The 144,179-nt window shown below is 40.1% G+C and overlaps 5 protein-coding genes and 3 pseudogenes across 5 annotated transcripts; 4 read left to right on the top strand and 4 right to left on the bottom strand.

Moving 5' to 3' along the window:
- Nucleotides 1–40,546: 40,546 nt before the first annotated feature.
- On the top strand, nt 40,547–58,415 carry LOC139458898 (folylpolyglutamate synthase, mitochondrial-like). Its single transcript, XM_071240334.1, has 13 exons — nt 40,547–40,642; nt 46,815–46,913; nt 48,631–48,749; nt 49,677–49,791; nt 50,868–51,107; nt 51,509–51,586; nt 52,201–52,345; nt 52,798–52,896; nt 53,158–53,255; nt 54,099–54,151; nt 54,648–54,723; nt 56,113–56,179; nt 57,988–58,415. Exons 1-13 carry the CDS (start codon nt 40,547–40,549, stop codon nt 58,413–58,415), a joined length of 1,713 nt encoding a protein of 570 aa, XP_071096435.1.
- A 2,200-nt stretch (nt 58,416–60,615) lies between these two features.
- Nucleotides 60,616–62,927, top strand: LOC139459468 (uncharacterized). The gene is made up of 2 exons (XM_071240910.1): nt 60,616–60,691; nt 62,500–62,927. Exons 1-2 carry the CDS (start codon nt 60,616–60,618, stop codon nt 62,925–62,927), a joined length of 504 nt encoding a protein of 167 aa, XP_071097011.1.
- A 9,817-nt stretch (nt 62,928–72,744) lies between these two features.
- Nucleotides 72,745–91,866, bottom strand: LOC139459466 (folylpolyglutamate synthase, mitochondrial-like). Its single transcript, XM_071240909.1, has 12 exons — nt 91,774–91,866; nt 86,030–86,148; nt 79,827–79,941; nt 79,087–79,326; nt 78,691–78,768; nt 77,918–78,062; nt 77,452–77,550; nt 76,987–77,084; nt 76,167–76,219; nt 75,331–75,406; nt 74,279–74,345; nt 72,745–73,292 (listed from the first exon to the last, which is right to left on the bottom strand). Exons 1-12 carry the CDS (start codon nt 91,864–91,866, stop codon nt 72,865–72,867), a joined length of 1,611 nt encoding a protein of 536 aa, XP_071097010.1. The 3' UTR covers nt 72,745–72,864.
- LOC139459375 (uncharacterized) lies at nt 80,473–80,964 on the top strand (annotated as a pseudogene).
- Nucleotides 91,867–92,451: 585 nt separating the features above from the next.
- LOC139459465 (uncharacterized) lies at nt 92,452–112,279 on the top strand (annotated as a pseudogene).
- Nucleotides 112,280–112,861: 582 nt separating this feature from the next.
- LOC139459464 (uncharacterized) lies at nt 112,862–115,155 on the bottom strand (annotated as a pseudogene).
- Nucleotides 115,156–115,705: 550 nt separating this feature from the next.
- LOC139459463 (carbohydrate sulfotransferase 11-like) lies at nt 115,706–119,165 on the bottom strand. The gene is made up of 2 exons (XM_071240908.1): nt 119,118–119,165; nt 115,706–116,929 (listed from the first exon to the last, which is right to left on the bottom strand). The coding sequence occupies exons 1-2, from the start codon at nt 119,163–119,165 to the stop codon at nt 115,838–115,840; spliced, it is 1,140 nt and encodes a 379-aa protein (XP_071097009.1). The 3' UTR covers nt 115,706–115,837.
- A 9,284-nt stretch (nt 119,166–128,449) lies between these two features.
- Nucleotides 128,450–134,970, bottom strand: LOC139458897 (phospholipase A and acyltransferase 3-like). Its single transcript, XM_071240332.1, has 5 exons — nt 134,919–134,970; nt 132,409–132,554; nt 129,695–129,845; nt 129,075–129,204; nt 128,450–128,601 (listed from the first exon to the last, which is right to left on the bottom strand). The coding sequence occupies exons 2-5, from the start codon at nt 132,518–132,520 to the stop codon at nt 128,527–128,529; spliced, it is 468 nt and encodes a 155-aa protein (XP_071096433.1). The 5' UTR covers nt 132,521–132,554; nt 134,919–134,970; the 3' UTR covers nt 128,450–128,526.
- Between the last annotated feature and the right edge of the window lie 9,209 nt (nt 134,971–144,179).

The following is a 144,179-nucleotide window of genomic DNA, read 5'->3' as shown; positions in this document are numbered from 1 at the left end:
AGGTCCTCCCATAACCATCCAGGTCTCAAGATGTAAACCCAATTGAACATGTACGTGACGCAACGACTGCGAGCACATTAAGCACAGAACAGTTGTCACAAGCACTGCAGGCAGAGTGGTGAACATTCCCCAGGCATCTGTTTGCTTCCATGTGACGATGATGCCAGTCAGTTTTGAATTCTGATGGTGGCCATACAAGTTATTGAGAACAGATGACCTTCACAATGACAATCTGCTGTTTCATGTGTGCTTGCCTGGGTTCATGACAATGAAGTTTGCCAATTTTGAACAATAGGTAACCATCTGTTGATTTTTGCGTAATACTATGTAAAATATAAAGCTAAACTCACTTTTACGTTTCATTTCTTGCCAGAGCATATTTGAGTTTCTGGAGGAACAGAAAAAATATGTCATCATCATGTTCTGTTTCTGATGTTTCATTGTTTTCTGGCAAGGGATCGACCATTTTCCAGTGGAAGGCATTAGAATTTGTATCGAGATTAGATATTTTTTAAATATAAAAAATTGGGTCTAAATTTTTTTTAAGAAAAGCACTGTGCAACAATCTCATTTTTTTGTGACAGGCAATTACTTTCTTCAACAGTCTGAACCATAATTAATCTTTTCAAGACATTTCCGTGACAATGTATTTTTTTGGATAAAATAGTTTGTATGTATTCGTCACGCCATGTAATCGAATGGGTCGTTGGTCTACATTTTACCGAAAAACAGAGTTACTTGATTTGATAAAGTTCTTCTACAACGTCATGAAAGACGTCCTTCGATGTAAGATAAAAAGTATACGAAACTTTCTTGAGCTATTTAAAGAAGAACGAAGCACTCAACTGACAGCACAATCCCATACGTTTCATGATCAAGATCAAGATTAAAAAAACATGTAATATCTAGAAAAAACGTCCGTGAATGTATTTTGTGCGACTGATATATAACTTGCATTCAAATGTTGAAGTTTTGAAAGATTGCTAATGATTGGAAAATCTTCCTCAGTAAGATCTGTGCATCTTTCAATACACAGATTTTCAAGATAGGATAAACGTATTCATGTAGGCAAGAGCTATTTTTAAGAGTCTAAATGTTAATGTGTAGTCAGTTAAGGAACACATGGAATGAAAAATAATTGAAACGATTTGATGCTCTTATGATCAGTAGGTGTAGATCAAGAGTTGCAGTGTAGTAAGAGTATTTCCTAGATACATAAACATTGTGCCAAAAAACCCTGTGTGCGCGATCAAGTAACCATAGGTTTTGCAGGTTCGTTTCACATGTCTGTGATAGGTCAAGCCTGACAGCATTGAATGTAACGAACGATGGTAGATGATGAGGGGGCACGGGTGGCCCAGTCGTCTAATGCGCCGCGATTCCCTGTGCAGAGTTGCGTCCCTTGGGCACGCCAGAAGCCTATGATCGTGGGTTCGAATCTCGGTTCGCCCTGATTATGTTTCTAGGTTTGTCAGCACCATACCCGTGCTCGTGGTTTTCACGTCTCAGACATGCATCACTTCGGGCTTTCCTCCCACATTAAGCTGACACGCAGTGATATAACTGGAGTACTGTTAAAAGCGGCGTTAAACCCAACTCACTCACTCACTGGTAGATGATGAATTCATGATGGCACTCCTGTAAACCAACGGATTTGTTTTAAAACGTACGTTCTATTTAAATCAACCATAGGTAAATATATCCCAAAATTATTTATTAGATTCTGAATTCTGGTTTCTGCTTATTTTAAAACACAAATCATATTTTCATTGTATGTTTTCACCAGAGCCTTACTGTTCTATCTCTAATGTCATAAGTTGAAGACCTTTTCATGGCCAAGTGAAACATTTAACATGCCATTATTGTTTATCATTTGGCAGTGTTACTTGGATTTCCTCCGGGGTAGGATAGGTCTTCAGCAACCCAAGCTTGCCGTGAAAGGCTACTGTGCTTGTCGTAAGAGGCGACTAATGGAATCGGGTGGTCAGGCTCGCTGACTTGGTTGATGCATGTTATTGATTCCAATTGCATGGATCGATGCTCATGATATCAATCACTGGATTGTCTGGTCCAGACTCGATTATTTACAGACCACAGTCACACAGCTGTAATATTGCTGAGTGCGGCATTAAACAACAAACCAACCAACCCACAACTTTGATTTCGACTTTCATTAAGAATCGCTAGGGCTTTAAAATATTTTAAAATATATTCAAAATGCAAAATCGTAACTTACCATGAACATACATGTCAGTTTAAATTCGATTCTACGTGTACCATTTTCTCATACACTGCTTTATCCTGTGACATGATGCATCCAAACATTTAATTTTAGAAGTGAATACAATGTTGATTTCGTACGTGTAGAATACGAAGTAGGTTCCAGCCGACATCAGACAAAATTTACTTGCATGTATTAATGTAGGAAACACAGCTTTTCTCATTAGTAACTCACTCCCTGATAAACAAAGTAAGGTTAACAACCTCAACTCCCAAACCGTTCGGGTTATGTGCAGACAGTATATGACATTAAACTTTCATGAATACATAAATATGACGCATGCGTATGCTATGTACTACTTCTAAATTTCATTTCAGTCAAAGCGTGGATAACAGTGGTAAACCGCAGTTACCGCCCCTGTCAAAACAAGATATTTGAACGTGTACTGCGAAATAAACAAAAGTGCCTTCCTCTCATCCACCATGTTTTCTTTGTTTAGAACAAATTCTGTGTTGACATTCTTTGTGTATTGGTGGTATATGGTAGAATAAACTGAAACTCTTTGAATAAATGTCTAACTCGAGTTTCACAAGAGTTGACTTCGAAGACTTTGTTTCTCAGGTCAACAACTGAGGCCCCTTGAGATTGCAATAACTAGTTACATCGGGAAATGACACTAGAAAAAACGAACACTTAAAATGTTGCTTGCTATATAAACACATCTGAAACCCTTGTGTGAGTTGTTTATCGACAATAGAACGTGAGGGACTTGCAGTATATTCATTTTTCGGTTGAGCAGCCTTTCCTGTTGACATGACAGACCTTAGTTCCAATGAAAGGTGCAAGTATCCAGGTCATGTTTATATAAGGGTAGATTAATTCTGAGCCTTCCCCAGAATACCAAAGCACTTTCTGTTATATGCAGTGTTATCGGTTCTCTTAATACTTTGTTGTTTAGATTGATGACATTGTATTTGGTTTGGTGTTTTAAAAGCCTGTTATTCTTCGCTTCGACTTGGTTTCCCAAAGAGCTATAATCCAAAACCTACATCCTTTCGGGAGTTCCACACACATAAAGCTTTCTCCCTGTGAAATAACTCTGATGTTGTCTAAAGTGGCGTTACACCAAACTCAAGCTCTCAAATTGATAATGTCCCTTTTTATTACGTCATGCTAAGAGTGCTTGGTAAATGAAGAACATATTTCACAATAAGGTTTTTGCGGTGTTTATACTTTTGCATCAACCTTCAGAGATAACGCACCGGCTCAGTATTTATTTCCAGTGTTGTGTATGCGTATTTGTAATTTTTGTGCAGACCCTGCCCAGGGAAACTTCATCTCTACTTATAGATGCTTTGTAAAATTTAAGCAAGAGCCAGTAATTTAGCGAGCCATTAGTTGTCTTTTACGACAATCATGGGTTGCTGAAGACCACTTCTAACCCTGATATATTCACAGATCGAAAATATATAGAAAGAAACATAAGATGTAGGCATCCCCTTTGGCACTAACTGTGCTCCCCTTCTTGCTGATCTTTTTCTGTATTCATGTAAATCGGAATTTCTGGATTTCATGATTAGCAAAGTCAAAACAAGATAATTAAAAGACGTTTAACATTAGCTTCAGGTGTATCGATGACTTGATATCGTTCAATAACCACCAATTAGCCAATTCCATTCCACTGGTATACCCACCTAAAAACTAAAACTAAATCAGACCAGTAAGGGCGCCTCGTCTGTTTCAATATAGTTCTCTGCATGAAGATTCAGAGTAATAAAACAAGTTCCACAAGACTGTATGGCAAGACGAGTGGTGTTAACTTTCCCAGTCAACATTCCCTTTATTGTCCTTTATTGTTGAACAATATTCCAGCAGCAGCATCTAATTGTTACATTTCACAACTTTTGAAAACATTGTACAATCGAGCATCCTCATTCTGCGAGGATTTCTAAGAGTGTTAAACAACTCATGTTCAAAAGTTATTTGATGAAGGTTACAACATTCAAAGCCTCAGTAAAGCTTTGAAGCGTTGGGTTTTTTAGACATGTGGATGACATTTCCAAATTTGACGAATCAGTGACAAAGATTATGTCCGTTGCAATTCCGTTTCTTGACCAGTACAATTTGATCCCGAGTTTGTTTTCAGATGAACAATTGATTTGCGTTCACAAGTGGGGCGCTCGCCTTTCGCGAAGACCTGGTATCATCACTATTTTGTAGTGATTCATCAACACCTGTTCACGATGTTGTCGATCGCGTCTGCATAATTTGGTGCACCACTGTTCATGTATAAGGTCTGAAGAAAATAATTATATAAGAACAATCCTACAAATAACTAAAACTTACGGAACCGTTTACACATTTTAATAACCCGAAAATCTCCCAAAGATCCACTCGAGACGCCGCTGATCACGGCCACTGCAACCGAAAAGAAAGTCGAGTTAAAAAAATGAATCCACGGCGGCTGAGGTCAATGTAAATAGGACGAATATCTCACTGTGTCTACTCAAGAAGTTCTTGTTGCACGTCCCTCAAACTATCACCGTCGGGGAAAATCAATCAGTCAATATTAGTCACGAAAGAAGGTGAACAGGGAGATTTGATCCTTGAGCAGTGTTCGATATCAACGCCTGTCCGTTGGCCCATGGCAGGTAGATCTCGTGTCAGGTCCATGGTTACAAGGTTTTATTGGTCCTGATGGCCTGCAGTTACTTAAGTCGTCGATGTATTTGTCACAAGAAACTGCAGTTTCTTAAATGAGGACCTGGAGAGTTTAGTCAGGGCCTGCAGCTTCTAAAGTATGTGGGTCCTGATGGCAGCCAGGCATTTATTTTTATCCCTGTTGATTAGTATTGCCTGGTTCAACACTGATTAATGACCGAATGAAGTCATGTTACCGCTAGTGCTTCATATCATCCTGTACCCCTCCTTTCCTTGAAGTATTCCCGTTCCCAAGATTCGAGTCCACGTACCGCATTATACTTAGTTGGTGATTCCAAACTCGATAAGAATTCGGCCACTCGTGAGACTAAACACACAGAAGGAAAGCCTCATCCTTTGGAAATATTCGAAACTATTCCTTGGAATATGATCGTAACAAAATATGTTGTTTTTTAGACGTGGTAAATCGACCATAAACTGAAATGGACAATCGCATCTGAATGGGGTCATAAAAATACTTTCAACTGATACAAAAAAAATACCTGGACGACCGTTGTTGTCACGAGACACATGCAAGCCACCACTTCTGTATGGAAGGAGCAACGCTGCCAATATTAATCTTTGTTAAATATTTGACATGTTTTGGTTTATTCTGACATTTGTGATCATTATTTGTCGGTGTGAAAGTTAGATACATCATTCCTCCTTTATGCTTTGGATTGTAAGATCCTCCTCGGACAGAAGACTTCGCCCTCAAAACTCCCCATAACCTGTTTTATCCTATACATATCAATGCAATATAGACAGTGTTGGTTGGTTTGTTGTTTAACGCCGCACTCAGCAATATTCCAGCTATATATAATGGCGATCTGTAAATAATCGAGTCGGGACCAAACAATCCAGTGATTAATATCATGAGCATCGATCCACGCAGTTAGGATTGATGACATGCATCAACCAAGTTAGCGAGCTTGACCACCCGATCCCTTTAGTCGTCTTTTACGGCAAGCATGGGTTGTTTAAGACCTATTCTATCCCAAGAATTTTCAAGGGTCCAATAAGGATAGGGACAGGGATATAACACTGATATACTGTTCAATGCAGCGTTTATCTCACTCAATGATACAGACGTGTTACATAATGGTGGAGGATAACATGTACACAGTTCTTTTTGTTACTTCAAAAGTGCATATATCGCACCGAAGACATTAATGCTGTATTTGAGTTCACACATCCTGGAATATTTACAAAAATACAGCGCTTCACTTCTCAAAAGTATTAAATTGGTCATCAGCAACCCATGTTTAAAGAGGCGACCAACGAGATCAGGTGGTCAGGCTCGCTGACTTTGGAAGCATGTCATTGTATCCCATTTCGTAGATCGATGTTCATGATGTCAATCACTGGATTGTCTTGTCAAGACTCGATTATTTACAGTACGCCGTCATATAGCTGCAATATTGCTGAGTAAAACTTTAAAGATCAAAACAGGATTTCCAGGAGTAAGGTTGGTCACATTCGCGCTTAGTAAGAAAATCATTTATGATGGAATAAGGATGCTTTGAAGGGCAGCAACACAAGGACGATGACATGGGTCAGCTCAAGAGCTATTTCTATGAGATCAGCCATATGGGGGACCTCCTTTCAGTAATAACATGTCATTAAACATCATTCGACGTTGGCCTCATGTCATGACTCATATAACAGAACGTCTTGTTCGTTCACTTAAACAAATGATATTTCTGAAAGAAGGATATTTGTGTTTACTAAAAAAATCTTTCAACAGCTGTAAAAAGTTTCACTGAAGAAGATAATGTTATCTCCTTAGTATAGCATGTATTAAGTGCATTCACGTTGAGAATCATAAAAGAGGAAGACGGGAAAATATAAACACGCAGTGTTTTTATTAGTTCGTCCTGTTGAGGCCTCGGATTTGGAGCACTTAAAGTATAACAACGCAATATCAACAGTGGTAGGATTCATCAACTGATTGGATATTACCGAAAGTAATCAATATACAATGCTCTTCCTTATTTAATGATTAAATGAATCGAGAAGAACATGTTTAATTTCTTTGAGAAACTTGGCCCTTCGGAATTGTATGGTTGTTTTACTTTTCACATTAACGAGCCATAAAGCTTTCGTAATTTTCTATTTTGTTTGAAGGTTTAAATCATGAATTTTATCTTTAATCCAAGCGTGCATCATTTATTTTACGACAGTGAGTCCGATCTAACACTGCTTTGAACAGTGTTTTTCAGTAACACCACGGTGTGTCAGTTTAATTTGAGAGAGACCCAAAGGAAATGTAGACATTTTAGGTGAAACCTTCGAGGTATTGTCGTCTGTGTAGGACACGGTAATTTGCTTGTTTTAGTGCTCCTTCGTTCAGAATTTGAGTGAGTGAGTGAGTGATTTAGGTTTAACGCCGCTTTTAACAGTATTCCAGTTATATCACGGCGTGTCAGCTTAATGTGGGGGGAAAGCCCGAAGTGATGCAGGTCTCAGCCGTTTACCACTTCGGTGAAACCTACAAGCACGGGTATGGTGCTGACAAACCCAGAAACATAATCGGGGCGAACCGGGATTCGAACCCACAATTATAGGTTTCTGGCGTGTCCAAGGGACGCAACTCTGCACAGCGAATCGCCTAAGACGACTGGGTCACCCGTGTCCCCTTCTTTTGTTACAAAGATCCGAGTATGAGTGAGGAAGTGAATATGGTTTCACTTCGCTTTTAGCAATATTCCAGCAGTATCAGGCAGGGGACACCAGAAATAGACTTCGCACATTGTACCAAAGTTGGTAATCGAACACGGGTCTTCAACGTGACGATTGAATACTTTAACCACCGGGCTACCCCACCAGCCCCGATCCGAGTATGCAGACCTTGGCGTTTTCATTATATAGTTAATATCATAGATAACTGGGATATCCTGGTGGTTGAAGTGTCCGCTCGTCATGACGACAGGCTTGGTTCGATTCCCCACATTTGTACAATGGCGAAGCCCCACTTCTGGTGTGCCTGCTTTTATATTGCTGGAATAATGCTAAGAGGCTGCTCAGTAACTCAGTGGACCAAATGCATTATTGAGCTGTGATAAAATAAATAACGAGGTAACACAAAGTGAACTTGCCTCTCTGCTTTCCCAGTGCGTTAACTACACATCGCCATATTCTAGCAGGTAGTATTTTGTCAAACCCATGAAAATGTCTCTTGTCCGAGAGACGATGAGTATTATTACTACGTCATTTGACACTGTACAGAATATATGAATTATTTCGGGGAAAGTGAATAAACGTTTTCCATTATGTAACATTTGTTTATACAAACAAGGAACATTAAACCATAACCGTTTCATCTGGAAAACAGAACAATAAAGATTGTCCTCAACGCGTGGACTGAATTGTAATCAAAGCTACACAATACCTTCATAGCTGAGTTTAATCCTTTTTTGTCAATACTCAATTCACATGGGATATTTCTGTCTTGACTGAATATGCGAAACGGTACTTGCTGAAGTTGACGTATGATTTAGCGACATGGAAGATAACGGTTGTTGAAACAGACGACTGTCATAGTCAATCACACAAAACCCACATGGATACCGGTCGAAGGCGTTCTGAGCAAAATGTGTGTATGATAGTTGGAATTCGTATAAATATGAGCCAACGTCTCATTTCACCATGGGGATCAGTTTTGAACGCTGCGTAGAATAGTATTTCAATTAAAGTAAGACCTGTAACATTAAAAGCAGCCTCCGCGGTGTTGTGGATAGATACAAATTGGAAAGACATTAGCAAAAACATAAAACGAAATTGTAAGACAGGCGTACGCGCTGTTATTATAAATCAATGGGTTGAGTGTACTAGGTTGTTTTTTTTATCTCAGAATAACTTCAAAGAATCTGCTATAACCATGTGTCACGAGATTTGTAGGGAAACAACATGAAGCCATGTGAATTCAACCGAAACAAAATAATTAGGAATAACTAACTTTTATCACTGAACGTTCGTGTGGAAGGACCGTGCTGTACGCTACGAAACTCGCGTAAAGATTAATCATTGATGCGTGACGTAAATATATGGACAGCAAATCCTCCCTCTGCTATGACTTGTTGTCATGGAGATATTACCAGTGTCTTGGCCATCCACATAAAAGGTTAGGTGTTCAGCAACCCATACTTGCCGTAAACGGCGACTATGCTTGTCGTAAAAGGCGACTAACGGAATCGGGTGGTCAGGCTCGCTGACTTGGTTAAAACATTTCATCGATCCCAATTGCGTGGATCGATGCTCATGATGTCAATCACTGGATTGTCTGGTCCAGACTCGTTTATTTTACAGACCGCCGCCATATAGCTGGAATATTGCTGAGTGCGGCGTTAAACAACAAACCAACAACATAAAAAGTTAAGAAATTGTAAAATGTCTTTCTCACTACATAATGCAAATATACATAGACATGGCTGGGTTTTTTTACAGCTTTTTATCGCCCGTTTGTAAAACGGAGGACATAGCGTTCAACATATCAGTCCTTAGTGCCTGAGCAACATTTTTCGTTGTCTTCCCTGAACTGAAAGTATTCAGTGGCAATGAACCAAGAGTGATGTACAAGTAGCCAAACTCCATTTCCGAATTGCACCAGATTGGGGGAATATGTCTTCTGCTGGTGACTCTTGCTTGTTCAATAGGCTCATGACAATATCTATATTTGAACCTCATCACAAAAAAAGCCTGGCAGTTCATTGATTGGATTACTAGTGTGTCTACAAATAGTATTGAACATTTCGTGAATGGATCACTGACAATAAGTATTAACACCAGGTGCCCTGGAAAAGGGTAAGCATGTTCTGCACTACCGTTCTATTACACTGGCTGATACAAAGCAGCTATATTTCTTCTACAATCACTGACGGTTGTGTAAATACTATTCTTTGTCATGTGACAGTTTACACATCATGCAGTTTTAAAAAAGGCCTGTTGGTTGACTGCATTCCTTTTTCTATCACAAGGGATAACTATTTCAAAGTTTCATCGCTCAAAGATCTTTTTAACAATATCAGTTCTCATTTGATTCTTGTTTTTAAGAGCATTGAATTGTTAAACAAATTTTGAAACATGTGCTTTTTAATTAATAAATAATCTTTTAATATTGGTAGAATAATTTGAATAACAAAGATTGGTAGTGGCTGTACCTCGAACGGGGTTGCAGTAGTGTAAAAGGATTGTCCCCCGTAGATGGTAGATAAGTTCACGTCATTCACAGTATGTATATATACAATACCGCCAAGGGTTTAATCACACAATATGTGTTCTTGTAATTCGGCTAAATTTGTCAATAATCGCCAGCACCTGAGGGGATGACGTAAATCCTGCTGGGGTTCATTCAGGAGGCTAAAGTACTGTAAGTCCCCATGGTCCCTAAGATGGTGATCTATCTACCTTCAGTTGCTGGCGATGTGTAGCTCGTGTTTGTATATATTGTTCTGTATACTGATGTATTTTTATGGTTCCGTGCACGTTTCAACTAACAATCTGTGATAAGTATAGTTATTTTACTGTTTGTTGTTAACAGGTTCTTATAGTTTACATGTATTTATCAGATATAACCTTTGAAAGTCACGATATGGCTGAAATATTGCCGATGTGACTTTTAATTTTAACTCACTTACTAACTCACTCGCCCGAGGCTTCTGTGTTTTAAAGATCTTACACATTTTCCGTTTCCTGGTGGTTTTGTGAGTAGGTGAGTAATGTAACAGAAATCCCAAATTGATGCAGGCCCGAGTTAGTGAGTGACTTATAACGAAGCTTTTAAAGTTGGTTGGTTGGTTGGTTTGTTGTTTAACGCCGCACTCAGCAATACTCCACCTATGTGACGGCGGTCTGTAAATAATCGAGTCTGGACCAGACAATCCAGTGATTGATATCATGAGTATCGATCCACGCAATTGGGATCGATGACATGCATCAACCAATTCAGCGAGTCTGACCACCCGATCCCGTTAGTCGCCTCTTACGACAAGCATAGTTGCCTTTTACGGCAAGCATGGGTTGCTGAAGACCTATTCTACCCCGGAATCTTCACGGGTCGAAGCTTTTAAAGATAACGCAGGGGTTACATACATGTAGTATAACACTGATTAATGTTAGTTATCAAATTCAACAAAAACTCCCGATTAGACCTGATTATGACTGTTTGCTTGACAGCACCACATCCATCCAAACATCTAAGCCCTGTGTCACTCTGGGCTCACTCACTCACTGTTAAAAAAAAATTCATGTGCTGAATGTTCCAAATAATGGAAAGTTTTAGCTGCGCTTGTCAAAGGTTGCGCTGTTTAACGTACTAATGGAAAAAGTAGCTGTGCTTCATATATGGTGATGAAAACGTGTTTAGTCATCCGTCTGATCAGTGTTTGATCATTACAAAAGCGTTGAGAAAAAAAACATACCTGGTAACAGGAAACATATACACGCCCGAAAATATGGCTGGTGCGACAACTCAATTGACAATATCGGCGATACAGGCGATCTTCTGAATGCATATGTTCATAACAGAATAATGATTCCAACTACGCAGTGTCTATTCGTCCTTAAAGGCAACCTTCATCTACTTTGGGGATCGACTATTTAAAATCATATAAACGTGACAAAACCCGTTCCATATTTATATGAAATCGCTGCCAAAATCAGAGTTGACTGTGTGATTCCGATTGTATCATGAGCATGCGTGAGCGTACCCTAACCAACCGGTGGCACCCGTCGCAAACACATGCAAATGCAGATCAAAAGTTCACTGGAAAAAAAACACGGGAGTCAAAATAAGGAATTGCATCGGACATCGTTTTTGTCACTGATGCGTCAAATTTGGAAATGTCTTCCAAATGTCTACCGTTACACATTTTGAAAGCTTTATGAGGGGCGGTAGGGTAGCCTAGTGGTTTAAGCGTCCGCTCGTCACGCCGAAGACCCGGGTTCGATTCCCGACATGCGTACAATCTGTGATGCCGTGATATTGCTGGAATATTGCTAAAACGGCGTAAAACCATACTCACTCACTCACTCAAAGCTTTATGGAGGCCTTTAATTGTGTATCAAAGGAATAATACGTTCCCATGATGCGTTAATATGGGAAGGCATCAACCAGATTAACGAAGTTTTGTAATATACTGTTATGACTATGTGGACAATCAATGCCACATGTACTTCTGGCTATGTTGATAAGTGAATGAAATGTATAACATATAAGTTATCGTCGCGTATGGGTATTCCGATAATATCATGCTGATACCAGGTGTTCGCGAAAAGGTGAGCGTATCCACATGCGACAATCGTCACAAACACATGCAAAGGCAAGTCAATTGTTCACCTGAAAAATACACGGGAACATATGGCACAAGTCAAAATAGAGATTTGCATCAGGACTGTCACACATGCGTCAAATTTCGAAATAGCCTATACATGTCTACTATTAATTGATTTGAAAGCCTATTTGAGTCCTATATTTTTTACTGAGGCCTTGACTGTTGTAACCTTGATAAAAAAACTTCTGAGAAAGAGTTGCATGACGCTCATTGGAACACTTGTTTAGGCTGAGTCACATATTAAGGATTTACTATAATGTTAATACTATGTGATTATCATTAACACATCATTTTAAGATCAGGTACAAACACAATATTGCACTGGTGGAAGCCATATGAGTCAATTTATTCCACCTGAAATTGTAACTCGCCATCAATCTGTACAATAGCTGGGAAACGTGAATATATCTCGAAATTGAATCTAAGTATTAGATTACTGACTGGGCGGAACTGTCAGAACACAGGAATTGGAGAATAATAAAAACTTTGCACGATCCAATAAAACTCATAACTTGAAATTTACATTACCCAAAGACCCCTTTCTTCTAAAGAATCCATCAGCTGTATTGAGGAATACAGTTAAGCGAATGTTTATTGTAATTCTCTGGCGTGACTAAATCTATTTAACCTAAGCTAGGCATAAAAACGACAGCCTTTGTGCCAAACCTCTTAACTCTTAAGCTAATTTCAATATTGACCGAAATGTTTTGTTCTGCTTGTGTGCACATATAAAGCCCAATGTACGCGGAGCCCATATCCTGGACCTTTCTGTACGGATTAAATGATCAGAATGGATGTTTCTGCATAATTTGTAGACGATCTGCGTGTACAATTTATTTCGTGGAGGGTCTGTAAAAAAACTACCAAATTTAATTAATACCAATGCACCCCATTTGGGTGCACTTTGTCAAATCCATCCAAACGATAATCAATGTGTCAGTCTGTTACTGTAAATAAGGCAACATCAGATAGTTTTGTTCTGTGGTGTTCCCCAAGGGTCAGTTCTGGGCCCCATTCTTTTCACACTGTACACTAAAAGTTTGGGTCATATCATCTCAAAGCGACTACTGAGCTATCATTGCTACGCCGATGATACGCAACTGATGAAGACTTTCATGCTATCTGAAACTTAAACAGAACTTCAAAAATTCGAAGATTGCACTATGGCCATCAAGTCGTGGAAGACTGAAAACAAACTACAATTAAACGACAAGACAAAGGCTTTATTGATTGGTACCAGAACAAAGCTTTAGAAAGTGGGAGTTAATAACATACTAGTTGGTGATTCAAACATCGCATTCTCAAAATCAGTGAAAAATCTTGGCGTTTATCTGGACAGCGGACTACCTATGAAACAACATGTACAGTTAGCCATATCTCAAAGTCCTGCTTCTTTCATCTCCGCAACATTGGAAGTGTTCGACATCTACTCACAAAAGAAGCTGCACACACTTTGGCTAGATCTTTAGTTAAATCACGGCTTGGCTGTTGCAATAGTCCCATGAGTAGCACCACACATGATCAACTCCACAGGCTCCAACGTGTATAAAATACACCAGCACGTATCGTCACGATGACATCAAAATGGACTCCAGGTACACCTGTTCTGATGTCGCTGCACTGGTTACCACTCAAAGCCAGAATTGAATTCAAAATTCTAACCCTGGCCTGACAAATGCTACATGGAAACAGCCCCATTATATCTCACCAAACTACTGCCAAAATACAAGCCTTCCATATCTCTTCGTTCTCAGAATTACTACCTGTTACAAGTCCCGGAAACCCGTCTCAAAACCTTTGGTCAGAAAGCTTTTCAGTTCTGCGTTTCCTTGCTATGGAACAAACTACCATCTGACCTTAAACTGTCGCCATCGCTTTCATCCTCTAAGGCTCATCTCAAAACCTACCTTTACAGACAACACTATTACCGCCATGAGCATGGAAATATACTCATAAAAAGTACCAGATCATGAAATAAATATATGTTACTTCAAAGTATTAGCACAAAGTAGGTGTTGACGACAAACATCCAATACAAGAACTTACATGTATGTGTCTGTAAAACTTAAAACCAAACCACATCCTTTAGCCTACACGTGTCTCACGCAGTAGCACCGGGGTGTCATTTGATGCTATAAGGGTAGGCCGATTAACCTCTGTGGACCATTATTTCTGTCTATCTTATTGATTCTGCTTATCTTACAGTTGTGATTTACTTGATTATATTCATTTTGTTTGTACGAACTAGCGATGCGGGGTCTGCAACGAGCGGAGAGTCTACGGGCTATTGGCATGCTGGAAACTGGCAGAAGTGCAGTAGCAAATACGTTCAATGTTTCACAGTCTGTGATTAGCAGTCCATGGAACAGATATCAAGAAACCCATCATGACGATCGACCTCGTTCAGGGCGTCCCAGGTCAAGGACAAGAGAATCGATTGATCCGACACCAGGCTCTACGAAATTGAGCTTAAACGGTGAATTAAATTGCTGAAAACTTTCATCAGGTTACTCGACTACGAGTAACGGGTCAGACGATTAGAAATCGTCAACATGCAGCTCATCTTCATGCTCGACGGCAACGTGTTGTGCCGCCCCTTAAAAACTGTCACATTGCCAACAGACGACAATGGTGAACACAACGTCGAAACTGGGGTAATGTCAACCTGAGACCTCATGACGGATTTGCCGGTGGATCGGTTATGATGTGGGGTGGCATCATTATGACTGCGCGAACCCCACTCCATATTGTGAAAGGAAGTGTCAACAGGACATTACTATCGGGACAACATACTGACACCCTTTGTTGTCTTGTTTGCAAGGCGTGTGGGTAGACGTTTTGACCTTCTGGAAGACAGGGCCCATGCTGACTGTGCACTAATTGTCAATGCTCACCTCCGTCAGCACAACATCCACAGACTTCCATGGTCAGCAATCACCCAGACCTTTCCGAGATTAAGCAACGCCTATGACATAATCGGGAGACGTGTGCGTCAACGCCATAGGTTACCGACCACGTTGGCTGAACTTGACCAGACTCCCGCAAATCGCCATTGTGAGACTCATACACAGTGTGCCTAATTGAGTTGATGGATGTTTGACAAATCATGGTGGTACTACACACTACCGATCCAAATTGGAAATATTTCCAATCTAACCCCTATCGTCCTTCAAGATCGTTGGCGGTCTTAACATGTTCACTCACAATGCCATACTGGTTGCAATGTGTTCGCAATTTGTTCATTGATATCATAATTATAAGGGCGGGGACTCTGGTGAAGACAATGAAGATGATGATGATGATGATGATGACGGTGGAACAGTTGACAAACTAACAGGGGCACTGCTCAGAAGCCATGGCAAATATTGTACAACATGGTGGTCAAATTGAACGTCCTGGGCAATGAATCCTCTGACTGGGATGCATTCTCTGTCAACAATTCACTATAACTTATCAGACGATTAGCAGATAGTCAACATCAACCTACAAATCGGTTCCAATGGCCATGTCCTTCATGAAGACATCACATCAATTGAACTGTTCAATATCATATTTGATGAGGATATAGCCCACATGCTGGATGAAGTTACCACCTTTTATGCATCCAAGGATAAGGGCAACCACTTCTTCGAGACATCACCATGAGACGATATGCTTATAGCATTTCTTTCGATATCTGTGTATGCTTGGAACAGAATGAAGATTGTCTCAATAAAAGGTGTTTCTTCTTCAGTGTCCTGAAACAGATTCGATGAGATCTTACGTTACCGTCACAATACAAACAAACAGAAATGTCCTGCTCATGACAAGTTTACAAAGGCGATGCCTTGGATGTCCATGATAAATGAATGTGCTCTACTCAAGGCTCCAGTTCTTCATCATCTGTCCATTGACGAAGTCATGGCACCTAACTTCGGAAACCACTCTCTTACACAGAGGAAAGCCCCACGCTTTGGGTTCACGTTTGAGATTCTCGCCACAACATCAGAATACGCATTGCATTTCAAAGCATATTAAGGTGCATGATTTACAATTAATTTGGACGATCTGTAGTCGTGGATTTAGCGTCCGTATTATGTCAAACCTGACAATTTCCTCATCTCATTCACTGGATGTTCTGACTAAAACGGTGTTGAGGGAAGTGTGAGCAAATATAGTTGGAAAATGTTCACTTATGTTAAATAGTTCGACTACACCCTGGTGGTAATTTGCAATGACAACGCAGCTGGAGTCAGTCCTGAAGGTCAAATTGACAGACTGTCTTGGGAGGAAAGATGAAATAGGCACGAACTGGCAGATACTGCAATCAGTACATGGGAAGGGTCGACAAAATTGATCCAAACGTACATGTAGCTGCACACAAAATAACAATTCTCTCAAAGACATGATTGGGGCATACTTTGCCTATGTGATGGACTATGCTATGCAAAACAGATGGCTTTTGTATCGGTAACTAGTAAAAGACTAAAAACACTGTCTCGTTCGAGTTCTGCTATCGTAATGACAACCGAGATCGATTGGACGGCCAGTTGCACGACCGTTTCCTACACCCAGACTTGATCCTATGCACATACGCGCCGACAGCACGGCACCCTATCGGTATCTCAGTTCCACACATCGAAAATAGAAACGGGGAAAACTCCAAGAAATGTGGCATTGGAAGGAATATGCTCTGTTTTGAACCATTCCATAACTTGGCTTGACCAATCAGTAATCATCAGGACTTCCATGGTACATTATTCAAGTCGTTATAAGCAGAGAGTATTTGCGTTTGTCTCATACATGTAACTGGCAAGCTACAATTTTGCTGTGAAGTAATAATTTGCTGTCTTTCTTGTTATCAAATACTTAACCATTTTCTCACAACGGAGTATTGAGAAGCAGGCAAATGAGATTTGTGCCACATTTCCACATTGATACCATTGTTACGATATTTATTTTTGTCAGCATTAATATATATATATATATATATATATGTAAAAAAACACGGGTCTTCACCGCTAAGCACCCTATTATGAATCGGTGACATAGTTAGCAAAATGTTATTTGTTTTAAGATGATTATTAACGTTTGTTTATATCTAATTGCAGGAACATATATCAATTTTAACAAATATTAAACAAGTATGTCATTAATGAATTACAGTGACGTGAAAGCAGGTATGTGCGGGTGTTTCTGCCGGTTTAATAATGCTAGCCGATTGCAAGACCATGACACAGTTTAACATGTATACTCCACTCAGATACAATAAACTGACTCCGGGTAGACCACTTATTGTTTTGGACCCGTGAAGATTCCGGGGTAGAATAGGTCTTCAGCAACCCATGCTTGCCGTAAAAGGCGACTATGCTTGTCGTAAAAGGCGACTAACGGGATCGGGTGGTCAGGCTCGCAGACTTGGTTTAAACATGTCATCGATCCCAATTTCGTGGATCGATGCTCATGATGTCGATCACTGGATTGTCTGGTCCGGATTCGATTATTTTACAGACCGCCGTCACATAGCTGGAATATTGCTGAGTGCGGCGTTAAACAACAAACAAACCAACAAACTTATTGTTTTACAAAACTAAAGCCGAGTGCCAGGCACAGTAACAAAAGGTACCATCTCTTATAGTTTTTTGGTATTAAGCTGCCAAGGTATGGAACCAGTTATATTCCGCTCTCCAGGCCGACGCTCTGTCCACTACACCAGGAGGCGGTCATGAATAATTTCCGTACGTGGGGTCAGAGATGACCCAGTTGTCTGAGGGCGCACATTGCAGCGTTCTGGGTCGAGGTTTCTGCTGGAATCCACTGGTAAAGGGTTGGAACTAAATACACCCTGATTATGATCGTTTATTTGTCAGCAACATATTCTTGAGTTCTTGGGTTCCCCATGCTGTAAACGATCACGGCTAGCGCAACGTCTGTCCTTTGTTGAATATATAGCGAACACTAACCCACGAGTTCTTGTAGGTACTATCTCCACCTTAATATTCAGCAAGTCACAAACGCGTTCATTCGCCATTCAATATTTCACAAGAACGCTTTAACCAGTCAGTTTAGAGTATTGCTAGCGCACGGTGGCGAATGATGCCTAATATCCTAGTATCAACTTTACACACACCATATTGTAAAAGTGAGTGAGGTCTGAACATTTGTGTGGAGATGGCATTGAGTAAGGCTGAACGCTCTGTATTTCAGTTATTTGGGGCGTGTCAGCTTGATGTTGGATGAAAATGAGACGTGGCGCAGATCGTTGACGTTTAGGTCTTCAATTGTATACCGAACCGCAAAAGAAACGTCACCACGGATAGATATATGAGAAACCTTATTTGTCCAAACGCTGTAAGCATACTCTGAGACATGTTAAAAAAGATGAAACTTGGCAAAAATGATCATCAAGGTTGAAATGAAAGTGCCAAATGTTTTTAAAGTGAAACACAACACAAGTCTGTGAGAAAATTGCATCACAAGTCAGTATCTCGTGTGTCCGCCATGTGCATTGATGACTGCCGTGCAACGTCGATGGATGGAATGGATGAAGCGGTTGAAGAAGGCAATAGGCACTTGAACCCACACTCAGAGGAACGCCTGACGCAGTTCAGTTGCAGTTGTCGGCCTTGGTCGGACGTCATTCAGCCGTCTTTGAACCTCGTCCCATAGATGTTCAATTGGATTTAAATCGGGACTGAGGGCAGGATACTGCATGGTTCTGATGCCATACTGCTGGAGGAAGTCTATTGTTGCTCTCATGGTGTGGGCAAGGGCGTTATCATTTTGAAACTTGTGGTTGCGGCAACGTGCCAAATGAGGTATGGCGTATGGCCATGGTCTCAAGACATGATCAATGTACCGAGCTGCTGTGACACTATTGCCTCTCCCAGGACCGATGTTCTGGAAGACCACAGGGCTGACCCTCTGTGCAAGACCAATTCCACCCCACACCAAGTTGCCCGGACCACCCTACGAGTCTCTCTCAACAACACAAGCATCCGAATAACGTTCCCCACGGCGTCGCCAGATTTTTCGCCAGAATCGGTCCTCAGTGTTGCCTGTGACAGTGGAGGTGTCTGCTCGTCAAACGTCGACGCACGGTGTCCACACTAATGTGTCGCGGGTGTGTCCCCATGGTCTGTCGACCAGTTTCCGCAGCAGTAACAAAGCGATCGTGAAGATGCTGTCGCACAATCTGACAATCCTGACGTCGGGTGGTGACCCTTGGTCCTCCACTACGTGGTCGGTCATCTGTAGTGTTGGTGGTCTGATACCGTTGCTGGAGCCTGCATATGGTCCTTACGTGGACTTGAAATGCATTGGCTACTTGGTGCCAATGGGTAGCCAAATTGAATCCTTGACTGTCTAAATGTCTTACCACCAAATATTACATAGATGTTATCAATGAGGAAGTCCAGCATTTCACTTATTATTTTCTCAGTAAACGTATGATGGTAGCTGCTTTCATAAGACATATTTTGTCAAAGCAGAGTCGACTGTACGATTCCGACTATAAATGAGCATGTGTTTATGAATTACAATTTAAATAGAGATAAACACCAGGTGTTCGCGACAAGGTGAGCGTATCCTGCACAATCAGTGGCATCCGCCATAACAACATGCAAGGACTAGTTCATTGTTCGCCTGAAATACACGGGAACATGTGGTACAAGTCAAAATAGGGAATTGCATCGGACATCATTTGGAAATGTCATCCGCGTTTCTACCAGAAAGCCTTAAGAATCTTGATGCACACGCCTCTATCAAAAGAGGACCGATTTAAATAAAAGCCAGACACATTAACCTTGTGAAAGAAACATCACGTCAGTCGGTTCAGCACTTGCCTCCAGACTTCCAAGAAGAGATACGGGAAGGATTATCAGTATATAAATTACGGAAATGAAACTTGACTGACGGACGAAGACCGGTTAAATATCGCCCTTAATGATCGATTATTGTTATCTGATCCTCACTGAATAGTAATTTGACAAAGCTGGAATATTGCCGAGTGTCATTAAGCAACAAACAAACAAAGTAAGTTAATTCTTTCAAAAATGAAACTGCTCATCACTTCCATGAGGATTTCGAGTAATGTGTTCCTAGGGTTGGTTGGTTAGTTGGTTTGTTGTTTAACGCCTGGCTCAGCACTATTCCAGCTATATTATGGCTGTCTGAAGTAATCGAGTCTGGACTACACAATCCAGTGATTAATATCATGATCATCGATCCACGCGATTGGGATAAAATGACATGCATTAACAAAGTCAGCGAGTCTGACCACCCGATTCCGTTAGTCGCCTTTTACGACAAGCATAGTCGCCTTTTACGGCAAGCATGGGTTGCTGGAGACCTATTCTACCCGAAAATCTTCACGGGTCTTGCTCCTGTCGGGACTATGCTGGTCGTAAGAGGCGACTTAATGGATCGTATGTTCAGGCTCGCTGACTTGGTTGACAACGTGAATCATTGCTCATAATATCAGTCACTGGATTGTTGTACCAGATTCGATTATTTACAGGTTGTTATCATATCGCTGAGTGTTGCTTTATATAACACATAAACACATAGAACGTACCCACTACTATAAGATGTGAAATACCAAGATAAAGAAAAAGTTTGATTTGATTTTTAATCAAAATCGAAATGAACCGTGTATGATTTAAAAAATATGACTGATTCAAGAAAACTCAGGTCGAAATACACTGATTTACATGGTGTTTCAGGGTGTTCGTGTATCATGTCAACTATCTTGTGAGGCGCACGTAAAATGCATTTTACATGACCAAGGAGTCCAGACACGCAACGCTTCATCGCGGTTATCACTCGACGGATTGATTAATTTCGCGTGACTATCAGGGTATGTGGTTTTATTTTGAACCTTACTAATCAGTGCAAGGTGTTTTCTGGTTCTTGGTCTCATAACATCAAAATATAGTCAACAAATAATGATCAATTGCGTACGCCACAATCATTAAGTATCCCAGCCATATCGTATGTTTATTTGTTGTTTAACGCCGCACTCAGCAATATTCCAGCTATATGACGGCGTTCTGTAAATAATCGAGTCTGGACCAGACAATTCACTGATTGACATCATGAACATCAATCCACGCAATGGAAATCGATTACATGCATCAACCAGATCAGCGAGCCTGACCACCCGATCCCGTTTGTCGCCTTTTACGACAAGCATAGGATTAAACTGCATTCAACTGTTATTGACACTCAATGTTGTTAGAGGCCGCCGTCTAAAAGTGGTGATGGACAGAGGTGGTGTTGCGAATAGGTTAGAAATGCAGATCATACCGTTGTGTAGGTAGATATCACCCTGCATCTTCATGCAAACCCTGCCCTCATTTGTACCTATCGTTCTGAAAGAAAATCCAGCACAGAATATAGGCCGATTCAACTGACCCACCGAAAAGATATCAAAAAAAGACATTTTAAATAAATTTGAAAGAAACTTGCTGCAAATGTTCCTCAATAAACAGGCCCGTCTCGAATATAAATAAGACTTGTCAAATGACCTTCAAGTAAAATGCATGTTACAAGGAATAGATGTGGAGACCCACGCAACTGAATCTCATTGGTGAAGGCAGTCAGCATTGGACGGATTTCATATTGGAAGTGGATTCACTCGTTTTCTTGAGGTGAGCTTATGCCATACCGTGGCGTCCGTCGTCCGTCGTCCGTACGTCAACAATTTATTCAAACGACTTCTTCTTCTGAACCACTGATTGGAAATTAACGAAATTTGACTGGAAGCATTCCTTTGGATTCAAAATTGTTTAAATGATGGGGCTGACCACCCAATGGGCTGAGTGGCGGGGTCAAACCGGGGTAATTTGGCTATAGGGCTTTAAGCGACCTTCTCTGGAACTAAGAGATAGATGTCAACCATTTTTGGTTGGAAGCATTCTCCTGTGGTGCGAATTCAACATTGTACAAATATTAAGGGCTGAGCCCCCCAGGGGCTGAGGGTCGGGGCCAAATAGGCGTAAATTGGCTATATTGCTTTCAACGACTTCTTCTCCGGAACTAAGAAATATATATCATCCATATTTGGTTGTATGCATTATCTGGTGGTGAGGATTCAAAATTGTCCAAATGGAGGGGGTGCCCCCCAAGGGGCTGAGGGGGGTGGCCAAATTAAAACTGACTTCCAATATGACGTGGGAAGCCTAAGGAAGGTTAAGCAAGACGAGCTAGTTGTAGGTGTATTTCTACATGGCCCGTTACTATTATGACATCATGCCGTTGACTCTGAGTCAAAGATGCGAGACGTCACAATAGGTTACCATGAAATGCTCTGAATGGCAAGATATCTGATGTCGCCAAAACTTCAAATATAAACTTTTAGTCAATTTAGTGTTTGCTGTACAAGATGTATATGTTTATGCATGTATTCTTTTGACATTGTGATATTCAAAATGCATACCGACAGCGATGGAGAGAGTACATTTCCATAAATATGTGTTTGTGATGCGACTGTAAAATCAGCTATGTCATTCAGAGATGGTAATTCTGATTTGAAACATTTGACAAACCAAGCAGACTTGATTATTTTCGAATTCATGGAAGAAAAGAAATGACATTGGTCTCTTATGATTGAAGCAAACAGTAATGTCATAGGCGCTGGACTCAAGTGTAACGTGCCGTCTCAAATACAACACGACTCCTCTCTCCCTGTCTGAGTACTCTGGTAAACGTTTTGTTCCTGTTACTGGTGTTATAGACCCGTGTAGAACCGGGGTAGAATAGGTCTTCAGCAACCCATGCTTGCCGTAAAAGACGACTAACGGGATCGGGTGGTCTGGCTCACTGACTTGGTTGATGCATGTCATCGATCCCAGTTGCCTGGATCGATGCTCATAATATCAATCACCGGATTGTCTGGTCCAGATTCGATTATTTACAGACCGCCGTCATGTAGCTTGAATATTGCTGAGTGCGGCGTTAAAAAACTAACCAACCAACTGGTGTTATAATTTTCGAAATGGCAGATATTTTGTGACTTAAGGGGCCGCAATTCACTGAGCAGAATTTTCGTCCTCCACCTTCGGGTTCCGTTTGCCTTCCTTTCGGATGTCCTCGATTATCCGTTTGGTATACATATCCATACTATCATGATACATGTCAATGTGTAATGATTGAAATTTTCACTCAGGCAATTTAGAAAACGACAAAATAATTCAGTTATTTCACAACTGTTTTTGAATTTATATTATTATAAAGGATCACAAGAATTTTTATGAGATATTACTTTCTAGTAACAGTTTTATATTTTGTTAATAGTTACTGAATTGGGAACGCACAAGAACGGGTAGTAAAGTATGACAGTAGATGTTATGACCGCCAACGATCTTGAAGGACGATTTGGGTAGGATGGGAACTTTCAAAGTTGACGTTTTTTGTATCAGCAATGCGTTGAAACGCCACGACTTGTCAAACAAGAATAGGTCTTCAGCAATCCATGCTTGCTGTAAACAGCGACACTGCTTGTTGTAAGAGGCGACTAACGGGATCGGGTGGTCAGGCTCGCTGACTTGGTTGATGCATGTCATCGATCCCAATTGCGTGGATCGATGCTTATGATATCAATCACTGGATTGTCTGGTCCAGACTCGATTATTTTACAGACCGCCGTCATATAGCTGGAATATTGCTGAGTGCGGCGTTAAACAACAAACCAACCAACTGCATCGCCTGGCCAAGTTCAGCCAATGTGGTCGTCGGTCTATGACGTTTAACTTCTTTCAGTGGCATTTTAGAAATTGTGTGAAATGAAGTAAGACGAGTTCTATGGATGAGCAACTTCTTTACTACAATTAGTGCGACATTTCGGTGTAGATCCTAACAGCATTATCAAGCAAGCACCCTTCCTTGCACCATATGAATTGACGTTTCCTCCGGCTTAGTGATGCCATCCAACACCATAACCGATCCACCGCCCATTTTGTCATGAGGTCTCAGGTTGACATCGGCTTGACGTTCATTTCGACGTCGCCAGACACGACCACGCCTATCAAGGGAGTGAAAAGTGAATGGGGATGATTACGCCAGTTTCGACATTGCTTACACCATTGACGACTGTTGGCACTGTGGCGATTTGAAAGGGGCGGGCAAAATGTGGCCGTCGAGCATTGAGATGACCTGCATATAGACGATTTCCAATCGTACTCCAGAAGCCTGATGAAACTTGCTGATTACACACTGTGAAACATAGAACGTATTGGCTACTGAACGCTGACTTTCTTCCAGTTTTCAAAATGTCAATAGCCCGTAGACTCTCCGCACGTTGCAACCGCCGCATCGCTTCTCCATACAAAAACAATAAATGAACTGAAATCACAAATGTATGATAAGAATAATAATTAAGATTGAGAGAAATAATGGTCCAGAGAAATTAATCAATCTGCCTTGATAGTGTATCAGGAAATCAGGAAGGACACCTTGTGGCGCTGCTGCAAACTATAGGATGTGTTTTGGTTAAGCGGTTGATTTCTTGTCATCGTGCCATGACGTTGCTCATAATATCAATCGACCTGTGAAGATTCCGGGGTAGAATAGGTCTTCAACAACCCATGCTCGCCGTAAAAGGTGACTGTGCTTGTCGTAAAAGGCGACTAACGGGATCGTGTGGTCACGCTCGCTGACTTGGTTGATGCATGTCATCGATCCCAATTGCGTGGATCGATGCTCATGATATTAATCACTGGATTGTCTGGTCCAGACTTGATTATTTACAGACCGCCGTCATATAGCTGGGATATTGCTGAGTGCGGCGTTAAACAACAAACCGACCAACCAACTATAATATCAATCACTAACTTGTCAGGTCCTGCTTCGACCATTGTTAAACATCAAGCAAACAAACAAAACCATTGTAGCAAAAGCTGTCAAAACTGTCGCCGTAGTCTTATGTATCTGTTAAAAACAATATCGTCGAACTGAACTGTATATGGTCGTATACTGACAATATGAAACACATCAGCAAACGAACCTGATAGCAACGAAACGAAATAGGTGGAAATGAAGCAATTAATAGGCCATCATTTAATCTGAATAATTTAGGTGCTTCAGAAATGTTTCTTTAATATATCATCAGATTTGGATGGATACTCCACTTGAAGCGACAAATAAACCTACCCCTTGGTAATGAACTATTTTATATTATTTTTGATATTGTTATATGGTAAAACGGTAAGAACAGACTTGTATCAGGCGACAGCTTGATATTGATGACTCGCCTGGTCTTATTATATATGTTTCCATAATGTGCTGATAATCTTCAACCGACATGTACAGTGATGTAGCCTCCAATACATGTACCTTGTATGTGTCGGTTTATATCAACATGTTCTTCATCCACATGTCTGGTGTTTCACAGCAACATGTTCTTCCACCTGAAGTCGGATGTCTGTATTGTCTTTATATATGTCGATAACTATCACTCTGCAGTATTAAGCTTCAAAAACATATGATTTGGTTTGTTGTTTAACGCCACACTCATCAATGTTCCAGCTATGTGACTGCGGTCTGTAAATAATCGAGTCTGGACCAGATAATCCAGGGATTAATATCATGAGCAGATGTGATATATGTACATATACTGAAACTTACTCTTCTCACTCATTTTGATTAGATCTCCCGTTGTGATCCCTGTTAGCAACAAGAGATCAGGTGGTCAGGCTCCATGACTTGCTTCGTATTCCGATGTCGTGGATCATTGCTCAGAATATCAGTCACTGGTTCGTTTCGACCAGATTCGATTATGTACAGGCAGACGTCATATAGCTGGAATATTGCTGATTGCAAGTTTCAGCTTCAAGGACCGAGGAGTTCAGAGTGAGTTAGTGAGTGAGTTGGGTTTAACGCCACTTTTAAAAGTATTCCAGATATATCGCGGCGTGTCAGTTTAATGTGGGAGGAAAGCCCGAAATGATGCAGGCCTTATACGTTTACCACTTCGGTTAAACCCACGAGCACAGGTATCGTGTTGACAAACCTAGAAACATAATCGGGGCAAACCGGGATTCGAACCCACAATCATAGGTTCCTGGCGTGCCCAAGGGGGGCAGTTCTGCACAGCGAATAGCGGCGCCTTAGACGACTGGGCCACCCGTGCCCCCCAAGAAGTTCAGAAGTTGCTACGACCGAAAAGGTGACATAAACTTGACTTTCAGCCAGGTGAGCTAACATGTCACACCTTTTTTCTTTTTCAAATTAATCAGATGCATGAACAATGTATTCGCCACGTCCTACGTTGCGGGTTACGATGACGTGCAATAAATCTGTCCATCGACCTTGATCACCCGATCCAATAAGTCACCTCTGAGTCGTGTGCATCAAATCGCAATAAGACACCATATAAGAATTGGATGTCAATATTCAGTAATACGAAGACACTACGCTGGACTGGAAAACACCTAGTTTGCGCTACACAGCAGCTTTCAATATCCCGTTAAGTATAAATATGTTGATAATGTGTATACTGATATGCATTACTGCCGATGATGGAATCCTAATGTAATTCATGTAGTTTATAAATGACATTTGTTCGTGTATTAATGTATATGGTGTTTGAAAAAGACTTCAATGTACCACAACTCATATGTGTGCATTAACGAACAAACCCATAGTTCTCTATTAACTTGAGCTCTGTTCTGTACAAAATGTATATCCCCGTTGGGATTTCAGGTTAGAATAGGTCCCCAGAAACATATGCTGGTAATACCAATGACTTGTCTGTCTTGACCAGACTCAATTATAAGTACAAACCGTTGTCATATTGCTCAGTGCGGCATAAAACAAGCAAACCAAATAGAACTATTTTTTCCCGCAAACGCGTCTGCTGTTTAAGTAAAGAAAACATTTAAGAAATATGTTCGCTTTGGACCACAGTTTGGGGTTTTCATGTCTCGACCCAGAACGTTTCTTTTATAGTTGATTCAGCATAATAGATAAATGCAAGTGAGCTTATGGTGCAACTCGGGGACCTCAGTCCACCAGTTCGAATACATATAAACCGACCAGTGAAGATCGGGTTGGAACTGATCTTTAGCAACCAATGCTTGTCATAAGACTCCACCAACAGCATCAGGTGGTTAGGCTCTCTGACTTGGCTGATGCATGTCATCGTATGTCAGCTACTTAAATCGATGCTCAAGATGTCAGTCACTGGATGTCTGGTCCAGACTCGATTATTGACAGTCTATACAGCTTAATTGTTGCTGCGGCGTTAAACAACAAACAAACAAATGAAACATAAAACGCCAACGCCAGAGAATAAACATCATTGCAACCTATATTCCGTAATACAGTTATCCCTGGCGAACACAAAAGCGAACTCAGAATGTTTAAATTGACCTCACCGTCAATTTAGTCTTACTCTCATCAACAAGTTACCAGTGTGACTGATGACACTTTTATGGCAAATCGAGGGCAGGGAAGCAGCTGAGATTGGCTGGCGTGTCATACAGTAATCCTTGGCGGACATAAGAGCGAACTCAGAATTTTTAAATTGACCTCACCGTCAATTTAGTCTTACTCTCATCAACAAGTTACCAGTGTGACTGATGACACTTTTATGGCAAATCGAGGGCAGGGGAGCATCTGAGATGGGCTGGCTTGTGGCCTGTGGGATATGTGCTACCACAGGACTTACCCTGAAACGTTTCTAGGACTCAATCATCGGGCTCTCGTATTTGGTATTATTTTGTCACTTTGTTATATCTGACATCAGTAGTTTGACTTTCCATTAAAACCATGTCTTTCAACTCTGTGCAAATATGAAGTCTTCAGCATGTTGAGGTTGGTTATGTTATATGCAGCTAAATGTTCCATAAATGTAAGTTTTAAATAACATTGATGAAGTACATTTATAACATAGTTTTAAAGATGATATTACTAAATCAATTAGCTAAATGTATCACTACCAGATTTTCAATAGACGATAGGCATGGGGAATTGTATGACGTTAATACCATTGCCATAGACAAACATGCTACGTTTTTAAGCGTAGTAGATGTGAATATTCTTTAAATGATATGGACTTACGATACACTCTCAGGGGGACAATAATTTTACACTACTTTAACCCCCTTCAAGGATACAGCCACTAACAATCTCAGATATAAATTCATTCTACCAATTTTAATAAAGCCATTTTACACAAAACATAATAACACAATTTATATACAATTCTATTTCTTTTACAAAAAAAACAATAATTAAATGAGTATCTATAGCATTTAAAAAAATCCTATATACGAGTATGTGACCTGGAAATATAAATCCCTTGTGATGGAAAAATCAACACTGTCAAGCAATACATGGTTGACGGTGATTCTTTCATCACAAGGGATGCAGAACGGAGGATGCTCACCTTTCAACAAATATTCGTGGGTGTAACGGCAATGGCCAATGCGTCATCGTCGTAAAATGACCTCTTCAAATCTGGACTGACAACCCACGTAGGTGTAACCGATATTTGGTTTGATTTCATGTAATGTATTTATACCTACTTGAGTGCCCCACCTCTTCTGCATTAGATCTCGGATGTAAGATCAAATCACGGGTTTATAATCGGTGTATGGGATCAGAAGTGGTGTCACAGATTCGCTGACTGCTTTGCAGCAGCAGCAGCCAATGAGAAGATGATGTCGTAAAGGACAGTTGCAAGCTCATTATGTAATTCAATGATGTCAAGTAAAACGGGATGTTTACACAATTATTTTTGAATTATTTTTAATAGCCTGAAGCCAGGACAGAGAGTTTAGATAGTTTGATAAATTCAAGAACTGTTAAAAAGCCTCTGATTCTGCTGTAAATGTTGAAGAACTACCTGGCAATCTAGTTGATATAGTTTTGGTTCCAACGATCCATCTGTAAATATTGATTTGTAAGTATTGTATGAAGCTAGTAATTGATTATATTCTTGATGGTATTCTAATTGATTTGTTTCTGCTTTCTTTTAGCCTGGACAGTGACAGGTCAACTTGTGGCTTCACCAATTGTCATGGACGAGAAGACAGAAGTCGGAAAGAATAAAAAGTGAGAGTTAAATATTAGCAGCAGAAAGGAAAGGTTAAATTCTTATTCCTAGAGGGGGAACAAGAGATGATTTCTTATCATACAGATCCAGAGTCATAAGGAGAATTAAAAATACAGTTAAACAGGATTGGACTCATTAAAATATGACTCTGTGATGTACTGTAAAGATAGTTTAATGCGGCGGTTTTTAAGGGATGGCTCATCGGCCTCAACATACAGGCTGTCAATTGGAGAAGTACGGAAAGATCCAAGACAGAGTATTAAACCTTGATGGTGGGTAGTATCTAAAATTTTAAGATTGCTTTTGCAGGCTCCACCATAGATGATAGAGACATAATCCAGTTTAGAACGGATGAGTGATCTATATAAGTGAAGAAGGGTTGACTGGTCCCCTCCTAACTTGGAATTGGAAATAACTTTTAATAGATCCAGCATCTTTAAGCATTTTGCTTTAAGATATTTAATGTATGGTAGAAAGGTAAGATGGTGATAAAAAAATATTCCTAAGAATTTCGCTTTCTTTACAACTTTAATTGGAGTGGCCGCTAGATGTATTACTGGATCATTATGTGGTGTATTGTGATCTTGATCATAAACATCAGACAAGGTGGACCCTGCACGTACCTGGAAACTTCTATCTGTAAAAAACTGTGATATGAAATTAGGTAAACGGCCTCTCAATCCCATCTCATGAAGGTCTTTTAAAATGCCATGTTTCCAGGTTTAACGTAGGCTTTTCTGAATCGAAAAATATTGATACAGTGTATTGTTTATTGATAATAGCATTTTTAACAAATGTCTCCAATCTAACCAAATGATCAATTGTACTTCTATTTGTTTCTAAAACCACATTGAATATTTGTAATAAGATTATTTGTGTCTAAGTACCATATTTATCTGTTATTGACCATTCTTTCCATGGTCTTACACATTGTGTATCTGCAATGAGATTATTGGTTTCCAAATAGTTTTGCAAACGCAGCTCGTTAAAGATATTGGCCTGAAAGATCAGTATGATCCCGGTCAGGTTTAGGTATTGGAATGACGACAGCATTCCGCCACGATGAAGTGAATTAGTGAGTGAGTGAGTTAATATTTAACGTCTCATCGGCAGTATCTCAGCCATATCGTGACGAGAAGTTACACATTAAGGAAACATATATTTAGACTAAATAAATACCTGTCAACGATGGACAGTACAAAAACTAGAATATCACAGATTTGATTTTAAAACTAGTTGAGAATATTAAAAAGCAATAAGTATTAATAAACAACACAATATAAAAATGGGCCAGAGATCGTCAGTCACTGAAGGGAGATGGGGACTTACAGTGCTTTTGCTTCCTGCATGGATCCCGGCAGGATTTATATCATCCCTTCAGTCATTGGCGACAGTGTACCAGATAAGCCAACGATTAAAATGACGAATATACTACGCTTAAAAGCCTGGCATGCATAAAAATACTTTGAATGATATGGAACTTACATACCCTCTCTGGGGGACAATAATTTTACGATACTTTAACCCCTCTCGAGGGTAAAGCCACTACCAATTTATAGAACAATACATCAAAATCTATGAATAAGTTCAATTTCTTTTACAAAAATAATATTAAATGAGCATTAACATCATTAAAATGATCCTTAATTGTTTTAACACTGAAATACATATCCCTTGTGATGGAAAAATCAATACACTCAAGCAGGACATGCCTGATTCTCTCATCACAAGGGATACAAGATGGAGGATCCTTACCTTTTAGTAGATACTCATGTGTGTATCTCGAATGGCCAGTACGACATCGTCGCATAATGACTTCAAATCTGGACTGACAAGCCAAGTAGGTGTAACCGATATTTGGTTTAATTTCATGTAATTTATTAACACCTACTTGGGTGTCCCACTTCTTCTGCATCAGATCTCGGATATATGATCCAATCACTGGCTTATGATCAGTGTATGGAATAAGAAGTGGTGTCACAGATTTGTTGAGTGCTGCTTTAGCAGCAGCAGCATCCATTGTTAAGAGATATACTGTAAAGATTATTTAATGCGGCGGTGTTTAAGTGACGTTTCATCAGCTTCTACATACAAACTATCAAAGTTGCCAAGATGAAGGGAAGTTACCCGTTGTCCAGATATTGAAAAATGTGCCAAAGACAGTTTCTAAACATGAATCAGGCAAATGTTTGGGAAGTTGATAATGAACATTATCAGTCCTTGTAGCGGTATCATGAGCTTTGTCCAAAGCATTTCATGAAGGGAAAATATTTCATTGTAATCTTCACCATTATTAGAAGTTAAATTTAGTTTAGTTTCTTTCTGACGTTCTTTAGCTTTCTGAAATGTTGGTGTATAATTTAATGAGGAGGAATGCTAAGCTAAAGTTTCACCTAATTTGTTTGCTATAACAGATTTATTTGTTAGTAAGTTGGTACCTTCCTTAAGATGTTTAACAGTTGCTTTGGAGACTTTTCCTTTAATTTTATTCACCATATTCCAAACCTTAGACATAGGTGTTCGTGAATAATTTTTGAAACATAATTCTGCCAAGACTGTAGTTTGTTTTGTTTAAAAGTACGACGAGCCTTAGCATATGATATTTTAAATGTATTTAAGTTGTGGACTGTGGGATGGTGGCGGAATATTTCCCTGCCTTCTTTCAAACTTTTCAAGCATGTTTACATGCGGTGGTAAACCATGGTTTACGGATATATTGACGGTTGAAAGAATAGTTGAAAAGTGGTCACTGCCACAGAGGTTATCGTGGACCGACCATTTGAATTCATTTAGTAAGTTTGAGTCAGTAAGGTATAGATCAAGTGAAGAATATGTACCTGTTCCAGGGTGCAGATTAGCATGTAAATCGTCATTAAATATACATAGATCATTATTGGCGATGAAATCATCAATGCTTTCCCATTAGCATTTGCGTTATTAGCACCCCAAAATGGAGTGCGGCCGTTCAAGTCGCCTGTTATGATACTGGGCCTGGGGAGTTGATCATAAAGTACATGAAGATCTGACTGCTGAAGAGAGGATGAAGGAGGAATGTAAAGAGAACATAAGTGAAGGCACAATGTAAAGTGAGCCTGACTGCAATGGCCCGAAGAGGGGTATTAAGTGTGACAGGGCTATGGATAACATCCTGACTCACAACTATTGAAGATCCTCCAGTGCCCCTCTCACCCGGAGGTGAGAAATGATGGTATGAACTGTACTGTCTGAAGTCAAATGAATCTGTGGTTTTGAAAAAGGTTTCTTGTAAACATAAAGCTGATGGTCTAAAATGTTGAACTAAAAGCTGTAAGTCACTAAAATTATGCCGAAGTCCTCTACAATTCTATATTTGGTGAACTCATGGAGGTTCAATATGAGATCTTGGGGAATTTCCATTCTGCTCGACAAGCGGTGACTTCCATGTGCAGAGGTTCAAAGGAAGTATGAACCTCAACAGGGGTTGTTAAAGATGAAGACAGCTCAACACGTTTGAGTGCTTTTGATTCTTTCTTTTTCAATAATTTTCTTTCCTTTTGGGTTAAATTTTCAGGATTTTGTTTTGCTTCCTGCTGTGGCTCATTTTGCGGTAGTTCTGAATCAGACTCAAACAGAGGATCGGAGTGTACTTCAGTCTGTGTTTCAGAGGTAGAGGTGTTCATGTCAGAAATAGAGAGGAGAAGTGTCTGCTAGTCATTGACCCAGCTTATTGCTGTCTGACATTAACTGTCTACTTTATGGTTAGAGGAGGAAGCTGTAGAATAAGTTTATGTGCGCGGTGTAGTTGGTGATTGATCTGCAACAAGTTTCTTTGCTGCTAAAAAAGAGATTCTATTTGTGCATGTAATTCTATTTATCTTTGTTTCTCTCTAATAGACTGAACATTGTTTTGATGAAGACTGATGCTCTCCGTTGCCATTTGCACACATGATTGCATTTGTGCAAGCAGTGCTGTCATGTCTGGCACTGCAACGGGAGCAGATTTTAGACTAAGTGCAGGTGTTAGCTCCATGTCCGAAACGTTGACTGTTGAAGCAACAGAGAGGATTCGGCACATAAATATCTACTCCAAGGTTTAAGTAGCTGGCTTTGATTGAATTGGGGATTTTAGATAGAGCAAAGGTAAAAAGGTAGGTGTTTGTTTGAATTATTGTGTCATTGTCATTTCTAGTGAAGTGTTTAACAAAAGAGACCCCTTGGCATTTAGGCATTTGGCACAATGCCTCTGCATGAATTCAGAGATCTGTGCTCAGAGACAAACGATTTCAGTAGTTGCAAAGTGGCAGATTAATTGATTGTTGTTTTTTAGCACACTCCATGAGCAAGGAAGCACTACGGAGATGAGTTACATTTTTAACATCGTTTTTGAAACAACAAAAGGGTTGATTTTAAGCGGCTTGCCATCCACGACTGGAAATCGCGGCCATGAATCTGGATTTTGTCCAGTATTTTCATCATCAGATGATGAAACATTATCGTTTTCTACTTGTCTTCTTTTGTTTTTAGAACGAGAACCAGTGTACTGTGGGGTAGACATGGTTAAAGAATGGAGATTCGACACCCCTGCTCCTCTCCCGCCATCGAGTGTCAACAAGGGCGTTGATGGAACGGACTAGAAGCATCAAGGTTACAAGGGTGCTATACTCAAGCAAAAAAGACGCAGGAAGCTATTTCTGCCAAACAGAATAAAGGTCAGGCTGGTTCGGCCCTAGACAGTTATCTGAAGACAAACAGAACCCGGAGGTCTACGTTTTGGGACGTAGCGGTAGGAGATGATATTGCGTGGATCGATGGTCATGTCCCTTACTCAATTGTCTGGTCCAGGCTCGATTATTTGAGATTATGTGAACATTAAAGACACACTTTTTTGAGCGTTACAATTAAACATCATTAAAGTATTTCTTTCCTTATTTTGTATATATTTTGTGTTTTATGTCATCTGTATATGCCTTCAGCATGTCCCTTCATGGTGAGGAGATATGTATTTTTACAATATTATTATTGTGTACAGATTGAAATAAAAAATGCATCAACAGGTGATCCTGGCACAGTCAGCCTGGTCAGGCTAATCATCAGCTCATGGCCCTTGCCCTCTCTGCACACAGCCCAGACAGCAAATGGGACTTCTCCCAGGAAGCGCAGCCTGGCCTAGTCAAACCCACCCAGAACGTTTCGGAGAAGGTGAAGACTCCCCAACACTGCAGCCTTCTGCATTACCCAGATTGTCAAAAGGGCTGTATTCCTTGTAGCAAACCCGAAAACTCTCCTAATGTCAGTCAACACATTGGGAGATACCAAACCTAGGGCACCGGGAACAATGGGGAGTCGGACAACTTGATACTTGAGATGCAAGTGTGACATTTCGAAAGCGAGGCCTGCATATTTGAACTCTTTTTCCTGAATCTTGTCAATGACATTAGTGTTAAAAGGAAGGGACAGATCAATAATATAAATGATTTCATTGGATTTATCAAAAAGGACAAGATCAGGTTTGTTGGCCTTGATATGTCTGAGGCTGTATACGGTCCAACTCGAAAGAATTTTGTATTTCACATATTCCATCACGCCATCTACATATTCTGGGTCTTAACATGACCTCTCTGTCATAACCACAAGCACATGGCGAAGACGGTAATAAAATGATGGAGCCACCCCATCATGTCGCTTAATATATTGTTTCGTGCCAACGCTGGTCATCCGCTGACGATGTGTTGGACAGTCTCACTAAATTCATTGCATAATCTACATTTCATATTTACATTTTGATGTAAAATCACACATTGGTGGTTTCAAGTGGGAAGTGACTGGTCCTGAGCAGCAAACAGAAAGCGTTCTGTTTCACTTTTCAGGGAAGCCGACCTCATCCAAGTGAAGTACTCTGCAGGGTTGCTGTCTCACAATACTGCACATAAACTCAGATAGCCTCCCCTTGAAACTTGAACTGAGTCTGGGCCGATTTGATATGGCTTTGTTGACGCTGATTTCTGTACCAGTACAGAACCATTAACAAAAAAGGATCATCAGACAAATAAATGTGTGCGTAAGTGCACAATATAATTCTATCATGAAGAGCATCCACGTTAATCAAACCATGCCCTCCCATTATGATTGGTTAATATAAGCGATCGAGAAAGGAGCGAGGGTGGTGAGATCGATAATCTGACATGATTCTTCATGTGAGAGTGTCAATACCCTGAAATTCAAAGATATCCATTTAGGTGGAAGATGTACTGCTACGATTTTGATGTCAGTTTATCTGTCTGAATATTAAAACGTGAATCAAATTCAGATTTATGAACACCTAATTCGCTATGTCTGTTCTCGACATTTTGAATCACTTAATATCAAAATGTGAATCAAGTTTAGTTCATGAACATCTCTGAATGGTATATTTGTTTTGGTATTTAGCGCCACAACAAAATTGCAGTTTGATCTTTACCAGACAGTCCAACCTGTTGGAGTTGTTATGAATAGAGATGACTGAGTAAAGGACATTGGTTTCATCGTCCCACATTGCGGGAGACGATTATCTGCAAAACAACGAAGTCGCCGAGTCTGACGACCCGACCCATACAGTCGCCTGTGAATAAGCCACAACAGTTTGTATGTACGCAATAAGACTCCATTAAGAAATAGATACAGTGATACCGGGGCAGTATGCTGGAAGCGAACCTTCTATACACAGCATATTCTATTGAGTTGATATATGCTATTAATGTGTAATATGCAACACTTTCTGTATTGATATTCTAATGTAATTTATAGACTATATAAATGTGTGTGTTTGTGAATAAATGCACATCATTGGTGTTTGAATAAGGCTTCATTTTACCACGCCATACATGGTTCCATTTACGAACAAACCAATATTTCTCCCGCCAATCAATTTAGCTCACATGTTACACATGTATGTGGGATTTTGGATTTAAATAGGTTCCTACAAATTATGCTGGTCGTAAGATGGGACTAAATGGATGGGGTGGTTAGGCTCATTGATTTGGATGATTTATATGAATATATATTAAGTCCCTTTCCATTTTCCTTTTTATGAATGAATTAGCATATCAAATCGAAAATAATTGCATGTAATACAGCTACATCCCGAAAATAAGCCCGAATCTGTTGTGTGGATACGAAAACGGGGGCCATGAACATTTGGATGTTATTGAGATACATTTATATTCATGTAAAACGTTCTTGGGAGTAACTTCTAGCACAGAAAATGCAAGGGTATATGGTGAGTGCGGAAGGTTTTCCATGTGTTATCTGTCGTTATTTAAAGCTTATTAAATATGGATTCAATTTATCAAATATACCATCTTCAAGAAACCTTAGTAATTTTTTTAGTATGATGCTACACAGTCATGGGAGACTAAATTCGGCATCAAAACTTAAAAACATGTTATACGAATGTGAATATGGTTATATATGGTTACAACTACCATTAGACACGTCACATCAATTTCTTGAGCCGTCTGACACAGAACTTATCCAAAAATGGCACGGTTCCTTGTCCAGTTCTATAAAAGCAAATATCTACACTAAATTAAAGACTGCTATAATACCAGAACCTTATCTATTAAGTGAAAATTTGCATAAGTTTAGAACAGATCTTTCTCGATTTCTGTAGCTCACATGATCTATTTATTGAAACAGGCGCATATGTAGGTTATGCAAGAGAAAACAGACATTGTAAGACGTGTAAAACCGATTGTAGAGAAGATGAATATCACTTTTTAAGTGTATATCAAGTACATAATGATTTCAGAACAAAATACCTGAATAACTATTTCTACCACAACCCAAATGGTAACACATTTTGTAATATAATGACATGTGATTGTACAGAAAATGAGAAATATATCTATATTTCATATATCATGCCTTGTCCTCATCAGTACCATGAATAAAGATTGACTGAGAATATACAGTCATGCTTATCCACTGAAACGAAATCCATTAGGCGCAAAAGGGCAAAATAGCGGTGACAAATATGTGAACGGATCGCTGAAAATCAGTGATGACACCAGGTGTTCGTGAAACGTATAGGCATGTCCCACCCTACCGGTGGCATCTGCAACTCTCAAAATTTGCATGAAAACGTGTCCGTTTGTGGCCTACCTCAGCACTCCTGCCATGAGACGACGGCCTGTACATAAAGAGGACCAAGGGCAGATATTCTGCTGTTTATAAGTAAAAACAAAAATAAGAAACTATGTTCGTTTTGCAATACTGTCGTGGGTAGTTTTAATGTCTCGACCCAAAATATGTTTTTTGTATTTGATTCAGCATAATTGACATATGCTACTGAACTTAAGATAAAACTCGTTGACTTCATTCAAGCAACTGAAACATCGACTTTGTTCATGTAAATATAGAAGTTCAAAGCCAAATAATAAACAACGCATTTTAAGTAATAGAGTTATCACGACTAAAAGAGCGAACTCAGAATGTTTACTTTCACCTCGTCGTTAATTGATTCTAACTCGCATCAGCAAGTTGATGACACTGAAATGACTTACCGAGGGCAAGGTGGCACAAGGGATGGGGTGAACTGTGGGCTGATGGATGGTGTGCTGCAATGACACTAACCCAAAAATGATTCAACGACTCATCCATGGGGCTTTCGTAAGTGGTACAGTTTTGTCTGAGGAGGCCACCTGTTGTCCAGTGTCTGATAACGGTGCCTCAGTCTCGTAATGATGCTTGGCGCTACGTGGAAAAACCTTGCTACAGCTGAAGATAATTCTACTGTTTGCAGTTGGTCGATGGCGTTGTTGCGTTGGGGATCCATCGCAAGTGTGGCCATACTCTCGGACACCATTGACGTCGCAGCCGACGATGCAGGTCCGGCAAAATGACACCTCGAACTAGTCGTCCGGGGTGAATACCTTCAGCACGTAAATGACTCCTCACTGTTTGGGCTGATGGTGTTTCTTTCACGCAAGTGACGTGGCAGTATGAATCCGCCTTGTGCTGTGCTCTAGTGGTGATTTGAAACTTCCCTCTCACAAGTATAAGACGTCATCGACTGAGAATCGTTGGATCCCTATTTTTTAAATCAATTTATGACACTCAACTTCATTGTTGAATTTGAAACCAAATTCGAAATCCAATAAATGCTGTATTTGTCTGATATAGTGGAGTCTGTTTCTGGTTTGGCCAAACGCTTCAAAGGAATATCAAGAACTATACTCTCTTGATGCTGTGGGCTCTTACTGCTTCTAGACCCACCATCAGCAAAAGTGGCTGGAGTCGTTTAATTTCTTCAAGGGCACAGAGTATAGTCTTGTTCTTAAGCATTACTTTGGTACATGAGAATTGGTACGGTATGCAATTCAGGTGTTCCCAGGTGGAGACAAGGTATTGTCCGCCATACAGCACATCAGATAACTCATATTCACGACAAGCGGGTCAACATGTGACAGGAAATGTGTGTACGGAATTCCCCAGCAAAGCCAAATTTCGAAAATAACTGCTGTTTTTCTATTTAGACGAAGTATATTGCTAACACGGAGGTACTATAAATATTTGTATTTTGCATTTCGGATCAGGCTTATGCCAGAGAAACTAACGATTTGGCAACTGTTTGTACAAAGCCTATTCATCAAGTCTGGTTGGTATTATGTATATCGCGCCTACAGTGATGATTGAAAAACTAGCAGTCACATATGTCTTATTACAGTCGGTGATGATATGCTAGATGCGGAGAATATCCCTTTCTCACTGTGAACCTCTCACAATGTCATCGAGTTACGAGGATGTATAACATATATCGGAAGACTGGTGAAGATGAGCGCACACAGTATGTTGTTTGTTTGTTTGTTGCTTAACGCCGCACTCAGTAATATTCAAGCTTTATGACGGCAGTCTGTAAATAATCGAGTCTGGACCGATGCTCATGTTTACAATCCAGTGATTGATATCATGAGCATCGATCCACGCAATTGGGATCGATGACATGCTTCAACCAAATCAGCGAGCCCATGGGTTGCTGAAGGCCTATTCTACCCCGGATCTTCACGGGTCCACACACAATGTATTGATAAGTGTATTGACAATGTCTAGTGACGATAAATCCTGTACTCGGCAATTATATGTAGTATAACGTACAAGGGGTCCAGGACTGTCCCACTTGCAACCTAAGAATGATTGTCGTCAGGGGCTACTAAATGAATCGGATGGTCAGACTCGGTGACGTCATGACTTGCATATGATTGTATTCAAACTGTGTGAATCGATGTATATGTATCTGGTCCTGATTTGATTTTTTTCTGACCTCGGTCCTATAAGCTGGAACATTGTTTGGTGCAGCATAAAACAACAAACAATCAAAACCAGTTATATGCATGTATAAATTAGTGATTGGCCGAATGTTTTTGTTTTGTTTAGATAATACTGTACATCAGATTTTCCCAAGTCTTGTGACGCGATAGATATTACATTATAATACTTGATGCGCCAAATGAAAAGTTGTAATTTATATATGACCTGTATATCCCCTGCTCATCGGGTTTTCTGTTTAAATGTATTGCTCCATTACAACAGTATATCTCAAACACAATATATCACATCGTTTATTTAGTATATTCAGGGGTTGAGACTGCTACCAGTCTTAACTTGTAAAGTAAATACTTTGACATATGTTGTTGTTGTTGTTTTTCTGAAGGTGATTTTCTCATCGGTAAAATTATGGTCTAACGTCGATGCGATACTAATTCGGCAATCAGAATGTAGGACTAAAACAGATTGCAGAATGTTACATTTGATCATCTAATATACAGCTGTACAAAATAAGACAAGGAGTGCGTATTTGCCCCACCGGTTGTATCCATCACAAACACATGCAACGACATGTCAATTGTTCACATGAAAAGAATTTATATGGTAAAAAAAAAAGGAACTGCTTCAGATATCACCCTTGTGGTTTCTCTTGTATATATAGTGTGTATGGGTAAATCAGTCAAATCCAAAAGTCCTCTTCATTGTGCTTCTAAGGGTATTCATAACCAGAAATAATTATAATTATGACGCTAGTGCTATCAGAAATTGATACCAACCAACTTAATATCTTTGTTCCGTCACAATAACCATAATATTGCTTACGTGCCATATTATTTCCTATCTAGCACATTTACTATAGATCATGAATTAAGTCTAAGGGTTTATTTCCATTTACAAATACTTCCTGTAGAGTATAAAATGATGACAGCTTTACCATCAGTCATTCAGAAGCTGTGTGGTAACGACGAAGAGCGAACGATGATGAGAACACTGAAGTGTTGTGGTTGGGTTGAAAGATGTGCACGTGGGACAAAATTTGGAAAACAGATCAGGCATCACTCTATATCATACGACGTGAGTTATTCTAGATCTAATACGCCGTTCTCGCATGTCTCGATTATATCTCAACGTCTCGCTTACAAACACACAACACCATGTCGCGGAAGCAAGGCCAAATTATATTCTGTTGGTAGAAGGTTGTCGCAGCATAGCGTGTTTCGATAATAGCTGCAAAAAGCTGTATGTCAGCTACAGTTACTCTGTGTATGGAGTTTGGTTGAGAAGATAGCGGGATTTGTTTGTTTTTTTTCTTTTTGTCTTTACGTTTTGTTTAGATGTTTTTTTGTTGTTCTTCTTTTGGTTTTGTTTGGTTTTAGTTTTGGTTTTGTTTCTTTGTTGTTGTTTTTGCTGTTGTTGGGTTTTGTTTTGTTTTTTTTGGGGGGCGGGGGGTATATTTTGGTATGATTGAATTGGGGTTTATTTTCAGGTGGACTTTATAATGTTGCGCCGAAGGTAATGTGTGTGGGTATTGATGTAGCTTTAGATTGTGAACGGTCTTTCACTTGTATCCTAGTTTGTGAGATGCCCCCCTTAATCCCCCACTGTCTTTTCAATCACCACGTTTGGGTCGTTTTATGTCTATAACAATAGATGTTGGACAAGTTGGAAGACCCCGTTGCACGTTCATAGTTTTGTTTTCATTTTTACATTCTGTATTGGGACAGAGTAATAGAAGGTTTTGGAAGTGGGATTCCTGTAGACAAGTACTAAAATAACAACTGTTTGACTAAATTCTGCTCTCTATTTCCAATTTTATTCATTTCATTTTTTAAAGTTCTTCGAAACTGGTAAGAAAACCGTAAACATGATCACATGGAAATGTTACCCCGTGGGAACTGTCTATTACTAATTTGATGCTTTCTCCAATTTAGTATTTTTAAATATCCTCCACTAGGTATTAGAAACAGAAAAGACATTGCATTCACCTTTAATCCCATACATTTGTATTCTCCTTTAATCCCATCCTCCCTGGACCAGTGAAGATCCGGGGTAGAATAGCTCTTCAGCAACCCATTCTTGCTATAAAAGGCGACTATGCTTGGCGTAAAAGGCGACTAAAAGGATCGGCTGGTCAGGCTAGCTGACTTGGTTGATGCATGTCATTGATCCCAATTCCGTGAATCGACGCTCATGATGTCAATCCCTTGATTGTCTGGCCCAGATGTGATTATTTAGAGACTGGAGAGTGTCGTCGTTGTCGAACACGACGATACATCAAGTCTCCTCAGAGGTGTTCTATGGGGGACATGTCGGGTGAGCGTGCAGGCCACGGCAGGACGTTGACGTTGTTGCCTGCGAGGAAGTTAGTGACAATTCTGTCTGTATGGGCTCTAGCGTTGTCATGCTGATAAATGACACCACGTGGCTGCTGTTGGAGAAATGGTAGGACAGCTGGACGAAGAATGTTATCCATATAACGCTGAGCTGTCAAGTTTCCGTCAACGATGACCAGCGGTGTTCTTTCCTCCCCACAGATCCCTCCCCATAACATGACACTCCCTCAACCTTCGACGGTAAACACGTTGTCGTCCATCAGCCCTAAACATACAGAATCGACTTTCGTCAGTGAAGACAACCTTCTGCCAGTCACGTCGTTGCCAACGTCGTACAGTCTGGGCCCATCTCAATCGTAGACGACGATGTTGCGCTGTCAATAGCTGTCCTCTGTATGGTCTAAGAGCCCTGATTCCATGAGCCCTGAGTCTCCTGGCCACTGTCTGTCGACTAACCCTGTGACCTAAGGCATTTGCCGCCGATGACGTCACTGTCAGGAAGCGATTTCGGAGGTGCAAGGTACGCAAGTACCGGTCATCATGGGGCGTGGTCACCCTGGGTCTGCCTGTTCTTGGCCTGTCAGCGGTCCGCTCTATCTGTCTGTAACGTTGCATCAAGTTGGTAACGGCAACACGGGAGCAACCGAAGGTTCGTGCAATATGGGCGTGGGTGGCTCCCATCTGTACCATACCCAAGGCTCGTTCACGTTGTTCGACTGTGAGTCGTGGCATTTCTTTTGTGTTTTTTTATCACTCTGGATGTCTGACTTGCCGTTGCAATCGTTTTATACCCTTACCCGCACGTGCATTTGCAGTTGTCCGTGGTGCACGTGTTTTTCACTTTTTCGCGTGTTATCTCGCAAAAATGTAACAGACGATTAACATTTTCTGCATACACTATGGTTGTATTTAGGTTATGTGTTTTAGATAGACTTCATCTAAAACAAATTTTACTTTGTCTGAAATTTATATTTTCAGTTGGTAAAGTTTCTTTTGGATGTCAGTTTTTAAGCATTCAGTTTATAAGCATTCATACAGTTGGCACATTGGTTTTTCGATTCATACCTCAATGAACCGAAAAATACACAGTGCTTATAATTAAATTCCACAACATAAAACGTGTTTTATCTACAACAGTTTAACCAAAAACAGTTGTATATATCAAAACAGACAAAAATGACGAGATTGATAAACATTCCAGGTGTAGGAATACATACTGTGGCGTGACATGAATCAGGTGATCATTTAATTTATGCACATATACACAGTCAGTAGCCAATCAACGGATAGCAGGATCAAAACAATGTTCATTTGACCTGTCAATGAAGACAAGAGGCGAAAAGAACTGCAACAGTCAGACTGTAACGAACCGGGAGAAATATGTCCGGGAGAAGGCAGCTGTTTCAAATACATGGTCAGTTACCGCCAAATTTAAACATTACTTCCCTGATAAAGGTAAAACACAGTTCGAAAAATGCTATTTAAAAATGAAACCCGAAGACATTAAAGTTGAACCGAGGCGAGCAGAAAAAAAAACCAGGCGAGCGAGCCTGCACGTTTGCTGTTTCATTCATTCTCGGCCTTCGGTTTCAAAGGTTTGTTTGGACAATGAATACGTATGAAAGTCGCTAAATGTCCTGTGCATGACGATACACGTGAGCAGAAAGGGAATTCCCTCGACTGTAATATTGGGATTCCCCGACATTACGAAGAAATAAAAGTAGTGCGCCTCGATGGGCGTGGCTTAATTTTTACATTCATTGCGAAATGAATGTAACACGTGACCAATTCAGCTAATCAGAATACAGGAATTTCAATGAACACAACGAAAATTTAATTATTCAACGTTTAATGAATTTCAGGGGATCCTCTTGAATAAAATAAAGCAATAATTACCACATATATTGTTCCTGATGTTAAAATGTAGCCTTTGCCTCCATGCTCTTAGGCCCATTTTTTAATAGTTCGTGTCAACAGGAAGGATATCCTTTCATTTACATATATAGTCATATTCGGATGATGTCTCCACATGTACATGTATGTAAGGGCAAATATCTTCTCTATATTTAATCAGTTTTCCTCGTGGCTTTTCTGGGCTTGTTGAACATAAGCTTAAGGGTTACAGATGTATATTGTTATCATTGTATTTTAATGCGACTTCAATGTTATTATATACCATCTTATAATTACTTACATATTTTACATTGGACGTTTTATATTTAAATGCCACCATAAATTTCTATTAATGCTTGTATATTCAACACATTTGAAAATATTTTAAAACACATTATTGTAAACTATTAGTGTACGTTGAAAAACATATACTGTAAAGGATCGAGTAGGTGATATATTGACAGAAGCGCTTGGAGTTATTCAACAGGCAGAGAAAACAGAACTACTTTATCCCCTTCAACTGATGCAGTCAATATAATTCGCTGTTCGCTGTTCATAATTCCGTCCCATGGGCATGCCAGAAAACTATGAGCGTGGGTTGGGGTTGAACCTGTTCGCCCCAATTATGTTTCTAGATTTGCCAGAATCACAAGAGTGGTAAACGTATAAGGCCTGTATTATTTCGATCTTTCCCCCCACACCCAGCTGACACTTCATGATACAACTGCAATACTGTTCAAAGCAGCGTTAAACCCAACCCCCTCAATTATAACAATGAACAATGTGCTTTCACCCAGAAGGCAAACATATTGCACCGCCGTTTAACCATATGGATTTAACGGATATGTTATTACAAATATATTCTTGATTTGATCAAGAATTCATAGCCGTTTCCAGCTGTGACTTGTGTCTTGTAATGTATTCCACTTAACAAATCCATTATGTGGGAAGCATTAAAATGAATAGAAATTATTATCAGAATATCTTTCTGAATAGTAAATAGGAGTGAGTATTCTTTGTTCCTTACAGATGATATTTGCAACGTAGAAACACATTAGGGTAATTGTGTCATTCTTAAATATTCAATGTTTAAGACGTAATTTCCCCAATGAAGCTCCGTGAAGATCCGAAAATGTTTTTTTGTTTGTTTATTTATTTAACGCCGCCCCACTCAGCAATATTCCAGTTATATGACGGCGGTCTGTAAATAATTGAGTCAGGACCAGATAATCCAGGGATTGACAGCATGAGCATCGATGCGCGCAATTGAGATATGATGACATGTATCAACCAGTGAGTGAGTGAATTAAAATTAACGTCGCATCGGTATTATTTCACCCATATAGCATAGACCAAGTTAATTTATTCACAATTTAGTATATTTAAAAACAATTTATGAAACATATTTGAGCATACAGTATTCGAAAACATTGCATGAAACATATTTGAGCATTACAATATCAGGTATACAGTTTTAAAACACAGGCTATAGGCCACCAGTGACCAAAGCTAGGCCACCTCGCAGGGAATCATGGGGACTTACAGTACCTCTGCTGGAGATAACGGTTCGTAAAGAGTTGTTTTAGCTGCAGCATCGGCTTTTGAGTTACCTATGATACCTACATGACTTGGCAACCAGATAAAGACGATGTCACATTGGCCAGTAGAAAGACCATTGACAAGTTCTACAATGTCTAGGATTATAGGATGATTTGAGGAGACACTTTTAAGTGTCTGAAGGCATGACAATGAATCGTAGAAGAAGATGAAATATGTAGATTGTGTTTGATGTTTGATATAGGCCAAAGCTGTAAAGATAGCTTTGGCCTCAACAGTAAAGATAAAACTATTATCTGGGATTCTTGAGGAGACAGTTCTGGCACTTGCAACTTTGCCACCATTCTTGGACCCGTCTGCAAAAATGGATCTATGAAAATTATATTTTGATTGTAATTGGTTATATGCTTGTAGATATACCACAATATTAGTTTCTGACTTTTGTAGCTGGGTAGAGTAAGGTCTAACTCTGGCTTCACTATATGCCAGGGAGGAGAAGGCGGTAAGGTGAGATGATATTTAGGTCTATTTTAGCGGCAGTGGTGTGTAGTTGAATTCTGATTCTAAGTGGTGGAATAAAGTTGGACAGATTTTGAAACTGGTTTTCATATTGAGGGTGAAAAATTGCAATTGTATGCAGGATTTGATATATGTGAATGCAATTTAGAAATGTATTGCAGTGAAAGTTTAATGCGGCGCTGTTCGTGTGAAGGTTCATCAGACCCCACATACAAACTGTCTTAGGCCCTGATGGTGTATTGAATCTTATTTTTCTAATTTGCTTTTACAAGCTCCACCATAGACAATGTAACCGTAGTCTACTTTGGAGCGTATTAACGATCTGTGCAAGTGAATGAGGGTTGTCTGATACCCTCCCCACTCGGAATTTGAAACGGCTTTTAACAAGTCGAGAGCCTACAGGCACTTTGCCTTGAGATATTTTATGTGTGGTAAGAATGTGAGTTGACAGTCAAGTATGAGGCCCCGGAATGTGGCCTGTTCTACTACGATAGGAGTACCATCTAAACATAAATATGAGTACTTGTGACGCTTAAATTTACGACAAAAGTGAATACAGTTTATTTGGATTGAGAACATTTGAAGCCATTTTCGTTGGCCTATTTTGTTAAAACAGAGCTGTAGCTGACTTTCTATTGTATTCATATTCTTACCACGACAAGAAACGTTGAAATCGTCCACAAAAAGTGAACCATCAACGCTATTGTTTCATACTTTAGTGAGACTATAAATTTTGATGCTGAAAAGTGTGACTGAGAATAAAGATTGTGTGAAATAGTGTGTGCACAAGGCATGATTTGACCAGCTGATTCTACCGCCCGTCTGGACAAACTTAGGGTCGAAGTGGTATGTTGGACTAAGAAGCACTATTGCCGGCTCCTTCGCCCTCAACCACCAGACTCCCTTCCTCTGGACAACATTCACACTTTGTTGATTTGTTTCAGGAAACCATGAAAACCTGGCATAGTTTGCATAAACCAAACTTCAACTACCTCGCAAACATCCGTCACATGAAGCACTGGATGAAGCGGATTGGACGTAATGTAAGGAATCTATTTTATCAATTGATCCACATATAATCGTGTCAATTTGGATATGCATATGTAATTGTGTCTTGTCATTTATGTGTTCACATGGACATAAAAGTCCATATGAAGAGTGAGTGAGTGAGTTAGGTTTTACTCTGCTCTTAGCAATATTCCAGCAATATCATGGCGGGGGACATCGGGAATGGACTTCACACATTCCATCTATGTGTTCCTTCGGCGTGACGAGCGAATGCTTTTAACACAAGGCTAACCTACCTTCCCTCATATAACGAGAGATGCATTCCTGGCTCCAGCCTTGTTAAGATTCAAAGTAAGACATACCCCAATATGTAAGTCGTTTTTTTGGTTTTTATTGTTTAACTGTTTTATTGTTCCCAGAGTTGACGATTACAGTATTCCGTCAAAAACATATTTCGAATAGCATAGAGTGGCACGTATGATGTATGATCGTGTCTTTTTGCATAAGCATATGTAATTGTGCCCTGTCACTTGTGTGTTAATAGTCATACCATGCATATGTTAATATGGACATAAGAGTTCATATGAAGAGAGATATATCGCAGGGTCCAGCACATTTGTTAACATTCAAAGTAATGCTTCTCAGAAACATTCAGATACCTAAATGTGTGAGATGAAGGATTTCCTGACAGGAGATATCTTTGACAAATTTCGGCATTTACACAAGTGGCCCATCTAGGTATCCACATGGGTACTAATTGTTCCGCTCTCTCAGCTGACGCGTTTCTTGTCACACTCGAAACGAAAATTATACCTACACCAGGTAAATCAAAGAAGGGACGCGTTGCCAAAACGTTCAACCTGTTTCAAATAAATAGATGGCTTATTTCCTTCCGACAATTCCACGATAGATGCGTATCTTCACCTCAGCTTTCAATCAGCGTTGGAAATCAATGAAACAACCGAGACACAATAATGAACATCTTGTCTGGATCAGAGAAATGATGGCAGCTTCTGTTTCAAACGGTACAAGAAGATTTTCCAATCGTGAATCCCCCTTCATGTAGAGCAATGTACCCCAAGATCAAGCTTGTGGCGTCTACATTTCTAAATTGCTTACGTACTTAGTAGCATGTACATGTTTTGCAAATTGTATGGAAATACACATTACGCTTACAACTAAGCTTTTCGTTCACAGTTTCAACATCAACGATCTGGAGAAGTCATTCCAGAATTGGATGATTGACATTCAGAGTATTTACCAAACATGACATGTCACACATGTTTCATCTTACTCACTGGAAATTGCAACTAGTGAAAATGTTGATAGTGGCAGGTGCTACCGTTAGAGCAGGAACGTTTTAGCTCAGTGTCATTACTGATTTTCAATGATTCATTCATTGCTATTTAGCCATTTAACCACTGAAGAATCTGTTTCTCTTTAGAGCATTTCAGTGATATCATTGTATATCAGTTTAAGAGAATGCCCGACTATAGGACTTGAACTCACAACTACCCAGTGTTGACGAAGCCGGGACACAATTCAGATGCTCCTGGCCTGGTTTGTAGGTCTCTCTTAAATTTGATAAGTATTGGTGTACAATTTATACTTTAAATCTCACATCAGTTGACCGGAATGGGGCAGACATTGGTAATAGCGTCCTCCTACCAGTCTATACTGATGACAACTGTATATATCTCTGAAATGAATGGAAGCTGGTGATGTTTAGATGTCAATTCTTTCTTCCTACAGATGGAAGACCTTTCCAAACTGAACGTTCTGCATATCACTGGCACAAAAGGCAAAGGCTCAACAAGCGCTTTTTGTGAAAACATTCTTCGTCACCATGGCTACAAGACTGGCGTATACAGGTGAGTTCGACTCAGAGCTTGACACGAGTGAGTGCGTGAGTATGGTTTTACGCCGCTTTTAGCAATATTCCAGCAATATCATGGCGGGGGACACCAAATATGGGCTTCAGGCATTGTACCGAAGCCTGTCATCAAAATATTAACTAACTTCAGTCTCGATTAATTTTGAAAAGACCTGAATGTCAGGATTTCCTAAATCACAATATCAGCGTTCTAATTTGCAAAGACAATTTTTGTAGCTATTCACATTGATATTGAACATTAGAACACTTTGAAACCTTTACAAATTTGTATACTCGCATCCTAAAACATGGGATATATACACACCATGAACAACACGTAAATTAGATTCTCATTACTTCTTTTATTCCACAGGAAGAGCAGAGAACATGATTTCTTTTTAAATGACCAGTTGGTGATCATTTTAGGGATTAACAATTAAACTACTATTGAATATGGATCAATATAATTGTTGATCTTATGATAAATGTCAATGTCGATTTTCTTCGCAGAGGCAGGTTTCTTCATGTTGTTATGTACGATTGCTCAGAAAAGAATATTACTGTAAAGTTGCTGTCCTTTACAGAAAGATGGATTACCCGTGAAGATCCGAAGTAGATTAGGTCTTCAGCAACCAATGCTTGCCGGAAAAGGCGACTGTGCTTGTGGTAAGAGGAGACTAACGGAAGCGGGTGGTCAAGCTCGCTGACTTGGTTCATGCATGTCATCGATCCCAATGGCGTGGATCGATGCTCATGTTGTCAATCACTGGATTGTCTGGTCGAGACTCGATTATTTTACAGACCGCCGTCATAAAGCTGGAATACTGCTGAATGCGGCGTTAAACAACAAACAAACCAAACATTGTTCACTCGTCACCATATGAACACCAATAACGAAACATATTTTGCCTTCTGTCATTCATAGCTCTCCTCACCTGGTGAGCATAACCGAGAGATTCCTTTTTGACGGCAAGCCAGTCGAGACGAACGTGTTCAAGGACCACTTTTGGGACATCTATAATAGACTCTTATACTCAAGGGTACTAATATTTACAATCTGAGAAAATTGTTATTTTGTAGGCAATACGAATATTAGTCATCGTGAATTGGTTGGAATATTTGGGCAAGACCTTGTCACCAAGAGTGTTCCCCTCCTCCCTAATCTGTTTCCTTATGCGTACGAGTCATAATTCTGATCAAAACAAGGGAATGTGGACAATAAGTTAAACTGATGCTTCGGGTATATGATGATCAGGGCTCCGTTCTACAAAGCGATCTCAGAGCTAAGATGATCGTAACTCCCATACTTTCACACAGGCTTACGACATTCACAGCACTAAGATCGCTCTGTGGAACGGGCCCCTATTGCCGTTAACAAGTGGTATGACAAGAGTATCAATTCCACATTATCGTTAATGTCGAGCAATGTTCCAGCAGCTCCTTTTGACTTTTGGCGTTTACGTTTCACATCTTGTGGTTCTTTTACTGTCCTTTGTCGACAAATTGTACAAGTCATATTTACGTATTATTACTGTACAACTTGATTTAGGCACGATATAGCTGAAATATTGCCGATGTTACTATAAATTTTAACTCACTCACAACTTGTGAGGTACAAACTAGGATGCTCTTTAAATGAAGATTTCAAAGGGGGTCTTACTTTTTGCTCAAACGTTTATTTATCAGTGTTACACATTGGTAGGGCTTAGTAGATCATTACAAAGGGTTTATGGTGGACATATTTTGACTTGTGCCATGTGTTCCCGTGTTATTCCATTTGAACAATTGATTTGCCTTTGGATGTGTTTGTTACGGGTGGGACAGGATGCGCTCACCTTTTCGCCAACAAATGCTTGTAATACTGTTTGAACCATACAATGGACTAATTCTCATGGTTATGGAAAGGGTGTTGTTTTTTATTTAATTGCATTCAACGTTTTGGTTCACGCTTCGCTGTTGATAAGCGAATGAATGAGGGACTTTAAAAAGAACGATGTCAGACTAATACTCGACATATTACGGTGATCTCGAAATAGTTCAATAAATACATCCCGAGGAAAATGTCACAAACATCAGGAACAGAAATGGATAATGAAAATCAATTCACTATTTACAGGAATCTGAAGACGATATGCCACATGCATTTGCCTTTCTGACACTTCTGGCTTTCGACCTTTTTCTTGCACAAGGAGTTGATGCTCTGATTCTTGAAGTGGGAATTGGAGGCCAGTACGACTGCACGAACATTGTTGAAACACCAACTGTGTGTGGCGTTACCTCGCTGCATGTGGATCATATAAGTCTGTTGGGAAACACTATAGAATCAGTGGCCTGGCACAAGGGAGGGATCTTTAAAGTAGGTTTCTGCATGCCATATAACAATGAAAAGATATTGTTAATGTTCGAATAATCAATAATCTATTGTGATGTCCATGTTAGAAAAAATCATGAATTTGAACTGCTAGTATAAAATAATGAAATGATATTGTTTAAGTTCGGATATCAATAATCAATTGTGATGTCTATGTTAGTGAAAATCACGAATCTGAACTGCTAGTTAATCTGTAGAAATTAATGTAGCTGGGACATGATGTGACATCCGATCCTCATTTCCGTCTACTCGCATGCAATCCATATTACCTGTAACACGTGCCATAGTTGTCAAATACAGTGCACCATTCTGTAAAGGTAAAGATACATATGGTTTATTGAAACCATTATAATCGTCAGTCGAAGTCACGATTCGGTACATTTCAGCCAGGAACACCAGCAGTGACAGTGCCTCAAGACCCACGTGCGATGAAAGTCCTAGAAGACAGAGCTGAGGAAATAGGGGTAAAACATGTTCAGTAACTCAGACACGATTATTCAGGATATTATGTCCCCTTCTCCCCTTGGTCTAGTGGATCGAGTGGGTGCCTGGAGAGCGTAAGGTCAATGGTTCGATCCCCTGCCCATGCCATAAAAGACGACGAGAGATTGTATATGTTGTTAGCCTTCGTGGCGTCCGGCATTAATAGTACACCACATAGACTGTTCAGCTTGGCATTAGTGCAGTGCGTCTGAATGTGGTATCCATTTTAAACCACGGCATAATATTTCATTGGGTTAGCAATGTAAAACCAGCATTAGTCATGACTACAGTAAACAGCCAAACACAAATCGGTGGTTATACATAAGGGCGATTATCTTGAACGCGACGTTAAACACCATGTCACCTTACCTCACCTTACCTATGTATATCCGCCAATGTGGACGGAACTCAAAACGTGCTTTTCTTCAGTTGAGCTTTTCGATCAGTGAGCAGGGTTATATAGTCGTGATAATCTCAAACATTTTGGATACATACGTTTTTTATGATTTGATTGTATAGACATGATTTAAGCAAAAGCATTCAATGTTTCCTGAATTGAACTGGCATTATTCCAACTATTTGTTTCCTATACTAGACAACCTTATATGAAACCCCGTCACTGGCTTCCTATGACAATGGACCTGAGCCAATCAGATTGGGTATTCCAGGTCACGTGCAGAATGTCAATGCCTCCCTTGCACTACAGATGTGTAAAATTTGGCTGAAGACTGGAGGAAATGGTAATAACAAACGTTTACAGGAACCTGTTCCATAAAGTTATCTCAGTGCAAAGGGTAGGATCATTTAATACTCGGTTTTTGGAGAATGAACGGGGGGATTGTGTGCGTCACATAAAGACATATAATTTTTTACCCTCAATAATTAGCTTGACCCAAAACACTTTTTGACGTTTTTTTTAAAAAGAACTTAGACAAGTTCTTTTTTGTCAATTATTTTCTGGAACAAAATGTTTAACTTAAGTTCTTATCCAAATTCGGTGATGAAATGAAATCACTGGTGATGAAAAATGTTACTTACTCATACATGTCGCTATAAATAGGCGTACATTTCAGAAAGACACCACGCAACGTAAAACACATCTTTTTCCACAAATCCAATTCAAAATTTGTGCCATATTTTTTTTAATATGAATTATCATATGGTTAATATTGGTATACAATATACGTGACAGGTTTCCGGAAGACATCAGCTGATGAAATAATCTCATCGACTATCATGAAAAGAAGCGAAAAGGCACAAGGATTCAAACTGACTGACAGCATCAAGAATGATAAGAATATTTATTGTTTATACATACAAAAACGCAAAACAAATCTCGAAGTCATTTCTATAAACAAACAAGCCACCATAATAACTTCACAGAATGCTTAGTTGATCATTAACATAATAAACTGTGGAAAACAATTCGAAATCAGTGACATTTTTTGTATATTTTCAGAAAACTCATAGTAATAGTTTATGGGTGGTATTTCGCCAATTTAGTGTAAAATGAAACCTCTTTATTGGTACTGACATTGGTTTTCCTTTCTAAGTTTGGCCCAAACAAATCTCCCGGGAAGGGCCCATATCATCTCCCGGCCTGGAGTGACCTACTACCTGGACACGGCCCACACTGACCTCAGCATCCAGGTATTCATGTAGCCTCTGTAATTTATTTATTCTTCAAATCAGAGGACAACGCTAAATATACTTTGTGGTTACTTTGACAATGAATTGGTTATGACTGACCCCTTTGGGGCTTCCGGGTGAACAAGCTTGTCGTAAGAGATGGTTTAGATCAGGTTTCAGGCTCGCTTACTTGGTTGATTGCTTGTCATCGTACCCAGAAGTCGCGAATCGTTCCTCATAACATCAATCTACACTCGATTATTGAAGGACCGTCATCATATTGGTGGAATAATGCTCCGTGGTGTTAACCAAAAAATAAACAAAAGCTTTTGAGTGTAAACCTGTTGGTAAAAATTGCTTTCAGTCAGTGTTGCAGAATATCATCTTTGTCACTGTGGTCTGTAAATGATCGAGTTCAGGAAAGGCTGTCCGAAGCAAAGGTCTAAGATACGAAGACACACAATCAGCCTGGTCCATATTGTAGCTACCCAAACCTCATACCAACTCCTGTCCTGCCCTAAAATCACCATTTGGTGAATAAATACTAACATTATTATATTATTCCAAAGGTATATTTAACCATTCATGTCCCATTCATAGCTATGGAAAGTAGGATATTTCTTTCTTTCAATTTGTCAAAAAAAATCCTGTTAAGTGAAAGTGTTGTGATGGGACATGACTAGTTTCAAACCTTTGTATGTGCATATTAAATATGATCTAGTAAAGATAATCGAGATGGTTTGATTGATACTGAAAAGACATTGTTTGCACAGCCAGCTTAGCGAATGAGTTGTTACTAATAAGGAAATCTAATTGTTGTCAATTGCACTTTATACAAACGTTATTTTCACTCGTTTGTCACAGCACTGTGCGGAGTGGTTCGATCAAAAAGCTGACGAAGAACGTTCAAAACTGAAGTAAGTTACCTGCAACAGTGAGAGTGAGTTAAGTTTTAATTCACTACCTGTAAGAAGATGTGACTATTTGAGGTAACAGTGGCGTCATTTCTTTGCGAGGAAAGTGACGCAGCCTGTTTGTTCTTATCATCGTGTTTGTACGGGTTCGTTTGGAAATTCTCCTCAAATTCGATCTTTGAAATGTGAGGACGTACAACCATGAGTATATATTGTTTTTACTAACCCCTCCTTAGTAAACACATTTAACATTCGTTGTATTGACACTATGATGAATATTTGTAGTATAACAGGTATTATAAAATATATAACATATACTTTATTTTGTGATTTAATAATCATATCTTGTTGTTCCTTCTTGTGTATATTGCCTGTTTTTATAATTAGGGGAAAATACGTATCATCCGTGTATCCATGGCATATGCGTATCGACATATGCGCACAGATGTTTCTGTCGACTTCTAATGTCACATAATACAAAACACGTTATTCATTACAGCGGACGTGTTGCTCGAGTCCTGATTTTCTACGGAGCTGAAGGAAGGGATCAAAGAAAACATTTATCAATATTACAGGTAAGCATGCACATTACAGCATGTAACAGGTAGGCAACATTCACACGTGCTGTCATTAAGTATTGGAGGGGTCTCAACTCAAGTTATGTCAACAGATTAAGGGGAGATAACCATGCGACTGGTGCTTGGAGTATCAATCCCAAATGAAGTTTGTTTGTTTCCTTGTTTGTTTTATGCCGCGTTTAGCAATAATCCGACTATACTAACGGAAATAGTAAGACATTCCTCGACTTTAAGGTCGTGATTCACAATTTGCTCTTGCATGTTCATGCACGGCGCACAATTTGGATGTTTGAATGTATGCGGCGGAACTGTGTACAGCCGGTTGAGGGAGCACCATGCCAGTGATGCCGTCCAGTGATACACCTAATTTTCCTTCCACGTCACCGTCAGGCACGCCAAGCTAGGAAGTGTTATGGTATGGGGTGGCGTCACAATTCATCGGAGAACGCAGCCTTTCACTGTGAATGGCATATTGAATGGCGTACGCTTCCGGGGCGACTTCATGTTCGACACTTTTTGCAAATGAAGCAACCTAACGCCCGGTTGCTCGTGCTGGAACATACGTTTTGAGACCGCATCACATTTTTTGTACTGCCATGGCCGGCAGATTCTTCACATCTGTCCCATCATAGAATGTATCTGGAATGAGATAAAACGACGCCCGTGAAAGGAGCAGAAGCAGTCGGTAACGCCAGCTCAGTCGAGACAATCTTTGGTTGACATTTGGAACAACAGCTCCCCGGCTGTGTCTTCAGTCCGCCAACGTTGCCTCACCCGTATCAACGCAAATGGTGGTGACACCCGATATTGACATTGTTAATTGAGTTGTTACGCCACCTGTCTTTTAGGGCTTGTCTCTCCGTCTCCTGTTACCAGGTAATGGTTTTGTCAATGAATTTGATAAAACATTGATCAGACGAATTACCAAATATTATGTTGTTATTTGCAAAAAGATAATATTTACAGCAGTTTATATGAAACACAGTTACTTTACATATGACTGCGATCTGTAAATCTTCGCATATGGTCTTGGCAATTATGTGAGCATCGATCCACGCATTTGGGAACCGATCATGCGCAATCAACCAAGTTGCCAATCCTCATCACAGGTAACAGGTTACTGGGGACCTGTATTCTGACCCTGAATCTCCGTGACTCTGGGATGCTTTGGTCATTTAACCAGAAGAAAGAACTCCTGATATCATATTCCAATGATTACCGTGGGATCGAATCCTAAGTTCAATAACAGTGTTCTCTAGTTTAATCAGAGGGTTAAATACCTTCGACCTGTGCCACAATAAGCTGACATTCCATCATTTAAATGAAATCCTTTTTAAAGTAGTTTTAAACCAAACATACTGAGGAATGTCGGTTCTTGTTTTCCAGCAAAGACTTCCACTGGATGCTGTTATCTTTACGCCGTACGCTAGCCCTACTGAAGACTGTTCTATAGGTAAGATTAATTTAATCATAATCACTATGCAATTGTTGAGTTTATCAATAGGGGTATACATGTTACACCCAGACTGTGAATTTAGTCATTTCGTGAAATAACTAGGTCTTTCAGTCATTTCGTTAAATGACTTGTAGGGTTAGTCATTTCATCAATGCTAAATTAGTATAGCTTAAACAAGGCCCATTCGATTTCCAAGTACAGGTATAAGTACCATTTAACCAGAACATGTATCCATGACATAAACCTATGTTAGAAAACCAGAGTGAGTGAGTGAGTTGGGTTTAACGCCGCTTTTAACATTATTCCAGTTATATCACGGCGTGTCAGCTTAATGTGGGAGGAAATTCCGAAGTGATGCAGGTCTCAAACGTTTACCACTTTGGTGAAACACACGAGCACGGGTATGGTGCTGACAAACCTAGAAACAAAATGGGGGCGAACCGGGATTCGAACCCACAATCATAGGCTTCTGGAGTGCCAAAGGGACGCAACTCTGCACCGCGAATCGCGACGCCTTAGACGACTGGGCCACCCGTGCTCCCTATAAAACCTATGCACATAAGATAACCGGAAAAAAAAAATCACTGTTGCACGTGAAATGGTGTTTGTACAAACAACAGCTCAACATAGATTCCTTTGATCCTGATGATGTTGGTAACAACGTTTTTAGCAGTGTTACCAAATTGCTATTAAATGTTACCAGATGGTTACAGATTGATGGTATCGAAGTTGAAGTTGACTGACACAGATACATTCTGAGGATAACATGATCATGAGCAATGTCTTGATGAAAGGATGACGATCTCTTTCACCATAGGCTCAGAAGCATTCTTCAATTAATCAATAATGATGAGCCAACTGTAAAAACACCGTTTTGGCCAAGACATTACTACTGTCCCCACACCCCACCACAAAGATCCGTACTGAGTTGCCAAACGAACATATTTCTTAAGAGATACTTAACCCTTTTCCAAGTGTATATTTGAAACCTTTTTCCAAGTGTATATTTGAAACCGAGGATCTATCTATTTAATTAGGGAAATCAATGAGTTGGTCCGAATTTGACAATCACATATTCAACAGGTTGTGTGCGGACCAGACGTACTTACCTATAAAATTCTGCTACAATGTGGTTGACTGACCTTTAAGGTCTAGGACTCTTATTATGAACCATGGCTGTTTGAACCAGTTACGATGAGTTACGTGTGTGCATATTAAAGCTTGTTAAGCCAATGGCATAATTACCTTCAAGATCGTTTACTCGTTCAGGCTTTCGAACGCGCACATGTCATAGGGGCACTGCTGTCATAATTGGGCATGAAATAAAAGTCAACACCAAGATCAAAGTAGACTTGAACGATTCAGCTATCGATGTGTGATTCTATTTTGGCACATGTCTATTAAGGTCAAGGTCACCAGATGTCACCTGTAAAATGTTTTGACGAAACAATTTTATAATCTGTAGTAATGTTAAGTCAGTAATCATATAAATCTCAGCAGTACATTCAAATCTGGGTAAATGTGTGCACTTAGGCAAGTTATCCTGACGTTTTGTGATCCGTGAAGATCCGTGAAGATGATGCATGTCCTCGTACCTCAATTGCGTATATCGATGCGATAGATGTCATTTACTCGATCGTCAAGTGCACACACGTTTATTTACAGATCGCCGTGAAAAAGCTTGACTATTGCTGAGTGCGGCGTTGAACACCAATTAATCTATCAATCATTTTCTTTAACAGGAAAAAGAAACTTGCATGTTCATATTAACCTATCACATCAAAATATGGTTCGTGTCATTTCAGATTACATCTATGATAAAACCACCAAAGAGGAACAGTTCGCGAACGTTCTGTCTTTCAAGGAATTCTGGGACGACAATACATCCACAACAAACCCAATTCCAACAGAAGGTAAACGTTCCGGCAAGCCATGTGCGTCATTTACAGCGCGAAGTTTTCCAGAGGCTCTCATAGCAGCGACCGGTGGGCGTGACCTCAGCATACGTGGCATAGGTGATTTCATCTCTGAGGGAAAATATCGCATGACATCTTCAGGCGATCTCTACAGAGATCCGAGTGTTACTCATGCAACAACAAAAGATGGAATATGTCTTGATTATCCACAATTGCCAGAACAGGTTCAGAACGCTGATCATGTTCAAATTCTGCTTGCTGGAGGATTCAAGATAATTGGCCATGGTCTATGGTATCTTCGTGGAAAACTATTCTGAAAGAAAATGATAATAAGTGATGGAAGCTTACTTGTTGGATAAACATGGTCAATATTATTAAATGTTGCGAACTCCATGGTTCCAGAATACCAAATATCTACCTATATTGAGAGCAAGACATGGAAAAGGGACAATGTTTGAATACCTTAGCATTACCTCAGCTATATTATATACGGGCTCATGGTTAATACACCTATTCAAGCTGACATGTCTTCTTGGTTTTAAATACACCATTCCTTTTTCTCGCTATCCTTGTTGCGTGTCGTGTTTTAAGAAATAACGATCTTGTTACGAGTAACAAACGTGGGGATTCCTGTCACCGGTAGCGCATGCTGGTTGTAACAGCCGCTTGCTTAATATAACATAGAGATCGGGAGTCGTATGTGACGGAGTCTGAGGTTGATCTAACTATCAACCACTGGTTCGCATGACCAAGCTGAAAACAATTGTTTCTCATTACAAATGTAACTCGTAACCTGATATTATTCAAATTGGCGGCATACGTATGACACATCCAGATCTACATCCTAACACTCCACAGTCTCAGTTGCCTTAAATCACCAAAAACAAGCATGTTAACCAAACAACCTGTTGAAACGACAAAAGTTGTAATGGTGATTTCCAACTGTCATTTTTATTGCTGATGATGATTGTCGACGTAATTTCATCCAAGAAATATATGCAGTTCTGGTTAAAATAACATAATCTGCTCGAAGATGGCATACTCAAGGCCCCGTAAAGATTCGGCGTAGAAAAGGTCTTCAGCAACCCATGCTTGCCGTAAAAGGTGACTTCACGTGTCGTAAGAGGCGTGTGGTCAGGCTCGCTGACTTGGTTGATACATGTCATCGTATCTCAATAACGTGGATCGATGTTGATGATGTCAATCACTGGATTGTCTGGTCCAGACTCGATTATCGCCGTCATATAGCTGGAATATTGCTGAGTGCGGCGTTAAACAACAAACAAGGTGTACTCAAGATTTACAAAACATTTAAGGCTCACATATACTCTTCAACCATACGTCGGCATACTTTTCATATCTTAGCCATTTTGTAGGAAGCAATAATACAGTTAGTGAAACGGCTTTGGTTTTTTTTGTTCAGGCACTTCATAAGCAAATGTCTGTGATCCAGTCATATAGGTTTCGCCACTATTTTTGCAAATTATGCCCAATGACGTATGTTTTCGGCAGTTCTTCTCTGGTGTTGACGTTTTATATTGATATATAATTTCCAAGTATAATTGTTATGATCGGTCGCTAGAAGATAGATCAACATTGAAAAATGACTGCCAGATTTAGATCGGTTTCGGAACTAAACCAACACAACCACAACCTTGCACGTTGACCATGCAATTCCTTCGGGAACGTGGGTAAGGAGGGGGTTATTCTTTATTTTGACACTGAAGTCAAACATCGTCAAATCGCTCAGAGCCATTAGTATTGTTGATTTTCTTTATCCACAGTAACACAAAGGCTCTCTACTCTTGCTTTAATGAAGTATGTGTGATCAGATTTGGGATGTGTTGTCCACAGCGCGATAAACGCCGAGGGGCTATTTTCATGCTTCAAAGGAGGCTCAGTTTGTCATAGCTCATATGTTTAGTGTGTCTCAGTCTGTGGTCAGCAGACTTTGGAACAGGTTCCTGCAGACATACAATGCTAATCGTCGGCCCCGCACATGGTTCCATTATTCCTCAACAAAAGTCCAACATTGATTATTCAGAAACCAGACTTTAGGCATATCTCGCTGTTCAGTGCGGTTCCGTGTAATGTTTTCAGATGAGTACAGATTCACTCCTGATTTTTTGTATACGCGTGGACGTGTCTGCCGGCGTCCTAACGAACGTCGGGCAATCGTCAACGTGAGGCAACATGGCAGATTTGGGGGTTGGTCTGTAATTATATGGTCAGCGTGACTGCCAGTACACCACTGCTTATTGCCGATGGAAGGGTCACTGAACAGTACTACCGAGACAACATACACGCTCAAAATATTTGTGCCGTTAGCGCGTGATCTTGGTCCACGATCTTTTTCAAGACGATAACGCTCGTACGATCTACATCAGCAAAATGTCCCCAGAATGCAACTGTCAATGGTCAGCACAAAAGGGTAAACATATTGACCAGTGAATCCAGTAATATAAACTGATAATGACTGATTGGGGTCTCTGATGTGTTGATTGTACGCCATCAGATATGTCACTGCATAGACTTCCACTGGATGCTGTTATCTTTACGCCGTACGCTAGCCCTACTGAAGACTGTTCTATAGGTAAGATTAATTTAATCATAATCACTATGCAATTGTTGAGTTTATCAATAGGGGTATACATGTTACACCCAGACTGTGAATTTAGTCATTTCGTGAAATAACTAGGTCTTTCAGTCATTTCGTTAAATGACTTGTAGGGTTAGTCATTTCATCAATGCTAAATTAGTATAGCTTAAACAAGGCCCATTCGATTTCCAAGTACAGGTATAAGTACCATTTAACCAGAACATGTATCCATGACATAAACCTATGTTAGAAAACCAGAGTGAGTGAGTGAGTTGGGTTTAACGCCGCTTTTAACATTATTCCAGTTATATCACGGCGTGTCAGCTTAATGTGGGAGGAAATTCCGAAGTGATGCAGGTCTCAAACGTTTACCACTTTGGTGAAACACACGAGCACGGGTATGGTGCTGACAAACCTAGAAACAAAATGGGGGCGAACCGGGATTCGAACCCACAATCATAGGCTTCTGGAGTGCCAAAGGGACGCAACTCTGCACCGCGAATCGCGACGCCTTAGACGACTGGGCCACCCGTGCTCCCTATAAAACCTATGCACATAAGATAACCGGAAAAAAAAAATCACTGTTGCACGTGAAATGGTGTTTGTACAAACAACAGCTCAACATAGATTCCTTTGATCCTGATGATGTTGGTAACAACGTTTTTAGCAGTGTTACCAAATTGCTATTAAATGTTACCAGATGGTTACAGATTGATGGTATCGAAGTTGAAGTTGACTGACACAGATACATTCTGAGGATAACATGATCATGAGCAATGTCTTGATGAAAGGATGACGATCTCTTTCACCATAGGCTCAGAAGCATTCTTCAATTAATCAATAATGATGAGCCAACTGTAAAAACACCGTTTTGGCCAAGACATTACTACTGTCCCCACACCCCACCACAAAGATCCGTACTGAGTTGCCAAACGAACATATTTCTTAAGAGATACTTAACCCTTTTCCAAGTGTATATTTGAAACCTTTTTCCAAGTGTATATTTGAAACCGAGGATCTATCTATTTAATTAGGGAAATCAATGAGTTGGTCCGAATTTGACAATCACATATTCAACAGGTTGTGTGCGGACCAGACGTACTTACCTATAAAATTCTGCTACAATGTGGTTGACTGACCTTTAAGGTCTAGGACTCTTATTATGAACCATGGCTGTTTGAACCAGTTACGATGAGTTACGTGTGTGCATATTAAAGCTTGTTAAGCCAATGGCATAATTACCTTCAAGATCGTTTACTCGTTCAGGCTTTCGAACGCGCACATGTCATAGGGGCACTGCTGTCATAATTGGGCATGAAATAAAAGTCAACACCAAGATCAAAGTAGACTTGAACGATTCAGCTATCGATGTGTGATTCTATTTTGGCACATGTCTATTAAGGTCAAGGTCACCAGATGTCACCTGTAAAATGTTTTGACGAAACAATTTTATAATCTGTAGTAATGTTAAGTCAGTAATCATATAAATCTCAGCAGTACATTCAAATCTGGGTAAATGTGTGCACTTAGGCAAGTTATCCTGACGTTTTGTGATCCGTGAAGATCCGTGAAGATGATGCATGTCCTCGTACCTCAATTGCGTATATCGATGCGATAGATGTCATTTACTCGATCGTCAAGTGCACACACGTTTATTTACAGATCGCCGTGAAAAAGCTTGACTATTGCTGAGTGCGGCGTTGAACACCAATTAATCTATCAATCATTTTCTTTAACAGGAAAAAGAAACTTGCATGTTCATATTAACCTATCACATCAAAATATGGTTCGTGTCATTTCAGATTACATCTATGATAAAACCACCAAAGAGGAACAGTTCGCGAACGTTCTGTCTTTCAAGGAATTCTGGGACGACAATACATCCACAACAAACCCAATTCCAACAGAAGGTAAACGTTCCGGCAAGCCATGTGCGTCATTTACAGCGCGAAGTTTTCCAGAGGCTCTCATAGCAGCGACCGGTGGGCGTGACCTCAGCATACGTGGCATAGGTGATTTCATCTCTGAGGGAAAATATCGCATGACATCTTCAGGCGATCTCTACAGAGATCCGAGTGTTACTCATGCAACAACAAAAGATGGAATATGTCTTGATTATCCACAATTGCCAGAACAGGTTCAGAACGCTGATCATGTTCAAATTCTGCTTGCTGGAGGATTCAAGATAATTGGCCATGGTCTATGGTATCTTCGTGGAAAACTATTCTGAAAGAAAATGATAATAAGTGATGGAAGCTTACTTGTTGGATAAACATGGTCAATATTATTAAATGTTGCGAACTCCATGGTTCCAGAATACCAAATATCTACCTATATTGAGAGCAAGACATGGAAAAGGGACAATGTTTGAATACCTTAGCATTACCTCAGCTATATTATATACGGGCTCATGGTTAATACACCTATTCAAGCTGACATGTCTTCTTGGTTTTAAATACACCATTCCTTTTTCTCGCTATCCTTGTTGCGTGTCGTGTTTTAAGAAATAACGATCTTGTTACGAGTAACAAACGTGGGGATTCCTGTCACCGGTAGCGCATGCTGGTTGTAACAGCCGCTTGCTTAATATAACATAGAGATCGGGAGTCGTATGTGACGGAGTCTGAGGTTGATCTAACTATCAACCACTGGTTCGCATGACCAAGCTGAAAACAATTGTTTCTCATTACAAATGTAACTCGTAACCTGATATTATTCAAATTGGCGGCATACGTATGACACATCCAGATCTACATCCTAACACTCCACAGTCTCAGTTGCCTTAAATCACCAAAAACAAGCATGTTAACCAAACAACCTGTTGAAACGACAAAAGTTGTAATGGTGATTTCCAACTGTCATTTTTATTGCTGATGATGATTGTCGACGTAATTTCATCCAAGAAATATATGCAGTTCTGGTTAAAATAACATAATCTGCTCGAAGATGGCATACTCAAGGCCCCGTAAAGATTCGGCGTAGAAAAGGTCTTCAGCAACCCATGCTTGCCGTAAAAGGTGACTTCACGTGTCGTAAGAGGCGTGTGGTCAGGCTCGCTGACTTGGTTGATACATGTCATCGTATCTCAATAACGTGGATCGATGTTGATGATGTCAATCACTGGATTGTCTGGTCCAGACTCGATTATCGCCGTCATATAGCTGGAATATTGCTGAGTGCGGCGTTAAACAACAAACAAGGTGTACTCAAGATTTACAAAACATTTAAGGCTCACATATACTCTTCAACCATACGTCGGCATACTTTTCATATCTTAGCCATTTTGTAGGAAGCAATAATACAGTTAGTGAAACGGCTTTGGTTTTTTTTGTTCAGGCACTTCATAAGCAAATGTCTGTGATCCAGTCATATAGGTTTCGCCACTATTTTTGCAAATTATGCCCAATGACGTATGTTTTCGGCAGTTCTTCTCTGGTGTTGACGTTTTATATTGATATATAATTTCCAAGTATAATTGTTATGATCGGTCGCTAGAAGATAGATCAACATTGAAAAATGACTGCCAGATTTAGATCGGTTTCGGAACTAAACCAACACAACCACAACCTTGCACGTTGACCATGCAATTCCTTCGGGAACGTGGGTAAGGAGGGGGTTATTCTTTATTTTGACACTGAAGTCAAACATCGTCAAATCGCTCAGAGCCATTAGTATTGTTGATTTTCTTTATCCACAGTAACACAAAGGCTCTCTACTCTTGCTTTAATGAAGTATGTGTGATCAGATTTGGGATGTGTTGTCCACAGCGCGATAAACGCCGAGGGGCTATTTTCATGCTTCAAAGGAGGCTCAGTTTGTCATAGCTCATATGTTTAGTGTGTCTCAGTCTGTGGTCAGCAGACTTTGGAACAGGTTCCTGCAGACATACAATGCTAATCGTCGGCCCCGCACATGGTTCCATTATTCCTCAACAAAAGTCCAACATTGATTATTCAGAAACCAGACTTTAGGCATATCTCGCTGTTCAGTGCGGTTCCGTGTAATGTTTTCAGATGAGTACAGATTCACTCCTGATTTTTTGTATACGCGTGGACGTGTCTGCCGGCGTCCTAACGAACGTCGGGCAATCGTCAACGTGAGGCAACATGGCAGATTTGGGGGTTGGTCTGTAATTATATGGTCAGCGTGACTGCCAGTACACCACTGCTTATTGCCGATGGAAGGGTCACTGAACAGTACTACCGAGACAACATACACGCTCAAAATATTTGTGCCGTCAGCGCGTGATCTTGGTCCACGATCTTTTTCAAGACGATAACGCTCGTACGATCTACATCAGCAAAATGTCCCCAGAATGCAACTGTCAATGGTCAGCACAAAAGGGTAAACATATTGACCAGTGAATCCAGTAATATAAACTGATAATGACTGATTGGGGTCTCTGATGTGTTGATTGTACGCCATCAGATATGTCACTGGTCAATACTAAACGTTTACTCTTCTGTATACATAGCACGCTTCTCCACTCTTGTGTACTAAACCTTAAATCTACCCTACTGTATAAACACTGCCTCTTACCTGTATAATAACTTGTCAACCATACTCTGTACATCACTGCTTGATAACGGTGTTAGAATCTACACCGAAACGTATCTCCTAATTGTAATTTAGAAGTTGTACATATATTTTATCCTTTCATAATATTACACGCAGATAATTATTCAACTGTGTGAGTACATTGAGAGAGTTACATTGTCCTTACGTCAATTTACAGACCATCGTACTGACTGAAGGGACAACAATTTTCACCTACTCGCTTGCTAAACACTACACCACTGGATTGCATTGTCCTTATGTCAATTTACAGACCAATGTACTGACTGCAGGGACAATATTCACCTACTCGCTTGCTAGACACCACACAACGGTTTGCATTGACGTACCTAAAAAACGCCATAAGAAATGTAAATTTGATATATCTTTGATATATTAAAATAACATAGCAAGGCCAACATGCAAACCTTTTATCACTGTGGCAAATTACAGCTGAACGTGACGAAGACATTGGGTGGAATAACTTCAGAAAAGACAGCATTGATGTCAACTACAAAGTTATTAAGTGGCTATTTCAACAACTTACTTTCAGATCCACTTTAAAACAGCGACTGAGGTCTTCAAGCGTTTGCCAAGAAAAAAACACTATGTCAGCCAGTTCATTATTCTTCCCATGAAGGCCGTCAATGCATTGTTATATACAATCACGAACTGGACATGGCTGTAAAGAATAACCGATTCAGTTTGTTCAATAAACATCACACGTCTTAGATTCAACGTCATAATGAAATATGTATTGCAAGCACATCTCCTGCATATTCAAAAAAGGTGAATGCACAAATTAGGTTCCAATCTACGGGTACTTATCTTTAAGAATCATTAAATTCCATCAACTACCTTAATGATGAAGCAGTATGGAGCAATATGAAAACTCATATAAGAGAGCAATATAAATACATTAACATAAAAGACTTAACTTAAGACGCAGGGAGAGTTACCAAACAGCAAAGTCGTGGTTCTCCGTTTACCTTTACATTATAAAAGCTTGATACTTTTTTCATCACCATCTGAATTAACTCGGCAACTAGTCACCAAACAATCTTATCTTATAACGAACTTGGTGTAGGGATACATCATTCGGATTTTACCACGAACATAACAGCAGACTATTACAATACTGTGCGAAATGGAAACATTGTGATCGTGAAGGTGGACATTTACAGCAGGATAGCTCTGTCATCTGATTACTGTACCGCATCCGACATTTGTTGTCACATATAATGCCATTCGGTCTAAACGTGGCTACAATTGGAAATGCATACATGGAAATTTTAAATCTCGGGCTATCGCATTAATGGTATATATTAACATCATCATGAATAGATCTGAACATGGTAATTAAAGATACGGTTGTGTCAACGTCCACGTAGCGCTGTCACTATCTTCTCTGTCTTGTTGTCCACTGCGACGATCAGTCCGTTTCCTGTCACAACATTAACATATGACTCAACACCTCACCGTCAACATAATATCAAGACATTGCCAGGAATGCTTATATGAGCTTGACATATAAGCTTGAGTTAATTATGTGTATTTTCTATGATAAGTTATACATCACCTGTACATTAGATACATATCCGAGAATTGAGATGATCATGTGCTATTTGCATATTTAACCGTACGTCTGTGCATGTAAGATAAAACGTTAGGAATGTAATCTACATTTCATGTATATAAGGTTTCAGAAAATATGATTGAACCAGTTCTACAATTACTGCGAATGTCACTCTCTAAATTATTTATAATACGTAACTTTTTTTCGAGTAAACTGTTATGATTCAAATTCAACATCACAATACAGTAGTATTTTTACTTTTTACTTATCAAAACGGCCTACTAAATAGCATCATTAAAAGGAACAATACAGCGGTCAGTTAATTGAATACATCTCACCGTATGTTCAAATGATGTCAAATACACACTCTAATTATGCAACCATTCAGGACATAAGTTTATAGTCAGCACAAAGAACATGCATGTGGTTGCGTTGTATTTAGTGCCTTCATAACCAACATTTGTGCAGAATGCCCTTTTCTTATTTTAAAACCATTTTTATTCTAAATCATGAAACCAAGGAAGCAATGTGTTGACCCTGTTGATGCACACATATGCATGCACACACACGCACGCACATACACAAAATAAGTTAATAAATTATAAACAACAAATTATAGACAACAGAACGAGTAATCGCGGGAACCAGCTCAAATGCCATCATTATAGACTGGGGTATCATATGTCTCCAAAGCTCTCTCTGATACATATTAGCAATCATGGAAAGCGGATATTTCAATTTCTAGTAAATGCTCCACAAATCGTATTTGTAAACTGGCAAAATAAACATTACACCCCCTCATCCTTTAACTTGCTATTTTTTAGAACATCTTGTCACTCCCTGCCAGTAGAAACCGGAAGATGGAATACAACTCCGTTGAATGAACGTTTATGCAAGTTGTGTGATAGTTTTGACATTGGAGATGAATTCCACTATATTTTCAAATGTTAATATTTCAATGAACAAAGGGAAATGTACATCCCAAAACTCTATTCAAGAAGACCAAATATCTTCCAACTCCAGCAATTATTTAACTGTCATAAGGTATCTGAAACTATGTAAAATTGTTAACATTATAATGAAAATTGTGAAAAAACTCCCGGTTAACCTCTGTCCGCCCTCATGTTAAATACTGTTTGTACCTCATATGCCCAAGCACTCGGGCTGTTCTGTTCTGTTTGCGTCAGTTTGTTAAAGGGCAACAACTCCAGCCGCCGGTCCGATTGATTGCCGTGAAAGGTGATCATTGACACTATGTGTAGGCGAATGGCTTTTGCAAAAGTACCTATGGGCCGTGTATCGTGGCAAAAGTTTGGTTGCTAATGATCAATAGATCATTTTTATAATGTATTGTTGTGAATAGTCATCTTTATATGGTTGCTGTCCTTTCTCGACGGGTTTTTAAAATCTGAAATTATGTATTATTTACACATTATTTGTTTTAGCATATTGGCGACCTGTCGTTGGTTTCTACCTATTTGAAGCATGCAGATAGCGCTTAGGCGTTTATCACGTTGTGGACAAGGCATAAATTCCAAACCTGATCACATATACTGTATTAATGCAAGAGTAGAGAGATTTTCGTGTTATTGTTGATATTGAAAATCTCCAATACTAATAACTCCGATAAATTTGACTTTCACGGAGGTGTCAAAATCAGCAATAATCCCATACCCAGGAGAATTACATGGTCCACGTGCATGTTTTTGGTTGTGTTGGCGTGTTGGTGTTAATTCTGAAACAGTTCTATTTCAAATAGTCATTTTCAAATCTGATCTTTCTTCTGACGACCGATCATAACATTTATAGTTCATGATCCATTTCTTTATTTCGACAGTTATATATGATCATAAAACGTCAGAGAACAACCAGTCTTCATCCTCAGCCGAAACATACATCATTTGGTGTAAACGGCAAAATAGTGTATGAAAACTGTTTTACTGAATCTCTAATGTCTAATGTCAAAACTATCACACAACTTGCATAAACGTTCATTCTTCCGGTTTCTATTGGCAAGCGGTGACAAGATGTTCTAAAAAAAAGCAAGTTAAAGGATAAGGGGGTGGAATGTTTATTTTGCCAGTTTATAAATACGATTTGTGGAGCATTTACTAGAAATTGAAATATCCGCTTTCCATGATTGCCTATATGTATCAGAGAGAGCTTTGGAGACATGTGATACCCTAGGCTATGATTGTGGTATTTGAGCTGGTTCCCGGGATCACTCGTTCTGTTGTCTCGTGAGGCAAGCGCCGGACCCCAGTGAATGGCGCTGAACAAATTATCAAGCTGTCATTACGTGAAGGTAAGACATCTTCCCGAGGCTAGAGAGTTAACCGACTCTAAAAGTCCAGTTTCCACCCTTGCCGAACTAGACTGGAATTCCTGGGCTCGATCGTAGCGCCAGCAGTGGCTATTAAGAGTCATGTCCTTTCTATGCCTCTCCTATCGACCGATCAGATTCAAACTCTCGTATCACATGCATTTGCTTTAAACTAAACAGTGGCGCCCAGTCAAGACGATTTGATCGATAATCAAGATCTACATTGTGATAAAACGAGTCTTACAATCGCGAAGTGCATCAAATCACGTGAGCACCTTGATTAAAAACATGAAAATACTTGGAAAATATCTGTTTACAACGAGTAAGCGGTGCACATGCTTTGCAAATCTGCATGACACTTTACGAACCGGATTTCGATTTCGGTGCGCGATTTTGATTGGACTATGCATAAACTTGCTAGTCCAGCCAAAATGTAACTCCATAATACCAGCCTTGTTCGGCAAGGGTGGAAATTGGACTTTTATAGTCAGTTAACTCGCTTGCCTTGAGAAGATGGAAGGTAAACGGAGAACCACCACTTTGCTGTTTGCTACCAAGTCTTCATGTTAATGTATTGATATACTAAAAATGAATCATATTGAAGGTGGTAAGACGCGTGTATTCAACTTATATCTTAGCTTGTCGAATTTTGGAGTAATATATAACGATTCGTCTATTCAGACACAATTATACTGTATGTTTGACCACATTACAGACTTAAAACTAGTTTACAACCTGCTATGTACGTGTTGGTTACATATCACTCTGTCCACTTCTTTGACATATGCCATTGTTTGCTTGGACATCTCATGTCAAATGTACTGCACATAGACCTTTTGACGCCAATGCTGTTTTTCTGATGTTATTCCACACGATGTCTTCTTCGCACTCAGCTGTAATTTGCTCACACTAGGATAAAAGGTTTGCACGTTGGTTCGGGAAAGCCCACACTTTCAATGTTATTTTAATTAATAAAAAATAAAAAAAGTTTGCATTTCGTATGCTGCTTTTTGGTGTACGTCAATGCACACCAGTGGTGTGGTGCCTAGCAAGCAAGTAGGTGAATATTGTCCAGCAGTCAGTACGGTGGTCTGTAAATTGACGTAAGGACAATGCAAACCGGTGACGTGGTGTCTAGCAAGCGAGTAGATGAATAATGTCCAGCAGTCAGTACGATGGTCCGTAAATTGACGTAAAGACAATGCACACCAGTGGTGTGGTGTTTAGCAAGCCAGTAGGTGAATATTGTCCAGCAGTCAGTACGGTGGTCTGTAAATTGACGTAAGGACAATGCAAACCGGTGACGTGGTGTCTAGCAAGCGAGTAGATGAATAATGTCCAGCAGTCAGTACGATGGTCCGTAAATTGACGTAAAGACAATGCACACCAGTGGTGTGGTGTTTAGTAAGCCAGTAGGTGAATATTGTCCAGCAGTCAGTACGATGGTCTGTAAATTGACGTTCGGACAATGCAAACCAGAAATTTGGTGTCTAGCAAGCAAGTAGATGAATATTGTCCAGCAGTCAGTACGATAGTCTTTAAATTGACGTTAGGACAATGTAAACCGTTGTATGGTGTCTAGCAAGCGAACAGGTGAACATTGTCGAGCAGTCAGTACGATGGTCTGTAAACTGACGTAAGGACAATGCAAACCAGTGGCGTGGTGCCTAGCAAGCGAGTAGGTGAATGTTGTCCCTGCAATTATCTGCGTGTAATTTTATGTAAGGATAAGATATATGGATGGGCAACTTTTATATTACAATTGGGAGCGACGTTTCGGTGTTGGTTCTAACACTGTTATCAAGGAAGTGATGTACAGATTATGGTTGACAAGTTTATACACAGGTAGCAGGCAGTGTATTTACAGCAGAGTAGATTTAAGTTGTAGTACACTGGTGTGGAGAAGCCACAAAAGTGTAAACATATCATTGGAGACAAACCCCCAAATCATCTTGTTGCCTTTCGTTGACGATTACCTGATCGTTCAGACACGTTCACGCCTCTACAGAAAGTCAGGAGTGAATCTGCACTCATCTGAAAACATTACACAATACCATCGACAAATTCCCCCAATGCTCTAAACAGCATTGGCGTCTGGTGAGCATGTGTCGATTTGTTTACCGTGTTACCACACGTGGTCGCCGAGAAGATTAGCTTTCATGTCAAAGATAAGCATCATTTGTCTGCAGAAACCTGTTCCAAAGTCTGCTGAACACAGACTGGAGCACAATTAACATATTAGCTACCTCTAGCTGAGTCTTGCCTATTTTGAAGCATGAAAAGAAAATAGCCCCTCGGCGTTCATCCCGTTGTGGACAACACATTCCAAATCTGATCACAAATACTGCATTACTTTAGTGTTACTGTGAATGATGAAAATCAACAACACTAATGACTCTGAGCGATCTGACGAACTTCCACTTGAGTGCCAAAATAAGGATGTACCCCCCTGCCCACGTTCAGGAAGGAATTGCATGGTCCACGTGCAACGCTGTGGTTGTGTTGGTTTAGTTCCGAAACCGATCTAAATCTGGCAGTCATTTTTCAAAGTTGATCTATCTTCTAGCAACCGATCATAAAAATTATACTTGGAGATTATTTATAAATATAAAACGTCAACACCAGAGCACAACCATTCTCGATCCTCTGCTGAAACAGACGTCATTGGGCTTTAACGGCAAAACTATTAGCAAAAACTATATGACTGGATCACTGACATTTGGTTATGAAGTGCCTCGGCAATAAGGAATGGATTGTTCGGAGAGTCAAGAATAATTTCATTTCCTTCATTCACGCATATGTGTCATAAATCATAATTGTTGGCGCTGTACTAATATTTACTCTCTATTTACACAAGAAACCAAAGCCGTTTGTTTCACTTACCGTATTTTTGCCTCCTACAAAATGGATAAGATATGAAAAGTATGGCCAAATATGGTTGAAGAGCGAAAGTCAATTTTAAATGTTTTGCAGCAGGCAAAACTCGAGCATGCAATCTCAGAGCAGATTATGTTATTGTAACCAAAACTGCATATTTTTCTTGGATGGAATTACGTCGACAATCATCAGCGGCAATAAAATGACAGTTGGAAATCACCATTACAACTTTTGTCGTTTCAACAAGTTGTTTGGTTAACTTGCTTGATTTTTGTGATGTAAGGCAACTGAGACTGTGGAGTGTTAGGACGTAGATCTGGATTTGTCATACGTATGCCGCCAATTTGAATAATATCAGCTTATGAGTTACATTTGTAATGAGTAACAATTTTTTTAGCTGGGTCATGCGAACCAGTGGTTTATAGTTTGACCAGCCTCACATGCTGTCACATACGACTCCCGATCTCTATGTTAAATTAAGCAAGCGGCTGTTACAACCATCATGCGTTACCGGTGACAGGAATCTCCACATGTTTCTTATGCGCAACAAGATTGTTAGTTCTTTAAATATGACACGCAACAAGGATAGCGAGAAAATGGAATGGTGTATTTAAAACCAAGAAGACATGTCAACTTGAATATGTGTATTTGCCATGAACCCGTATAGAATATAGCTGAGGTAGTGCTAAGGTATCTAAACATTGTCCCTTTCCCCAGTCCGGCTCTCAATATAGGTAGATATTTGGTATTCTGGAACAAGACATCGCAACATTTAATAACAGTGGCTGACCATTTTTATCCAACAAGTACCCTTCCATCACTTATTATCATTTTCTTTCAGAATAGTTTCTCATGAAGATACCATAGACCATGGCCAATTATCTTGAATCCTCCAGCAAACAGAATTTGAACATGATCAGCGTTCTGAACCTGTTCTGGCAATTGTGGATAATCGAGACGTATTCCATCTTTTGTTGTTGCCTGAGTAACACTCGGATCTCTGAAGAGACCGCCTGAAGATGTCGTGTGATATTTGTTCTCAGAGATGAAATCATCTATACCACGTATGCTGAGGTCACGCCCACCGGTCGCTGCTATGAGAGCCTCTGGAAAACTTCGCGCTGTATATGATGCACATGGCTGGCCAGAAGGTTTACCTTCTGTTGGAATTGGGTTTGTTGTGGATATCATGTCGTCCCAGAATTCCTTGAAAGATAGAACATTCGTGAATTGTTCCTCTTTGGTGGTATTATCATAGATGTAATCTGAAATCAGAAAATGATTGATAGATTAATTGGTGTTTGACGCCGCACTCAGCAACATTGCAGCATTTTCATGGCGGTCTGTAAATAATCGTGTGTGCACTTGAAGATCCAGAAAATGACATCGTGCTCATCGATACACAATTGCGATACGCAGACATCATGCATCATCCTAGTCAATGAGTCTGACCACCGATCTCATTTGTCACTACTTAAGACAAGCGTAGTCGCCTCTCACGGCAAGAATAGATCCGGATCTTCACGGATCAAAAATCGATTGGACATTTTGCCTAATTGCACACATAAAAGGCTGACTTATACTGTGTCAGTTTCATATTTACCCAGATTTACTATTGAGTTTTATATGATTACTGACTTAACATTACCACAGATTATGAAACTGTTTTGTCAAAACATCTTACAGGTGACATCTGGTGACCTTGGCCTTGACATTAATCGACATGTGCCAAAATTGAATCCTACGTCGACAGCTGAATCGTTCAAGTCTACTGTGACCTTGGTATTGACTTTTATTTCATGCAAAATTATGACAGCAGTGGTGTTACATGTATGCCATGTGCGCCTTCGGTAGCCTATAGTGATCCTGAACGAGTAAACGATCTTGAAGGTGATTAGCTTAACAAGCTTTAATGTTTACACGCGTAACTCATCGTAACCAGTTCAAAAAGCGATGATGTAAGACATGGTTCATAATAGGTGACCTAGGCCTTAAAGGTCAGTCAACCACACTGAAGCAGACTTTTATGGGGAAGTGCGTCTGGTTCGCACACAACCTATGGAATATGTGATTGTCAAATTCGGACCAAAGCTGGCAAATGACTAACCCTACAGGTCATTTTACGAAATGACTGGAAGACTTAGTCATTTTACGAAATGACTAAATTCACAGTCTGGGTGTAACGTATATACCCCTATTGATAAACTCAACAATTACATAGTGATTGCGAAGCTTTGAAAATTAATCTTACCTATAGAACAGTCTTCAGTGAGGCTAGCGTACGGCGTAAAGATAACAGCATCCAGTGGAAGTCTTTGCTGGAAAACAAGAACCGACATTCCTCAGTATGTTTGGTTTCAAACTACTTTGAAAAGTAGTTCATTTAAATCACGGAATGTCAGGTTAGTGTGGCACAGGTCGAAGGTATTTACCCATCTGATTAAACCAGAGAACACTGTTATGGAACTTAAAATCCGAACCTACGGTAATCATTGGAATATTATATCAAGCGTTCTTTCTTCTGCTTAAGTGACCAAGGCACCACAGACTCACGGATATTATATCACTTCATTGTGGGAACCACTGTCCTACACAGTACCTCTGACACAGGCCAGCACCATTTGATGATTCGTCACATCTTTCACAGTCCATTCTAGATATTGCATATGCTTTTCATCCGTTATATTTTTGACAAGTTTTCACTTTTTTATAAACAAATGTCAAAGAATGGTTACGGTTCATTAAGAAAGTATCCTAAAAGGTGAAAATCTACTTGTTTGTGCTTAGTTATCCTTTGTTTACATTGGTTTGCATGGCTCCGCGTGCTGTCAACGAAGCCCAAAGGAGAACTAGCGATACGGCCACTTTGAAGTGTAAATATGTATTGTCATGCAACTCACTGTCGCAGTTGTAGTAGCATATCTGTATAATAATGCACAACAATATGTAAAGCGCCCACAAACACTTGCATTAGTCCGTTCTTTAGTGATTTTGAGGAATGTCTTTATGAATGTGTATTGAAAGTTTTTTTTGTTCAAGTTAATAAATTTATTTTTGTTTATCTGTATAGGAAGTACATTTACTTTTTCCGTTAGTATAGTTGGATTATTGCTAAACGCGGCATTTAACAAACAAGGAAACAAACAAACTATCACAAGCAATCCTGTTATTGATACTCCAAGCACCAGTCGCATGGTTATCTCCCCTTTATCTGTTGACATAACTAGGTAAGACCCTCCAATACTTAATGACAGCACGTGTGAATGTTGCCTACCTGTTACATGCTGTAATGTGCATGCTTACCTGTAATATTGATAAATGTTTGAGTTGATCCCTTCCTTCAGCTCCGTAGAAAAGCATGATTCGAGCAACACGTCCTCTGTAATGAATAACGTGTTTTGTAATCTGTGATATGTGACGTCGACAGTAACATCTGTGTGCATATTTCGATACGCATATGCCATGGATATACGGATGATACCTATTTTCCCCTAGTTAAAAAAACAGGCAATATACACGTGTAGGAACAATATATAGATACCCCCGCTCTTTTAGATATGTTTATCAAATCACAAAATAGAGTATATTTCATATCTTTCATTATACCTGTTATACTTAAAAAGTTGCCTTAGAACCACAACATATTAGAAGGTGAAAATTCCTAAATAGTAAAAGTCATAAGTTCAGTGAACACCTGATGTGCGTGTTTGTTACAGGGAATATGTTTACTCCATGAAATTTAACAACTTTTTAGACATATTCCATGAAACTACTTCATTCATGGTTGTTAGAAGAATGAACTGTGAAAAGACTTAGTAATAAAAACACGCTGGATGGTGTTTCATTCATAGTTATGAGAAAAATCTTTCATCATAGCGTCAATATAACAAACGTTAACAGTGTTTGCTAAGAAGGGATTAGCAAAACACAAAATATACTCATGGCTGCGGTAATATTCAAAGTTTTAAGTTTGTGACAGTATGTACGTCCTCACAATTCCAAGATCGAATTTGAGGAGAATTTCCTAACGAACCCGTACAAACACGATGATAATGAACAAACAGCCTGCGTCACTTTCCTCTCAAAGAAATGCCAGACTGCTACCTTTATATAGTCATATCTTCTGACAGGTAACTTACTTCAGTTTTGACCGTTCTTCGTCAGCTTTTTGGTCGAACCACTCTGCACAGTGCTTTAAAACGAGTTGAAATAACGTTCGTATTAAGTACAATTGATATAAAGTAAATTTCTGTATTAAACACTCATTCGCTAAGCAGGTTAAGCAGACAATTTGTTTTAAGTATCAGTCAAGCCACCTCGATTCTGTTGAATATACACACACATTTGGTTTGAAACTAATCATGTCCTATCACACCACTTTCAGGAAATTTATTTGTAAAATTGAAATAAATAAATATCCTACTTCCCACAGCTACTAATGGGACATAAATATCCTTTGGAATGATATAATCACTATTGGTATGAGGTTTGGGTAGCTACAATGTGTGGCCAGGCTGATTTTGAGTCATCGTACTCCTAGACCGTTGCTTAGGATAGCCTTTCCCGAACTTGATCATTTACAGACCACAGTGACAAAGATGATATTCTGCACACTGACTGAAAGCAACATTTACCAACAGGTTTACACACAAAAGCTTTTTTTTGTTTATTGGTTAACACCACGGAGCATTATTCCACCACTATGACGACGGTCCTTCAATAATCGAGTGTAGATGGATGTTATGAGGAACGATTCGCGCCTTCTGGGTACGATAACAAGCAATCAGCCAAGTAAGCGAGCCTGAAACCTGATCCAAATCAGCTCTTACGACAAGCTTGTTCACCCGGAATCACCAAAGGGTCTGTCATAACCAATTCATTGTCAAAGTAACCACAAAGTATATTTAGCGTTGTCCTCTGATTTGAAGAACAAATAAATTACAGAGGCTACATGAATACCTGGATGCTGAGGTCAGTGTGGGCCGTGTCCAGGTAGTAGGTCACTCCAGGCCGGGAGATCACATGGGCCCTTCCCGGGAGATTTGTTTGGGCCAAACTTAGAAAGGAAAACCAATGTCCTATTAATATAAAGAGGTTTGATTGGAGTCTAAATATTCGAAATACCACCCATAAGCTAAAACTATGGCTAACCAAGCAAAAATATCTTGCGTTGACGTTTTGCAGACCTAAAATAAAAGAAAATGTGCCATGCCCACTGTTTCCTTACTGGCTGATACTAGGGTAAGCAGACATTGTTGCTCCAAAAGATCTAGATGTCGCTGATTTCGAATTGTTTTCCACAGTTTATTATGTTAATGATCAAATAAGCAGTCTGTGAAGTTATTATTGCTGACTTGTTTCTTTATAGAATTGACTTCGAGATTTGTTTGCGTTTTTGTATGTATAATCAATAAATATTCTTATCATTCTTGATGCTGTCAGTGAGTTCGAATCCTTGTGCCTTTTCGCTTCTTTTCATGATGGTCGAGGAGATGGTTTCATCAGCTGAAGTCTTGCGGAACCCTGAATTATATACCAATATTAACCAAGTAACAATTCATATTAAAATAAATATGGCACTACTATTGAATTAGATTTATGAAAAAAATTGTGTTACATTACACGTTGTGTGGTTTCTTTCTGAAAAGTATGTCTATTATATAATGTTTGAGTAAGTGACATTTTTCAACACCAGTCTCTGGGTTTTATAAAAAAAGCCTAAAAGTGTTTTGGGTCCAAGTAATTATTGATTACATGGTATAAAATTGTATGGCTTTATGTGACGCACATAATCCCCCCGTTCATTCTCCAAAAACCGAGTATTAAATGATTCTACCCTTTGCATTGAGATAAATCTATGGAGCAGGTTCCTGTAAACGTTTGTTATTACCATTTCCTCCAGTCTTCAGCCAAATCTTACACATCTGTAGTGCAAGAGAAGCATTGACATTCTGCACGTGGCCTGGAATACCCAATCTGATTGGCTCAGGTCCATTGTCATAGGAAGCCAGTGACGGGGTTTCATATAAGGTTGTCTAGTATAAGAAACAAATAGATGGAATAATGCCAGTACAATTCAGGAGACATTGAATGTTTTTGCTTAAATCATGTCTATAAAATCAAATCATAAAATAAGGTATGTGTCAAAAATGTTTGAGGTTATCACTACTATATAAACCTTCTCACTGATCGAAAAACTCAAATGAAGAAAAACACGTTTTGTGTTCCGTCTACATGGGCGGAAAAACGAAGGTCAGGTAAGGTGTGGTGACATGGTGTGGTGACATGGTGTTTAACGTCGCGTTCAAGATAATCGCCCTAATAAAAAGCGACAGAATAGTGTTAAGCTGTTTGTTTCAGCCGATACCAATACTGGTTTTACATTGCTAACCCAATGAAATATTATGCCGCGGTTAAAAATGGATACAACATTCAGACACACTGCACTCATGCCAAGCTGAACAGTCTATGCTGTGTCCCATTATTGCCGTACGCCAGGAAGGCTTACAACACATACAATCTCTCGTCGTCTTTTAAGACATGGCCAGGTGATCGAACCACTGACCTTACGCTCTCCAGGGACCCACTCGTTCCACCAGACAAAGGGGAGAATGGGTCATAATACCCTGAGTAATCGTGTCTGAGTAACTAAGCATGTTTTACCCCTATTTCCTCAGCTCGGTCTTCTAGGACTTTCATCGCACGTGGGTCTTGAGGCACTGTCACTGCTGGTGTTCCTGGCTGAAATATACCGAATCGTGAGCTCGACTTATACTAACGATTTTAATAGTTTCAACAAACCATATGTATTGTTACTTTTACAGAATGTACAATGTATTCGACAACTATGGCACATGTTACAGCTGATATGGATTGCATGCGAGTAGACGGAAATGAGGATCGGATGTCACATGTCCCAGCTACATTATTTTTTACAGACAATCTTCATAACGAGCAGTTCAAATTCGTGATTTTCACTAACAGAGACATCTCAAAAGATTATTGATTATTCGCATTAAACAATATCATTTCAATGTATTATACCATGCAGAAACCTACTTTAAAGATCCCTCCCTTGTGCCAGGCCACTGATTCTATAGTGTTTCCCAACAGACTTATATGATCCACATGCAGCGAGGTAACGCCACACACAGTTGGTGTTGCAACAATGTTCGTGCAGTCGTACTGGCCTCCAATTCCCACTTCAAGAATCAGAGCATCAACTCCTTGTGCAAGAAAGAGTTTGAAAGCCAGAAGTGTCAGAAAGGCAAATGCATGGGGCATATCGTCTTCAGATTCCTGTAAATAGTGAATTGATTTTCATTATCCATTTCTGTTCCTGATGTTTGTGATATTTTCCTCGGGATGTATTTATTTCTGTTCCTGATGTTTGTGATATTTTCCTCGGGATGTATTTATTGAACTTAGAGATTGATTATTTTTAGCATTAATCTGACATCGTTCTTTTTAAAGTCACTCATTCATTGGCTTATACCCAGCGAAGTGCGAACCAAAACGTTGAATGCAATTAAATGAAAACAGTACCCTTTCCATAATCATGACAATTAGTCCATTGTATGGTTCCAACAGTTTCAAAGCATGCGTTGGTATCATCCTATACCCGAAACTTAAGTTGATCTTGTTTTGATCAGCATTATGACTCGTATGCATAAAGAAACAGATCCGGTAGGAGGGGAACACACTTGGTGACAAGTTCTTGTCTAAAAATTCTAACCGATTCATGATAACCCATATTGGTTGATAAAATAACAATTTTCTCAGATTGTAAATATTAGTACCCTTGAGTTTAAGAGTCTATTATAGATGTCCCAGTAGTGGTCAATGAACACGTTCGTCTCGACTGGCTTGCCGTCAAAAAGAAATCTCTCGGTTATGCTCACCAGATGAGGAGAGCTATGAATGACAGAAGACAAAATATATGTTCATATGGTCAAGTGAATGATATTTAGTTTGTTTGTATGCTTGCCACTTTAAAAAAAACTACCGTTTCAACAGTTGTCTATAAAAGTCGTATGAATGTGTTTATATTCTTTGAATACATATGTTTGTAAGTTTATTTGTTGCTTAACGCCGCACTCAGCAATATTCCAGCTATATGAGGGCTGTCTGTAAATAATTAATTTTATTACTTAATAAAATGCATTATTTTGGTAATCTTACATTATTTCAATGCAAGGGGCTTTTCCCCCTGCATTTGTGTTCCTAGGTCAAAGGGAAGCTTATTCTCCTAGTCAAAATAGTGCAAGGCACCTTATCGGGGTATTTATTCAGGCATTGTTCTTCACATGCACGAAACAAAGGGACGTAGCCAATGTTGCAGCTGACTTTAATTGCTGCATCCTCTTTTTAGCCACACAACCACACCAGTAACACGTTTTTATTCAGTTAGGCAACATAATTTTGTCAATTTTGCGGGGAGGAGAGATGTCGGGTCGTAGGAAAGGTAAGCGTAAGTTAAGTGCACCAAGGGAGTCGTCGCAAACAATGGTCTCTGCTGAGAGGCGTCGAGGGTCGTAGAAATTGCCCCAAACGATGCGACGTCTGAGAGTGCTGTTCATAGAGACAGGGAAAATGGCGGCAGCGGCGTGGCCAAAGCAGGGGTCCACGTGGTCCCAAAGGCTAATGACGAGATAACGCCTGTTACCACTCCTTCAGGAGGTGAGTCGGTGCAAATTGGTTTTCATCCTAATAATGCATAAACCCTATCACAAATGTATCCTCCCGGAATCAAATCATGCCCCTCAATCCCAGTATCAAAACATTGATCCTAGCATGGTTAGTAACCCAAATGCCTCTCATAATTCACAAGGCATTCCCATGTTTCCAAATGTTGACATGTAAAATATGCCACCACCTACAAAAATGGATGATAACCTGGGATGTAATGTTACTGTCAGCTTTAAAAACCAATTATAAAACTTTGGTGTCGTCATCCCATTGTTAAGCACCGTGACATAACCTGGACGACACCAAGGTAGGTATATCTGTAACTTAGAGACTTCTTTCGAGCTCGATCTGTGATTTAAAGACTTCATATGTGGTCTCCTAAATCAAAGATAGACCTACCTTGGTGACGTCCAGGTCTGCTCGACTAGATTTCTGTCAGCAGTCTTGCTTTCAGTAGAGAAAGCATGTAGAAATAATATATGAAGCAAATTGATCTACTTTTGAAAATTAAACTGACTTACTGACCTGAGCATGACTGCTTTTTTAAATACAATCAACAACGTTTTTTTAATCAGTTTAATATCATCAATTTACATGTTTACATTGACAACAAGGGTGACTGGACGTTTCTGGGTTCCCTCGTCCTTGCTCGAGCTTGGCACAGCGATAGTGGGTGTAATTACTGTGCTGGGTTTCCCTTCTACAACTACCGATTCCACGAACTTTGGGGACGCCTCTGTCGCACTCTCATCCCTCTTCGAATTGCCGTATAAGATGTCTGAAACCTCCGCTTGCATCGCAGAATTTGTCCTCTTGTAAGTCTCACTGCAGAACTACGATGCCCTGTAGACAGCATGATATGAATTAAATATGGTTATAAAAAGGTATTTCGCATAGACCGATACATATCGAAATCTGTTCTAAAATTGATTCATTATCTTCTTATCTCATTAATGGCAAGGACAATATTACAAGATTTTTAAATTTCATAAATATTAAATCCACTGAAGTGGTAAACGTCTGAGACCTGCATCACTTCGGGCTTTCCTCCCACATTAAGCTGACGCCGCGATATAACTGGGATACTGTTAAAAGCGGTGTTAAACCCAACTCACTCACTCACAGATCTGTTGTTCGTCAATTCAGGCATCATAGAATCTAGTGGCACTTGACGCCCTCAAGGAATGGTTGGTTCGCTTCCCACTCAGTCCGCCTGCTTCACATAGTTTTCTTCAAGGTTGTCTTCAAGGTGTTGTGTCCTACATCGCCAATCTGGCTTTGGTTTCTTCAATGGCTTCAAGTAGAAGGCGTCAATCTTACTGGTATTGGGACTGAAACAAACAGGTTTTCAAATAATTTCTTTTTTTTAAAATGGGACTTTCAATTATGGAAGCAGACAGTATTAACAGTTTATTAACATTGATAATTGTACAGATTTTTGAAATAATATATACATGTATCTGTTAATCCTTCAACAAGGAAATAAAATATACTCGATTTGATATTGTTTTTTCAAGCATAAATTCGACATCTATGTGGCGAAAAGAAAAAATCTAGTCCGTTTAATACAACCACGATTGAAATTTATTTATAAGACAACTTACCTGAGTAAGCCTCCTGAGTTTGTCTTGGGACACATCTTCATGATATACTAAGAATCGTCGTTCGGAAGATGGGTCAGTAAATGGCCCTTTGATCTGTGGTCTCACCCAAAGACGAAGATTTCTGTCACCCACGTAAGGCGAAGTGAAGACCAGTGAGATAGACCATCGTGTGGAGAAGTTGGGTCGGATTATTCTCCCCCAATGTACCCTTCTCCCACAGCTTGTTTTCTTCTTCTACAGTGATTGGTTGGGAGGGATCTTTGTTTCCTGGTCCATGACCCGATGACGCCAAACGTTTCAGGTAGGACATTTAGACCGCGGGCTATCTGCCCTACCTGACCCCCAGGATGGACATGGTACAAGGTTTACAGAAACATATGAATACTGTCCGTTTAGCAGCGTCTCGTCATACTGGTTTGGAATGGAGAAGCTATGATGAACAATATCGTCTTCGCCAGGTGCGTGACCAGTCTAAAAAATTGAATGTGTAATTGCGGAGGTTTTTACAGACACCTTACCATCAACGCCACGTCAGCACATTTCAGGGCAAATTACATCGACCGACAAGCAACACATGTAATAACTTCCATCAGAGCAGGTGTTTTAGACAAAATTGCAAGTACTGACACAGCTGTCCGGCATGTGGAAGCGATGTCCATCCAACCTGAAGATGTTCATCAGCCAGCACTCCTTCCTGAGAACTCGGTCAAGACACAAATTCTCGTTAATGGTTCAAATATGACTCCTAGCTAGGACATTATGGTCCAGTGGTAGGTTTTATGGCAGGAAATCTCAAATCAGTTAAAAATAATCAACTTATGTCACACTTACGAATTCAAAAAGAGAGGTGTAATAGCTAGCCCATTCGTCTACCCTCCTCTACCACATTTTAAGGTTTCACTTGGTCCCAAAGAGCGTTCCAGGAGATTGTAGATTATTACACCACCTTTCTTTTCCAGAAGGTCAGAGCATAGATGATTTTATTGATAAAAGTTTGTCTTCAGTTCAGTACACTACGTTTGACCAGGCAATTAAAATGGTGCAGCAGCTAGGTCAGAGAGCTTTGCTGGCTAAAGCTGACATAGAGAATGCTTTTTACTTTATGTCTATCTGGCCAGGAGACTTAAAGGGTTTGAGGATTTACACTGGAAAAAAAATTTACTTTTACAAATGTTTACCAATAGGTTGTCCATCAGGTTGCTCTTTGTTTGAAAGATTTTCAGCTTTTATTGAATGGGCTGCAGCACAAAGGTTCAGCATGCATTTCCTTGACAACTTCCTTTTGGGGGGTAAAAAAGCTACAAACCACTGCCAAATCGCTCTGGTTTCATTCATTTCATTCATTTGTGTTTGGTCATCAAATGCTGATCTGGAGTTTTATACCAAAGTTGCTGGTGGACAAGGCAAAAGTTTTGGAAATTATTTTGCCGGACGATGGACCTGTGGAGCTTGGCCGAATCATTGGGTACAGCAGGGCTTGATGACTAATATTACCTTCACTGAGTATTGTCCCATTGTAGTTGCAGTTGCAGTTGCGATACGGGGTCCTGAGTAAGTCGGGGAAAGCGGTCACTTTCCATTCTGACAACCAGGCAGTAGTCGAGATTATTAACAGGATGACCTCAAGATCAGATCCAGCCATGTCTTTGGTTAGGCATCTTGTCTTGTGTTGTTTGGAGTCGAATATAATATTTAGAGGCGAGTACATTGAGGGGGAAAAGAATGATCTTGCTGATGCACTTTCACGTTTTGGAGTTGGAGAATTTCCGGCAACTGACTCCAGATGCAGAAATTTGCGACAACTCTTATACAAGACACAGTTTGAAAGATTGTGAAAGGGAAGTAAACATTACTAGTGATGGCTTATCACACAGAAGGCTTACCAGGGAGCATTGACCAATTTTTAACGCTTTCCACAGCAGTTCAACTTTCCTTATCTTTGGCCTGCACTGTTAGGACAACTAAGAACATATATTGCATTTATGTCCCTGAAAGGTTTGGCTCACTGGACACGGTGTCAGCAAATAGCAGCGATAAACTACCAACATGAACTAATGGAATTGCATGATAGCACAAGAAATTTTATCGTCCAAAGGATGTTGGAGGCTCCAAACGAGTCAAGGGTCATAGGGACAGCAGGTCTCCAAATACCTAGTCCATATTGATTAGGATGCTTGCAGTTCTCCATATGAAGCTATTATGTTTACAACTGCATTTGTTTGCCTTTTTCGGTTACATGAGAGTTACGAGATGGTTTACACTGACCATCTTCATTTGGAAGGACCTCTGAGGATTTCAGATGTCACAGTCCAGAGGACATATTTAGAAGTAACCCTGATATCGTCAAAGACAGATCAGTTAGGAAGGGATTGCACACTCCACATCCACAGTAATGCAAGTGAAATATGCCTACTAAAAGCAAGGAAGTAATACCTTGCCCTTCGTCTACCTGTTTTTTGTTTTGTTGTTTTGGGGTTTTTTTTTCCATAGGAACAGTCAACCTTTAACATGATACCAGTTTGCAGCTATTGTTTCCAAACGCATCAGATATATGGTACTAGGCCCATGTAAGTTCAAATCACACTCGTTCCGCACAAGAGTGGTGGTACACAATTGGTCCTCGGACTTCTGGTGATGGGGAATGCTTCTGATTTTTACATACTTGCAAACACATTTCTGGTTAAAAGGCGGGGGGGGGGGGACGGGTGGCCCAGTCGTCTAAGGCGCCGCGATTCGCTGTGCAGAGTTGCGTCCCTTGGGCACGCCAGAAACCTATGATTGTGGGTTCGAATCCCGGTTCACCCCGATTATGTTTCTAGGTTTATCAGCACCATACCAGTGCTCATGGGTTTCACCGAAGTGGTAAACGTCTGAGACCTGCATCACTTCGGGCTTTCCTCCCACATTAAGCTGACATGTCGTGATATAACTGTTAAATACTGTGAATACTGTTAAAAGCGGGGTAAAACCCAACCCACTCACTCACACTGGTTAAAAGGTAGCACTATATAAGGAGGCTACTCAAAGTGTTTTTTAACATTTGAGCTTTGCCACCGATGCAAGAAAATAGGTGTAGGCTGTTGGTGTTATTACGGGAACAACTGGTTGTGTTTTGTTGACAGTGAAGCAAAGACTTCTGTTGAAAATCTGAAGATTTTGTTGGTTCGCAATAATTATATAGAACAGGACATGTTTACCCTTTTAGTGAATATGTGGTTATTTTCAGTGTTACATTCATATAACTTTTATTACTATTTTGTCCAATGGAATCTGTCTCAGCAAATGATCGAGAGTGATTATTCTCAGGTGTTGACATTTGTAATACACAAAGAAAGAATTTTAGAAATATCCGCGAGTTTTGAATGTACAACGTTTACTGCAATATGGGTACACAAGAAATTTCTGTGGTTTTATGTTATTGTTTATCAGTATCGTGTGAAAACTTCATATTTGAAACAAGGCATGGTCTCAATTTTCGCAGGGGTTATACCTAAAATGTGACTATGTGCCTGTTATTAAAATATAACTAGAGGAATTTGTCGTTCACTTAAGGACTGACTGTGTATTTGATTTGGTTTATTGAGGTATGAATAAAAAAAACGATATGTAAACTTTTGTAAGAATTCATAGTTTGCACATCGGTTCATTGAGGTATAAAAACGTAAGATTAAAACATTATACGTTGGTGTCATGCTTTGAGTTGACCTCACCTGTATACGCCAGTTTTGTAGCCATGGTGACGAAGAATGTTTTCACAAAAAGCACTGGTTGAGCCTTTGCCTTTTGTTCCAGTGATGTGCAGAACGTTCAATTTGGAAAGGTCTGATACCTGTAGGAAGCAAGAATAGACCTCTAAACATCAACAGCTTCTATCATATCAGAAATAGTCCGGTAATTAAAGGTTTATATTTCACGAAGGTTCAACAAAATTGACGAAAAAGATTTTTTAACGCATTACATTCCTTGATATGTCCACTTTAAAAAAAATAATTTACCAAAATTTGACTTGGGGAAACACCCAAAATGCATCAAATCCAAGATGGCTGCCATCAATACAAACGAAAATCGAAAAAGTAAAAAAAATTGAATCAATCAAAATCTAAACATGGATGATGAGTCTATTTATAATCAACTTCATAGGATCAAGACAGGGGAATATAATTTTAACAATTTTGAAGAGATATCTTACACAGAAATATATTCCGGCTGCCCGAAAAGTGAAATAAATGCAATTTTTCCATATCAATTTAAATGTCTAATGTTCAAGATAGTCTTTATATTTACACTCATATACTGGACATGAAGAGACGATTATTCAGTTATGTCAGAAAAGTCATGACTTGGTCCATTTGAACATGTCATCCCTCTGCATTGTCTACATGCTGAGGTACATTGTAGACAATTTTGTTCTGCATGAGCATGTGTTTTCATCACACTTTCCAGTGCAATTGTATCTGATTATTTTCAACAGAAATTTAAGAGTGACAGCTTGGGGCCTTGTGATTGGTTTCAATATAGTGCACTTGTTGCTCTTGTGATGCGTCCAGCCCCATTCTGTCGCATCCATAATGTTGCCTAGCCAGATCTGCACTTGGATTCAGACTCGTTGGCTGGAAAATCTGGCAGCATCTGATGTTGGTGGAAGGTGTCGAAGGGGTAAGTAATTTGAGTTTGAGACATACCTTCTCAGTGAATTTTGTCACACGTTCAAAATTCAAATCCAAGCCAGGCATACAGCCGTAGAGGATTGCAAGTGTCCGATTACGAGCCTGTTCGATTTCTGCATGTTTTCCACCATGAAAACCTTTGAATATTCCTGAGACCATCCCTATGCCATATGGCCTCGATGTTGTGTCACTCCCTGACAACGCATGTACAAAGAGCAAAGAATGGCTGAGATTAGGATCAAGGATCATCTGTAGGATGAACATGTCAATGATCTTTGTACTTGTCTGAAGATAGATGGCCTCATGGTATCGGGTCTGAAGTGATATTGCAACAGGATGCGAAGGTTGGTCTCATTCCCTTCCACTACCACTACTGTGTTTGAGCCAATGTACAGGCAGACATTGCAATGTCATAGTCAGCATCTCCGGATGAGTGTTTTATCTGAAAACACTGAGTGTTTGTCCTAAGGAATCGTTTCATCATCATTCTCTTCTAAGTAGTCAATGGCAATCTCAAATGCTGTCATCTAGGACATACACTTCAGTCGACCAAGTCTCCGTTTCTTTGGTGGAGCCTCCTCATGTTTAATATAAGCTGCAGGTATACTTGCCCCCCTCTGAAAATTCTTATCACAAGCATGGTGATGGATAGCTTCTTCAGCTGGTAGATCGTACATGGGCACGATACTTGACTGTACCATCTTGGCCCAATCATCTTGCTTGTTGACACAGTATGTTGCAGACATATGTTGAGTAACTTCCTGGAACTCAAGAGCCATCGCACGGCTGAAGTACACTTCTTTATGGATGTTTGTATGCAACATCCTGGTCAATACAAGTACCACGTAGAAAACATTGAGTTTTAAAATCTAAGGCTTAAACATATAATCGAAGAGTTTTCAGCTACTTTGATTGCCTTTGGATTTATATGCATACTACGACACTGTCTGTGTACCAACGGGCTACAGTTGTATATGATGTCTGGTGCATCTAATTTGCGCAGTCTTTTTTTCGTTATTAATGCTACAGCAGCATTTTGCTGTCAATTTCACATAATCCTGGGATTTGTTCAGGTTAACTGGTTCCATACATAGCAAACAAGTAGCCATCTGTGATCTACATAGGAAACCTTCAGTTGAGAATAGTCACCTGCGAATAGTAACAGTTGATATAAATATGGTAGACATGTGTACAGATACAAATGTTACTTATCCGATTATAGCAAATGTTTTTTGTGCTAAATGTCTTGATTATATCTACTGAATTAACATTTAATAAAAGTTTCTGAGAAGCTAATACCATTTTAGAGAATAAATGCTTCCCGGATTTTGCATTATCTCCCTTGATTTTCCTTGAAACAAATGTTGATGTTAATGGCTCTGTTTCAAAGTTTATATTTATAATTGTTCATATATATTTTCATCAGTTATCACTCTCGAGAGCCAATCAACTATATATTATACAAGTTTTCATTTTAGCTATAAAAGAAAAATAGTTTATACATACCTTTATGTTCTTGAGGTCTATCTTTAAAACATTGTATGCTCGGCCGCCATTTTGAAGGAGGGAATACTTTGGGTTTTTTCAATTATATTTGTTTCTAAATTGATTATTTATGTGAATACCATAAATTGTATGATTATATATGTAAAACGTCAACATTATTATAAATCAGTTCATGTTCTGCAAGAATTATTGATTAACAAATTTATGTACTTTTTCGTCATTTTGAAGCATTATTTTAAATTTGTGAATTTTCAAAATCCTGGCAAGCTAATATAGATAGATTCATCAGAAATGTTTTTATTGTTATTGGTTCTACGTTTATGACTATTATTACTTTTGTTGGCGGCCATTTTGGATTTGACCTATTTTCGGAAGGTTACGTATGTCCGATTTTGATAAACTATTTTTTATTTTAATGCATATGTGTCAAGGCACCAAAATCCAGCAATAAACTTTTTCCGTCAATTTTGTTGAACCTGGACCTTTTGATTACTGGACTAAAATATATACAGTGCAGTTGTCTTCGGGTTGGATAGACTGGTGGGAGGACACCTTTACCACTTTTTGTCTCATTACAGTCAACTTGTGCGAGATTCAAAGTATACCTTTTACATCGATAAAATAATTGATATGAATTATAAGAGGGACCTAGAAACCAGGCCAGGAGCACCTGATTTGTGTCCCGTCCTTGTCAACATTGGCTTGTCGTGGGTTCGAATCCTGTAATTGGACATTCTCATAAAACTGCCATGTAATGATATAATTGAAATGTTCTTTTTTGGTTTGGTTTGCTGTTTAACGCCGCACTCAGCAATATTCCAGCTATATGACGGCTGTCTGTAAATAATCGAGTCTGGACCAGACACTCCAGTGATTGATATCATGAGCATCGATCCACACAACTGGGATCGATGACATGCATCAACAGAAATAATAAGGTGGATAAATATACTAACTTACAATACAACATCAAGCTTAATAAAAGATGGGCATATATTTAAAAAATCCAAATGAAAGAGGCTGCCGACAAGGAGACCCATTGTCGCCGTATATTTTCCTTCTAGGAACTGAAATCCTTGGATGAATGATTAGAAATTGTAATTAAATTGAAGGAATGACAGTCAATGACAAAGAATACAAGCTTGAGCAGTATGCTTATGATACTGATATATTTCTAAATGGCAAAGATGAAAGCTTGTAAGCAGCTATAGAAACACTAAATAAATTCCATAAAATGTTTGTCTTAAAAATTAATGTAGACAAGACAAAAGCGATATGGATAGGCTCAAAAGCAGGTAGCAATGATCGTTTATGTCAAGACTAACAAATAGAATGGCACAATAAGGAATTTGAAGTATCAGGAAATATGTTTAATCCAAACTTAAGTGAACTCTGGGTAATAAATACAAAAAGAAAGCTAGATGAAATAAATAGATTGCTTGTAAATTGGAGAAAAATAAATCTAACGCTAATAGGAAAAAATTACAGTCATAAAACTTAAGCATTTTCAAAACTAGTTCATATATTTTCGGCACTACCTAACCCTCCTGAGGACTTGGTCTTTTCACAATTTTATCTGGAATAATAAAAAATGACAACATCAAAAGGACCACTTTGACAAGAAAATATGTGGAAGGTGGATTACACATGGTTAACATTAATGCCTTTATTGACGCACCAAAACTCTCTTCGCTCAGATTATAAAAAAATCAACATATAGTTTCCCTTGTAATAACCCAATTAAAGATAAACTCTCTTTTGATGCTAATGTTGAAAAGAAATCTTTTGATAAAAACCCCTCCTGGAAAGATGTATTAAAAGCTTGGAACAACTTTTGTAAAAATAATATTATAAATGTTGATAATATAGAAGAAATTTTGTCCCAACAATTTATGGCTTAATCACAATTTCAAACAAGCAACATATTACATAAAGCAATTGGCTAATATTGAAATTTACTCAATTAAAGATATATGCAATGAAAACGGATAGATGTCATTTGAAGAACTCAAACTAAAATACCCGATAAAAGGTACAATATTAGACTATAGACATGTAATTTCAATATACCAGAATCATGGAAAACAACAATCCAGAAAACTAAAAAGTAATTTTACAGAATTTGTATATAAACAGTTGCTTAAGTGATCTGGTGAAGCGTGTTAAAGGTGCTAGAAAAATAAATATCAAACGAAAATATTCTCAAATCAATTGGCAATCAATTTTTCACTGTGATTTTAATTGAAAAACGATATTTACTGTTTATAAATGTAAACTGAAGGATGTAAAACATTTTAGATTTTCAGTACAGATTTCTACATGGAATTATCTACACAAAGAGCGAACTTTTAACAATGAATCATGTGGACAACAGTGTTTGTAGCGTTTGAAATGCTGTCAATGAGGACATCAGCCATGTCTTTTGGGAATGTAATGAAAGAAAACAAGTTTTGAATCATCTTGAACTTTGGCTTAATAATCATCTTTCACACAAAATTAAATTGACAAAATATCTTATTTGGTTTGGTTCTTACTACTCTAATACTTCAATCAATCATATAAATTTATTTGGGAAAAGGCATATTCATGTAAGTGGAATTAAAGGAACCAAACCGCAATTAGATATACTTTTAAAACTATTTTAAAACATATCCAATCGAGAATTTTATTGCTATAAAAAGGATGACAAAAATAACTTTAACAACAAATGGTCCCCTTTATTCTCAGCATTTGATTCTTAGCTCTCTGTTGATACAGGCCATGTTTGAGTTTGATTGTGTGTTGCAACCGTTTTGGTTTGAAATAGGACAATGTTTGTTTCCAACCCTTTGGTTTTTTAAAGATTGTATTTTGCCATTCTATGCTATCCGAAATATGATTTTTGACGGAAAACTGTTATAACCAACTCTATGAACAAAACAAAAGTTTTGAAAAAAACTTACATAATGGGGTATGTCTTACTTTGAATCTTAACAAGGCTGGAGCCTGGAATTCATCTCTCATTATACGAGGGAAGGTAGCGTAGCCTCGTGTTAAAAGCATTCGCTCGTCACGCCGAAGGCCCACATAGATGGAATGTGTGAAGCCCATTCCCGATGTCCCCCGCCATGATATTGCTGGAATATTGCCAAGAGGAGACTAAAACCTAACTCACTCACTCACTCACTCTTCATATGGACTTTTATGTCCATGTGAACACACAAATGACAAGACACGATTACAAATGCATATCAAAATTGACTCGATTATATGTGGATCAATTGATAAAATAGATTTCTTACATTATGTCCAATCCGCTTCATCCAGTGCTTCATGTGACGGATGTTTGCGAGGTAGTTGAAGTTTGGATTATGCAAACTATGCCAGCTTTCCATGGTTTCCTGAAATATCAAAAAGTCATGTAAGGATGTGTTTTGTCAGGGATTTGAACGTTTCTTATGCATTCCGACATTTTTATCAATTATATTTCAGCAGCATTATTTGATTATCATTAGTGTAATCCCCATTCAATGCTCATTCCTCATCTGCGGTTTAAAAGAGTAAGGTATTATGATTATAAAAAAAAAATTTAAGTTTACATGCTACTTATCAATCAAGTGTACATTGGACGTCTCACAAGAGTATAATTTAGAGTGTCAGCGTCTGCTTGTACCTCTCTCCCTGACACAGTATAGTGACCCGGGGTTGACCAGTCCGTGTGTTGTTCTCTTAATACAGCGCACCACACGTATAGATGCATACGTTTGACGAGCGGCGGACAACATGACCTGCTGGGACTTTTTACAACTTATTGTTGAGCTTCTAAGTGAGTCCTTGACAAGATGATGTTGCATTAATCAAAGCTTCGAACTGGTAAAGTTACTGGATTGTTGTTGTTTAAGTACTGAGCTTTAATGATCTTCCAACGATTTTGTGAGAAGATGAAACAATTATACTGGTCTGAAAGATTGCAATTAATAATGAGGCTTTTACACTTTGTGCCTCCCGTGTGCGACCATAGAATTTGCCAGGTCGTCGATGGAGGCTCAAAAGAGGCAGAATGGTTGCCTAGGTCGTTCCAAGATGGTTCACAGGAGGTTCAGACATCGCCATGGACAAAAATGGTTGCCGTGAACATGTTCAAAACAGTCGCACAAAGGTCGCCGAGGAGGTTGGTTGCTAAAAGGTGGCTCAAAGGAGGCAAAAGGAAGGCACAAGCTTTGCCGTTGTCTCCGAATGAAGGCCCAGTGGCCGCCCAATGGTCGTCAGGTAACAGATGCGCACTGCTGAAATATTGTCCCGTAAATCTGGGCGATGCTTCTGCCTCCCTTGTGCCTTCTTTGGGCGACCAACAGTGTGCATTGAACGATAAGTATGGCGACCGCCGTGCCTCCATTCGGCGACCACGGCAACACTTGAAACACCATGGCAATGCTTCTGCCTCTTTTCTGCCTCCTTTGAGCTACCTGTAGTGCCTCCTCAGCCTGTCTATAAATAGAGGGCTTGTACCTGCAGTGTTTCATTGTGGTTGCAGACGTTGAACAACTCGAGCAGTTACTGCTGAACAACTCGAGCAGTTACTGCTGAACAACTGCTGATGCAGTTACATGGAAAAATGATTTTCTGGGTTTAGGCGACCATTGAGCGTCCTGGCCAGTTTGTGATCGCTCGAAGGTGGCACAACTGTCGCAACCCTGTGTAATGGGGCCTTAAGGGCCAAAGGCAGCCATCTCATCAAGGATGCGTGGGCTCTTAAACCAATCAAATATCAGCTTTCGCTTTTATTTCTTTTACCCCCTCAATTCGGAAATTTTAAGCATGACAAAAAAGTACCCACACAGAAAACAAAAACTCCTTCGATGGCGCAGTGTTTCATGTGTGATTTCATGACGTTTAGAAACGACATTCGGGACTTGCCGTTGAAGTTCGTTTTCGAGATGCAGAAATCAGATGTGCTCATCTGAATGAATGCTTCGCTCAAAAGACACTTGAACGAAATAACATCGCCTAAGATATTCACGTAGCTACATTCATCTACCCGAGGCAAGAGAGTTAACTCACTATAAAAGTCCAGTTTCCACCCTTGCAGAACAAGGCTGGTATTATGGAGTTAGATTTTGGCTGGACTAACGAGTCTATGCAAAGTCCAATCAAAATCGCACAACGAAATCGAAATCTGGTTCGCAAACTGTTGCGCAGATTTCGGTCGATTGCTGGATTTGCAAAGCATGTGCAGCGCAAACTCGTTATCAACTGATAATTTCCAAACATTTTTATGTTTTTAATCAAGGTGCACGCGTGATTTGATGCACATGTAAGACCCGTTTTATCACAACATAGATCTTGATTATCGATCAGATCGTCTTGACTGGGTGCCACCGTTTTGTTTGAAACAAATGCAAGTGATGGGACCCGTGAAGATTCCGGGGTAAGTATGTCTTCAGCACGATTATTTACAGACCCGCCGTCATAGCTGGAATATTGCTGAGTGCGGCGTTAAACAACAAACAAACACAGGAGAGGCTTAAAAGGGACATAACTCGGAATAACCACTGGTGGCGCCACGATCGAGCCCAGGAATAACAGCCAAGTTCGGCAAGGGAAAAACTGGACTTTTAAAGTCAGTTAACTCTCTTGCCTAGGGAAGATGAGCTACATTTGAATATCCCTAAGTCACGGAATACATGACTGAAATCTTTTAATGTGGAACAGGGGCTGGATACACATATCCATTGTAACTGAGGCACTTTGTAGGGAAATCACAAAACTAGTCACTGCACCCAACCTTACTTTATGTAGTTGCTGAATGCTTTACTGATATACGAGAGAAAATACTTGCAAATGTCGGGGCGAGTTCCCTGCTTGAAGACATGATTGCATGAATATTTTTGGGATTTTTAACGGGTAAAATTATTACGAAATATTATTACTTAAAGCATATGTCATAAAATTAGTTAAATCATATATCAGCCTAACAACATTCATTACATATTACCCATTAAGACCAGAATCTGATGTGTTCTAAAGTATTTATTTGGATAACAAGTCGGATAAAAGCATAATATTCGAGCTATCTGGACCACCCAGCGTTCACAACATGCAGGGCCAGATGATGCTAACGCCCATAACGTTGTGACTGTATGTCTTTGAAGTTGTTACAGCGTGGAAAATAATACATTAGTTTATCTATTAAGTCAACAAGAGAAAATTAGTTCGAAAATAGACAATCTTACTAATTATTTGTATATTTCCCCACATCCTCCAACCAAAACTGACGTCAAATATTACACGCCTCATAAACCGAAGCGCACCAGGTTGGTCTAATTGTTTATAATCACATAAATCATAGAAGCGAGTTTAGCATCAACCTCTTTATCCAACAAATAGCTCGTCAACAAAATGAATAATATGTATGATTGCTGATTTATCCTCCCATGTGAAGCGTTATTACTGTCCATATACTCAAATAATAAAGACAGCTGTGGTTCTGCCAGAGCGAACTCGTACAGGTGATTAAATACTCAACGCATGTCTCACTTAGTACTGACTTCACTTGTCATACGTATAAGGTCACAGTCACTGTGATAATTCTTATTCAATGTCACAGGAACTTTTGTTGTGACGTATAGATATTGTTTTGAGACGGTATATATTGTAAGTTTATGTTTGATCATTATTGGTGCCAGCTGCTTGAAACGCTCATAAATTGTTGAGTTTTCGGTGGGTTTTTTTTGGTGATTCTCCCACGGCGGCTCGTAAGTTAGAGTGACCAACGTTATTTGTTTACAGTCCGCTGTGAGGAGCTTGTTTACAGTTATCGATTCACTCCGAAACTACGTAATTCGTGATTGTTCGCCAGGTAACAGTTTACAAAAGGCTGGCTGTTCCTATATAAAGCAAGACGAGTCTTGTCCGCCCTGACTTGCGACTTATCTATATTCTTTCGCAGTGCAGACAGGATACCCGTGAAGATCCGGGTGGAAAAGGTCTTCAGCAACCCATTCCCACTGTAAAAGGCGACTATGCTTGTCAAAGAGCTACTAACGGGATCGGGTGGTCAGGCTCGCTGACTTGGTTGATCCAAGTGATCGTATTCCAATTGCGTGGATCAATGCGCATGATGATTGTCTGGCCCAGACTCGATGATTTACAGGCCGCCTACATATAGCTGAGAGCGGCAAACAAACCTGGCTGAAAGTGCCGACTTTTCTGCCTGCTGTTTCCTGGATGTCCAACTGTTACCTGGATTCAAGAACGGTCCACGTACCACATTCAAGACATTCGACTGCGACAATTTGTGGACGTTCGTGAGGGAGTGTACTTATATACTGAATCGCAAAAGAAACGTCACTATGGATAGATATATGAGAAACCTTATTTGTCCAAACACTGTAAACATACTTTGAGACATATTACAAAGATGAAACTTGGCATTACTGATCATCAAGGTTGAAATTAAAGTGTCAAATGTTCTTAAAGTGAAACACAACACTAGTCTCTGAGAAAATGGCATCACAAGTCAGTATCTCGTGTTTCCGCCATGTGCATTGATGACTACCGTGCAACGTCGATACATGGAATGGATGAGGCGGTTGATGAAGGCAATAGGCACTTGAGCCCACACTCTGCAGAACGCCTGACGCAGTTCAACTGCAGTTGTCGGCTGTGGTCGGACGTCATTCAGCCGTCTTTGAATCTCGTTCCACAGGTGCTCAATGGAATAAAAATCGGAACTGAGGGCAGGTCACTGCATGGTTCTGATGCCATTCTGCTGGAGGAAGTCTCTTGTTCTCGCAGTGTGGGCACGGGCGTTCACATGCTGAAACTCGTGGTCCCGGCGATGACGTGGTGTCAGAATGGGTCCTCGCTGTGGCCTGTGACTGTGGAGGTGTCTGCTCGTCAATCGTCAACGCACGGTGTCCGCACTAATGTATCGCTGGTGTGTCCCCATGGTCTCTCGAACAGTTTCCGCAGCAGTAACAAAGCAATCTTGAAGATGCTGTCGCACAATCTGACCCTGTGTCTTCCACTACGTGATCGGTCATCTGTAGTGTTGGTTTGTCCAGCTTGCAATCGTCCAAGGGCTTGGTGACCCGTGAAGGTTCCGGGGTAGAATAGGTCTTCAGCAACCTATGCTTGCCGTAATAGATGACTAATGGGATCGGGTGGTCAGGCTCGCTGACTTGGTTGATGCATGTCATCGATCTCAAATGCGTGGATCGATGCTCATGATATCAATCACTGGATTGTCTGGTCCAGACCCGATTATTTACAGACCGCCGTCATATAACTGGAATATTGCTGAGTGCAGCGTTAAGCAACAAACCAACCAACCAACCAACCATCAAGGGCTTGGTGTCGCTGATTTCTTGTCAATCTTGGCATGTGGAAGCAATTCAATAACGAACGAAATTCAATGTTATCCGATCTCGGTGGATTTTTATAGGGCAAGAAATGGGGGAGCGCATGTGCATTTTTATTTGCACGGAACTCACGTGCATCGGGTTTCCATGGCCGTTGCCGTGATGCATTTGGGCGATCGGTGTTATTGTCATCTGCTTTGTTTTTTATTATCAAATTTCATTTTTCATCCGGACAAGGTAATGTTAAATTTTAGAATCTTTGACAAAAATTATCGGGATATTTAAATGACAACTTTTCATGCAAGGTTACTTGGGGTGACGTTTCTTTTGCGGTTCAGTGTATAATAAGGCTTGTTTCTTGTTGCCGCATTGCATTAGTTTTTTTATGATTGTAAACCCCCTATGCCTGTCGAAAGAGGCGACTAACGGGGATCGGGTGGTCAGGCTCGCTGACTTGGTTGATGTATGTCATCGTATCCCAATTGCGTAGATCGATGCTCATCGACCGAAATCTGCACGACAGTTTACGAACCGGATTTCAATTTCGGTGCGCTATTTTAATTGGATTATGCATAGACTCGTTAGTCCATAATACCAGCCTGGTTCGGCAAGGGTGTAAACTGGACTTTTATGGTCAGTTAATTCTTCTGCCATGCGGTGACAACTTTGAGAGTGTAAGTGGACGGAAATATATCATTTGTTTGTTTGTTTGTTGTATAGCGCCGCACTCAGAAATATTCCAGCTATATGACGGCGGTCCTTAAAACAAATCCTGTGATTGACATCATGAGCATCGTTCCACGCAATTGGGATCGATGACATGTATCAACCAAGTCAGCGAGCCTGACCACCCGATCCCGTTAGTCACCTCTTACGACAAGTATAGTCGCCTTTTACGGCAAGTATGGGTTGCTGAAGACCTATATACCCCGGAATCTTCACGGGGGAATATATGAATAACGGTGAATATAATCAGGACATATTTGAATAACTCACTTTGTATGAAACAGAGTGATGTCTGATCTGTTTTCCTAGATTTCTCCCACGTGCACATCTTTCAACCCAACCACCACACGTCAGCATTCTCATCATCATTCGTTCTTCGTGGTAAGGTCACAGCTTCTGAATGACTGAGAGATAATCCGTCATTATTTTATACTCTACATGAAATGTTTGCTAATGGAAATAGATAATTAGATTTCATTCATAATCAATATAAAATAAATTACTGGACTCAAACCAATGCTGCACATAATCACTTTTACTGTTATTAAACAAAGATGTTTGATTGGTCAGTATCAAGTTCTGACCACACTAGTGTTATCAGTATTATTATTTTTGATATAAAAATATTTTTACTGAACTTGGTCAAATTACCAATTCACGTCCCCTGATTTTTCCATTTTTTCCAGGCGAAAGAAAACAAATTCAATTACAGGTGCAAGCAGTCATGGTGGGCACCAAGTAACACTGTGCACAAACGTCCATGTTCGAATCCTCAAAGGGTTTCCTTGTACCAAATCCGTTAAATGTAGGCACCACTTGCAGGATATCACCGGTACGAAAGAGTCGTGTGCCGGGGTGTCCAAGTATGTTCTAAAGCCATTCCGACCTCGAACAAGTACGAATCCTCAAACGGTTTGCATTTAATTTATCAACTCAAAACTTAGTCGCCGGAAATCGACGCTACGAAATTGGTGTGTTCCAGTGGTGTCCCAAATATTAATCGAATATTACCACCAAGCAGTGTTACTTTTATCATTCAACCAAGAACAAACAATAGGATGCATATGACACACTAACTTCGTGTAAACTTTCAATAGTTTCTGTCAAGAACCTTACAAGATAGGATCTTTAAAGTGAAATTTCAGTGAAAAACAATTTATCAAAATCAAAATCCCATAGGGCCGCAACTAAAAAAGATATATCGAATATGCTATTACAATTTATTGTGTTGTGTATGGAGACAATTCTCAGAAAGATTGGAAGCATTTCTTGCAGTGGATTGAGAGGAGTAGGGATTTGAAGACATGTACCCAAAAAACCCTATGAAAACCTTGAATCCAATATGGTTGCCAAACAACGTGATCAATCACCAAAGTCAAAGCCCATTTTAACACGTTATGGTCCCAAACCAGGAAACTGACCCATCATTTCTCTTAGCCCGTGTCAAAATAGCTACAATGAAAATTCTAAAATAAACATTTCTAAAACTCCTTAATATCAAATGGCACTAGTTCAGTATGCAATGTTTGGCAAGGAAATATTTAACAGTTTATTTGTTATACTCCTCAAGTAAACCAATCCTATATTAAAACTTAAATCCAACATAAACAATAAAAAAATCTAAAAGTGCTATTATATCAAAAGACACCAGTTCAGTATGTGCCTGGTAGACATGCAAAGTTTTGTAAGAAAGTATTTAACGGTTTTTGAGATACGCTCTGGAAACGAACACCACCGCTGTAGAACCTAAGTCCAACTTATTGCCATGGAAACGTGAAAAATAAAATTATAAAATTCCTAAATAGCAAGTGGCACCAGTCCAGTATGTGTCTGGTAAACATGCAAAGTTTTTGTTGGAAAGTATTGACTGGGTTTTGAGTTATGCTCCGGAAACAAACTCTACCCTATAGAACCTAAGTCCAACTTGTTGCAATGGAAACGTAAAAAGTAAATATCTATAAAATACCTAAATACCAAAAGGCCCCAGTTCAGTATGTGCCTAGTAGACATGCAAAGTTTTGTAAGAAAGTACTGAAAGTTAGTATTGAATGGGTTTTGAGTTACGCTCCGGAAACGAACACCACCCTTATAGAACCTAAGTCCAACTTGTTGCCATGGAAACGTCAAAAATAAAATATTTTAAACACACACACACTCACTCACCCACCCACGGAACCCATGTCTATATCCCCCGCCAAATCCATTGGGGCGGGGGATAAAAAGTGTCAAGTAACTAAAGCAGCAGACACATGCAAAGTTTGAAAGTAATCGGATCAGCGGTTGTGGAGCAATAGGGCAAAATATAGCTTCAAAAATTACTTGTTGTTCAGTTGGCGGACCTAGTACTCAATGGTCTACATCGTCTTCATACACATACAAAATTTGAACAAAATCGAGCTATTGGTTACTCTGTTACTCTGAATAATGAATAATGATAAAAATAAATGATAATAAATCGAACGATAAAAATAGGTACAGGTAATAAATAATTACTCTGGACGAGGTAAATATGTGAAAACAATGACCCGAACATCAAAAAATAATTCATTCCCACTGAGTTTGCCACATCATCGCAGAAGAAAACATATTCCATAAATAATTCAATATGTAAAAACAAGGACAAAAAGGCGTACAATCGACACTGCTTTTGGCAGAGATTTAGATTTAGCTGGAATTTTGATAAGTGTGGCGTTAAACAACAAACAAGCACAGTCAGTATCTGACTGTATAAGAACGTTACCGAATGAGGTATTCGAAGATCCTTCGGACAGTAAAACCAGCAAAATATAAAGCTACGATGTCGCAGCTTCGAATCTAATTGCCCCTGAAGACATTGAGGAGGAACCCTTCGTCCACATGCCAAAATCCATAGTTCAAACTGAAAACAAAAACACCCACTGTTTTGTTGTCATCAGATATTTTAGCGACCATGCTTGATTCCAAGCTAATTGCTCATTGCAACAGGTTGGGCACGCAATCAACCGTCAGTCGGTCTCTGGCCCGCCATACCATCAAAACAAGCCACCGAGTATGGTATGTTCAGTCGCCTCTAAAATCACTTGAACTACCTTGTTTACGCAAATCGTCGAATCTTGGTATTAATACCTGCGAAAGTCAGAAACCAAATATAGTTCATTCAAAAAGAAGTTTCACAGGGCCAGACCACAGGAACTCGATATTGCTATATGTAAAACTATACGCCCCTATACTTCATAAAAGACAAGGAGCGTCACCCGCCATAGTGGACTGTTTGTTTACATCAAGCACAAAATACGATTCCTTCCTTTAATCGTTTTATCATCGGATATTCTCGCGCTAGGTATTCTCTAAGGACCTACATAAACATGTCCAAGTACATGAACCTGTTTTGTTTTCTGGCTTTTTTTAATGAGAAAATACCTTGTAAACTCGCGAGTCGGAGTTAGCGGAAGTAGCATACTGGAACGGACTTAAATAGCTACGAGTTATCTGAAATAAAAGAACACACATAAAAAGCAGGAATCTCGAAATGTTTGCTTTTCACTGTGTACTTCACTTCAACTCAGAAAGGCATCTGAAAACTATTTCACATGGCATGTACGATTTTTTATATGACAATAATCATCATTTACTACTTCAAGTATATAGTAGTGACTGTCAAATATTATATTCCACATATTCTTAACTGGTTAAATCATCTCTGGTATATACCTCGTTTATACGGACACTTGCGTCATTTCACAATTCGTCCGTATAAACGAATTTCCGTATAACTGAAACCAAATTCTTACTGGAATTCATGACAAAATTCCTTATAATATTGTTTTTATTAATTTCGGCGAAATCGTGTGTGAAGCGATCGGAAGATCGCACAACTCACCGTTATTAACAGCAGCCACGGTCAAAATACAGCTATTGACGCCTTGAAAAGAATTTTAGTGGACAGAGAATGGATACATATATCATAAATGACATACTTTGACTCGTTAAAAGTCATATTTATTTTTGTTTGATGATTCTATGTCAACATGAAATTCTCGCGATCACGTGCGCGTGAGCCTTGACGGTGACTGGTCAGGCTGGTTCCATGTAAAAAATAATACCCGGGAATAGCGATCAGCTGCTTCGCTTAGGGTTATTAATATTTTAAATATGTTTATTAGTAAAGGCTGCATATAATTAAGAAAATAATGGAATATATTAATGGAAGTTTGAACTTTCCCACATTTTGAGGTTTGAATTTTAAACAATATTTCCAATTTGTCCAGATCGCCTGGGTTCTCGTAATACCTAATCAAGGTGAACTTTGACCTCTGACCTTCTTCTTCTTTCTTATATTGGAGATTTAACGTGCGCTTTCCGACTGCAAGCGTATGTCGCACACGGGCCCGGCCAGGCCATTTAATGTGTTTCCAAAAAGGGGAAAAGTGAGTTTGTGCAACCCAGGAGGGGGCTTTAGGGGTTACTTATATAGTAATTTTGAAATTTTGAGATTTGGAAAGAATGCCAAGAGTGGGTGGGGGACGAACTAAGGGAACTGTGTGTGTTGGGTGGTTATCAAATAAGGTAGTTTTGGTTTTAATATTTTATTTGGGGTTTAAATGCGACTAATTAGTCCTGTTTTTATTAGGTATATGCCTAAGGCTTTGAATTTTTCTAATTTATTTTGTGGATTTAGGACTGATTCTAGTGTAAGTCCGGTTTTAAGATTTTGGGTGGTCTGTAGTGTTGTTCGGTGTGTTTGGTAGTGTGTGCAGTGAATGAGTACGTGTTCTGGTGTTTCTTGTTGTTTGCAATGTGGGCAGTTTCCTGTTGTGTGTAGTTTAGCTATTTTACGGTGATTATTTAGTTTGGTGTGGCCTGTTTGTAGTTTGGTAATTATTCTGTCGATTTTTTTGGATGGGTGTAGTATTTTGGGTTTATTTAGGGTTTTTTTGAGTACTTTCCTGATTTGGCTATTTGAGTTTTGGTATATATTTTGCCATTTTCTGTTAATTTTTTGTTTAGTGACACTTTTGATTTCTGATTTTGAGCTGGGTAAGTTTAAGCTTATTTCTGGGAGTTTAAGGGATAATTTTGCTGCTTTATCTGCCTTTTCATTTCCAAAGATTCCTACGTGGGCGGGGATCCAAATGAACTCTATTTGTTTACCTACCTTAGTTAAGTTGTTTGAGCTATTGAGTATTTGATTTATTAGTTTGGGGCGGTTTTTAGTGTTTTTATTTTTGAGGGCTTGTAGTCCACTGAGGGAGTCGGTTACGATGAGGATTTTTTGGTGTTTTTTAGATTGCTGATTGTGTAGTGCTGAGGCCATGCCCATTAGTTCGGCCGTGAATATGGATTGGTTGTTTGGGAGTCGGTAAGATTGTGTGTCTTTGGTTGGTTGTGCGATGTGGACTCCGAAAGCTGTGTGTTTTGAGATCGGATCTGAGGATCCGTCTGTGTATATGTGACACCAATTTGGCCAGTTTTCACGTATGTATGCTAGTGTGGTGGTTTTAGCGATGTTAGGATCGGTCTGTTTATTTAGTGTATCGGCTAGTGTTGTGTCTATTTTTGGTATTTTAAGTTTTGGAGTGAAGGTATTGGATGATTTATTGTTTTGTTTAAGATTATTTATTTTGTGTTCGTTTAGGTAATTGGTTATTCTTTGGGAAATTGGAGTAAGTAGTGGATGTTTCCGGGCTAGGGCTTGGTTTCTAGGGCTAATATTTTGTTTTATTAAGTTTTCGATTAGTGGGTTTGATTGGGACGCGGCCCAGAAGTTTAGGGTAAGTTGTTCCCTACGTAGTTTAAGTGGCATTTCTCCTGTTAAGGCCTGGAGTGAGGTGGAAGAGGTGCCATGTTGAGTTCGTGTGATTAGTTTTAGGGCCTGATACTGGATTGAGTCTAGTTTTGTAATGAGAGAGTTGTTTAAGGTGTCGTAAATGGCACTGCCATAGTCTAGTTTGGACCTAATTAGTGATATATAGAGTGAGAGGAGGGTGTTTTTAGAGGCCCCCCAGTTGGAGCCGGTTAGGCATCTTAACGTGTTTAGGTCTTTGCTGCATCTGGTTACAAGGTTTTTAATGTGAGCATCCCAGGTGAGATGTTCATCGAAGATTAATCCTAAGAATTTGGTTTGTTTTTTGGAATTTGATTGGTTTGTTGTTTAGTTGGAGGTTTAGGGTGGCGGGTTGCATATTTTTGTGTTTAAATACTATTCCTGTGGTTTTTTTCTGAGTTTAGGGAGAAGCCCCATTTGTCAGCCCATTTTTGTATTTTATTTAGAGATTTTTGTAGTAAGTTTTGGGCCATTTTAATGCTTTTAGTGCGGATCCAGAGGGCTCCATCATCCGCGAATTTTGATGTGTTTACTTTGGGGGATAGTCCCTCGAATAGATCGTTAATCATAATATTGAAGAGTGTTGGGCTTAGGATGCTGCCCTGGGGAGTGCCATTTCTAGAGGACATTGGTCCGATAGCGTTTGGTCTATGCCCACGGTGATTTTTGCGGTTTGTTAGGAAACTTTGGATGTAGTTAATTATTTGACCTTTAAGTCCTATTTTTTGTAGTTTTTGTATTAGCCCGTTATGCCAAACCATGTCGAATGCTTTGGAGAAGTCTAGAAAGATGCCTGTAGTATATTGTTTGTTAAGTTGGCCTGTTTTAATGTCCTGCTCTAGTCGGGCGAGGTTATCTAAGGTTGAGCGTCCAGGAGTGAAAACGCTTTGGTCTGGATTTATTATGTTGTTTTGTTCTAAGTAGTGTTGTAACCTGTTTTTGGCCATTGATTCCATTACTTTGCATAAGTTAGAAGTTAGGGAGATTGGTCTGTATGAATTAGCCTGGTCAGCTGGTTTATTGGGTTTGGGGATTGGTATGACCAGGGCTTGTTTCCAAGGTTTGGAGTAGTTTAGGTGGTAGTTGTTTAATTATCTGGTATGAAGTAAGGTCTAAGCCTGGGGCTGTGCCCTTTTTCCTATTTTGTAGGACGTGGAGTAGTTCTTCCATTGTGAAATGGAGATTAATTTCTAGGTTTATTATCTTTTGGTTCTTTGGTAAATTTGGTTTCTGCTTTTAGTTGTTCCTGGAATTTTTGGTTGAAGTTGCTATTGCTACTGACGGCCGAGAAGTCATTTGCTAGGTTATTAGCTTTTTCAGTGGGGTTTGTTGAATTGTTTACGTTGGGAGTTTTTTATGACGTTTAATGCCCCTAATGGCGTGGATTTTGCGCCAAACTGTTCTGGCGTCTGTATGATGGTTAATTTCTTCGCAAAATTTTTTCCAGTCTCTTGTTTTAGCTGTTTTAACTAAGCTTTGTACTTTGTGATTTAGTTCATGTGCTATCTTTAGGTGTTTGGCTTTATCACGTTTGGCTTTATTGAATGTGGATTTGCGTTTACGCCTAGTTTGTTCTATCTCCTCGTTCCACCAAGGAACCGAGGGTTTGCCTATGCTGGTTGTTTTGAAAGGAATGGAGTTTTTAGCTGCGTGTATTATATAGTCAGTGAGGTTTTTACAGTAGATTTCGGGGTCGTTACTTTCTAGGTCAGCTAGGTTAGCCTGGTTGCAATTGTCCTGAAATTTGTCCCAGTCGGCTTTGTTGTAGTGGAATTTAGGTTCCTGGTTTGGGGCTGGTGATGGGATGTTTACGTCTCCTATAGTTATATTTATGGGGAAGTGGTCACTACCTAGTGGTACCCCGTGTACTTCCCATTGAATACTTTGGGCTAAATCTGGGGTGCATATGGTTAAGTCGATAGCCGACATTTTGTGGTGTATTTTGTCGTATCTAGTAGGTTGGTTGTAGTTAGTGGTTAGTAGTATTAGGTCATTTTGTTCTATCCATTCTGAGATGAGTTTTCCGTGTTTATCTATTTTATCTTCTATACCCCAGGTAGGGTGGTGGGCATTACAGTCTCCTAGGAAGATTGTAGATTTATTGCCTATTTGGAGGAGGGTGTTTAAATCCTCAGGTTTGACCTGTTTTTCTACCCAGTGGTATATATTTATGATATTAATTTTTTGGTTGTTATTTGTTATTTGGATACCGTTTGCTCGGTGTGTTTATTTTTAGTTCTTTGTAGCTTAAATCTTCCCTGACGTATATGATTAGGCCGCCTCCGGCTCTACCTGGGTTTGTTTTGGCTCGGTCAGTTCTTATTGAGTTATAGTTTGGTAGGGTGAATTTAGATCTGGTAGAGAATTTAGTTTCCTGTATACAGACTATGTGTGGACCTTTGTCTCGTTTGAATTTAGCTTTTAACTCCTGGCCGTGGGAGGCTAATCCGTTGGCGTTCCACTGAAATATATTTAGTCCTTCCATTTTGGGGGATGAGAGGTTATTAGTTTGTTTTGAGTTTTAGGTTTTGTTTAATTGGTAGCTTCCCTAAGTTGGGAGAGAAATAACTCAAAGGAGAGAGTTGTGAGTTTTAGTTTTTGTGCTACTGAGTGAAAAGCCTTAGTACTAGCATTTGGTGAGTTTTGCTTTTGCATGTAGGCTAGGAGTAGTGTGAGGTTATTAAGAGTTTTAGTGCTGGTTAATTGAGGATTTTTGAGCCTGAAGTTTTTGTTGGTTTTAGGGGCTGAGAAAGTGATTTCATTTATTTCCTCGGTGGAAGAATACTCGTCTTCGTCGGTTAGGTTGGTTTTTATTGTTTGAGTTTTCATTGGGGAGGCATGTGGAGGTGTTTGTGGTGTGGGGTGTTGAGTTTGTGCTTGCGTGTTGGGTGTAGCTGTGGTTTCCTCAGTGTTTGAGTTTTTTTGTTGTGGTTGCTTGTGGGGAAGTGTTGTTGCCTTGTGGGCTGTAGAGTGTCTGGCTGAGGGTCGTTGTGTGTCTGTGGTTTTGCTGTTTGCTTTGCATGCGGGTGTTGATGTTATGGGGGAGTTGGTAGGTGGCTGTGTGAGGTGGTGGGTGCGGTTTCTATGTGGTTGCCCCAGATTGAATCCGAGAGTTTGTGTGTGGTGTTTGAGTGTGGTGTGGGGAGGAGAGGTTTGGATGTAGGTGGTGCATATTTTCTTGTTTGGATTTTGGCCGAATCTATGTTTATGTGTTTGTTGGCCTGTTGTGTTAGGGCATGTCTGTGCGGACACTGGTTTGAGAGTGATGTATGTTTTATGCATTTGCAATGGATGCACCAGGGAGAGCATGTACCTGGGCAATCGGTTTGGGCGCATTTTTTACATTTAGTTTTTTTTTAATGTACATTGGGTGGCCGTGTGGTTATATCTAAGGCAGTTAGAACATTGTTTGACCTGTTTGATGTATGGTTTAACTTCTAGTTTAGTGTGGGCACCGAAAGAGATGTGATTAGGGGCTTCAGGAAATTTAGCAGTTTTTTTTAAGTTTACAATAACGATTGATGTAGGGACGGTTTTGCCGTTTCTGTTTGTTGTTATCCTGCGGGTGCTTGTTATTTGGGGTTGAGGGTATTGATTTGTGTTTGCTTCTTGGGTGTAGAGTTCTAGGTCTTCGGTTTGTGTATTGTGGAGGCGAGTTGGCTGGTTTGGTGGGGGTGGTATGTTCCATGTCTGAGCCATACTCGGCCGGAACAATGTTTTCGACTGTCCTCCCGGAGGTGTTGTGCGCTTCCGCGGGTATGGGTAAGTCAGGATCTGGGGTGTCTGCGTGTGAGATGATGCGTGTGTCTGTCATGTTTTGGGGTGTTTGGTTCGGGTGAGTTGAGATGTGTGGTGCCTGAACCCTAGAGATTTATTTTTTTGCTGGAAGGCTGGGGTTGGTGAGACAAGTGGAAAGCTGGGATTAGGAAATATTTAGTCGAAGGAGTGGAGTGATAGGTCAGTGGTGGGCGTGGGTGGTGAGTAGGAAAAAGCGTGCGTTGTGTTTAGGAGAAGGGGGGATTAGGTGTTTTTTGTTTTTAGGAGTTGGGTCAAAGGGTGCGTTTGAGTGGTGGGCGTGGGTAGTGAATAGAAATGAGAGCGTGCTGTGTTAAGGAGATGGGGGAGGGTAAAGTGTTGGTTTGAGACTAAAGGGTGTGTTTGAGTGTTGTTGTTTTTTTTAAGGATTTAGGGGTTTTGTGATTAATTTGGTGAGAGTGATAAGAGTATGTGAGTAAGGATGAAAGGATAACGTGATGATAATTACCGATGGTGAAGTTTCCTTGGCTGGCTATCAGGCAATGCTCTGTGCTGGCTTGGGAGGTGTTGCTCGCTTGGGGTACAAACTGCAACTGGACCTCTGACCTTACTTACTTACTTACTTACTTTGGAGATTTAACGTGCGCTTTCCGACTGATGCGTATTTCGCACACGGGCCCGGCCAGGCCATTTAATGTGTTTCCGAAAGGGGCGAAGGTGGTCTGTGCAACCAAAGAGGGGGCTTTAGGGGTTGCTTATATAGAATTTGGGAATTTTGAGATTTGGAATAGATGCCGATGGGGTTGGGGAGGAGAACTAAGGGAGCTGGGTATGGTGGATGATTGTTTGTTTATGTGATTTTGATTTGGTAGGTTATTATGGTTTTAGATGCGTTTTATTAGTTCGGTTTTGATTAAGAATACGCCTAAGGCCTTGAAGTTTTCTAGTTTATTTTGTGGGTTTAGTATTGCTTCTAGAGTGAGGGCCTTGTTTAGATTGAGGGTGGTTTGTAATGCGGTTCGATGTGTTAGGTAGTGTGTGCAGTGGATGAGTGCGTGTTCTGGGGTTTCTGATTGTTTGCAGTGTGGGCAGTTACCTGTAGTGTGTTTTTTAATTTTTTTTAGGTGGTTATTTAGGTTGGTGTGTCCTGTTTGGAGTTTAGTGATTACTCTGTCGATTTTTTTTGATGGATGGAGAATTTTTGGTTTGGTTAGTGGTTTGCTGAGCACTCTTTTGATTTGGCTATTTGAGTTTAGATATAGGTTATGCCATTTTTTTGTGATTTTTTGTTTGTTTACACTTTTAATTTCTGATTTTGAGATGGGTAAGTTTAAGCTTATTTCTGGGATTTTGAGGGATAGTTTAGCTGCTTTATCGGCGTTTTCATTACCGTATATTCCTACGTGGGCGGGTATCCACAAGAAGGTTATTTGTTTGCCTGCTTTTGTTAGGTCGTTGGAGCTTTTAAGTATTTGATTTATTAATTTAGGTCGGTTTTTGGTATTTTTGTTTTGGAGGGCTTGTAGTCCACTTAGGGAGTCAGTAAGTATTAGGATTTTTTGGTTGTTTTTGGATTCTTGATTGTGGAGGGCTGAGGCCATGCCCATTAGTTCGGCCGTGAATATTGATTGGTTATTTGGGAGTCGGAAGGATTGTGTGGTTTTAGTTGGTTGTGTGGTATGGACTCCGAAACCCGTGTGTTTGGAGGTCGGATCTGAGGATCCGTCCGTGTAAATGTGACACCAATTTGGCCAATTTTTGTGTATATATGCTAGTGTGGTAGTTTTAGCTATGTTTGGGTCGGTTTGTTTATTTATTTGGCTAGCTAGTGTTGTGTCTATTTTGGGTATTTTAAGTTTAGGGGTGAAGATATTTGATTGTTTGCAGTTTTGTTTAAGATTTTTAATTTGGTGTTCATTTAGGTAGTTTGTTATTCTTTGGGATATTGGGGTAAGTAAGGGGTGTTTACGAGCTAGAGCTTGGTTTTTAGGGCTGATGTTTTGGTTTATTAAGTTTTGGATGAGAGGGTTTGATTGGGACGCGGCCCAGAAATTTAAGCTTAACTGTTCCCTGCGTAGACTTAGTGGCATTTCTCCTGTTAAGGCCTGAAGTGAGGTGTAGGAGGTGCCATGTTGGGTGCGTGTAATGAGTTTGAGAGACTGATATTGTATTGAGTCAAGTTTTTTAGATAGAGAGTTGTTTAGGGTGTTGTATATGGCGCAGCCGTAGTCTAGTTTTGATCTAATTAGGGATATGTAGAGAGAGAGGAGAGTATCTTTGGAGGCTCCCCAGTTAGAGCCAGTTAGGCATCTTAGGGTGTTTAGGTCTTTACTGCATTTAGTTGTTAGGTTTTGGATGTGAGCATCCCAGGTGAGATGTTCATCGAAAATAAGTCCTAAGAATTTGGTTTGTTTTTGAAATTTGATTGTTTGATTGTTACCTCTGACCTCCACAGACGCCATATTTATCGAAGAGGATTACATGTACAATAAACAAGCTCGTCTCAAACGTAACTCAGTGTCACTTGGTTAATTGACTCACGAATCAAAGGATTACCACCAGCGGAAGTGTATTGTCCAGATAAGTGAGACATGTTGAGTGCATTTCAGTGATTTGTGTATGAAAATGACCGTCTGGTTCCGGAAACTGAATTTCCGTATATACGGGTAAATTTATATAGTAATTATTTCGTTTTGAATGAAAATCGTCCGGGAACCGAGGTTTCCGGATATCTGAAGTCCGTATAAGTGGGGCACGACTGTAAAAGGTATTAAATAGAACTTTTCTTCATTCTAGAAATATTATCACAATCATAACATTTTAATATGGTAAACGTTATTGATGGGTTTTGTAAGGACATTAGAAAGTAATGAAAAACTTGATTAGTATTTTTTAGAAAAACAAAATTCAGTTTTTAACTATGACACATTTCAGCAATGGCAGCTAATATATTTGGACAGTAACTGAACAATTATTTTCCTTTCCAGGCTACATGCTCACTATGTGGAAGATGACAATGTTTCGGTTACAGTTGAAAGCATTGCAAATAAGGTTTGTGAAAAGTTTGGACTTACATCAACAAAACTAATCAGGCGATTAATACACACATTTTTTCCAAATGTCAAAAAACAACATCGTAAGGCTAATGAATGAACAAAAAATGTCCCTGTATATAAAGGGCTAAAAGAAAACAATAATGACACAGAATCAGTTTCATTTTAAAATATAGCAAATATTTTGCCTGATGAAATTTGTGTAGACACTGGTCTTGTTTGCAAAGGGAACACTTTGAATTTAACACTCAATCCCTTTGCAGTCTGTTTTCTCTAATTAAGACAGCCAGGTACTGTCAGGGTGTTGATCATGAAGCTGCAGAGGTCACTGTGGACAAAGAAAATATCCTACATCAAAGAAACAAGGATAACTTAGTAGCTTACTCTATTAAGTGTCAAAAACGTCTGCACTTCAGGTGATGGAAATCAATCACAGCATGTTGTGCATGCAGACATCTATATGAAAGTGTTTATGATGACTCATCAGATGTCTCACCAGATACTGCTAAACAGTACACCCCAAAGTATATGATGGATTTCATCTAGACAAAAACGCACCATACCTAACTGCTGCACAGATTCTGTTGATCCTCATTCTCGAAAGTGGGATAACAATCTCAAACAGCTGGCTTTATCCATCTGGACCCGAAGTCCAAGGGTTTACCAACATCTTTCAAGGAGTTAAAGTCTTCCTCTGCTATCTGAAAGTAAACTGACCCGATTCAAATGTTCCGTGGAGTAGACCTCGGGAATAAATAACAACATGCTGAACTGGATGTGTATGCAAGCACAACATGACAACATACCTCCTGCAGGTTACTTTGGTGGACTAATAATGGATGAGATGTCGATTCAGGAGGATATTCAGCTTGTTCGAAAGCATGGTGGTTGCAACCCTATTGGCTTTACTGATACAGGGGTTGAGGCAGAATCTTTCTCAACCACATCTGATCAGAAGCATCTTGCGAACCATGTAATGCAGTTTATGTTTCATGGTTTGATCATGGGTTCAGATTTCTTGTAGCCCACTACCTCACTTCCCAGGCAACAGGACCCCAAATATATTCCATGTTTTGGGATGTTGTGCAGGCCTTGGACTAATGGGGATTTCATGTCCTGTACACTTGCTGGAGCATCAAACAATCGATCATTCATTAAGATGCACTTCAGAAATTCTCCAATAGACGTTCAGAGGTCCATACGGAACCACTTCTGCAGCATCCATCCGCCCGTATTCCTGCCTGACCCATCACATCTATTTAAGAAAATAAGAAACAATATCATGAAAAGTGGTCATGAGAGTTGGCATACCAGACTACTGAAGTATGAAGAAAGGGAGATAACGTTTTCGTAGGAGCTTACGAATGGGATAGGGGTCATGGTCTGTCTATCCATTACAAGCTGACCTATGAGCATCTCCACCCAAATAACGCGGAGGAGATGAGGAACCATTTGGCAAAGGATATACTGGATGGAGAAATGCTATATCTACTTCCAAGATAAAAAGAATATCTAGGTGAGAAAGGTGACAGATGCCTTGGTGTCTCCTCCAGCAAACATCGATGCTCATCAAGCTTTTCCATGACAGGCGGCCAATCTATTCCTGAGGTGATGAGCGGTTACATGAGATGGAGGAAGTTTTGATATGGTTTCGCGACTGGGAATCCAAATCAAGTCGGAACAACTTCTTATCGAGGGAAACTTTCGAATATGTTACTTACCCACTGTATGGTTTAAAGAAGCTTGTACTTTAGCCACCAGTGACGCGAAACACCCAGTCACTCCCATGTTCATAAACAGTGATATCCTTGAGAACAACTTTTCTCAGCAAAGGGGACTTCATCATGGCTTGGGTACCAACCCAAACTATGTACAGTATTACCAGGTGACAAACCGCATCACTCTGTGCCAGAATGTTGTGTCGAAAAAAGCCAACACTTTCCGTCGTAAAGCTATGGTACCAAAAGGGGCTCTGCCATTCAATCAGCTGAAAATGGAACAAGGCATCCCTCTCTCCATGAATCATACAATGCTGATAACTTCTATTTTGTTCTACCTTTATGACTTGCAACAGAAAATTATGAAATATATTTTATCACAAATTTAGAATATATACAAAGCATAGTAGTGTCTATACACATTTCAATGTATTACCATGATTACCAGATATATCCTTGTTTTTCTAGTGACACAGAGAACATATTCAAACAGCACCTTCCTGAGGCACAGACCCGTGAAGATCCTGGGTAGAATAGGTCTTCAGCAATCCATGCTTGCCGCAAACGGCGACAAACGGGATCGGATGGTCAGGCTTTGGTTGATGCAAGTCATCGATCCCAATTACGTTGATCGATGTTCATGATGTAAATCACTGGATTGTCTGGTCCAGTCTCGATTATTTACAGACCGCCGTCATATAGCTGGAATATTGCTGAGTGCAGAATTTAAACAACAAACAAATTCCTGAGACACAACTTTCAAATCCTCAATAGAGATGCCTCCACATGCTCTCTGCCACCACCGTTCACAGTGAGTACATCCAATCCAGGGCTCTGGGTCTCAATACATTTCGCCACACAGGGCACAAAATCTTCTTCAATCAGGTTGTGTCTTAGTTACCTGTGTCTTAGTTACCTTCTTCTTACCATTACCCTTACTTTGCCTTTCCCTTTTCCCCTAGGCTGCCCTTTCATTTTGCATGATTCAAGTTTTTCTTCTCGCTAACTAACTTGCAGAACATCTCCTTCCAGTTGCTTGGATTTTGACTGCCATCAACTGTTTCAATACTTTGACTGGTTCCTGAAGTAGATAGGAGTGACATCATCTGAAGGTACCCGTAAAGATCCGGGTAGAATAGGTCTTCAGCAACCTGTGCTTGCCGTTAAAGGCGTGTATGCTTGTCATAAAAGGCGACTAACGGTATCGGGTGGTCAGGCTCCCGGACTTGGTTAATACATGTCATCGATCCCAATTGCGTGGATCGATGATCATGATATAAATCACTGGATTGTCTGGTCCAGACTCGATTATTTATAGACCGCCGTCATATAGCTGGAATATTGCTGAGTGCGTCGTAAAACAACAAACCAACTTTTAGTGCTGCGTGTCCGGGATCACTAGAAGTGCCCACGTCCATTGGATCATGAGGATAGGACATGTGGTCGGTAGCCAGGTTTTCTGTGGTGAGTTGTTTTACAAAAAAAAAATCTTTCTTTTCCTGCATACTGAGGTTCACTCCATAACAGCTGGCTAATGCAAATGGTTCTTGTTTCGTGAATTTGTTCAGTACAGATGGATCTTGCATGAGTGTTCTTTGGAGCATTAGGTGTGAGGCTTCTTTATTTGTAGATGTGTCTTCTTGGATTGCCGAGTAACTGAGGGTCTTTGATCTTGACTGTTTTTGTACCTCCTTGGTCAAGACATTCTTCCTGTGTTCCATGCTTTTATGGTTTTCATCTTCCTCCTTCACTCCGAAGTCACTATATCGTGGTACAAGTCGGTCAGGGCTAGATTACCATCGACCATATCATCACCAAACACTGAGTCTCCAGACAGGTCTGCCACATACAAGTCAGCATCATCAAAATCACTTCCCATGTTCATCATATACCTGAAATAGTACCAAATTTAAAAGGCGTGTTAAGACCCCTTCTTGATAGCTATTAAAATTATGTGCATGCATATTGTTTTAGCATTTTGGAAAGGTAATAGTGTGATTAATATATATGATAAATAGGCATGGTATATAAATACCCTCTTGCAGCGTGCCAAGTCCAGTGAAGGCTGAATTCCTGGTACCTGAGAGAATTCGTAAACCTCTTTCTTGTGCTTCTTACATGTAGCGTGCAGGACTGTAGTTGCGGACAAAGAGGCCATCTGCACTGACACATCTACCTTCAGCCACACGAAGCTGACCTGGTTGATAAATGTTCTGACAATTGACCACCACCTGTGGGAGAGTTTGTCCTTGCGACTTGTGTATGGTAATGGTGTATGCAAGGTTTAATGGATATTGGTGTCTTTCACTAATAACTTTCACCTCATTTGGATCGAAAACTGTAAATGAAGTCTTCTTCAGTTGAGTACAATTTCTCCAAATCTGACAGTTGGTCCATCATGCTCCAGCTTCTGTATCGTGCCAATCACACCATTTACTAACTTTCTAGACAGATTCCTGATCAACACAACTCGACAATGCAACCAACTTTCAGGGTAAGACCTTTTGGCCATAATTCGTATCAGATGTCTTGCACAACCATCAGCAGCAGCAGCTAGGTATGCAGTGTCTTCGCCAGAATTGTGGCAGTCAACTTCAAAGTTGGTAGCATACAGGAAAACTGGATTGGCATTCTACTTTAATGGACGTGATAGTGAATTATATAGATATTAATGTATTCTCTTGGTTGCCCATATTCCAACTCACTTATCACCTTCATGAGATTTTGATCTTGCTGGCGCGTTACATCACTGAGAATAACCTTATGAGTCATTGACTGAACCCACACAGGACCAGTGAATGCATGTTGACCAGGGTCATGGTACAAGTCATTAGGATGAGGAGGGATTTGGAAGAAATCACCCACACATACAATCTGTAGGCCACCAAAGGATAAACGTGGATCTCTAATATTCTGCAGATGTATTCCAACTGGAAAATAAATAATTTGGAATTTATAAAGGGACAAAATGATATGGACATAACTGATCATTTCAGTGTGTATTTCACATGTAAATAAAATAATTAAAAGTGTCTGTAGTATTTACCATCTGTGTATAATATACCATGCTTACTGTCATGCACCATTAAGTTATCATTACAAATACAAATACTGTGGCTTTGTCAATAATATGTAACTTTATTAACTGAACCATGTGAAATGTTCTATTGAAACTAACCTGTGCAAAGATTTTCTTGCTGATCATGCTTATTTCATTGACAATTAACAAATAAGTTGTCGTGATTCGATTGTATCTGTCCTTCATGCTGTTTGTGAGAAAAAATCAAATTAAATACGTCATCATTGTGATACATCCCGTCACTCAGAGTTCTGCCGTGTTGGAACTGCCTGGCAGCCTTAGACAATATCTAGAGCGAGATTATCCGATGACAAAAAGATTAAGGGAAGGAATCGTATTTTTTGCTTGATGTAAACAAACAGTCCAATATGGCGGGTGACGCTCCTTGTCTTTTATGAAGTTTAAATATTTTTACATAGCGCAGTATCGAGTTCCTCTGGGCCAGACGTATCCAGGAGCATGAAAACATTGAAAATCATCATTCGATTCTATTTTGTCAAACTTATGAGACAAATGAGCAATATTCCTTCTATATGACGGCGGTCTGTAAATAATCGAGTCTGGACCAGACAGTCCAATGAGTGACATCATGAACATCAATCCAAGCAATTGGATCGACGACCCAATGCCTTTGAGATTATACGTAAAGAGAGAACAAAGGTAAGTAGCAATGTTTTTTTAATTTGTTTCAAACATGGTCATGAATAATTGACAAGCTTGACAAAGTATCACGAGAGGTTTGCAAATAAACTACGGTATTTCTTTGTTTCGTCTCTGCATCCGAGGTATGAAATATTAGTTTATTTTGTTTGTTGTTTAACGCCGTACTATTCCAGCTGTTCCAGCTATTTGACGGCGGTCTGAAGATCTACTGAAAAACATACTTTGGGTAAGGATCGTACCCAAATGTCAGCAACTCCTTTTCATAAATTCGCTCTATTGCCAGCAGTGTATCTCTTCTTATTTTCCCATATGCATGAACTCTCCATTTACGTTTTGCTTTTGTCATTTGACTAAAAGTTCGATTGCTGTGTTGGTACTCACTGGTTATCTCCCTTGTTAAGATCCGTTTGGACAAAGGAAGTTTTGATTTTAACCTCTCTACAGACCTTCTGCTCAGGTATCCATTCATTTGAAAAGCGTCTAAAAGTCGTTTTACACAATGCACGAAACATGACTTAAAGTTTCGTTCAAAGACTAGATAATTATAGTCGACAAGCATGCGCATCTCCTCCAGAACATGATCTGTCTGCTCCATGACTTTAACAAAGCCATTTAGACCAAGTAGCTGCAGTATATATTTACTGTCAGAATCAAACGTTTCCAGTTTACCAACAAAATCAGGTTTAAACCTACATGGACTGCAGTGGTCCATAACAGTCCCAAAATGATCATCCATCGCACCCAGAGTCTCGTTGTCCCAATGCACAATAAGATCCAAGAAATCCTGGAAAGACACAGTACTGTAATCCGTTCGACACATTTTGAATGGATTCTTGATATGGTGCCCTTTTCTTCTAAGAATCAGAGAACCGAAGGTCTGGAGGAAGAATTTATCAAGGATCACAAATTTGTCAAGGAACAGAGACCAGAGTCTTGTGTATGGTTCTCTAACAAACATGAACCGTGTTGTCATAAAAATTAGGTTTCTGTTCTCTGCGTTGTCCAGGTTGTATAACCTGAGTTTCTTGGGGCTGAGGTGAACATCATACTTGCTCACAGTGAACGGGTTAAAGCGGGTGATGTTGTATTCGGGGTTGTAATAGTGGAGGAAGTGAAACACCCGCAGCCAAAACGTTGACGCGATCTTGTGGCTCTGACAGAAGGACACCATTGATCGTGGGTCGATCACAACGCTTGTTGCCGTTCCGGGAGGGTCGGACTGACAGTGTTTGGCGATGAGTTCGTGTCTGGTCCTCTGTTGCTCTATCATGGCTGGTCGAAGTGGGAATGTTGGTTCCTGGGGAAGATATAGACGTTCAGACAAATTAGTATCGAGACACAAACTATACAACGCTACATATATTAGACTCGCATAGCAATGTTCTTGAGTTTTGTGCTAACACTGGTAAAGTAAAATTGCATTGATGAGTGCCCGTTTGGTTTCGTCAAATTGCTGTTTGTATGTTTGTTGTTTTACGCCACACTCAGCAATATTCCAGCTATATGACGGCGGTCTGTAACTAATCAAGTCTGAACCAGAAAATCAAGTGATTTACATCATGAGCATCGATCCACGCAATTGGGATCGATGATATGCTTCAAACAAGTCCGGGAGCCTGACCACCCGATCCCGTTAGTCGCCTTTTACGACAAGCATAGTCGCTTTTTGCGGCAAGCATGGGTTGCTGAAGTCCTATTCTACCCCGGATCTTCACGGGTCTCGCCAAATTGTATTGCTGGTCATAAGAGATGACTTATTGGCTAGGGTTTCGGTGACATGGTTGATTGAATGTCATCGTACCTTGACGGAGTGGGACGTTAAGCGATTCGATTATTTATATGTCGCAGCATGTAGCTGGTATATTGTATTGAAGAGAGCTACGTTATACGATAATTATTTCCTCACGCACTCACTAATTGATTTGAAGAGTTATTTGATGTGCAAAGTCCCAAACCTTGTGTATTAAATCCCTTCCATTACGTATTAATTTACTAATGTACACATGCTCGATATGAGGGAAAACGGTTTTATTCGCTCTTTGTGATATGTAGGGTCTTCTGATACATGAGGGGCGGTCGGGTAGCCTTGTGGTTAAAGCGTTCGCTCGTCACGCCGAAGACCCGGGTTCGATTCCCGACATGGGTACAATGTGTGAAGCCCATTTGTGGTGTCCCCCGCCGTGATATTGCTGGAATATTGCTAAAAGCGGCGTAAAACCATACTCACTCACTCACTCACTCTGATACATGAGCAAAATAAATGAAATAAAAGCGACAAAACCCATTCGAGTCAATTGTACGATTCTGAATAGATCACGAGCATGTGTTTATGAATCACTGTCAAATAGTGATGACACAGGTGTTCGAGAAAAGGTAAGCGTATCCCGCCCCACCGGAAGCACCCGTCACAAACACATGCTAAGGCAAGTCAATTGGTAACGTGAAACAAAAACACGATGACATATGGTACACGTCTAAATAGGGAATTGCATCGGATATCGTCATCTTTGTCACTGATTGTCAAATGTGGAAATGTCCTCCATTACCATAAAACGTTTACCGAGGCCTTGCATGTTGTAACCTTGCTCGAACATGATCTGAGCAAGGGTTTTATGGCGCTCTTTGAAATGCTCGACATAAAGGGAAACTTGAAGTCATACAGCCTTCTCATACAGTCTTGTGGAGAGTGTTTCGTCACCCTGAATCTTTATGCATAGGTAGAATACGTCTTCAGCAACCCATGCTTGCCGTAAAAAGGCGACTATGCTTGTCGTAAAAGACGAGTAACGGGATCGGGTGGTCTGCAGGCTCGCTGACTTGGTTGATGCATATCATCGTATCCCAATTGCGTGGATCGATGCTCATGATATTAATCACTTGATTGTCTGGTCCAGACTCTATTATTTACAGACCGCCGTCATATAGCCGGAATATTGCTGAGTGCGGCGTTAAACAACAAACCAACCAACCAACCAACTTTATGCATAGATCTAATGTAGATAGTCGATATACGTTAAGCTCAGCATTAATTCTGATTTATATGCACTAAGAAACAGATCAGCAAGAAAGGGAGCGCATTTGGTGCACATGGGGATGCTTACTTCTTGCCTAAATGTCATACCCCTTCTTATCAATAAGGAAGTCCAGCATTTCACATATTGTTTTCTCCGTCAGCTTCTTTCATTTTTTACAAATTGACAAATTGAAAAGCAGTCATTTGTCCCCACGGATTTCACTGATCAGTGAACGTGATCTGTCCTACATGACAGAGCGTGTGCATGCCACATGTCACAAGAATCAATATCTGTATTTGGGGAAACAATTCCAAAGTCATTTGCAAAGGCAATTGCCTTTTGAGCTACGTGATGTTAATTAATTCGGCCGACATTCACACCTGGCCTTTCATTGGGAACTGCGACAAGCCATGCTTATAATGAGTTGATAATTAGCAATTTATATGCATCTGAGATTTACGCTATTTTTACCTTTCTGTTAGATACAGTCACGGTGCTTCGTTCCTTAAAGAACTTCATGGTCACATGTGTGTAAGTGGAAAACTTCTGTTAACCAGGACAGAGGCTTTCGAGAGAAAAGTTCGGCAAGAACATGGTTAGACGAGGGGCTGAAGCCCAAGTCTTTTTCATGAATAAATATCTGTTCTGTTCTGGTTTCACGCACCCAGTGACAGACAATCAACCGCGTCACATATTATACCGACGCGATTATTATCAGTCGGATCCTACTACAAACATGGGAAAACGGCGAATTAATACTTAATCAGGGGGTCAACAGATACAGATACCACGAATGTGTCCCTTATTAAACTGCAAAACAATGGGAATGATAAAATAAAGAATAACTATTAAAATTCGTTTTGTTTTTTTCCATGTTACCTTATTTGTGGAATCCAGTCTGTTGTTTGGACTTGAGGTAGAATCTGAAACAGATGAGACATACGAACTTGATTAATGTTACCTTTGCAATACTGTTTTAGTCCCATAATCCTATTTTTTTATTTATTCCGAGAATTAAGGAGACATGTACAATACAGACGTTTTCACATCAGTGTTTGTTTGTTTGTTTGTTGTTTAAGCAATATTCCAGCTGCATCAAGGAGGTCTGTAAATAATCGAGTATGGACCAGGCAATTCATTGAGCATCATGAGCATTGATCCACGCAATTGGGTAAGCATGGATCAACCAAGTCAATAAGGCTGACCACCCAATGCCATTGGTCGCCTCTTACAACAATCATAGTCGCCTTTTACGGCAAGCATGAGCTGCAGAACCATTCTAACCCGGATCTTCACGGGTTCCACATCAGTGATGCTAACAAGCTCGTGTATGGAGGTTGAGAGACCAAGAATCGTATTCGCTGAAAATATTTTTAATGTTCAACGACAAGCGGATCCTGACTCGGTTGAAAAACGTTACTCCACTGAAATATGAAACGTGAACGCCGGAGAATAATTACCATGAGAGTATTGTTTCATTACTAACGAAACTATTCGAAAGACCCACGACCCAGATTTCCAATGTACATTCTGACTGTTGACCATCAGAAACACGGGCACACGGTACAGAAGGAGGACCTCTCCTATCCCTCTGCTAAGTGTAGGACCTATTTGCATTGTCGGACATATAGTACCGGGATGGAAGAAGTCCTGTTGCATCTCATAACCTGGGTAGCACTGAAATCACATGCTATGGTTGGTACAATTGCCTTACAGTGGGAGATTGTGTTTTAGCCCGTACACTCTCTACCACCAAATTAAAACCAACGAATTTTGTGCTTGCTAAACCAAGGATCATTATCAAGCTGTCATCGGATTCTGGAACAACCAAGTTAAGCAATTCTGTACAGCAAGTTAGACCACTGGGCCACCTGTTTCCCGTTACAAATCACGTACGGATATAGACATCGTTACTTACGGTATATATACAGGAGTACAAATGGAATCACTGAAAACACCACTAGTATGACGAGGGTCCGTTTCAATGTCCTCATCTTTCAAGACACTGCAACAGAAAACTTAGGTAACTATTGTATGTTGTTGAAGCTGCAGACAGTGGTATTCAAGCTGTATCGTGGCGGCCTGTAAATATATACATACTTCAATAAAGGGCGGACCATCTGATAATCGTGTAGAGGCCTGTAAATATATACATACTTCAATAAAAGGGAGGATCATTTGATAATCGTGTAGAGGGACTGTGAAAATCTTTTTGCAGAAAGGGTTTTATACTCAAAAATTATTTTTGATAGACATGCTAGATGTGAAATAAGACAAAATTGTTCAACTCCTTCTTTCGCAGACAAAAAAACATATTGTGTCTCTAAAATCCTCCCAGCATTTTCAGTATAGAAACTGGTCCATTGGTGATCATGTAATTTCAGTTGGGTAGCCCAGTGGTTATTTTTTTATGCATCCGCTCGTCACTCTAAGGGCCTGGGTTTGATTCCACACAGGGGTACACTATGTAAAACCAGCCGTGGCACTTCGCGTTCACTCACTCACTCGACATACACTGGAAAAAATTCTTCTAGAGTGGTAATAACAGACTAGCGTGTGTGTGTTGGTTGGTTTGTTTGTTGTTTAACGCCGAACTCAGCAACATTCCAGCTATATGAAGGCAGTCTGTAAATAATCGAGTCTGGACCAGACAACTCAGTGATTAATATCATGAGCATCGATCCACGCAATTGGGATCGATGCGATGCATCAACCACGTCAGCGAGCAAGACCACCTGATCCCGTTAGTCGCCTCTTACGACAAGCATAGTCGCCTGCTACGGCAAGCATGGGATGCTGAAGACCTATTCTACCCCGGATCTTCACGGGTCGACAAGCATATGTAGAAGGCGCGTAACACGCATGGGGGCACATCGTTGTTAGGGCTTGTATGAAAAATACTGCCAGCCACTTTTGTAATAAATGTTAAGGGGCTAATACAGACATGTGTGAATCCGGACGACTTCGCTGGCAACGGTATCGTCCTTATTAGTAAGTAAAGTAATCAAGCATGCACAAACCTGCCTAATTTCCTCTATGTCCATGTTGAGACTTACAGCCGCTCCGCGTCTTTATTCTATCACATAGCTCTAGATGCACCACGGTGAGATCAGTATATAAATACATTAGTCACATACAGGCCAACCGTGACTCAAAGGCTACCCGCTGAACAGTGCAGTAGCACACGAGACACATTCAACACGGGCCTAAGTATGTCAGCTACAGGGCCCTTCCTAAAGAGGAAACCCTGTGACATACAAATGTTATGCAATGAAACATATGGCAGACCACAACTGAGGATTAATGTACTCACCTTGAGGTTGACTTTCAGATCGACAAATCGCGGTCAGGGGTCAGGTGGCGATCTTCATTTTGAGAAGGTCCAGCCAACATCTTATAGGTCAATATCGCCCCCGTCATACCCCCGCGCGCGCTCGACGACAGGTATTTGTATGGTCCCACTGAAAGAACGTGTTTACTTGTCGAGTTACAGATACGCCTTGCGAAGCGGGATTAGCTCTCGAGTTGACATACATAGGAGATTGCTGGGACATTAACGTGTCGTATGTCGTCCTAGTCAGACATGGGAGCTGATGCATGGCAATTGACACGGATATTGTGCAACGCATGATTGACTTGACCACGTCTCCTAAAACGTCCCGGGGGATGCGAGTCAGCATATTGAAGTATGTATATATTTACAGGCCGCCATGATACAGCTTGAATACCACTGTCTGCAGCTTCAACAACATACAATAGTTACCTAAGTTTTCTGTTGCAGTGTTTTGAAAGATGAGGACATTGAAACGGACCCTCGTCATGGTAGTGGTGGTAACCGTGATTCCATTTTCACCCTTGTATATACTCGTAGGTCCCGTAAGAGGTGCCTAATGCATCGTGTGGTCAGACACTGTGACTTGTTTGAATGTATGTCATTACACCCCTACAGCGCGGGAGAGTAATCATATTTGTTTGTTTGTTTGTTTGTTTGTTTGTTTGTTTGTTTGTTTAACGCCGCACTCAGCAATATTCCAGCTATATGTAAATAATCGAGTCTGGACCAGGCACTCCGGTGATTGACATCATGAACATCGATCCATGCAATTGGGATACGATGACATGTATCAACCAAGTCAGTGTGCCTGACCATCCGATCCCGTTATTCGCCTCTGACCACAAGCTCAGGCGCATTTTATGGCAAGCATGGGTTGCTGAAGGTCTATTCTACCCCGGACCTTCACGGGTTAAATAAAAATACTGAAATAAGTCATATGTATATATATAGTTACATTAAAGGCAATCCTAAATCAATCTTGGTGAAATTCTCAGCTTTGCGACTCGAGTTAATATTTGAAATCAGTTTTATCTATTAATGTGACTCGCAATCCGAGTCCGATGCAATTCCCTATATTGACTTTTACCATATGTTCTCGTGTTTTTGTTTCAGGTTAACAATTGGCTTGCCTAAGCATGTGTTTGTGACGGGTGCCACCGGTGGGGCGGGATAGGCACACCTTTTCTCCAACACCTGTATCTATTTGACAGTGAGTCATAAACACATGCTCATGATCTAGTCAGAATCGTTCAAAGGACTCGAAAGGGCTTCGTCGCTTTTATTTCATATATTTGGCTCATGTATCAGATTGATTGGTTGGTTGGTTGTTTTACGCCGCACTCAGCAATATTGCGAGGGTCTGTAAGTAATCGAGTGAATATAATGAGCATCGATCCACGCAATTGGGATCGATGACATACATCAACCAAGTCAGCGAGCCTGACCACCCGATCCCGTTAGTCGCCTTTTACGACAAGCATAATCGTCTTTTACGGCAAGCATTGGCTCATGTATCAGAAGACCCAACATATCACGTAGAGCGAATAAAACCGTTTTCCCTCATATCGAGCATGTGTACATTAGTAATTTAATACATTATGGAAGTGATTAAATAAACAAGGTTTAGGACTTTGCACATCAAATAACTCTTCAAATCAATTAGTGAGTGCGTGAGGAAATAAATATCGTATAACGTAGCACTCTTCAATACAATATACCAGCTACATGCTGCGACATATAAATAATCGAATCGCTTAACGTCCCACTCCGTCAAGGTACGATGACATTCAATCAACCATGTCACCGAAACCCTAGCCAATAAGTCATCTCTTATGACCAGCAATACAATTTGGCGAGACCCGTGAAGATCCGTGGTAGAATAGGACTTCAGCAACCCATGCTTGTCGTAAAAGGCGACTAACGGGATCGGGTGGTCAGCCTCGCGGACTAGGTTGAAGCATGTCATCGATCCCAATTGCATGGATCGATGCTTATGATGTCTGGACTGTCTGGTTCAGACTCGATTATTTACAGACCGCCTTCATATAGTTGGAATATTGCTGAGCGTGGCCGTAAACAACAAATAAACAAATCAAATACAAAACAATTTTAGAAAGTTACTGAACTTTGGGAATTAAAAATGCTTGGTCAACTGGAGAGAACCACTGGCCATTAATCATCAATTGTCACCATTTTCCATGGCCAATTGCAAGCGAAAGGGGCAGTGCAGAGCCTGTACAGCGAATGTACTCTGGAAACATCACATCAATCAGCATACTTTGTCCAGTAGAAATTGTCGATCGGGTGCTCAGGCTCGCTGATTTGGCTGATGCTCATGACGTCAATCACTGGATTGTCTGGTCCAGACTTGATTATTTACAGGCCGCCATCATATAGCTGGATTATTGCAGAGTACGGCGTTAAACAACAAATAAACAAATAAAGCATTATGAGGATCAAATCTTGCATGTTGGCATGCATTCATACCTGTCAACAATTGCCTCGGTTTTGCTCCAAGACGCCAGTGGAATGAATATCCTGGAAGATCTTTCCACTGGACTGTTTTAGGGTTTTTCATACCCCTTGTAACAGCGTCTTGATGTGGGAACTCCATGCCCTTGATGTAAGTCAGATGACGTTCGATTGGGGAAGAGCCAAGGTTCACCTGAACCTGATTTGAGATTTGGTCATAAACCACGAGAAACTAGAAAAGGTAGATCAAAGTGTCACGCCATCACCGCTGCCATCAGCACTGGGGCATGATGATACTGCTGACTTGTCATCATGTCATCATGTCCAGCATGTGCTTTAAGTCAATAGGTTTGATACTTTTGGTAGAGTTGAACCCTGGAACTACCGTTACCAGTGAATTTGTCCAGATTCAGAAATGTTCAACTTAACGAATCATGGGTATCCCTTTAACAAGTAGTACTTGTAGACATTCTTAAAAGTAATGGTACGGAAACTGGTGCAATGTTTCACAGTAAATACCTAAAGAATGAAACAAGCCTGTGAGGTTTCGGTTGAAAATGTAAATATGAATGAGAGGGAATAGACAGCGGGCCGAACGGTTATTCCCGACATGGAATCGGGACAAGTGTTTTATAAATATTCGTCTTATAATCCGTCCAACTAAAATACGCATAAATTAATAAAGAAAAACAATAGCGTAGTCGCAGATTTATACGGATTCAAAGACCACATGCTGCATGTTGATAACTGAAGTCAGTCATATGTAATATTGAACAACCTTTCATCGCCTCCCCTGAGTGTCACATGTTTAACCAAATCCGAGGGACGATGTTATCGGTCTTGTAAGCCGAAAGTAAAACCTGAGAAACATTTATCAGTAATTTCCGAAACACTTGCCATCAACCGTAGGAAACGGACGTAAAATTTCACATGCTGCTCTTTTTTATCAGCTCCTTTTTATCCTCGTGGGTCACTCGTTGGGCTACAAGTACCAAGGTCCGAGGTTCTATCCCGCTGAAATATCTGTAACAATGCTGTTTGATTAAGTTAGAATTGTAATTCGTGCTGTAGAGACTTCAATAAAATAAATCTCTGGGACAGAGGACTTTCTCAAGAATGTCACTGGGTTAAAACAAGGCCCCATTAAACAGTAGGATGGTGTCACTGGAGGTTTGTCAAGCCAAGGCTTACCCACAATGTGTCCGTGGGTTGGAGACAATACCTTGTCCTACATAAACTGTTCTGCTTAGTGAATATCACCACGGTAGAATTGAATGTTGCCAGGATATGTTCACTATAGTATGCATTTACATATATCATAAATCATTTCAGGTAAGGAGTGAGTGAGTATGATTTTACGCCCCTTTTAGCAATATTCCAGCAAGATCACCGCCCCTAAGGATAGTAGAGGTGGTCATATTGACCGATGTTAAAGTGCATGATTCAGAGGGTTTTACTCCACTGATGTTTGCAATATTCCAGCAGACCCACTGCGATGGACACCCGTTAAACCATGAAACCGTTATTATTTCACCCATCAGCATAATGTCAAGAATCCATTGGAATTGTGTCAACAGGTTTACAGTACTACCTTTTATCAGGATTTCTTGGATTTTGTTAAGCTTTACTGCAGACCATGTAGGATTAAAGCTGACTGTGTTGGTAAACTGCAAACGTTTGATAATATTCTGAAGGAACTTGCTTGTTGACTGTTTTTATCTCACCTTTAAAAGAGACTTCTAGTCATGTTTCATGCACTGCGAAAAACGACATTTAGACGGGGTTTTTTCAAATTAATATATGCTTGAGGAGAATGTCTGAAGAGAGGTTATAATCAAAACCTGATATTAATGAGTGACAAACAGGTGGTGAGGTGAAATGGGGTTTAACGTCGTGTCCATGATTATTGCACTTATATAGCGACGTGTGTGCATGCACGTGTGCGTATGGCTGCTTGTCCTAGTCCTGACTGATGCCGATTTATCGTGCTAGCTCATTGAGATACCATGCCGCAGTTTAACATGAATACCCCACTCAGACACAGTATACTAACTCCGAGTCGACCAGCCTTTTGGTGTGAGGCGGCCGGGGATCGAACCCCGGGCCTTCGGTTCTCCCGGCGGACACTCTACCACTAGAGTGATAAACATATGAGAACCAACATATCAATCGAATTCAAATAGATGAAACGAAAAGTGAATGGAAAGTTCATGCATCGGGGGGAAAAGGAAATATACTCTTAGGGCAATAGAGCACAGGCGGTTGGTGAAATTTGGATAGATCTTCACCCTTGGGACGTGTGTCAGTATATGTTCCAACAATTTCCACAGTGAAATAGGTGCCCAGTATCCCGAGCTTGTGGTTAATGCTACTTATGAGAATCGAGAGGTTACCAGGTGTTACTGATTGGTTGTCATCGCGTGGATCTATCCTCATGCTTTTAACCGCATTATTTAAAAAACCCGTGAAGATTCCGGGGTAGAATAGGTCTTCAGCAACCCATACTTGCCGTAAAAGGCGTCTATGCTTATCGTAAAAGGCGAATGACGGGATCGGGTGGTCAGGCTCACTGACTTGGTTGATACATGTCATCGATCCCAATTGCGTGGATCGATGCTCATGATGTCAATCACAGGATTGTCTGGTCCAGACTCGATTATTTTACAGACCGCCGTCATATGGCTGGAATATTCCTGAGCGCGGCGTTAAACAACAAACAAACTAAAAACAACCTTGATGCAACTATTTGTGGTGTACTCAACAATCACTCATTCCCTCACTAGTCCATCTATCCTTAAGTTATTTAATACTTTTGTTCCTGTCTATGGTCGGCTGATGTTCATCTATTTACTTGAATATGACGGTACCAAACGCACATTATGAAGCTGATCATGAACAATTATATTATTATATCGTATTGAACTTGAACTTGAAGCGAATAAATATTTGAGAATAAAGTTATATTTGTTGTCAGTTAAACTAGTAAAACCTACGAGAACCTAAGGCGGTAATACCCAGGACATGCCAATATTTCAAATATCGGAATTAGAATAGAACTGTAGATCTACTTATGGCGTATTTTATTGAAATTTGTCTCCACAGCATTGGCGTTTATATTTACTTTCAACAGTTCGGGTACTATGCCTGAGCGTAAATACCAATTATTAACTAATTATTCATATTTTTGTTAGAGATAATGCTTTAGATTTGAGATTTGAGACTGAGACACTACGATGAATGTTTGCGCTCCCGTGTATGTCTTTTATTGGTGTTTTTTTAAATAGTAATTCGCTGTGGTCTTTATTCGGGTTTTGTGTGCTTTTATTACGTGTTGTTGTGTATAACTTGCTTGATCCTCTCACAGTTTAACACAAAGTGTAGTGTAAGTTGAAACAACTAGCAAATCTTATGCCAAAATTACCTTATGGTACATGCTACTTTCATAACTCAATAGTGCCGTTAAGGAACACAAAATAGGCACATATTCCCTTCAATAGAATTTACCCTAGTTTATTGTCAACATTACAGACGCTGCCAGTCATACTGGAGAGAGACAGGCAACTCCTAGTCTGCATACAAATGGAGTCAAAGGCTCTGTATTTCAATTGTTTTGTGGAAGGAAAATGCAATAAAATATACAAAATCAATTTAAAATTAATCATCATTTCTTGAAATATTAGCCACATACTCTGTCAGCATATGTTACAATGTGGTGACACAATGAGCTGTCATAATTTGTGCAAACAATGTATATAATTGCTTATGTGTCATGTATTGGCTGATGCAGACTCAATTCTATATTAGTCGTTGTGATATAAATTGAATATTACTGACTGTCGCTTTAAGCAACATTCACTTTCTAATTATGTACCACTTGTATTCAATGATATATACTCAGGTAAAAGTTCCTGTTGAAATTAATTCCTAGTATGTCTCGACGTTTCATACAAGACAAAAGCAGGCACCTCAAGAATAGAAGTTATTTATTTGTTGTCTGAAGTACACTGGTTATCGTAGAAGTTTTTAGTCTGTAAACACTTGAACAAACTTCTCAAGACATCCGTTTTCGCTTTGTTATTCACTCTTTTCCAGTAACCAGTTAAAGAACATGTGAGCCGCCTTCGCCGTCAGTTCTATACCTTCTGTCACCTACAATGATAAGAATAAACCTTTATCAAGAATACACGTACACATTCCCGATCAAAAGGAATATATCACTTCATATTCGTTTGTATGTGTGCTCAACTTTGGGTATGTGTGTGGCTTCTGGTGTTGTTAATACTGTTAGCAGGTTATACATTGTTTTAGATCGATGAATTTTTGTTGAAATATTTCAGAAACGAGGTTACTGACATTATATTTATTGATATATTACACACGGTTTCCTCAAAGGGCAAGTAAAGTCAATATAGCAACCTTTCAGATTTTAATTCTTTGGAGCATATATAATAACAAATACATGACCAAAATTATATCTTCGGTATTTCCCGTATATCGTCGTGAGCTTGACATATTTTAACCTCGTGGACCATTGAATCCCACCGCTCCCACCATCACTTGAGCTAATGACAGAAGTGTAGAAGAAAGAACAAAGAGCTCATCGCAAAGCTACACATACCCACCTGGTCACTTATTTCAATGTCGTAGCAGCACCACGAGGCGAAATGCTCACAGTTGCTGGCAATCAGATTATACCCTGTTTTGCCAAGCTGGCTTGTGGCTCTCTTCACGATCTCGGATTTGCTGTAGGCTCTGAAAATGGTAACAAACTATCAAGAAATGTAGTCATACGTACATTGGACATGCACGTGGTTTACATTTGCTACTGTCTTTAACTCAAAATGTATACCTTATTTCTATTATCTTCAGAAATGACCGGCATGTTATACGGACTATAGGATAAGGTGTCAAGCTGTTTGCTGTGAATAACACCAAGTATCACTAATCCACCGCTGCCCAGGGGGTGATATAGTGAGAGGGAGAAATAAGCCGGGTGGACCCCTGTTGCAATTGTTAATGCCAATGGTAGTCACGCATCTATCCATCTGTCTGTCTGTCTGTCTGTCTGTCTGTCTGTCTGTCTATGTGTAAAAGATTGAATGAAGAAGTATGCTAATATTTGAACATGATAATATCAGATGTCCTGTCGTCATCCGTTTTGGATTACAATAACTGGGTTCCCTCTCGCAGAAGTCTATCACAATGATGACGAAGCGTAGTGGGGAGGGAGTGTTGTTATTACTTTAGCCTGTGTTTCTCCTTCTTGGAGTTGTTCTTGTTCATCCTGCAATTCTTAGCAACATCCTTGATTTTGTCTTTTCGGATAACGGCTTTCTCAGCCTTGCTGAAGCCCTGACCATCAACGCTTGCCAGGTGGATCACGTAACCATCACCTGGAGGACAGATGTTCCAACGTATCACATGCCTGTCTAAAATTCGAGACTGGAATGAAATTCTTGTACGGTTAGGTGGCGGTTACAATGGCTGATTGGAAAGCATGGATTCTGATCTTACACTGTACCCCCATATTATTAATTATCCTGGTCAGAAATGGCATTGGCAAGGAAATGTATGTTAGCAGTAGATCATGGAAACCCTTGGATGCTCCAAATATGAAAATGGTGTCTCGATAGAATGTCATGATACAGGATTCAATCATAAGAAGCGTACTTTACTTCAACCACCCCTGAATTGTTTACAGTCTCCAATACATACTAGAAAAGACCGATCAATCTCATTAAAATAAGATCTTAGTTCTCGCTATGCTAAATAAAGATCTGAGGACATCCCATTAAGGGTCACGTCAGAACGACCTTTCATCCAACACATCAGATCATGAAAGTGACAGTCGAAATGTGTTTTCTAATCATGCAACCACGAAATATTTAACACGGGGTATTCCGAACGACTGGTAAACGTCTGAGACCTGCATCACTTCGGACTTTCCTCCCACGTTAAGTTGGCACGCCGCGATATAACTAGAATACTGCGATAAACCCAACTCACGCACTCACTGTTAGCAGATTGACAACAATAAGTGATATATAACAAGTATCATACAGATAAGTGGCTTAAGCCAGATGTACAGTAAGAATAGCAAGTAGTACACAGGTGATGAAGCACACGGGTAATGAAGCCAGATGTGCAGTAAGAAGAGCAAGTAGTACACAGGTGATGAAGCACACGGGTAATGAAGCCAGATGTACAGTAAGAATAGCAAGTAGCACACAGGTGATGAAGCACACAGGTAATGACGCCAGATGTAAAGTAGGAATAGCAAGTAGCACAAAGTTGATGAAGCACACGGGTAATGACGCCAAATGTACAGTAAGAATAGCAAGTAGTACACAGGTAATGAAGCACACGGGTAATGAAGACAGATGTAAAGTAAGAAGAGCAAGTAGAACACAGGTGATCAAGCACACGGGTAATGACGCCAAATGTACAGTAAGAAGAGCAAGTAGCACACAGGTGATGAAGCACACGGGTAATGAAGCCAGATGTACAGTAGGGATAGCAAGTTGCACACAGGTGATGAAGCACACGGGTAATCACGCCAAATGTACAGTAAGACGAGCAAGTAGTACACAGGTGATGAAGCACACGGGTAATGAAGCCAGATGTACAGTAAGAATAGCAAGTAGCACACAGGTGATGAAGCACACGGGTAATGAAGCCAGATGTACAGTAAGAATAGCAAGTAGCACACAGGTGATGAAGCACACGGGTAATCAAGCCAGATGTACAGTAAGAAGAGCAAGTAGCACACAGGTGATGAAGCACACGGGTAATGACGCCAAATGTACAGTAAGAATAGCAAGTAGCACACAGGTAATGAAGCACACGGGTAATGAAGCCATATTTACAAATAAGAATAGCAAGTAGCACACAGGTGATGAAGCACACAGGTAATGACGCCAGATGTACAGTAAGGAGAGCAAGTAGTACACAGGTGATGAAGCACACGGGTAATGAAGCCAGATGCACAGTAAAAATAGCAAGTAGCACACAGGTGATGAAGCACACGGGTAATGAAGCCAGATGTACAGTAAGGAGAGCAAGTAGCACACAGGTGATGAAGCACACTGGTAATGAAGCCAAATGCACAGTAAGAAGAGCAAGTAGCGCATAGGCGATGAAGCACACGGGTAATGACGCCAAATGTACAGTAAGAATAGCAAGTAGTACACAGGTGATGAAGCCCATGGGTAATGAAGCCAGATGTACAGTAAGAAGAGCAAGTAGCACACGGTGATCAAGCACACGGGTAATCAAGCCAGATGTACAGTAAGAAGAGCAAGTAGTACACAGGTGATGAAGCACACGGGTAATGAAGCCAAATGTACAGTAAGAATAGCAAGTAGCACACAGGTGATGAAGCACACTGGTAATGAAGCCAGATGTACAGTAAGAATGGCAAATAACACACGGGTGATGAAGCACACGGGTAATGAAGCCAGATTTACAAATAAGAATAGCAAGTAGCACACAGGTGATGAAGCACACGGGTAATGAAGCCAGATGTACAGTAAGAAGAGCAAGTAGCACACAGGTGATGAAGCACACAGGTAATGAAGCCAGATGTACAGTAAGAAGAGCAAGTAGCACACAGGTGATCAAGCACACGGGTAATGAAGCCGGGTGCACAGTAGGAATAGCAAGTAGCACACAGGTGATGAAGCAGACTGGTAATGAAGCCAGATGTACTGTAAGAATAGCAAGTAGCACACAGGTGATCAAGCACACGGGTAATGAAGCCAGATGTACAGTAAGAATGGCAAGTAGCACAAAGGTGATGAAGCACACGGGTAATGAAGCCAGATGTACAGTAAGAAGAGCAAGTAGCACACAGGTGATGAAGCACACAGGAAATGAGGCCAGATGTACAGTTGGATTGGTAATTTATGCTTCTATAAATGTGCCAAAGAGAATCCATAAATATTAGGACCAGCCTACCAATATACACGCCCCAATGAGAGTAAATTCCCCTCTCAAACTCCACCTGGTCACCGGGCTCCAAGCTCAGCAACACGGAGTCATTGTGGCCTTGGATCGACGCCATCGCCATTTTCAGTGTTCAAGTTTTCTGCGAGAATGCCTCGCTGTAAAACGAAAGGCATTATGAATAATACCATGCCCAAGATCCCATGGTGTGACAGCATCAAATACACACATTAACAGCAGTGATAGGGCATAAATTGTATCTACATTTGACGATGTGGTTATGCTGTTTTGGGTATCTCAAAAACTAAGCCACTTTTCAGAGCTCTGCTGCGCCACTAGTTAATAAATATCGTTTGACGCCGTTCATAACAAACATATCATGGCGGCCTAACAAACCAGCATTGATAACATTTTCAACACGCAGTCAACAAAGTCTGATCTGTTTAGTCGACTCTCTAAACCATCTCGTTTTCAGGAACCAATCCTACCTGATAGAAAATATCCCACAAACTGTGGTTTAGTTTAGAAACTGAGTTGCAACGTCTATGTCGTTAAGGACGACGATGTTCCATAGTCTTGTGCCAACTTCTAGTCTAGGTCTGTACGTTGTTTGTGTACGTTAAATTGGTGTTTGTGTGCAGAAATGTGATTGTTAAATGCTACATTGTTGTAAGACATGCGGTCGTAGTGTTGTAATGCTGTACCGCTTCGTGGTATTGTTGTAGTGTTGTAATGTTGTACCACCTCGTCCTACTATCGTAGTTTTATAATGTTGTGCGGCCTCGTAGTACTGTCGTTGTGTGGAAATGTTGTGCCGCCTCATCGTGTTGTTGTAGTGTTGTAATGTCGTACCGCCTCGTAGTACTCTTGTACCGCCACATGGTACTGTTGTAATGTGCTGCTTCATCGTACTGTTGTAGTGTTGTGCTGTTATATTGTCTCAAATTAGTGTTGTAATGTCGTACCGCCTCGTAGTACTCTTGTACCGCCACATCGTACTGCTGTAATGTGCTGCTTCATCGTACTGTTGTAGTGTTGTGCTGTTATATTGTCTCAAATTAGTGTTGTAATGTTGTGCCGCCTCACTGTACTGTTGTAGTGTTGTAATGTGCCACCTCGTCGTACTGTTGTAGTGTTGACATGTTGTACCGCCTCGTCGTACTGTTGTAATGTTCCGCCTTATCGTACTGTTGTAGTGTCGTAATGTTGTACCGCCTCGTCGTAATGTTGTAATGTCGTACTGCCTCGTCATACTGACGTAGCGTTGTCATGCTGTACCGCCTCGTCGTTAAGTCGTAGTGTTGTAATGTTGTACCGCCTCGTCGTACTTTTTGTAGTGTTGTAATGTCGTACCGCCTCGTAGTACTGTTGTAATGTTGTGCTGCCTCGTCGTACTTTTTGTAGTATTGTAATGTTGTGCCGCCTCGTACTATTATTGTAGCGCTGTAATGTCGTACCGCCTTGTAGTACTGTTGTAATGTTGAGCTGCCTCGTCGTACTTTTTGTAGTGTTGTAATGTTGTGCCGCCTCGTACTATCATTGTAGTGTTGTAATGCCGTGCCGCCTTGTAGTACTGTTGTAGTGTTGTGATGTTGTGCCGTCTCGTCGTACTGTCGTAGTGTTGTAATGTTGTACCGCCACGTTGTACTCTTGTAATGTTGTACCGCTTCAAAGTACTGTTGTAGTCTTATAATGTTGTGCCCCCTCGTCGCACTGTTGTAGCGTTGTCATGTTGTACTGCCTCGTCGTGCTGTCGTAATGTTGTAATGTTGTACCACCTCGTAGTACTGTTGTAGTATTATAATGATGTGCCGCTTCATCGTACTGTTGTACTGTTGTAATGTTGTACCGCCTCCTAAGAGTTTCGTCATGTTGTAATGTTGTGCCGCGTCATCGTACTGTTGTAGTGTCGTAATTTTGTACCGCCTCGTCGTACTGTTGTAGTGTCGTTATGTTGTACCGCCTCATCGTACTGTTGTAGTGTTGTAATGTTGTACCGCCTCGTCGTACTGTTGTAGTGTCGTAATGTTGTACCGCCTCATCGTACTGTTGTAGTATTATAATGTTGTACCGCCTCGTCGAACTGTTGTAGTATTGTAATGTTGTACCGCCTCGTCTAACTGTTGTAGTGTCGTGATGTTGTACCGCCTCGTCGTACTGTCGTAGCATTGTAATGTTGTATCGCCTCATCGTGCTGTTGTAGTGCTGTAACGCCGTGCCATCGCGTCGTCATGTCGTAGTATTGTTTCGTCGCGTGGTGCTGACGTAGTGTTGTAATGTCGCATTGTGCTGGCAAAGTGTTGTAATGTCGCGTCGTGCTGTTGTAATGTTGTCTGGTGCGGTCGCCCTCAGCGTTAGATAAATACAGGGTAACAACAACCAGTTGTCGTTTGCTGCCTAAATTCCACGAGGAACTGAATCACAAACTCACAAATACTGAACACCATACTTACAAATAATAAATCAGCCACATGCATTGTTTTTATCCTACTCTATAACACACGGGACATACAATCTCTTACCTTGCTTGCCTTCAGATCTCCAACAAACTCCCCTAGCAACCGTAGCTGTTGGCAACCCACTGTACATAGCGTTATGTCATCTTGACATTGGGTTTTCCCAGATTCGATTTTCCGAGGAATCATAAATGCGTGTGAAAGAGCCGTTGCATTGTCAACGCGTATGTTGACGGGGAATTAGCTCTTGGGGAATAAAGGACAAAATCGACATCACTGTCCCGGAACGCTTTATGCACAACATGTAAACAATAAACAACAATTGCACAATGAGCGGAATACCTGCTCTGACAACACAAACACAGCGATGAGCGGACCTTTCAGCTCAGGCGTACAAGAGGTGAGCGGTGCTTCAGCTCACCTCAGGGCGTTTCCTACGAGCGGCACATCCTGCTCGAGGCCGTCCCTATGCCAGCACTCGGAATACCAAGCCTGACTAACACCGTAGTAACTGTGTAATGGTATCACATATATAGTACTGAACAATGGAAATACAATGACGTTGCTCTGGACATGGGACTTCAGGGGATGACGTACCGACACAACTCAGGGGATGAACAATTAAGGCAATAAATGACATACTACAGTTATTAACGGGAAATGATAAAGTTGCCAAGTTTGACTGTCAGTCAATATACAATGAAATGTTGGTGAGGATTAACAACGGGGATTAGCGCCTAAAACGTAATGACAATTAAGTTATGGAGACATGGGTACAGGGTAATTTGCCTATGGAGTCAAATGTACTTCAGACAATGGTAGGCATAAATCAATCGCTATGACAACATTATAGAGTTTTTTCTGCTGTGTTATTGGGTTGACAACGGATAAATAGTTATTCAACAATGACTTAACCTGATATTGCATGTAGGTGCTCCTTGTTTGACTCCGCATTCACCATTGTTGAAGCTTTGTGGCGGCTGCCCTGTACAGAAATCCAGTGTCAGGTCAGGTTGACATTACACACATGAAACTCGTCTCCGAGACATGTTTGTTTGTTTATCGAATCTGGACCAGACAACCCAGTGAGTGATATCATGAGCATCGATCCACGCATTTGGGATCGATGACATGCATCAGCCAAGTCAGCGAGCCTGACCACCCTATCCCGTTAGTCGCCTCTTATGACAAACGTAATCGCCTTTTACGGCAAGCATGAGTCCCTGAAGACAACTTCCAACCCGGATCTTCACGGGTGTGTACTGCAGTGCATTGGCCGAAATATATACTGATTCTTACACACTGGCCCGTCTCCTTGTCATTAATTTACATAATTATCCCCCTCCACAACGAAGTTGGCGGGGGATATAGAAATGGGTCCGTCCGTGCGTGTGTGCGTGTGTGCGTGTGGGCGTCCCAAAATCGTTTCCGGAGCATAATTCAGAAACCGTTAAATAATTTCGTTAGGAAACTTTGCATGTCTATCAGACTCATGCTGAACTGGTGCCTTTTGCTATTTAGGAATTTTATAAATGTTTATCTTTTATGTTTCCGTGGCAACAAGTTGGTTCTATAAGGGTGCTCTTCGTTTCCGGAGCGTAAGTCAAAAACCGTTAAATAATTTCGTACAAAACTTTGCATGTCTACCAGGTACATACTGATCTGGTGCCTTTTGCTTTTTAGGAGTTTTATAAATGTTTATTTTAGAATTTCCATTGCAGCTATTTTGACATGGCCTAAGAGAAATGTTGAGTCAGTTCCCTGGTTTGGGACCATAACGTGTTAGAATGGCGGGGGATATAGATGACTTCGTCGACTATATGCTTGTTTGTCATTTGTTGTGAGATGTGGTCGCCTCCTCCATATTAACTCTGCTTGTACACTCTGATAATGTCATGATAATGTCGTCATGAGGACCATATGATCTCTCCTCAAACTGACTGGTTTTGTAGTACATGATCACAACTAACGCATACAAACTGCAAACCTGTTTATTACATATATTCATACAAGGTATAAAAATAGAGATCCAATGGTTTATAAGGATAATATATATACGTAAACGACAAGCACTTAAGTTTCAGTAAAATACAGTGATAACATACATGACAGCGCCTTCACATCATATTGTTGTGCACGTGGATATTTCATACACCTTTTCGCTTCTGAGCGCCATGCTCTCTACACCTAGACAGGAGTTCAATAGAAGAGTGAGTGAGTGAGTTTGGTTTAAAGCCGCTTTTAACAGTATTCCAGTTATATCACGGCGTGTCAGCTTAATGTAGGAGGAAAGCCCAAAATGATGCAGGTCTCAGACGTTTATCACTTCGGTGAAACCCACGAGCACGGGTATGGTGCTGACAAACCTAGAAACATAATCGGGGCGAACCGGGATTCGAACCCACAATCATAAGTTTCTGGTGTGCCCAAGGGACGCAACTCTGCACAGCGAATCGCGGCGCCTTAGACGACTGGGCCACCCGTGCCGCCGTTCAATAGAAGAAACGTTCGTGTCCTGTATGTGTTTTGTATTGTTTAAATCGAAATTTCAGAAGCAAGGTGGTTAAAAAATATAGTTCACTCAGTCATTGACGCGACACTCTATGGAGGTGTGTCAGATCTTCAAGCAGTGAGTATGGTATCAATTAAAATGACTTTCATGAGATCGGTGTGTCGTCCAAAAGTATATCATTAGAGACATACACGCTATTATCATTACAATTTCCATTGGCCAACTTTGAGTTGGCTGCGAGTGTACCTTTAAAAAATAGATTGGCCTTGAAGAAATGAATATGTGTTGAAATTAAATCATCAGAGAATATGACATCACGTGGAAACTGCGCCACTACGGTCATGAAATGGAATGTATACTGAACACAATATTAAGACCGATAAGAAGTAAATAACATACTCATATAGCCGAACAGTCCGTACAAAAAACATCTATCGATTGTTCGAACTGTGATAAGTTTGTAATCATTGTGATCATCATAAATAAGCAAGCCAGATTATTTAAAGTAACAATATTGGTTTCAGAAATTACTACAACCCTTATCTGACATAGTTTCTCGTATATGCAAATGACCATTGTGCAATAAACTATGACCAAGACTCTTCATTTGAAGCGAGGTAAAATACTTAGCTAACACTAGGGTTATATTTCTTAGAATAGTTGTGAAATCCAATATTGTAAGTGATCCTTTGTTTTCTAAACGCAATGCATTTCAACGAACTTTAAATTATAGTTTCCCTGTTGTTTGACACCGCACTCAACACTATTACACTCGTCACACGAAGTTTTTGTAAACATTTCGAAGCTGCTGTAGCGCCTACATATTAGGACTATAGGATGCGGGTAGAATAAGAGTTATCGTTCTTGTTTCAAGCCCAGTTCACGTGTAGGTCGCTACCCACTTGTGAGCACTCGCCACTGGAATCTACAGTTTTGTCAATTGTTATATCCTTTTCACTCATAAGATCGCCACGGTGTACATGAAACATATCAGTACACTGCTTCTTTCTCTTTGTCCTTCTCTTTACCACTTCGAAGCCAGCGAACCAATCCTACCCCCAATCCCACCACCACTGCGGCCCCCACGACAGTTAGGCCAAAAAGCAAGACATCAGCCTAAAAGAAAAAGAAAACAATCTAGACGTGATTTGTTCTCTACAAAGATAATTCGTTCCTGAAAATCCTGATCAAAACTAATTTAATCCTGGAACATTACAAAAAGAAATATTAAATGTTACTGAACATGCTGAGTGTACTGAAAACATAATTTGTTGTTTGGCTCCATTAAAGAAATTAATCTTGAATTAGTTATTTGATAAAAGGTTATTGTGAAATCAGGCCGCCCTCGTTTGGCAGGAGAGTTGATCTTTAGTTGAGTTTAGGCAGCAAATACTTGCTTCTTGGAACGGGCGGGTGCTACTGGTAGATCATGACATGATTACCCTTTCGCGAAAGTGTCAACACTGATTTCCAGTGATCCATTCATTAAAATTATTGAAAACCGTTATTCTGCCCTTTTACACCCAATGGAATCTGTTGTGGCAGATAATTGAGACTGGTTATTCTCTGGCGTTGATGTTTTATATTTATATGGAACATGGACGTCGAAGCAATACCTTTCTGACTTGGCAACCCGCAAAGGAGACTGTTGTATGTCTGACAATGTGCAATGGTATTATAATTGTTTAAGTCTAAGATAATCTAAAAGAAAATAAATGGTTGATCTGCTTATCCATTTTACAGTGCTTAGAGGAAGGAAAAAGAAATTGGCAAATGAACAGTTTGTAAACAGACCTGATCACTTTGTCAAACCTCTGTCCACATATGGTGCCTGCGTGTTTAATGTTACATTCCATTGGGCCGTCGACTCCAGACAAGTGCACGACTTGATTGTTACCTGAATAACACACGATAATTATTATCACATATATACGGTATTACTGTAAGCAGTACTTTCAAAACAAGGGAAACAACGGAATGTGAGATATGCATTCTCCTTATCAACCTCTGTGTGTGTGTGTGTGTGTGTGTGTGTGTGTGTGTGTGTGTGTGTGTGTGTGTGTGTGTCTGTGTGTGTGTGTGTGTCTGTGTGTGTGTCTGTCTGTTTGTCTGTGTGCTTGTACATGTCAAGGCACACGGCGGTTTTATCGTGCTATCCCACTGAGATATCATGCCGACGTTTGAAATGAAAATCCAACTCAGACAGACACAGCATACTGACACTGTGCCGACCATTTGTTGTTTAATCCCCTTAAAGCGGACGCTCTATCCAATAGATTCAATCAATCAGTCTTTATTTCGTACTCAAGAGAACATGAAGACGGTCTCGTGCTATGATAACCACTAACAAACTCTCAGGACCAGTATTTATGGTTAAATGTGGGATCATGAAGAGAACGTTCCTATTTTGAATGTGGGTGAGTGAGTTTGGTTTTACGCCGCTTTCGGCAATATTCCAGCAATATCACGGCGGGAGACACCAGAAATGGGCTTCACACTTTGTACACATGTCGGGAATCGAACCCAGGTCTTCGACGTGACGAGCGAACGCTTGAACCCCTGACTACAGCCATATACTAGTCAAACAATAACGTTTTAATGTCAGGTAACAATGTCTAGATCCGTGGGTTACTTAATTTCGTATATGTTTAAAGCAAAGCAATTCAACCAATTTTAAACACAAATGTACCCACAAATCAACATACGAAAATGTTGCTGCAAAAACACTAAATAGAAAACTATGAACTGGGGCTTTCATACAACGCCTCATTTACAAAAGATCGGATTTTGTTAACATTGTTATGAAATATTTCATTTCTATGGTTCATCTTCACAATACTTTACACCCCATGAGGACTCCCGGTTTGTGTTGATCCCCCGCAACCTATGTCCGTCCTAAGTGTAGGTTACCACTTGTGTAGATCAATCACTTTAGTTCTTTTATGAGTGCTTCTTTTAATTGCTCTACTTTCTTTGCTTTGTCCTGGTGAATCATCCGGTTTGTTAGTGCAAGGCCAAGTACACGGATGTAAACAGAATATGTTGTCAGCAGTATTCCAGCTATATAACGGCGGTCTGTAAATAATCGAGTCTGGACCAGTGATTGCCAACATGAACATCGATCCACGCAATTGGGATCGATGACATGCTTCAACCAAGTCAGCGACCCTGACCATCCGACCCCGTTAGTCGCCTTTTACGACAAGCATAGTCGTCTTTTACGGCAAGCATATTCCGTATTCTACCCCGGATCTTCACGGGTCTATACAAGCATAGGACATAGGTTTCTGGGACCTATATCCTTATCCGGAGTCTCCCTCAATTGCATGGACCAATGCTCATGATGTCAATCACTGGTTTGTCTGAACCCGGCGTGATTGTTTACAGCCCGCGGCATATAAATGGGATATTGCTGAGTGTGGTGTCAAACAGTAAATAAACCAAAGCAATATGAATCACTGGATTGTTTAATCAAAGATCGATTATTTACAGGCCACTGCCATACACATTGAAGCTAGAATATTGCTGAGTGCAGCATTATACAACAAACAAGCAAATTAACACAAGAATGAACATTAATATTTTGTTACAGTACACTTACCGATGTATACTGCCCAGTGATCGTATACTCCGCGAGTGAATTGCACCTGATCGCCTGGTTTCAAGCTCTCAAGTACTGTCTGGTTGTGGCTCCGGATTTCACGGGACGACATTTCTCTTTACTCTTTAACTATGCAGTTGGTGAAGTCTCTAGCAATTATTTTTTTCTAAAGCGAAAAAGAAATTAAAGGGTATGATTTTCTTTTTTCACCACCCTAGCGACCTACATGCCCAAACAAACAAAATAATCAATCGAAGCGCCCCACCATCCACCCCTATAAAATGGAATGGTGTCGAATCGTACACCTTTGTCAATTCAGCTTGACAACGTTGTAAAAAATTATATCGAAACGTCTTATAATGCAATAAACCAGAAGTTCTTATCCATAAAGTTTTCTCACTTACAGGCCAATTTTTACAACGCCAATCAAACAGTTAGTATACCTGACGACGATTTCGAAACTCTATTAATATATGAGTGTGAACTTTCGGAAACGGAAAAAAGCTATTACGTAAACTTCATGTTTGTACAAGTCACTACCCGAGCCAGTCTTTCAAATCGAAAGTATAAGTGAACGATGTGATGTTTACAAGGAATAAACAAGCAGTTTGAGATTCACAACACCACACTGACTTAACAGAAAGGCCTCACCCAACCACACAGCCGCAGTAGTAAGACGTATTCAATGAAGCAGGGATAAGAATCCTTGGTTTGTCAGCTTTTCCCACACTTGTGCGCCTACCGTCTCTTCAGGCTTACATCCCACATTACCTGACTGAATCTCTGCTCAAATTAATATTAACCCAATCATTCACAACGCATGTACCGCGCCTATATAGACTAGATTGTCGTCACTTACCTTTCACCCGGAGAAGTATATTTGTTATCCTTTCCCTCGGTCCAGTCACACCTATTGGGAACTGTTGTGCGCGTATCAATGTAGTGGTATGTTCAGACGGAGAATCCCCGATCATAGTAACGCCAAACAATGGCTAAAAATAAACACACGGTGTCAACTCAGCTTGCGCTGAGATCACGTGTGAATTACGTGGCGACGAGTATATTCAACCGACGAAGTCAAGGCTCATTAGAGTTAAAAATGTATAGGTACATGATGTAAATGTTCGATGATAGGTTAGTCCAGATGCACATCGAGTTCGTTAATATTTACTTGGGTCATAATATAAAGAGCTTTCTACAATATTGACTTTTACGATGTCTTTAGCGGGTTGTTGAGATGCCCTGAATGTAAGTGATGGTTGGGTCATTGTGACCCCTGTGCCCTTGAAATCGTGACTTACACTGCACAGAATAAAATGCCGCTTTTCTGAAAAAAAATAATTTATGGCACTAGTTTTCGAACTCAGTTTTGACAAGTATCTCTTAGATAAACATGCAAACTGTCATTCATGTGGCTGCAGTAGTTCCTGAGACTTGTCTCCATTTCACGCAGTATGCACTGAGTCACAGTCTCAGTCACTGAGTTGAAAAACACGGAGCATGGGATATAACAATTTTCGAACTGCTTTCAGATCATGACCAGTAATATCAGTGTGTAAAATTTAATTTCTCTTACTTAATCAATTGTTGAGAAAATCTGCCCCCTATGAGAAGCACACGGTCGGTAGAACGGACGGACGGACGGACCAACTCCGTCCCTATATCCCCGCCCCACTTTGTGACGGGGCATAATAAATGTATAAACTTAGTCGCAGAGTATACCGATTTTTTTTTTTATGCAATTAAAGATTGACACAAACAGTTGTCATATTTGATTTTGTCTATTTAACCATCTATCATTCCTGCAACAGTTTGTAAAAAGTAATCTGTTGCTGGGTAAGTTTGTGAAAACATAAAATGATTCAATGAAGACCTGATACCCATCAGCTGTTTTTAATCAAATTGTATTCAAAAAAATAAAACTACAAAGAAGGATTCATTGACTAAGCGCCAGTACGGTTCATTTAATATCATGATATAATATCGCCATCGTAAATTAAAAATCAAATATGTGATAAAATCATATCCGAGAGATATTCTATAGCTAGTTCCTCTGGCCCAGGGATTATCAAAAGGAAAATCCTTTTGCCCAGGAATAGTGTACAGGAAGTCCCTCTGCCCCAGGGATATTGTACAGGAAGTCCCTCTGCCCCAGGGATATTGTACAGGAAGTCCCTCTGCCCCAGGGATATTGTACAGGAAGTCCCTCTGCCCCAGGGATATTGTACAGGAAGTCCCTCTGCCCCAGGGATATTGTACAGGAAGTCCCTATGCCCCAGGGATATAGTACAGGAAGTCCCTCTGCCCCAGGGATATTGTACAGAAAGTTCCTCTGCCCCAGGGATATTGTACAGGAAGTCCCTCTGCCCCAGGGATATTCTATAGGAAGTCCCTCTGCCCCAGTGATATTGTACAGGAAGTCCCTCTGCCCCAGGGATATAGTACAGAAAGTCCCTCTGCCCCAGGGATATTCTATAAAGAGTCCCTCTGCCCCAGGGACAGTCTCAACGACCATAACGCTGAATCTCTCCTACTGCGTTATGGTAAAGTGTCAATGTCTTGACTGTTAGCCAAGATTTAAACGTAGATAAGCCTACCTCGATATTCAATCGTGAGTCACTGATTCGCGCTTGGGAGTAGAAGCAATATTTCTGTGCGTGTACACGTTTGTTTCATTAAAAAAGCAACTTGTTTGTCGTTGGAAATCGCTTGAACGCACAGGCTATACAGCTGCTGGGTCGTTAAGTACGTATTCAATCCCCGAGGTACGTAGAAACGACTTTATCGTCTCTTTTTGAAGTAAACATACTACAGCGACTGTCGAAGATTGAACTATACTATGTTTAAAATTTATCAATCATTCCAGATTTTAACTATTCATTGAATGAATTGGAATGTCGCTCTGAATAGTTTATCAAAAATTCCAAGTTTTCTCTTTACGTTAAATGGCTGAACGAAGTGGAATGTCACTTTGAAAGTTTATCAGGAATTCTAAAATTCTCCCTAGACTGCAGTGTTGACCAACCAGACTTGTCTCGTTTGGGGTCACTCGTGTTGAAAAAGAAATGTTTTAGCATTTTGTAAATTTTCGTTTCTAAATAGCCCTGAGGCACTATTTCACACATTTACAAATCTCTATATTTTCTAATTTAACATTAATGGTAAGAATAAAAACAACATGATCCATGATAAAGTTTTATTCAAATTACATTTT

This window comes from Haliotis cracherodii, unplaced genomic scaffold (genome assembly GCF_022045235.1).
Source record: "Haliotis cracherodii isolate W230 unplaced genomic scaffold, xgHalCrac1.p SCAF_13, whole genome shotgun sequence".
Lineage (NCBI taxonomy): Eukaryota > Metazoa > Mollusca > Gastropoda > Lepetellida > Haliotidae > Haliotis > Haliotis cracherodii.
This window is presented reverse-complemented; position numbering and strand designations above follow the sequence as displayed.

Bases quoted from the DNA above. Each gene is read 5' to 3' on its own strand.
- LOC139458897 (XM_071240332.1), bottom strand. From the start codon at position 132,520: ATGGCGATGGCGTCGATCCAAGGCCACAATGACTCCGTGTTGCTGAGC. The intron at 129,846-132,408 runs GTAGGCTGGTCC...TCTGTCCTCCAG, and splicing joins TCATTGGGGCGTGTATATTG to GTGATGGTTACGTGATCCAC. The intron at 129,205-129,694 runs GTAATAACAACA...TACCATTTTCAG, and splicing joins AAGGAGAAACACAGGCTAAA to AGCCTACAGCAAATCCGAGA.
- LOC139459468 (XM_071240910.1), top strand. From the start codon at position 60,616: ATGTCACTGCATAGACTTCCACTGGATGCTGTTATCTTTACGCCGTAC. The intron at 60,692-62,499 runs GTAAGATTAATT...GTGTCATTTCAG, and splicing joins TACTGAAGACTGTTCTATAG to ATTACATCTATGATAAAACC.
- LOC139459463 (XM_071240908.1), bottom strand. From the start codon at position 119,165: ATGAAGTTCTTTAAGGAACGAAGCACCGTGACTGTATCTAACAGAAAG. The intron at 116,930-119,117 runs GTAAAAATAGCG...TATCTTCCCCAG, and splicing joins TGACTGTATCTAACAGAAAG to GAACCAACATTCCCACTTCG.
- LOC139459466 (XM_071240909.1), bottom strand. From the start codon at position 91,866: ATGGAAAGCTGGCATAGTTTGCATAATCCAAACTTCAACTACCTCGCA. The intron at 86,149-91,773 runs GTAAGAAATCTA...TGCTTCCTACAG, and splicing joins TGAAGCGGATTGGACATAAT to GTATCAGACCTTTCCAAATT. The intron at 75,407-76,166 runs GTAAGTTACCTG...TATTCATTACAG, and splicing joins GAAGAACGGTCAAAACTGAA to AGGACGTGTTGCTCGAATCA.
- LOC139458898 (XM_071240334.1), top strand. From the start codon at position 40,547: ATGATGAGAACACTGAAGTGTTGTGGTTGGGTTGAAAGATGTGCACGT. The intron at 49,792-50,867 runs GTACTAATATTT...CACTATTTACAG, and splicing joins ATAGACTCTTATACTCAAGG to GAATCTGAAGACGATATGCC. The intron at 52,897-53,157 runs ATAAGAATATTT...TTTCCTTTCTAA, and splicing joins GACTGACAGCATCAAGAATG to GTTTGGCCCAAACAAATCTC.